Below are 144,179 nucleotides of genomic sequence, written 5' to 3'. Positions count from 1 at the left end.
TTCTCCTGGGGATTTAAAACACATAAGACAGGAATCTGGGACAAATGTACCTGCCACAGACCACTTTACCAGTGATCCTATCACAGTATATATATATATATATATATATATAAATGCACATACTATCTGGTGTACCCAGTCTCACCCGGGCAGATCTTAGATATTAACTGTTTCCATTTTCATTTCACTGCTCCAGTAACACATTAATCCTTCACCTCTATTCCTCTATTTAATGCATCACTGCTATAGAAAGACATTACCCTCCCTCACCTGTGTACTAACACATGCCAATCCCTCACTTCTGTACACACATTATACTCGCTCACCTCTGTAGTAACACATTTCCCTTCCTCGCCCGTGCTGTAAACACTCAACATTCACCTAACTCACCTGTGTAGAAATTCAATCCCTCCCTCACACCTGTAGTAACTTATTCCCCTCTCTCATCTCTGTAGTAACACATTGACCCCCGCTCACCCTTGTAGTAACACATTCCCCTCCCTTGTCCATGTTGTAACACATTCCCTTCCTTCACTCCATGGTAACACATTTGACTTCCCCCTCTCTCATCTGTGTAGTAACACATTCCCCTTCCTCACTATTCAAATAGGGGAGCCACACCAACTGCCAATGATGTTTGCCAGCACTTGGAATGTCAGTTGGTGTTTGAATATGAACTGTGCTGCAGCCATGATGAGACAGGCAGGACATTGCATAGGAGGGGGAAAATATTTTTGCCTTTTTCCACCCTCTTAGCAATCGAATTTAGAAAAATCCCTTCTTGGTGGGCACCTACATCAAGGAACAAATATACTCCCCGATTTTCACATTTCTGGGTCCAGAAAAAGATAAAGAATATATATATTTATATATATATATATATATATATATATATATACTGTGTATATTTATCACACACATGCATATGGTGCACACACACAAATGTTGCAGATGCCAGGATATGTATTGAAGCACCCATTGGTGTACTTGCAAAGCCAAGCCTCTGCATACAAAGACGCAGCACTGGTCGCAGGCCATTCAATATTAGCAGTCCTGTGTAACTCTATGGTTGCACAGAATGGCCGCCAGAATTAGATGCTGGAGTCATGTTTACTGTATACGGCATAGCAGATGAAACGGTTGCGAACTCCGGAGTTTTTAGCTGACACTCCCAGTTACCTCCCTCAAATGCTCCCTAACTGTTAATCAACTGTGAATGTATGATACCCTGCTAAATGTGTGATATGGGGGTGTGATGTAAAGCTCTTCATCATTACCACTTTATGCAGGTTCTCGTGCCTCTACTGGTGTGACAGAGAGGCAAGGAGGGTTAATGGTTGTAACAAGCGTTTCCAAATAAGTCTCACTTTATTAAAAAAATAGTTTCTTAAATAGTTTTGGGTAACCACCATTACAATAACAGCTTCTCAACAAGATATATAATTTCAAGCTAATAACATTTACCAGTAATTTGCAATCACAAACAAAGTAACACTTTATTCTTCTGGAACTTTGGTATTTCCAAAACCAGGACCGGTTTACTGAGCCCAGTGCTGGTTGTGCAAAATACGGGGGACCCCTACGTCTTTTGCCCCCCCGTAATTTCACGAGGACTGGCTCAGAAAAGCCCCATGCTGGCAGTGTTTTTAGGGGCAAGCCCACATCATTTTTTTTAACACTTTCCAACCTTTTTAAACACAGAAGCATGCAAGGATCTCACTGATCTGTGCATGCATCTGTGTAATTCACACCTGCTCATGCTAAAATCGCCAGCATAAAGCAGGTCTATTATGTGTTGAGGATTTGAAGTTCAATTTGGTTTTCCTTTTCAAAACGAATATTAGTAAATCAGGGATTTGAATGTTGGTGTATGTAAAAGTACCAATATTTTCCCGATATTTACTTTTGAGTGGAATTCGGTTTTATGTTCGATTTGACATTCAATTTTGCCATTAGTAAATCTCCAAAGGCAAAATCGAATGAAAACTGGATGCAAATCGATTATCAAATCACTCAAAATCGAACATTAGTAAATATACCTCTTAGTATACAAAGTCTGTCTGTTTTGCCCTGACACTTCAGATATAAATTGATAAAATATATATAGTGCATGCACCTAAGTGGTCTCATAAACCCCCCCCCCCCCTTCCAGAAAACAGGTGACTCTTATTAGTTTGACACTAGGATATTCAAACCAAATCATAAATTAAGCTATGTGTATTAATGTGAATTGATACAGGGAGAAAGTATTGAACACGCTTAATGAAATGTATTTAATACTTCGTACAAAAGCCTTTGTTGGTAATGACAGCTGTATGGTGAAACTAGACGCATGCATTGCTCAGGTGTGATTTTGGCCCATATTTCCATACAAACAGTCTTCAAATCTTGAAGGTTCTGTGGGCCTCTTTTATGAACTCTGATCTTTAGTTCTTTCTATTTTCAATTGAATTCAAGTCAGGTGATTTGCTGGGCCATTCTAGCAGCTTTATTTTCTTTCTCTGAAACCAATTGAAAGTGTCGTTGGCTGTGTTTTTGTGATCATTGTCTTGCTGAAATGTCCACCCTCGTTTCATCTTCAGCATCCTGGTAGATGGCAGCATATTTTTATCAAGAATGTCTTGGTACATTTTTCCATTCATCCTTCCTTCAATCAAATGAAGTATGCCAGTACCATATGCTGAAAAACAGCCCTACACCATGATGTTTCCACCTCCAAACTTCACTGTTGGTATGGTGTTTTTGTGGTGATGTGCAATGCCATTTCTCCTCCAAACATGGTGTGTATTATGGCATCCAAAGAGTTAAATTTGGTCTCATCTGACCAGACTATATTCTCCCAGTATTTCATAGGCTTGTCCATTGAGTAGCAAACTTTAAATGAGCTTCAACATGCTTTTTCTTCAGCAATGGAGTCTTGTGTGGTGAGCGTGCATACAGGCCATGCAGGCTGAGTGCATTACTTTTTGTTTTCTTTGAAACAATTGTACCTGCTAATTCCAGGTCTTTCTGAAGCTCTCCACAAGTGGTCCTTGCCTCTTGGATAACTCCTCTGATATTCTTTTCACTCCTCTGTCAGAAATCTGGTGAGGAGCACCTGGTCCTGGCCTCGCTTATGGTGAAATTATGTTCTTTCCACTTCCGGATTATGGCCCCAACAGTGCTCACTGGAGCATTCAGAAGTTCAGAAATCCTTCTGTAACCAATGCCATCAATATGTTTTGCAACAATAAGGTTGCAAAGGTCTTGAGAGAACTCTTTGCTTTTACTCATCATGAAATGTTTCTTGTGTGACACCTCGGTAATGAGACATGTTTTTATAGGCCATCAGTTGGGATTGAACCATTTTATATTAATTTGCACTGACAAGTAGCAGGATTGCTTTCTAATTATTGATAGATTTCAGCTGGTGTCTCGGCTTTCCTTGCCTTTTTGCATCTCCCTTTTGTATGCGTTCAATACTTTTTTCCTGTGTCCTTTCACATTATTACACATAACTTAATTTATGGACATCTATGGTTTGATTTCTTTGCATGTGTGAATTGCATGGGTTGTTGCTGACATTTGGTGAAAATTTCATTACCATAGCCCCATTACAAATATATTTACTGACAAAAATGTAGATGTGTTCAATACTTATTTTACCTGCTGTATATGTATATATATATATATATATATATATATATATATATATTAGGGGTGTGTACCGGCCACTTTTCGTGTTTTGTGTTTTGGTTTTGGATCTTTCTTCGTGTTTTGGATCTGGATTGGTTTTGCCAAAACCACCCTTCCGTGTTTTGGGTTCTGGGTTTTGTGTTTTGGATCTGTATTTTTTTTTAAAAAAGCATAAAAACAGCTAAAATCACAGAATTTGTAGGTTTTTCTGCTCCTATGCTATTATTAATCCTCAATAACCTTAATTTCCACTAATTTCCAGTCTATTCTGAACACCTCACACCTCACAATAGTGTTTTTATGTCCAAAAGGTTGCACCGAGGTAGCTGGATGACTATGCTAAGCGACACGAGTGGGCGGCACAAACACGTGACCCATCTAGGAGTTACACTGCAGTGGCAGACAGGATGGCAGTTAGAAAAACTAGGCCCCAAACTGTACATAATGCAAAGAAAAAAAAGAGGTGCAAGATGGAATTGTCCTTGGGCCCTCCCACCCACCCTTATGTTGTATAAACAGGACATGCACACTTTAACAAATCAATCATTTCAGCGCCAGGGTCTGCCACACAACTGTGGCTGAAATTATTGGTTCGTTTGGGCCCCCACAAAACAAGCTGGCAATTAATGTGTCCCTGCACAAACTGGCTCTACGGAGGCAAGATGTCATCCTCATCCTCCTCATCCACCGATTCCTCACCCTCTTCAGTGTGTACATCCTCATCCTCACAAAGTATTAACTCGTCCCCACTTGAATCCACCACCACAGGTCCCTCTGTACGTTCTGGAGGCTGGTCTCCCTGGAAGAGTTGATAATTCATTTTGATGAACATCATCTTCTCCACATTCTGTGGAAGCAACCTCCTACGCCTTTCGCTGACAAGGTTCCCGGCTGCACTAAACACTCTTTCGGAGTACACACTGGAGGGGGGGCAACTCAGGTAAAATAGAGCCAGTTTGTACAGGGGCCTCTAAATTGCCTCTTTTTCCTGCCAGTACAGGTATGGACTGTCTGACATGCCTACTTGGATGCTGTCACCGATGTAATCCTCCACCATTCTGTCAATGGTGACAGTATCATATGCAGTGACAGTAGACATGTCAGAAATTGTTGCCAGGTCCTTCAGTCCAGACCAGATGTCCAAACTTGGTCCTGCCTGCCCTGCATCACCGCCAGCGGGTTGCTTAGGATACCTAAGTTTTTTCCTGGCAGCCCCAGTTGCAGGAGAAAATGAAGAAGGAGCCGTTGACGTGTCACGTTCCGCTTCAGCTGACAGTGTGTTCACCAGCAGGTCTTTGCACCTCTGCAGGCTTGTGTCGGCCGGAAAGAGAGACACCACATAGGCTTTAAACCTAGGATCGAGCACGGTGGCCAAAATGTAGTGGTCTGATTTCAACAGATTGACCACCCTGGAATCCTGGCAAAGCGAATGAAGGGCTTCATCCACAAGTCCCACATGCCGAGCGGAATCGCTCCATCTTAGCTCCTCCTTCACTTTCTCCAGCTGCTTCTGCAAAAGCCTGATGAGGGGAATGACCTGACTCAAGCTGGCAGTGTCTGAACTGACTTCACGTGTGGCAAGTTCGAAGGGCTGGAGAACCTTGCACAACACGGAAATCATTCTCCACTGCACTTGAGTCAGGTGCATACCCCCTCCTTTGCCTATGTCATAGGTGGATGTATAGGCTTGTATGGCCTTTTGCTGCTCCTCCATCCTCTGAAGCATATAGAGGGTTGAGTTCCACCGCGTCACAACCTCTTGCTTCAGGTGATGGCGGGGCAGGTTCAAGAGTGTTTGCTGGCGCTCCAGTCTTCGGCACGCAGTCGCTGAATGGCGAAAGTGGCCAGAAATTTTTCGGGCCACCCAAAGCGTCTCCTGCACGCCCCTGTCGCTTTTCAGAAAATTCTGCACCACCAAGTTTATTGTGTGAGCAAAACATGGGACGTGCTGGAATTTGCCCAGATGTAATGCCCGCACAATATTGGTGGCGTTGTCAGATATCACAAATCCCCAGGAGAGTCTAAGTGGGGTAAGCCACTGGGCGATGATTTCCCTCAGTTTCTCTAAGAGGTTGTCGGCGGTGTGCCTCTTACTGAAACCGGTGATACACAGCGTAGCCTGCCTTGTAACGAGCTGGCGTTTCTGAGATGCTGCTACTGGTGACGCTGCTACTGTTGCTGCGTAAGGTGATACATCTACCCAGTGGGCTGTCACAGTCATATAGTCCTTAGTCTGCCCTGTTCCACTTGTCCACATGTCCGTGGTTAAGTGGACATTGTGTACAACGGCATTTTTCAGGACACTGAGGACACTTTTTCTGACGTTTCTGTACAGTCTCGGTATCGCCTGCCTAGTGAAGTGGAATCTAGACGGGATTTGGAACCGGGGACACACTACCTCCATCAATTGTCTAAATCCCACTGCACTAATGGCGGATACCGGACGCACGTCTAACACCAACATAGCAGTCAAGGCCTCAGTTATACGTTTTGCTTCAGGATGACTGCTGTCGTACTTCATCCTCCTCGCTAAGGACTGTTGGAGGGTCAATTGTTTAGTAAAAGTAGTGGTGTTCCTACTTCCTCTCTGGGATGATGAACGACTCCCAGCAGCAGCAACAGCAGCAGCGGCAGCAGTAGGCGTAGCAATGCAGGATCCTCCGGAGGAATCCCGGATAGGAGAGTCAGTCATGCCAGTGACATGGCCTGCAGGACTACTTCCGATCCTGACTAAGGAAGAAATTGACGAGGAGGGAGTTGACGGTGTGGTTTGCAGGCGCTTGGATACAACAGGACAACGGGATTTAGGTGTCCCTGGACTGCTTACGGTCTTAGCCAAAGTTTCTGAACTTGACAGTAACTTTTTATGAACGCGCTGCAGGTGCCGTATAAGGGAGGATGTTCCTAGGTGGTTGACGTCCCTACCCCTACTTATTTCACATTTACATATGGTACATATGGCAAGACAGTTGTTGTCCGGATTTGGATAGAAATATTGCCAGACCAAAGAGGTGGAATGTTTGGTCTTCTGCCCAGGCATGACCGTGATGGGCTTTTTCATCCCACGGACAACAACTGTCTCCCCCGGAGCCTGATTTAAACAAACCACATCACCATCAGAATCCTCCTCGCCAACTTCCTCCTCAGCGCCAGCTACACCAGTATCCTCATCCTGTTGTACTTCAACAGTGACATCTTCAATTTGCATATCAGCAAGTGGACTGTGGGTGCTCCTTTCAGCACTTGCAGGGGGCGTGCAAATGGTGGAAAGAGCCACCTCTTCCCGTCCAGTGCTGGGAAGGTCAGGCATCGCAACCACCACCACACTTGGACTCTCCTTGGGGATTTGTGATATCTTCTTAGAAAGCACAGTTCTTCGCTGTGCTTTTGCCAGCTTAAATCTTTTGATTTTTTTAGTGGGAGGAGGGCTTCCATCGTCATGTGAAGCTGAACCACTAGTCATGATCATACTAGGGATCGACCTTAGCCGTTCCTTGCCACTCCGTGTCGTAAATGGCATATTGGCAAGTTTACGTTTCTCTTCAGCTGATTTAAATGTCTTTTTCAAGGTCATTTTCCTGAACTTTGCCATTTGGGATTGTATGTGCCCTCTACTATGACATTGGGCATCGGCCTTGGCAGACGACGTTGATGGCATTTTATCGTCTATGTCATGACTAGTGGCAGCAGCTTCAGCACTAGGAGGAAGTGGTTCTTGATCTTTCTCTATTTTATTTTTATCGGAGAAAGTTTGGTCCTCCATTTATGTTATATCGATTTGATATATACGTGCGGCTAAACACAGAAAATATTTTTTTTTTTGGTTTGGACTGGAGTGTACTTTGGGGGTTACAGCACCCTTTAACGGTCAAGCCAGCCGGCCCTTTACTTATGACACAGGCGCACGCTTGGCACTACTTTGTTGATGCACGTGCGGCTACTGCGCACACAATTCACAAACACAGAAAATAATTTTTTTTTTGGTTTGGACTGGAGTGTACTTTGGGGGTTACAGCATCCTTTAACGGTCAAGCCAGCCGGCCCTTTACTTATGACACAGGCGCACGCTTGGCACTACTTTGTTGATGCACGTGCGGCTACTGCGCACACAATTCACAAACACAGAAAATATATATTTTTTTGGTTTGGACTGGAGTGTACTTTCGGGGGTTACAGCACCCTTAACGGTCAAGCCAGCCGGCCCTTTACTTATGACACAGGCGCACGCTTGGCACTACTTTGTTGATGCACGTGCGGCTACTGCGCACACAATTCACAAACACAGAAAATAATTTTTTTTTGGTTTGGACTGGAGTGTACTTTCGGGGGTTACAGCACCCTTAACGGTCAAGCCAACCGGCCCTTTACTTATGACACAGGCGCACGCTTGGCACTACTTTGTTGATGCACGTGCGGCTACTGCGCACACAATTCACAAACACAGAAAATAATTTTTTTTTTGGTTTGGACTGGAGTGTACTTTCGGGGGTTACAGCACCCTTAATGGTCAAGCCAGCCGGCCCTTTACTTATGACACAGGCGCACGCTTGGCACTACTTTGTTGATGCACGTGCGGCTACTGCGCACACAATTCACAAACACAGAAAATAATTTTTTTTTTGGTTTGGACTGGAGTGTACTTTCGGGGGTTACAGCACCCTTAATGGTCAAGCCAGCCGGCCCTTTACTTATGACACAGGCGCACGCTTGGCACTACTTTGTTGATGCATGTGCGGCTACTGCGCACACAATTCACAAACACAGAAAATAATTTTTTTTTTGGTTTGGACTGGAGTGTACTTTCGGGGGTTACAGCACCCTTTAACGGTCAAGCCAGCCGGCCCTTTACTTATGACACAGGCGCACGCTTGGCACTACTTTGTTGATGCACGTGCGGCTACTGCGCACACAATTCACAAACACAGAAAATATATAATTTTTTTAGCACTTGGGGGGAGCACCCCTGATGGACAGAGCACCCCCTGGACAACACTACAGCACCCCTTTAGGACTGGGACACTGCACAGGACTTTGGAGTGGACACAGCCCCTATGGACAACTGACTGCACAACACAGTCCAGCCAGCCCCTATGGACTTTGAAGTAGTGGACACAGCCCCTATTAACAACAGCAGCACAGCACAACACAGCCAGCCCCTATGGACTTTGAAGTAGTGGACAACAGCAGCACTACACTACACTACACTACACTACACAGCCCTAACTCCCACCCTCCCTCTTCACTGTCCACAGCCGAGTGAGAAAATGGCGCCGACGCGGGTACCTTATATAGGATCCAAAACCCGCGAGACTCGGAAGGCGGGATGATGACGTTTTGCCTCGATTTCAGATCCGAGTCAGGCGGGAAAAGTCGAGCCTGACTCGGATCGGGGGGCTCGGGGGGGTTCGGATTTCAGAAATCCGAACCCGCTCACCCCTAATATATATATATATATATATATATATATATATATATATTAGGGATGTGCAGGCTCGGTTCTACTCGGTTCCGTTCGTTTTTTTTTACCGAATCTTATTGGCTATCCAAAACTCGTGACAGCTGAGACCAAATAAGATTCGGGAAAAAAAAACGAACGGAACCGAGGAGCCTGCACATCCCTAATATATATATATATATATTATATATATATATATATATATATACATATGTGTATATATTATATATAAAAGTATATATAGTATTTAGAAAAGAAGGCACTGAAAAGGGACTTTAAAATAAAACTTCTTATGGAAAATACATGTTGGCCCAGAGCATTACGTCATAGTTAAAGAGAGGTTCAGAAACTAATTTGTACTTGTTCCTGCTGAAAAATAGCACTGTCTATACCCATATATTGGGAATTTTATTAGATTCCCCTAAAACAGAGATTTTCAAACTCAGCGCCTGATTCAGACCCGGTCTCTAAGCCGCGGACGCATGCTATGGGCGATAATCGCATGTCTGCGCATGGGTATGTGTCACAATACGTATGCATCCGGGAATTGTGCGCTCATAGAACACAGACTGGACGCTACTTTGAGTGACACATTGTGCCATTTGTGGGTGGTAACAGGGGAAAGTGCTTGTGAACGGGGGAGTGGTGCTGCGAATGCAGGTGTGTCTGGGCGTTAAAATGGAGTTTTATGGGTGTGCATAATTAGCAAAGAAGAGTCATTGTACACGTCACTTGGTTGTATTTGAGCCTGCAGTGATCGCAGTGCTTGCAGAGGGGTAAGGTCTACCTCAAGCGCTGCGTGCAGCTCTGATGGCTCTCGATGGTTCTGATTAATCATACACTTCCGGGAGATGACGTGTGTTAAGAAAGAAAAGTGGGCGTCTTTATACTGACGTGCGTTCGCTCTGCCGTCGCTCTCTAAGTCATAGAGGGCGTCCTTACATCAGACAGTGCGATTACGGCATTTGCATACCTGGCCCCTTTTGGCTGCGAGAGAGCGCAGCTTAGCGTCCAGTTTTGAATCAACTTCTCAGTCCTCAAGGCACCCTAACGGTCCATTCTGTATATATGTGAAGTTAGTAAGCTCCATAATTATAGTAATACTATCACTATACTAAAGCTCTTTGCCGAGACAGTAACATATCAGCAGCGCTGTTCTGCCAAAGTTTATTGCTAAATTGCCCCTAAGTAGCATTTAATCACCACAAATAGCACCTTGTTATATTTCAAATTTACGAAAGTTATAAATATGCACCTATTGAGCCATTACTGTTTACAGTCAGCAAACTATTGATAACTTTGGGCATTTGTCTATTGCAATTAATATTTACCAGCTATGATATAGACCACAGGTTCTCAAATTCGGTCCTCAGGACCCCAAACAGTGCATGTTTTCCAGGTCTCCTCAGAGAATCACAAGTGAAATATTTAGCTCCACCTGTGGATGTTTTAAAATGTGTCAGTCAGTAATAAATACACCTACTGGGTTACCTGGAAAATGTGACCTGTGTGGGGTCCTGAGGACCGAGTTTGAGAACTACTGATATAGACCATTGTCATTGGTAGAAGTTTACTTTGATCTGTTTTGTTTTATTGCATTCAAATTTGATTTCCAAACCACCATTATGTTATTTATTCCCTACACAAATCAAAATGACCAGGTTGACATTACAGCAAATACTGATATAATTACTGAACTTGGACGAGTCAGACCTATTACCTGGTGGCAGCCATATGAAGAATTAGAAGTCAGCTCTTTGGTAAGAGATTGAGGGGGAAATGTAATGGAGTGCAAATTGCTTAGGTCACTGTTTTTTGGCAATTTTTTGGAGAGTTACAAATTTCCAGATGTATTAAAGGTAATGTCACCAATTACAAATACAATTCACGACAAGTCACTGTCCCAATATTTTCAGTGTTCTGAATACAAATTGCCTGATGTAATAACCTAAGAATACACAAACCACTGCTAAACAAGCCAGAAAAAAATTGTTAAACAATAGAATTGCCTCTGATACTGCTAAAACTGCATGCAGTCCAGCCAGAGGATGAGACATATTAGACATCTACAGTATATGTATTAAACTGACAAAAAAATTAGCATTATATTAAGGGACCCAAACAATTAATAAATATATTTATGTAGCACATACATTTATTACTATCCCAAACTTTAGTGCAATTTAAGACAGATCGTGGCTGCTTTATTTCGTGGATTGGTTGGATCAACGCTGTCAAGATGAATCTTTTACCAAGATATCTAATTCAAACCTTGCCGGTGAGGGTCCTTTGTGTTTATAAATATTTACATCATATCACATCGCAGTTTATATGGTCTAAAAAATGCCAGAGGGTTAGATGCGACATCTTACAAAAAAAACACATCTAGGGGAGCCAATCAAAATCTGAGAGAATATGGGTTATGAACCCATGATCGAAGCAGTCACATTACATGTAGACCCGCCTTCCACTCTTTTATGGCTTCCTCCTATGACAAGACCTAGAGCTGTTAGCTTGCCCAATCATATCGCTCTCCTTAGAAATATGGGATCTTGCTAACTGACTATTTCAAATTGTTCTGCATCCGAGCCCTATTGTTCCATTATTTGATAACCCTGACTTTCAACCAGGCTATCATCAAGTTTTTTTCAGACCTTGGCAACTGGGGGGGATCAAAGTTTTGAACAATATCACCCATGATCCAATATTTCCCTTGTTTGCTGGCATACAAAAAAAATAGCTTTACCACGCAAGCACTTCTATCAATACCTACAGCTAAGACATTTTCACTCATCCATGAAACATCAGCTCACCAGTAGGTCACTTACTGGCTATGAATCATTGACCCTTCATAGTACTAGTGTCACAAGCCACAGTCGCGTCCTGTTGGATGGTGGTTCTCACAGGCCGGTTGCTGGGAGACATAGACACCACGCTGTTGGCTCGTGAAGTCCTCCCATCTGGCTGACATCACCTCTGCTGAAACAGGATTGGTGCGTCCTTCTTTTTCTACCTTGCTGATGTCTTGTCAGATGCCAGTGATAGCATTCCATGTGTGTCCGGTTCCGGTGTCTGCATCGTGTTGGTCAAGTATTTTGAACCTCTGCCAGTCTGTCTCCAGCGTCCTGCCATTTGTGTCATCTCGGCAGCACAGGTCTCACTTCAACATCCTGCCGCTTGTGTCATCTCGGTGGCACAAGTCGCATTCCAACGACATCCAACGCTTGTGTCATTCTGGCAGCACTAGCCACACTCCAGCGTCCTGCTGCCTGTGTCATCATGGTGGCACAGGTCACACTCCAGCTATATCCACTGCTTGTGTCAACTTGACGGCACAGTCATCATCCTAGTGTCTCCTGCCACTTGTGTCATCCCGGCGGCACAGGCCGTTGCCCAGCATCTCCAGTGTTTTGTACCAACTACACTGCTACTTGTGTCATCTCAGCGGCACAAGTCGCACCACTGCATCAACTGTCACTTGTGTCATCTCAGTGGCACAAGTCGCACTTCTGCTTCATCTGCTATATTGCTCAGAGACTGCAATCACTCCTGCCCTCAAGGCTGCTACACAGTCCAGTGGCTGCATCTTCTACCAGCCTTCAAGGCTGCTATACCGTCCTGACACTGTAACCACTTCCAGCCCTCAAGGCTGCCACTCAGCTCAGTGGCTGCATCCTCTACCAGCCCTCAAGGCCGCATCTTTTTGCAAGGGGTACCCCTATCATCTTCTTTGCTCAATCCTCAGGCTCTTCTACTATTCAGTATTGATTCCACTCTGGTCTCGTGACATTATCACTGGCCATAATAATAGAGTGATTTCTGAGTTGCAGGATTGTAATCATGGAACCTGGCCAGAACCCAGCTCAAATACTTGCACCTCAAATCCAGGTCTTGACTCCGAGTCGAGGAAACACAAGCAGCACCAGCTGCTTCTGCTCCAGCCTGTCCTCTGGAACCAAAATTACATTTGCTGGACCGATTCTCTGGCAGACTTAAGGACTTCCTAAACTTTAGGGAGAGCTGCAGGTTATATTTTAGACTATGACCTAGGTTGTCTGGCTCTGAAACTCAACGACTTGGCATAGTAATCTCCCTGCTTCAGGGTGACCCCCAGACCTGGGCCTTTGGTGTTCCTTCTATGCAGAGTGCTCTTCAGACAGTGGATACTCTCTTCTCTGCCTTATGTCTACTTTATGACAATCCTGAGAAGGCAGCATTGGCTGAGTCAACCCTTCGGTCCTTGACACAGGGGCAGAGAGCTTCAGAAAACTACTGTACCGAGTTCCGTAAGTGGTCAATTGACTCTGGGTTGAATGATCCGGCACTACGGAGTCTATTCCGCTTAGGTCTTTCGGATCAGATTAAGGACATTCTCGTGCAGCACTCGGTGCCAGAGACATTGGATGACCTCATGAATTTAGCTGTCCATATTGACTGCCAACTTTGTGAACGAAGGATGGAGAAAGAGCTTTCTACTTCTGCCCCTTGGTCACCAGTGTGGGTAACTCTTCAGGACCCAGAGGAACCCATGCAGTTGGGGGCATACCACCTCTCTGTGAGGAGAAACAGAGAAGACGTTCCCAAGGTCTCTTTTACTGTGGAGACTTTACTGTGGAGGAAAAGGACATACTGCCTCTTTTTGTCCAGTCAAATCGGGAAAAGACAAGGTATAGGTGTATTGGGAGAGTTACATCTAGGCCTTGCATCTGTCTCTCCCACTAATTCAGTCCTTATCCCCACAATAATTCAGGTGAAAGATCATCGAGTTCCTGTCTCTGTATTCTTGGATAGTGGTGCAGCAGGTAATTTTATGGACATCTCCTTCTTTAACACCTTGGGATTGGCGTCCAAGCCTTTAACACAACCTCTCTCAGTTGTTGGTCTCAGTGGTGAAGAGCTATCCAGGACTGCTATTTTTTCTCAAACACCTTCCATCTGATTGTTCATAGGAGCTTTGCATGCCGAGGAAATTACGTTCACGTTTCTAAACTGTCCACTTGCACCATTGGTCTTAGGCCTACCATGGCTCAAGAAGCACAACCCCATCATCCATTGGCATACTGGAGATTCTCCAATGGGGAGGCACTTGCTCTTCTACCTGCATCACTCTTCCTGTTCGTCTGGCTGCTGCCGTCCAGTCCGAATTGTCCTCCTAGATTCCGGCTCCCTATCAAGATTTGGCTGAAGTCTTTTCCAAAAAGAGAGCAGATACTCTACCACCTCATCACTCCTATGATTGTGCAATTGACTTGCTTCCTTGAGCAAGGCTTCCCAAAGGCAGATTGTATGCTCTGTCTCTTCCGGAGAGCAAAGCGATGCAGGAGTATATTCTGGATGCTTTGGAAAAAGGCTTCATTTGGCCCTCCAAATCTCCGGTCAGAGCGGGCTTCTTTTTTGTGCAGAAGAAGGACGACTCCCTCTGACAGTGCATAGATTTCCGGGGGTTGAACAACATCACCGTGAAGAATTCCTATCCACTGCCCCTTATTTACGTCCAGCTCCAGGAGGCCTTCATCTTCACTATCATTTATCTCAGAGGAGCGTATAACCTTGTTTGTATCAGGAAAGGTGATGAGTGAAAGACAGCCTTTAACACCCATTCCAGCCATTCGGCCATTATGAATATCTAGTGAAGCCGTCTTCCAAGACTTCATCAATGACGCATAAAGAGAATATCTTGGAGTGTTCACAGTCGTCATCTTGATGAAATTTTGATTTACTCCCTGGAGGAACACCATCAGCATGTGAGACAAGTGCTACTTAACCTCCTGGAAAATAATTTATATGCAAAACCAGAGAAATGTGAATTTGAGATCCAGGAGGTATCATTCCTTGGATACATCATCTCGTCCCAGGGGTTCTCAATGGATCCAGGCAAAGTCAAGGCCATCTTGGACTGGGTTCAACCAACCAATCTGAAAGCTTTTTCAACACTTCCTTGGCTTTGCCAATTATTACAGAAGATTTATAAGATCCTTCTCATCATTTGTCGCTCCTATGGTGGAACTTACCAAGAAAGGAGCTGATGTTGCGAACTAGCCAGTCAAAGGCCTTCAAGCTTTCAATTCCTTGAAGTCCGCCTTTACTTCTGCTCCGGTTCTCCGTCATCCCAATATGGATCTCCCATTTATTGTAGAGGTGGAAGCTTCCAAGATCGGTGTGGGTGCTATCCTGTCACAGAAAGATCCTGAGAGTGGTAAATTGCATCCCTGTGCTTTTTTTTCCTGGAAGTTCACCTCAGCCGAGAGGAATTATGATGTGGGGAGCCGTGAGCTATTGGTGTCATGCTTAGCTTCATGGAGTCCCCTACTGAGGGGCTGGAAGTTGTGGTCCCAGGTTAAGAAAGAAATCAGGAACGAGGGTCCTGGATGTTCTTTCTCCCCATCCACAAGCATCGGATGTTGGTGAGACCTGACCTAAGGTGCATAGTCTAGCCTGCCAGGAGGTGTTCACCAGTGACCTCTCCAAGTGGGATATGGGTTTCTGCTGCACCTGGCAAGCAGGTCGTGGTCCCTTGGTCAGGGATCTGATGTGAGTGGGAATGGAGAAAGACACACCGCTTTGGCCCACTGCTAATATAATCTCTGTGCCAATAGTACAGAAGTAAGCACAATAGAAATGTTTCCAGAAGTGGTACTGTGGGAGACCAGAGAAAAGAAATCCACAGAAAAGTAGGTTCTGCAGCTAACACTGGAGAATGAAGATCCTTACTTGTACACTACTGTGCGTACCGAGTACACAGGCAAAGGTATTCTAACGCACTGCTGCACCAAGAGGTGGCACTTGGAGTTGCACGCATGCAAAGGTGTTCTGTCGCACTGCTGAAAAAGGATATGGCACTTGAAATAGCACACACAGGCAAAGGTGTTCTGTCGCACTGCTGCACAAGAATATGGCACTTGTAAATAACACAGAGGCAACAGTGTTCTGTCACACTGCTGCACAAGGATATGGCACTTGTAAATAACACACAGGCAAAGGTGTTCTTTCGAGTATAAACTGGAAATAACACTGGTAAGAGTTTCTGGAAGACTGCATGTGAAGCCTGGAACAAAGCAAACAGCAACCATCTGGGATTAATGAAGTTGATCAGGCAACTTCCTTTTACCTGGAGTCCTGTTTATACCACAAGGTAGCTGTCCATTGGATGAGCAAGTCAGCTGAGAACTGACACAGCTACCACTGGATAAGGATCTATCAGGTGATTCAGCCAAGAAGGCTGCACCTATGACCACCACCGCAGGAACTCTGATATGGAGAAATGTGTGGGCGTCACCTGGGCCCCGGGGAGAATACTCAGCAAGTCACCTACCACTATACCTGAGGTCTCACTGCTCATGCTAGTGAGGGATAGCCGGCTCAGCAGGAAGTATCAGCTGAGCCCAGGCAGAATCCTGACATTTGGCCATCAAGTGGGCATTTGAGGATTGGAGACACTGGCTGGAAGAAGCGAATCAAGTTATCACCGACCATAAGAACTTGTCTTATATCGAGACCGCCAAGAGGTTGAATACCAGACAGGCTCAGTGGACATTGTTCTTCACTCACTTCAATTACATAATTTTGTTCTTGCCGGTTCAGAGGAACTGGCCTTTAGGTTCAGAGGAACTGGCTTTGCCTTGTAAATGACTGCAACTTTAAAAAACCGATCGAGATCAGTCTGCATCCCGCCCCTCCGGCAGACTGCATCTCTATTGCATCCCCCCCTTGGACTTCAAACTTTCAGATGCCCCCGGCATTTCTCTGACACCTGGTCACACATACTCTTTACGATCGTTCTATCCTATCTATATCTAAACACGTATCAGGTTCCTCAGGTGTATATATATAATTTTACAGTAACCCTCTCTCTATGTCTACTGTTACAAAAATAAAATATAGATGATTCCAGATTGTACTACAAATATTTCTCTTACGAGATGTTACCTTATTTCCTTTTTTTCTAATATTGTATTGTATTTGTTGTGGAGTTTTTCTTATTACTATGTTAATATGGACCTCTGTGCAGGTTCTATTGCATATTGTCATTTGTCTATCGAATAAAATATAATAATAAAAAAATTAAAAAAAGAAATACATTAATTTAAAAAAAAAAAGGTTTGTCCCATAAGCATCTTTAACAAATCTTTGGACCTATTAATTAAGTGTTAATGAGTGACAATTACATGTTTAATGTGCCTTTTTATCATGTTCTGGCAGCAGAATCCTTTCAACGAGAGTATTATTGTTTTGGTGTTTGTTGGCCCCACTGCAAATCGCTGCACATTGCCATCTGCATTAGAACCCTTCAATTGCAGAGTACTTACTGTACATCCGGAAAAGTTTCAAAATTGTTGTCTTTTATTTCCCCCCCTGAGGGAGAAGTTGACTTTAGCATAGACATGGGCCCAGGGGTTACTAATACTTTCATAAATGCCATTTACTTATATTATTAAATTGATTTCTTAAATTGTACTACTAAAATGGATAGAAGTCTCTGACAAGCAAAAAGTAAGTTTAACTATTTAGTCAGTAATACATTTATTATCATTAATAAGATTCTCATCAATTATTAAAATGCATAAAAGCAAAATGTGGCAATTAGACAAGAAAAATGAATTAATTCTCACACATGGTTTAACATCTAATCTGATATATAGTAGCTTAATGACAAAATTTGATTATCTTAAAAAATTCAGACAATTTTATTTTTTCCTACTCAATTAAGTTATCCATCTCAAACAGCAGCTGCCACTGTGTATAATATGCTGCCACTGTGTATAATATGCTGCCAATATACTATACTGTTCTGATGACACAAGAACTGTAAACTTTTATCCATGTCCATTTCACTTAAGATACATAGTTAAAACCTGTAATAGAATCAGGGGTTCCACGATGATTTTAGCTGGGGGGTCAAGATATAATTTAATTGTGGTGCCCCTAAATCGCTGAATATTGCACGCTCAGGAGCAGCCGCAGTAACCCACCACACCACCTACCTGATGACAGATCAGTAAACCTGAGGGGGTCTTTACTTTTGCTGATTTGGGTTCTGTATGCAAACATTACTGCTCTCTCCCAGTCTCCTCACTCACAGACACAACACTAACACAGCGCTACCACGCAGCTGCGGGAACACGTGCAGCCAATAGCGCGTCCATGCCCAGTGGGGCAGATGTATTAAGGTCTGGGAAGTGATAAAGTGGAGAATGATAAATAACTAACCAGCTTCCAACTGTCGTTTTTCAAACACAGCCTGTAACGTGACAGTTAGGGGCAGAGTGGCTGGTAGTTATCACTCTCTACTTTATCGCTTTCCAGAGCTTAATACATTTGGCCCATATTAAACCAGTGCGGGCCCGGGAGAGAAGTAGGATGGTTACCCGCGTGCTGCTGAGAGATGTAGTTTGGCGTAGACTTAAGAGCTCATCACTACACTGCACTGATCCTCATTCTAGGACTACGGAGACCATAATGCAACTCGAGTTCGCAGTGAGAACAGCTCGCAGGACCCTACTAGAATGGAGCCCAATGTATGCACCCTGCTATTCCTTGTGCTATACAACACAACTGCAAATATTTTGTAATTATTAAACAAGAAGAAATTCAAGAATGAAAAATATACATATCAAACGCCTCAAATTTTGCGCCATTTGGCCTCTCTATGTACAGACAAGAAAACACACATATAGGGACTACAACGACATGACTCCACCCAAATACAGACACAGGGACGCATAATCCCTCCAATCCAGCAATTCATGCTACAACTAATAATGCATTGAGTTTAGCACAATAGGGCAAGTATCCGTTGCATTCATGCAGGATTGTGAAAACGATTTTATGTTGTGGGTGCAACATAAAATCGTTCCGATGCCCATACCCCTTCCTCTCCCCTCCTCCCTCCCTCTTTCTTATCTGACAGCGGTGGGCGGCCGACACGGACGGTCAGGGACTGCACTTTATAGCTGTAAGCTGCACAACCCTGCACTGCAAGGAGGAGGAGATGTAATGTGCAGCGTTTTAACTTAAAGGCCGCACTTTACACCTCCTCCTCCATTTGGTGCAGGGGCCGTGCAGCCTATTGCTATAAAGCACAGCCCCTGACCGCCTGCCGCTCCTTTCACATGTTTGGGGGGAGGAAGGGGGGGGCGAGCCATCCCCTCGTCTCCCCCCCCCCCCGTTCCGAAGCCCTTGCATTCATGTCACACATGGGAATTATTATCAGACACCACTAGCCTACCCTCCAACATGACCCATTCCATTAGGTACAAAATACTCTGATCCTGGACTTCCCACCTAATGTATGATTGCAGTCACCTGTGTTGAACTAGGTAATTGATGAGACAGGTGTTTCACCACAGGTGGCTGCAATCATAAATTAAGGGGGAAGTCCGGGAGCAGAGCATTTTGTACCTAATGGAATGGGTCATGTTGGAGGGTTTGCACTATGCACACTATGCTGTGCTGGTTACACCTAGAAGAGGAAGACATGCTCAGACTTCACCATATAACAATCAAAAACCAATAACAAAAACTGTTTTTATGAAAAAAAAAAAACACAGATTTCCGTAGGATATAAATAGCTGCACATTTAGGTTGGTTTTGTTTAGTCCTAATCAGTGCTCGAAGTGTGCCAGTATGCAGCGGTATGACATACCGGCACTTCATTCAAGCACTAAAAATTTTTTTTTCATTGTTTCAGCTTCTACACACTTATTACACAGACTGCAGAGGTTAAGGGCAGAGGTGTGGCTTAACTTAAGCACTGAGCGGGGAAAGTTGTTGCACACTCCGGAGCCCTGCTGTGCCGCTCACCCTCCAACCCTGGCAATGCTGACGCTTTGGAGCCCCGCGGGAATAACTTCCCACTGCCGGCAATGCTGGCTTGTGGATCACTGCTGTGCCGTCTGTCCCCATACCCACCGGCAAAGCGGACTTGTGGAGCCTTGCTGTGCCGCCCATCCCCAGCAAAACTGATCCTCCGAATCTGGAGCCTTCCTGTTTTGTCGCCCGCCCACAGCAAGGCTGACATCCGAAGCCCTACAGTGCCGCCTGCACCGAGCAAAGCAGATGCTGGAGCTTCTTCCTGCTGCCAAGGTCTCTTAGTTACTGCCCCCTGTCCTCCTCTCTGCTGCCACACTGCTCCCTGCTCATCATGCCTCCAGATTCTACTCCACCCAACCACTATAATCCTCTCAGTCAGATTGACGCAACTTGTGAGTAATACCATCAGTTATTATAACTGTACACCCACACCCCCTGTGTGCCCCACCACTCCTGTGTGCCCCACCACCCATGCCGTTTGTGCACCCAAACCACAGACTTGTGTCTCCCACAGCTTATGGCCGCCTGATGGAGCAACAATCAGCGAAAACGGGACCCGTCGAAAACGAAATCGGCAAAAAGCCTAAAAGAAGCTCTGACATGGGGTTTCACTATGGGTACCAACGAATAGCCCTGCTAAAGGTATTTGGGCTCTTGAAATGGTCTCAATAGGTGCAATTTAGCGTTTTTGGGAAAGTGGTGAAGAATAGCATATAGCATGAGTAGTCCCATCAAATTTGGGGTGCATGAAAATGGGTACTAGCATATTTTAAACTTGCTAATGTGAAGTTTTAAAAATCATGAAAAATCCACCAGCCGCAACCACCTGCAATAAAAAAAATACCTGGGGCATACTTGGCGACCTCCCCTGAGTCTATTGAGCTAGTTTAGAAGTTTGTCCCCCAACTTTGTTTTTTTCACCCCAAAACGAAACTACTTTTTTGGGGTGTCCTAAGGTATTTTGTTTACAATTTTTTTGAAAAAGAATACCTTTGGGGGACTGTCCAAGGGGTGCAGGGTGGTTTTTGGACGTTTGCACCCCAAAACCCCAATTCTGCTCTTTTTCTCACCACCTATTAGCATGGTCTGATGCATTGACTTTTCGCTCCGTGGATACGGGGATAACTCCAAATTGAATATGACCCTATGTGTTTTATTTATTTCCTGTGGGGGCCTATGAAAGTTAGATTTAGGATTGTTTAGTTTGTCCCATTACTTTTGGCTCTTTAAATATGTGTGAGGCACATATAGAAACCGTTGTAATTCCTACACCGTTCACCTGATTTGGATGTAATTACCCTCAAATTAATTCTGAAAGTCTGCAGTTAAATCACATCTTGTTTGTTTCATTTCAAAGCCATTGTGGTGGTGAGGCCAAAATATGAAAATTCTGTCAGTCCCAATATTTATGGACCTGACTGTATATATATATATTAGAGATGTGCGCCGACCCCCATGTTTTGTTTTTGAAGTTGGATCTACCCTGGTTTTGGATCTGGATTGGTTTTGCCAAAACCTCACCCCCATATTTTGTTTCTGTGTTTTGGTTTTGGATCTGGATTTTTTTTTGAAAAATCATAAAAACAGCTAAAATCACATAAAATGGGCCTGTTTTTGTTCCTACAGTATAATTAACCTCAATAACATTTATTTCCAGTAATTTCCAATCAATTTTGACCACCTCACAATATTATTTGCTTCTTCTAGTTAAGACCAAAAGGTTGCATCCAGCTAGCTGGCTGACTAAGCTAAGTGACACAGTGGGCGGCACTAACATGTGGCAGTTCAGTTTCTAATTTCCAACACGGATACAGTGTGTTATACAGTGTGGGTTGGATACACCAATAGTGCACTTACTGTGACAGCAGTGTCGACAGAGTGGGGTTGCTGACGGTGTACCGGGGATGTCAGCAGTGCTGGGGTGCCAGCGGTGTCTTTAGTGCAGGTTTGCTGGCTGTGTCGGCAATGCGGGGGTTCAGCTGTGTCTTAGTGCAAGTTTGCTGCCTGTGTCGGCAGTGCGAGGGTGCCAGTGGTGTCTTTAGTGCAGGTTTGCTGGCTGTGTCGGAAGTGTGGGGTTGCCAGCGGTGTCTTAGTGCAGGTTTGCTGGTTGTGTCGGCAGTGCGGTGGTGCCAGCGGTGTCGGCAGTGCGGGGGTGCCAGAGGTGTCTTAGTGCAGGTTTACTGGCTGTGTCGGCAGTGCAGGGGTGTCCTCAATGCAGGGTGTCGGCAGAGCGGGGGTGCCAGCGGTGTCTTCAGTGCAGGTTTGCTGACTGTGTCAGCAGTGCAGGGGTGCTGGTGGTGTCCTCAGTGTGGGAGTGTCGGTAATGTGGGGGTCGCTGACGGTGTACTCAGTACGTTGGGCATCAGTGCAGGAGTGTCAGCAGCGGTGGTGTTGGCAGCAGGGAATGCTGTCAGTGGGGGTGCCGGTGGTGTCGGCAGCGGGGGTTGCCGGCGGTGTCAGGCGGCGGGGGATGGTGGGCGCCATCTTCTTTTTCTTGATTGTGCTGTTTTCAATGGGCTTAACGCTGATTGGCTGAGAGCCGTGCCACTGTATAAGGGGCACTGCATAAGGGGCACTGCTACTGAGGACATTGCATAAGGGGCACTATTACAGTGGTCATTGCAAGAGGGGCACTACTACTTGGAGCATTAAGGTGCATATGGAATGGAAAGAAATGTTCCCAGAGTGACGAGATTTGGCGGTGTTTCATGCCCACTTTTTCAGCACGCGCACCTACTTGGGGGGGGCTCCATTTTTTAACTTGCCCCGGGGTCCAAATACCCTAGTTACGCCACTGCCAGTGACACATACTTCCTCTGCATATCAGCTTCCAACTTTTCTTCAATTTGCGTTGCTTCATTAAATATTATATCTCGTGACTAGGGAGGCCAATCCTGGGATCGGGATCCTGGGATTTGTGGCCGAAAATGAAGGAATTTGAACCCCAGGTTTGGAGTTTCCACTCCCGGGTTTTACGGGATTGAATTTGTAGGAGTTAATTGTGCAGCAGCTGCATGATGATTCAATTTAGCCAGGCAGCGCTGATTCAGTGCACGCTGCCTGGTGGGCAGACAGTGCGGAGGGCATGCTGTGAGGCTGAGCGGGTGTGATATCAGAGGTCATGCTGCGCAGCCCCACTCCAGCCCACCCACTCACCAGCCATGCCTGCCCGCCTGCTGAGATGCCTGCAAGTCTACGCTGCAACTGAACAGTGATCAGTGCACTGACTGCTCAATGAGGAATCGCCTCAGACAGGAGACGGAGCCACCGAGCCAGGTACCGAGATGCTGCGCTGCCTGCTGGGTGGTGGAGATGGTGCCACTGGTGTGAGGCGAGATTGGCTTCCCTAATTGTGGACCATGGACAAAGCAATGCACTGGGGCTCCTATCCACCAATTCATGGGAATAAAAAAAAGAATGGTCAATAAAATTAAACCTTTAGTTTTATTGGTACTTTCAACAAAATCAATGTTCAAACATAAAAAAAAATGATGTACTGTAAAGCGAGGATTACAAACTCCACCTCCCTCTTCTCTAGCTCGCAGTGCATTTCCACAGAAGCTGTAATTAAAGTAGGGTGAGCCTCTGAGAGAGGAAGGCCCAGGAGGACATGCCACTACCCCCCTTAATCTGGATCTGTGGCTGCAGACTAGGAGGCAAGTAGAGAATGCTGCCTCAATGCTCTGATTATGTGTAATTCACAATGAGAGTGGCTGGGGAGCATCTTTCTCTGCCAGCCTTTCAGCTGGCTTCCCTAAACTGCTGTACACTTCATGTAATTGCCCCACCTCAGCCCAGCCCACACATGCTCGAATGCCCAAAGTGTGCCCATACATTAAGATGGCCCTGGTAATAGTGGTTTCCCTCCCCTTGGGTAATACACTATTTGCACTTTTTTTTGGTCTATTGAAGGTACATTTCAAGGAAGAATACTCTGCTACATCAAGATTATATACCCAATAGACTATTTCTAGCCATTTCTTGCAAAATTGTGGAAACAGACTTTTCTGGACATTTTTCTTTTGCGCTCATAGATTTAACCAGCTTGTTGTTTATATAATTGCATGAATTTGGTAATATTCTTTTTGGTTTCATCTGGGGAAGCAATTGTATTTTTGGATGTGCTTTTATACCGGTGTTCATCCATTTTAGAATACCACCAACCCCTGATTACCATTCTTCGCAAAACCTTGCATACTGCCTCAGCAAGTATTCAAGGTTTCATGCTCAAACTCCAAAGGTATCACCTGCATTAGGTGTACAAACATGGTAAGGACCTCCATTTCGCTAACGTCTTATCACATGCTCACCTGCCGGATTCAGGTGTCCCTGATGCTGAAGATGACCTAGATGTCATGGATTTTGATGTTCTCTCCTCTAGGCACATGGACTAGCTCCATGATGTACTGTAACACTTTGGGATGACCTCTGCCAATGGTTTTCTCATATTGACCAGCGTAGATGGCTTTCTCCTTCCAGTCAATTATCTTGTGACTTCAAGTCTTTCTTTCCATTCTGCAATGAATTGACCCTCTCTGATGGTATCCTTCTGCATGGTCAACATTTTGTGATTCCCTATGCCCTGCATGGCTTCTATGCTCAGCAGGCCCCACCATGGGCACCCCAGGCATGAGGCCACCATATGGCTGGCTAAGGATGCCCTGTTTTGGCCCTCTATAGCTGTTGATATTGAGCGAGTTGTTTCTGTCTGTGCCCCTGCAATGCTTTACATGCCCATCATGCCAAGGAGCCGCTCATTCTCCATGAGATTCCAGACCTTCCTTGGTCTATTGTTGCTGAAGATCTCTTTAAATGGAGGTGGAAGTAGCACCTTGTGTTAGTGGATTTATGTTCCAGTTAGTTCAACATTATCTTCCCAAACTGACAAGTGCCACAGTTATCAACAAAATGAAAAGACAATTTTCTGCACATGGCACACCATGCAAACTAATTACTGACCATGCCATGCAGTTCATAAGTCGTGAGTTCCAGTCTTTCAGCAGTGAGAAGGTCATATCACATGTCACCAGCAGTCCTTGCTATCCACAGTCCAATGCATAAAGTATATGGGAGGGAAGTATATTCTGCTAAGCACCTGTTAGATAAATATTACAGAAATTGTTCTGGTGCTCCTCAGTTGGAGAAATACTCTGAGAGATAGACTTCCCTCTTCTGCTCAATGCCTTTATTCCAGGCACAACCGCACCATTATTCCCATCACCACGATAAAACTAGTAAGCCCATTCAGTAACCATTTGCCCCTTTCTTTGTCACCGGGTCTGAAAAAACTTCCAGGCCTAATTAAAAATTCCAAAACTATATTACTTAATCCACCACCTTTTTCATCTATGTTCCACACTGTCCCCACATCCAACACCTGTGTTATACACACACAAGTTTATTGTTCTTCATGTTTGAAAAAGGGGGAGGTAGATGTATTCTATAATGTGGATGGCGGAAGTTGCATAACTGACATCCGCTTGTTATTCAGGAAGTGTGTCGGTGGCAATTGTTCAGCATTATGCAGCGAGTCAATTATTATTATTATATTATTATTATTTATATAGCGCACACACTTTCCACAATGCTTCACAGCAGGGCGAGATTAACCGGCGGGCTACAGGGGAGGTTGCCCGTAGCCCCCACACATAAACTGCCCCCACACCCACCAGGGGTTAAAGTGGCAAGTATTGTGGGTTTTTTTTCATGTAAGCGGCTTCACTATATGGGTCATTACTATTGGGGCATTAATATTGGGGGCACTACTACAGGGGAATTACTGCTGGGGCAATACCACAGGGGGCATTACTACAGGGGGCACTACTACTCGGGGCATGACTACTGGGGGCATTGCATAGTGAGCCCTGCATAAGGGGCACCACTCCTGGGGCCCTGCATAAACGGCACCACTACTGTGGGCTTTACATAAGGAGCACTACCACTGTGGGCACCTCCACTACTGGGGGAACTGCATAAGGGGCACCACTACTGTGGGCTCTGCATAAGGGGAACTACTTCTATGGGCACTGCCACTACTGGGGGCACTGCATAAGGGGCACCACTCCTGGGGGCACTGCATAAGGGGCACCACTACTGGGGGCACTGCATAATGGGCACTACCACTACTGGGGGCACTGCATGAGGGGCACCACTCCTTGGTGCACTGCATAAACGGCACCACTCCTGGGGACACTGCATAAGAGGCACTACCACTACAGGATACACTGCATAATGGGCACTATCACTACTGGGGTACTGCATAAGGGGCACTACTGGTGTGGGTATTGTATAAGAGGCACTACTACTATGGGCATTATGTATAAGGGGCACTACTGTGGGCATTGTGTAAAAAGGGCACTACTGTGTGTCATAACATGAATAAGGGAGACTACTATGTGGTGTAATGTGAATCTGGGGCACTATGTGCGGTGTAATGTGGATAAGATTGTGCAACTGGTGAGTAATATTTAATGTGGGTGGCTATATGTGTTTTTTTCCCTGTGGGTGTATATTGTGTTTTTTCTTGCTTGTGAATGTGTTTTTTTTTCATGTGGAGCCCACGGGCCCCATTTCACAATGAGACATAACCCCTTTAGCACTCACTCCTTTCAGTATTTAACAAACAGCGTTAAGCTTAGGTTATCGCTGTTTGTCAATGTACCACTTACAGGAGATATACCTCCATTTCGTCCATATTTAATACGGGCCCCACATGTTTGTTGCCCAGGGGCCCCCACAGACCTTAACCCAGCCCTGCTTTACAGAGAATATTTAGTCATTCACGTCAGTCTCTGCCCCAGTGGAGCTTACAATCTATATTCCCTACTACATGTACACACACATACATACACTCCAGAGTTAATTTTCTCTCAGGAGCCAATTAACCTAACAGTATATTTTTGGATTGTGGGAGGAAAACAGAGTACCTGGAGGAAACCCACACAATCACGGGGTGAACACCAAAATACAAAAGGGCCATGGTGAGAATTAAACCCAGGACTTTAGTGCAGTGAGGCAATAATGCTAACCATTACACCATCCATGCTGTAAAGACACACTTCACACACAACTCACATTACAGAAATCATGGCATCAGATGTGGGGTTGGGGTCAGAGGGTGGCAGGGCCAGCACAGAGCACAGACATATCCTGCTCCAGCCTAGTTTTCAACAAAGGAATAACCAATACAGGGGCAAACGCAGGATTTTTATGGGGGGGTTTCCATACATTATAGTATATATATAGATATATATATATATATTTACACAGGGCTATTTTTATTGTAAAACACACACACACTTATTTTGTTTTACTGTAGTAGATTGGATATGCATTGGGCAGGCACTGCCATTAGTGAACCTGGATGGTTACCTACGTGCCAGAGTTTTTAAAACCTTTAGAGCACCCCTCAGCCACGCGCACCACACAGACACACCTCTGCATATAAACACTGCTGACAAATAATTTTATTAAAGACGCGCCTTCCCCCCCCAAAAAATTATCCCCACATAAGAAACAATCACATTTCCCCCCACATTAAAAAAAATATTGCATTGTCCCCACAGAAGGCAAAACAATACATTACTCTTACATTAAAAAAAAACCCATAACCACACTGGCTATAAATTATATTGGCCCTACCTGTCCATGGCAGAGAAAGGTGCTCCCTGCACCTCAGCCGTGGAAGCGGGTACAGCAGCAGCCTGTCATGGAGGACCTCTCCCTGTGCAGCAGGGAGCACTGTGCGGGCGTGACCTATGATCTCACACCGCCGCTTTTCCATTGGTCATGGCCCGGGCAGAAGTTGAGCCACCTGGAAGAGCCCAGCGCTGCCCGGACCCAAACTAAGTTAGGAGTCTACTGCGGGTACGAGATCTCCACCTCTTCTCCAGCGGCACACCTGGAAACCGGTCGATATGAGGAGGCAGATGCCGCGTTACTGACACAGCTGCCTCCTCATATCGGTCAGCTGCAGCGATGGATCGGCAAGCGGGGGGGTTTCTAGGTACTCAGAAACCCCCCCTGCGTGCGCTAGTGCAATACATTAGGAGCTGCAAATGGGAAATTAACAAATAAATACAATATAAATGCTTGTGTAAACTCAAGCTGATGTAATAAGGTAGCCAACCTAAAAGAACTAAACAAATAAATATGAATCACAGTATGCAAATAAAAAAATAAATCAATGTCTGCAATTATGTCAACATTATTTTATTAAAATAACCCCATATGGATAAACATTTATAAAACCACATACAATCTTTATCACAGTGAGATACAAAGTTTATTCTAAAATATAGATTCAAAAATTATGATCAAATGATTCTTATGGTGCAAAAAAAAAAATGTATTCTCTCCTTTCAAGCATTGACAGTAGTCTCTTTCTCTTGTTGGCACTGAAAAACATTATCTTAGGAAACATCTTCCTTTATAACACTTTGCTCCAGAACTTTGATATTTTCATCATGCTTCTGCTTTGAGCCTCTCATTCATTTTTCAAGTAGATTTGTTCCCAATATCAGAAAAAATAATTTCATGCATAACTTGATTCAAACTCGACCATCTATTCCATATTCACAGAGTCCATACCAGGCAGACCCAGCACCATGCTTTGCTGACCACAATTCGTTTCGAACTCGTTTCCTTTTGCACTTTAAGGGGCTGATTCTGAGTTGGAAGCAAATCTACATCGCATTTTCCTACCTGCAGTGCGACATGGTTTGCCCAAATGCAAAGTTACTTGCTTTTTCGCTTTGCTCCCAACTCAGAATAACCTTCTAAATGTCTATTTTTCTGATATATCACTTGACAACTCAGCACATCATAAATTTCACCTTGCAACATATTTGTCGTATTTCCAGACTGCAGACTCCATGCTGGGTTATCATCTCTCCATACAGATATTCTCAATAATTCTCTTTTACAAACATTAAACTCATGTATTTTCTTGCCCATGTTTTGTCTGCGCCAACAGCAAGGAAATCTTTTCCTTTCTACAAATCAAGCACTATTACACTGCAAGCCTTGGCACTACAAAACACAGCATGTGTCACACATATGGGGGGAAATGTAGTAGCCTGCGAGATCCAGTGAGTCTGCCCAATATTTTAAAGTAGGGGTGTGCACCGGCCACTTTTCGTGTTTTGTGTTTTAGTTTTGGATCTGATCTTTCTTCGTGTTTTGGATCTGGATTGGTTTTGCCAAAACCACCCTTCCGTGTTTTGGGTTCTGGGTTTTGTGTTTTGGATCTGTATTTTTTTTTAAAAAGCATAAAAACAGCTAACATCACAGAATTTGTGGGTTTTTCTGCTCCTATGCTATTATTAACCTCAATAACATTAATTTCCACTAATTTCCAGTCTATTCTGAACACCTCACACCTCACAATAGTGTTTTTATGTCCAAAAGGTTGCACCGAGGTAGCTGGATGACTATGCTAAGAGATACGAGTGGGCGGCACAAACACGTGGCCCATCTAGGAGTGACACTGCAGTGGCAGACAGGATGGCAGTTTGAAAAACTAGGCCCCAAACAGAACATAATGCAAAGAAAAAAAAGAGGTGCAAGATGGAATTGTCCTTGGGCCCTCCCACCCACCCTTATGTTGTATAAACAGGACATGCACACTTTAACAAACCAATCATTTCGGCGCCAGGGTCTGCCACACGACTGTGGCTGAAATGATTGTTTCATTTGGGCCCCCACAAAACAAGCTGGCAATTAATCTGTCCCTGCACAAACTGGCTCTATGGAGGCAAGATGTCGTCCTCATCCTCCTCATCCACCGATTCCTCACCCTCTTCAGTGTTGTGTACATCCTCATCCTCACAGAGTATTAACTCGTCCCTGCTGGAATCCACTACCACAGGTCCCTCTGTACGTTCTGGAGGCTGGTCTCCCTGGAAGAGTTGATAATTCATTTTTATGAACATCATCTTCTCCACATTTTGTGGAAGCAACCTCCTACGCCTTTTGCTGACAAGGTTCCCGGCTGCACTAAACACTATTTCGGAGTGCACACTGGAGGGGGGGCAACTCAGGTAAAATAAAGCCAGTTTGTACAGGGGCCTCCAAATTGCCTCTTTTTCCTGCCAGTACATGTACGGTCTGTTTGACATGCCTACTTGGATGCTGTCACCGATGTAATCCTTTAACAGACAGACGCACGCTTGTCGCTGCTGCTTTGAGGATGCAGGTGTGGCTACAGCCCACACAATTCACAAAGACAGAAAAAAAAAGAAGAATTTTTTTATTGCTTATGTAGCGCACTTTGAGGGTTACACCACCCTTTAACAGACAGACGCACGCTTGTCGCTGCTGCTTTAAGGATGCAGGTGCGGCTACAGCCCACACATTTCACAAAGACAGAAAAAAAAGAAGAATTTTTTTATTGTTTGTGGAGCGCACTTTGAGGGTTACACCACCCTTTAACAGACAGACGGACGCTTGTCGCTGCTGCTTTAAGGATGCAGGTGCGGCTACAGCCCACACATTTCACAAAGACAGAAAAAAAGAAGAATTTTTTTATTGTTTGTGGAGCGCACTTTGAGGGTTACACCACCCTTTAACAGACAAACGCACGCTTGTCGCTGCTGCTTTGAGGATGCAGGTGGAATCTAGCCGGGATTTGGAACCGTCTAGATTCCTCCATCAATTGTCTAAATCCCACTGCACTAATGGCGGATACCAGACGCACGTCTAACACCAACATAGCAGTCAAGGCCTCAGTTATACGTTTTGCTTCAGGATGACTGCTGTCGTACTTCATCCTCCTCGCTAGGGACTGTTGGAGGGTCAATTGTTTAGTAAAAGTAGTGGTGTTCCTACTTCCTCTCTGGGATGATGAACAACTCCCAGCAGCAGCAACAGCACTAGGAGGAAGTGGTTCTTGATATTTCCCTATTTTATTTTTATCGGAGAAAGTTTGGTCCTCCATTTATGTTATATTGATATATACGTGCGGCTAAGGCGCACACAAACACAGAAAATATTTTTTAATTTTTGCTGGAGAGTAGTGCACTTTGTGGGTTACACCACCCTTTAAGAAATGAGCCAGCCGGCCCTTTACTTATGGGACACAGGCGCATGCTTGGCGCTGCTCCTTTGTTGATGCACGTGCAGCCACAGTGCACACAATTCACAAACACAGAAAATATTTTTTAATTTTGTTTGGAATGTACTTTGGGGGTTACAGCATCCTTTAACGGACAAGCCAGCCGGCCCTTTACTTATGGGACACAGGCGCACGCTTGGCGCTGCTCCTTTGTTGATGCACATGCAGCCACAGTGCACACAATTCACAAACATAGAAAAAAAATTTTTATTTTGTTTGGAGTGCCCTTTGGAGGTTACAGCACCCTTTAGCAGTCAATCCAGCCGGCCCTTTATTTATGGGACACAGACGCACGCTTGGCACTACTTTGTTGATGCACGTGCGGCTACTGCGCACACAATTCACAAACACAAAAAAATATATTTTTTTATTTTGTTTGCAGTGCCCTTTGGGGGTTACAGCACCCTTTAGCGGTCAATCCAGCTGGCCCTTTATTTATGGGACACAGGCGCACACTTGGCATTACTTTGTTGATGCACGTGCGGCTACTGCACACACAATTCACAAACACAAAAAAAAATATTTTTTTATTTTGTTTGGAGTGCCCTTTGGGGGTTACAGCATCCTCTAACGGACAAGCCAGCCGGCCTTTTACTTATGGGACACAGGCGCACGCTTGGCGCTGCTCCTTTGTTGATGCATGTGCAGCCACAGTGCACACAATTCACAAACACAGAAAAAATATTATTTTTTTTTGCACTTGGGGGGAGCACCCCTGACGGACAGAGCACCCCCTGGACAACACTACAGCACCCCTTTAGGACTGGGACACTGCACAGGACTTTGGAGTGGACACAGCCCCTATGGACAACTGACTGCACAACACAGTCCAGCCAGCCCCTATGGACTTTGAAGTAGTGGACACAGCCCCTATGGACAACAGCAGCACAGCACAGCACAACACTACACTGCACTACACTACACTACACTACACAGCCCAGCCAGCCCTAACTCCCACCCCCCCTCTTCACTGTCCACAGCCGAGTGAGAAAATGGTGCCGACACGGGTACCTTATATAGGATCCAAAACCCGCGAGACCCGGAAGGCGGGATGATGACGTTTTGCCTCGATTGCAGATCCGAGTCAGGCGGGAAAAGTCGAGCCTTACTCGGATCGGCCTCGGATCGGGGGGGCTCGGGGGGGTTCGGATTTCAGAAATCCGAACCCGCTCACCCCTATTTTAAAGCAGCAATATTTTCAAAAGCAAAAACAACCTGATTTTGCCTTTCAAATATTTGCCGATTTAAAAAATAGGGCAGACTCACCGGAATCACACCGATGCCTGCATCTCGCATGCTATTATATTTCCCACATGGACTCTTTCATTCTCTTTTTTACTTTTTACTTTGCATGCTATCTGGACCACACACAATTGGAATTACAGTATTAATTCAGCTTTAGTAAATTCACAAAATATCTTCAAATTTCACATTTAAAGCTTTACTTCCTCTGTCGCAAAACAACAAACTCAAATGCAAGGGCGGATTGGGAATTTAAAGTGGCCCTGCAAAAAATTCAGAAAATAGCCTCATGTAGGTGGGACCAAATCAACAGAAGGTGGGGCCAACACAGAATCAGCACATCATTATCCCTAGCCAAATCGGTAACTGAGGTCCATAGTGTATTCATACCCTGGTAAAAGATTCTATACATTTCAATGTAACCACAGCAAAGCTTACAGAATATAATTACAAGATTAATTTAATGAGGATGTCACCCTAAAGTGCTGCATCCACAATCTGCAGAATTTTTCATTCTTTAACACAATAATTTGTTGACTTCTCAGCTAAATTGGATCAGTGCCTAACGATGGCCATACATGGCAATATATATGTGCCGATCCATGTATGGGCATGATATTGTACCTGATATCATGCTGCGTGCTCCCGCGGGATCGAATATTGCATCCCCAGATCTTCCAGCAGGTTCATCTGATCTGGGATGCGATGTTCTGTCCCATTCAAATGGAGGAGGGGGAGCGGGCTTATCGTGCGGCCAGCGGGGACCGCAGGATTGCCATCAGTGACAGCATGATCTGTCTGCTGATGGATCGGCAGTCGCCCTTCACGGTGCATCGCACCGTGTATGGGCACCTTAAGGGTCCAATTTAGCAACTAGACATAACCCCTTTAGCATTCGCAAAGGCTTACTTTAGCAAAGAGGCTTACTTTACAAGGCTTACTTTAGCAAAGAAGGGCACCCGAAGGCCAAAGCCATCTGCCCCACCTTAACGACCACGTTGGCTCTGCTAATGATAAGAGGTGGGTGGCAAAGAACGGTTGGAGACTGGAAAGCACAAGCCACAGCAACACTACAAAAAAGACCCACAGCCAAATCAACCACGGCAGCTCTTAAACTGCAGGACACCTGAGGGCTCTGTATTTAAGCCATTCCAGCCAGCATTTATCAACATCAGCAGCCTTTCTGGCAGTGCAAGCCAGCTTGTAGTGAATTAACAAGACTCACAGCTGTCTTAGAATTAACAAGACACAGTACACAGCCCCATTGCCAGTGCAATACACCAACTGTGGGGTACCAAGAACATCATCCACAGCCATTGAACATAGAACATCATCCACAGCCAATGGACATAGAACATCAGCCACAGTCTGCAGCAGCCCCACAAGAAAGACCTGCAATTGCTGGGTCACCAGAAGCACCTGAAGCCTCAGAACCCCTGCCTGACTTGCCGATTCATCACACAAGCCAGAGCTGCAATGCTAATGTCAAGCAACCGATATTAAGAACATCAAAAATAGCCACTCTGCTCTATTAGGTACCTGGCAGCACTTGTAGGGTTGCTCTGGAAAAGACAACCACTAGAAATCCACTTCTGCCAATAAGGACTTGGAATAACTGATTACAAGAAGTTATAATTACTATGGTTCAATTCTCTATCTTGGTGGGGAGGGGACAGGAGAAAAGCTCACTCTCGCGGCTCAGCTGCAGGCAACTCTGCTTGCTATGACAGGCCCTGCAAAAAGTGTGATGCTACTGGGGGCAAGGCCACTTGTAAAAAAACAAATGCTGATCAACAGGAGGTCCCACTGGTTCGCCGTGAGTCCTATGGCCAACCTGCCATTGCTTAAATGGACCCTAACAACTTACACTGACTCTCTTGCGTCTCTCAACAGGCAAAACTGTCTACTTGTCTGGTAATTTAACACCTTTCCTTTGTGATTAAACTTTACACCACCTTGTAACTCTTTATATATGCATCAATATTTATACAAGCTTTTGGTTATTATTTCCTAGTTTAACAGTGACATCCACATGGTCAGTGGCATAACTAGGGTATTTGGCACCCAGGACAATATGAAAAATGACAGCCCCCCAACTGTGTGCTCATGCCAAAAAGTGGGAGTGGACACATGCCACAAGGGGTGTGGCCACTGGAAAATGGGGACGTGTCAACATGACACTCAACCATTTCTCGTCACTCTGGGTACATTCCTTTCCATTCCATATGCACCTTAATGCCCCCCAGTAGTAGTGCCCCTTATGCACTCCCAGTAGAAGTGCCCCTTATACAATGCCACTAGTAGTAGCGCCCCTTATGCAATGCCCCCAGTAGCTGTGCCCCTATGCAATGCCCACTGTAGTAGTGCCCCTTATACAGTGCCCCCCATAGTGCCCCAGTAGTGCCCCTTATACAGTGTCCCCAGTAGTGTTCCTTATACAGTGCCACCAGTAGTGTCTCTTATACAGTGCCCCCAGTAGTGCACCTTATACATTGCCCCCAGTAGTGTCCCTTATGCAATGCCCCCAGTAGTGCCCCCAGTAGTGTCCATTATACAGTGCCCCCAGTAGTGCCCCTTATGCATTGCCCCCAGTAGTGCCCCTTATGCAATGCCCCAGTAGTGCCCCTTATGCAGTGCCCCAGTAGTGCCCCTTATACAGTGCCCCCAGTAGTGCCCCTTATACAATGCCCCCAGTAGTGTCCCTTATGCAGTGCCCCCAGTAGTGTCCCTTATACAGTGCCCCCAGTAGTGCACCTTATACAGTGCCCCCAGCAGTAGTGCCCCTTACACATAAAACACAAAGACACACACATTAATGACCCCTCACTGATTGTCACCTCTAGCATGACTGTAGACCTGCCTGTGTGTTCCACCTAATTATTCTGGTCATTGAAACACCAACAGACATACCGAATGCAGGAGATTTAGAGAAGTTTTCCTGCTATGTCATCGGGTTTGTGCATGCACAGTCTGGCGTGTCAGCATTGTACACAAGCCTGGTATCATTGCATACCCTTTTAGGATAATGGAAGATATTCCCTTATTCCGCAAGGCGAGGGTAGGGAAGTATAGAGTAAGTAAGTATAGTTCAGCTCAGAGGCAGTTCAAGAGAGGAGGGGCCCGCGTGCAGTCTCTGTGCGGGCCCCTTTCCCACCACCGCATGCGCTGAGCAGACTCTGAGTCTACTGTGCATATGAAAATCTCCGGAAAAATTGTGCAGTCTCCATTTTTCCATTGATTCCTGTATTGCAAATGGGTGTATCTTTGGGAAAATGGCTCCAATGGCATTTTCCCAGTGATTTTTGCACTGCACACCATGCAGCCATTAAAGATACACCCATGTGCAGAAACTCTGCTTAACATTCTATTTCAAGACACTTTTTCCTGGTCTGCTGCCTGGTACAGTCGCTTCACTGGGCCCTTCCCAACTCCTTGCTGACCCTTTCGATAGAAATACAATGGCCTCCCTATTCCTTCTCAGCTCTTCTCTGAGCTGCCTGAGACCACCTGGGATCTGTCCTTTAACTGCCTGCTAAGTCACCCTCCAGTCCGGTCTGCAAGACACACAGCTCCAGCCATCTGCAGGTCTCCACTGAGCGATACATTTTATACGAGTGTGGAACCACAAATATCAACTTATATACTTATGTTAATATACAGAATGTACTAGTGTTTTTTTCCTTTCTTTGAACATGGATTCTCATTTTATTGAGCTAATCACTATCAACTCATAATTAGGCCCTATATATCACATATGTCTATTGTGCCGGACTGGCTTTTCTATTTAATTTTTCTTAAAGCTTGATTTGGGAGCTTCATCTATCCTGGGAACAATTCATAGTACTTGTTTGCACCAGACTTCGCACTGTACTATAGAAACTTATCACTCTCATCATTTGGAGTTTGTCACATATTTTCACTAAACACTGACATGACAGAACAATCCCAAAAATATAAATGAATATATGAATAACATGTATATTTATATTCACCATTTCTTTTTGTGCAATATCTAGGTTATAATAGTTAAACCTGTGCTATCTATACATTCATCTAAAGCTGGGTGCACACTATACAATTCTAGGGCCGACCTGTCAGATATTGGCCTGCTAGACGAAAGTTGGTTGATAATCTGTCAGATCTGTCACCGACATAGCGGTGCTGCTTAAGCTATGTCGGTCCTTTTAGCAAGGCATTGTTCGGAATTTGTAGTGTATGTACGGAGATCGGCCCAATCCTGCATATAAAAAACATAACCTCACCATGTCCAGGAGATTGTTTGAAATTAAGCAATTATTCTGTAGTGTGTACGTAGGGGCAGCGCAATGCGGTATGCTGGCACTACTACTGTGGACATTATGTGTAAGTGGCACTACTATTGTGGGCACTATGTGTATAAGAGGCACTACTGTGTGGCATTGTGTATAAGGGGTCTACTGTCGATATTATGTGTATAAGGGTCACTACTTTGGGCATTATGTGCATAAGGGGCCCTACCACTGTGACATTATGTGTATAAGGGGCACTACTACTGTGGTAGTATGTGTATAAGCGGCACTACTACTGTGGTATTATGTGTAAAAGGGGCATACTATTGTGTGGCATAATGTGAATAAGGGGCACTACTGTGTGTAGAAATGTGAATAAAGGACACTACTGATATGGTATAATGTGAGTCAAGGGCACTATGGGCCTGATTCACTACGGATCACTATTGCAATCGCAGTTGTGTGTACGCACGGAGGTCTGCAGCGAAAATATGCTAATGATTGCAATTGCAAAGCCGTAACACAGCCAGCATAGAGAAGCCCATCACTGCTATATCACATCCATAATACCGTGCAATCTTCTGTATACATCAGGAGCATCAAGTAAAATTGGCCCCCCATGCACATTTACAGCTGCCCTGACCTGCCGCAGAAATGGCAAGACTTGTTGCACGCAGTGAGTACTCAAGCTGCATAAGCCATCTTAGTGGCTAATGTAGGCACGCCCATGCAACAGCATTAACAGGCATGCCTGCGTTTCTCCGACCACTCCCCCGTCACCACCCCCTGTGTGTACGCTCCTCATCTGGTGTTATAGGGATCGCTTCAGTCGCTGGAATTTGTCTAGTTTTTGGCAAATCTATCCGGTGAGTACCTAGCTTTACTCTCGATTTCTATGCTATTGTTTTACACCTTTAACATTTTAGACTTTCAGCCATTTACATTAATGTTGAGTGTTCTTGTAGGAAAGGCAATTTAATCATTATTTTATTTACTGTTCATGGATTTTCAAACCTTAAATCTAGTATATACTGTATGTAAAAAGAATCCTCACATTTTCCAAAGTCCAAACCAATAAACAAGTCAATGGCACCCTCTACTGTTACATTATTATACTAACAACCGAACTGGTATTTCTGAGCTATTTTATTGAATATTAGTAGTCATTATTAATTAAAATAAAACTCTTCAAATATACAACTGTGATTTACTACAAATTATATTATAATACACACACACAGAGATTGCAAGAAAAATGATTGCATTATCTCTTATATCTAAGGCTGCTAAAGCCAAGGCTGCGTTTGCAAGAGTGCTTACATTTTAAGTACTTAAAGTGTAGCTAGAATTTTTAAATTGAAGCTGGAGTTATTCAGGAGTTAAACAGGAGGAACAGAAGGAGAAATTAACAAATCAACTATTCTTGCTATTAAGGACTGTTTTAATGTATCACCACACTTCCAACATGCTTATGGATTGTGACTGTACCTGGATCCCCAATGCTGCTCACATCCCTCCTGACCTCCTCATGTAATCTGCTTATCTACTCCAACTATGCCTTACCAAACAACGCAGCAAGATGACCCCTCTAATGGACCTTGGTTGTGGCCCCCAAATCTTGAGGCTTGGTGCAATTTTGAACAACTCATTGTCTTTTCCTCTTCAGTTTTTAAACTAACCTTTCCATAAATGTTATATTACTGTCACACTTGTATCCAGGCAATCTGTGTCACCCCTGTCTGCCCCCTCCCCTTAGAATGTAAGCTCTCACGAGCAGGGCCCTCTTCCCTCATGTGCTTCTCCTTCACTTAATTATACTTTAATATACAACAGTACACCACCCTTGGTTGCCGACACCATGCTACTTATCTAAGTGTTATGCAGGAATGTATTAATCATGTATCTGTCCTGCATTGTTTGTACTGTTAATAACTGTTTTCTTGTGTGCTCATTTGTTTATGTACATTGTAAGGTGCTGCGGAACTCTTGTGGCGCCATATAAATAAAGGATAATAATAATAATAATTGCCTGTTTAATGTACAAATTGGACATTCAGCTGACTGCTATGTGTATTATTATCCAATGCATATTTGTAGATAACTTTCTGAAAAGGTAATAAAAGGGACCACAGACAGTATTTTATTTGCCAGCATTGATAAATAATTATATATATACTTGCCTACATTTCAGGGAGATTGTGAAAGCAACACCCATGATTGTGCGCGTTAAAGTGGTTCTTTTTTATATAACAGCTTCATCATTGGGGTAAGGTGCAATCAGGGAGATAGACACATCAGGTAGATTGCTGCTATTTCATACAGTTTTTATACTTAAATTCCAGGTCTGACCTGGAGGTTGGAACAGGGTTCCAAACCAGATCAGACCCGGAATTTAGCTGGTGCCGACCCAGGATATTCCCGAGTTGGCACCGTTTGCACCGGAGCCGGGTCTGCAGAGACCAGGCTTTTCCGGCGTTGAAGTGGATGCTTCAAGATTACGTCATCTCCAAGCGCCACTGAACCCGGCCAATCGGCAGGCATGCAGCACGATCCAAATCATCTAGACCCAGATCGCGCCATTTATATTGCAGGTTTCAAGGGTTATTCCCGTGTAAAACAATGCAAGTTACCTGGGTAGGATTCCGGGTCACTCCACCTGGGAATCCAACCCAGACCCCTTTTACACCAAGAAGCTACCCGGGTTAACCCTGTTGAGGTGACCGAATGGGAAGATTGTGGGCACTGAGTGGGATGTGTGTGCCACATATCCACCAATGAGCACACAAGTATGTGAATTAGCAGCTCCACCATTTTGTGAGTGACAGCAAACTTACTCTGTGAGAGTGCTGCATCTGCAGTTAACCACAGGGTGTAATGGAATACCGTATCTGTATTGCGCAAGGAACACGTCCATTAAGGTATCAGCCTTAATGTTGGGAATTTCATTGCTTTTGAAGTTTGAGTGGCAGAAATTCTGTAGGTTTTGTGAAATTTCAGATCATTAAGTCTTAATGGGACAGATGAAACCGTAAGGTTTTTTTGTCTATGGAATTTCATAGATTTTTTTATAATTTATCAACCAACAGGGTTTGGAGGAGCAAACTGGGCCACCTGCAGGGGAGAAGGACAACAAAATGGTACACTAGCACAGGTGGACGAGGGGACAGCACACAGGAAGTGTTTTGGGAAGACAGCTGCGGGGGCGAGCTGCAGGGCAGTGGCAGCAGCGGGGGTGTGGGGCAGTGCATAGGGGCTTTAGCAGGTAACAGAGGGGCTCACTAGTGCTGGGCATGCACCTGAGAAAATCATATCAATAAGACACAGATGTATGGATGTATCAGTGAGATCAATCCATGCATCTGTTAAAGTTAAATATGTGTAATATTTTTTAAAAAATGACATACCCCCCCAAAGGACCACTAGCCCCAGGCTTTTCACTGCCGGTCCTGGTTGCAAAAATACAGGAGACAAACAACAGAGGGGTCCCCCATATTTAGCAACAATCAGCACTGGGCTATTCAGAACCAGTCCTGGTTGACAAAATGCAGGGGACAAACAACATAGGGGTCCTCTGTATTTAGCGCAGCCAGCACTGGGCTCTGATCCGATACTGATTCTGGAAAAACAGGGGAAAAAATTAGGGTTCCCCTGTAAGTTCCAGAACCAGCACTGGACCCTTTCCTGCAGGGGGGGGGACTAATGCCACAGCCAGGGGAGCCCTTACACCGGGTCCCCCAGCCAAAGCATTACCTCTGACCACTAGTCAGCCCAGGAAGGGATCCATGGGGAGTTGGGGACCCCCCAATAAAGGGGTCCCTCTATCCAGGGCACCCCATACCTAGGCTGATAGCCCCTGGGTGGTGGGTGCCGAGTTGATTGTGTAGTGTGGTGCATTTGAAAGAATATTGTCTTTTGCAGGTAAACTACCTGCAAAAGACCCAGCCTGGAGGCTTAGCCATATTTTTGCAAATATATGCAACTGAGATCTCTGAATTATCTACCACCATGTAGTTTTTCAAATCGTATTTCTGATTTCATTCTGAGTGCTGGGGGACTACTTTTTGTTGTTTCTAGTATAGAATAACCCCTCCCTTACATGCACCTGAGTGATATTACTGAAGTGATTGAGCAGCTACCAACATGTATTGCTGAGAGGCATAGATGGGACCAGCGTTTGGATGGCATGCTGGTTCTTGTAGTGCCATTAGGAGGACTTAGGGGTGACTCCAAGGTAAGCTGGCTCTCACTTCAGGTATATTTGTGTGTACCATTATCATGTGGCCTTATATTGGGCAATTATATGACCCAAATTGGATATAATTATACATTTTTAGGATGGGGTTGGGGTGCGGTACCCCCTGGGGTTGGTGAGGCTAAGCTGCTCTGGGGTGGCACTCTTTATTTAGCACTTTAACATGTTCAGATTATATTTTTTTCTCATAGTATATACAGTCAGGTCCATAAATATTGGGACATTGACAGAATTTTCAGATTTTGGCCTCTATTCACCACCACAATGGCTTTGAAATGAAACAAACAAGATGTGATTTAACTGAGACTTTCAGATTTAATTTGAGGGTAATTACATCCAAATCAGGTGAACGGTGTAGGAATTACAACGGTTTCTATATGTGCCTCCCACTTTTTAAGGGGCCAAAAGTAATGGGACAAACTAAACAATCCTAAATCTAACTTTCACTTTTTAATACTTTGTTGCAAATCCTTTGCGGGCAATTACAGCCTGAAGTCTGGAACGCATAGACATCACCAGACGTTGGGTTTCATCCCTGGTGATGCTCTGCCAGGCCTCTACTGCAAATGTCTTCAGTTCCTGCTTGTTCTTGGGGCATTTTCCCTTCAGTTTTGTCTTCATCAAGTGAAATGCATGCTCAATCGGATTCAGGTCAGGGGAATGACTTGGCCATTGCATAACATTCCACTTTTTAGCCTTAAAAAACTCTTTGGTTGCTTTTGCAGTATGCTTCGGGTCATTGTCCATCTGCACTGTGAAGCGCCGTCCAATGAGTTCTGAAGCATTTGACTGAATATGAGCATATAATATTGCCCGAAACACTTCAGAATTCACTCTGCTGCTTTTGTCGGCAGTCACAGCATCAATAAATACAAGGGAACCAGTTCCTTTGGCAGCCATACATGCCCACGCCATGACACTACCACCACCATGCTTCACTGATGAGGTGGTATGTTTTGGATCATGAGCAGTTCCTTTCCTTCTCTTCTCTTCCCATCACTCTGGTACAAGTTGATCTTTGTCTCATCTGTCCATAGGATGTTGTTCCAGAACTATAATGGCTTTTTTAGATGTTGTTTGGCAAACTCTAATCTGGTCTTCCTGTTTTTGTGGCTCACCAATGGTTTGCATCTTGTGGTCAACCCTCTATATTCACTCTTGTGAAGTCTTCTCTTGATTGTTGACTTTGACACATATACACCTACCTCCTGGAGAGTGTTCTTGATTTGGCCAACTGTTGTGAAGGGGTTTTTCTTCACCAGGGAAATAATTCTTTTGTCATCCACCACAGTTGTTTTCCGTGGTCTTCCGGGTCTTTTGGTGTTGCTGAGCTCTCCGGTGCGTTCTTTCTTTTTAAGAATGTTCCAAACAGTTGATTTGGCCACACCTAATGTTTTTGCTATCTCTCTGATGGGTTTGTTTTGATTTTTCAGCCTAATGATGGCTTGCTTCACTGATAGTGACAGCTCTTTGGATCTCATATTGAGAGTTGACAGCAACTGATTCCAAATGCAAATGTCACACCTAGAATCAACTCCAGACCTTTTACCTGCTTAATAGATAATGAAATAACGAGGGAATAGCCCACACCTGTCCATGAAATAGCTTTTGAGTTGATAGTCCCATTACTTTTGGCCCCTTAAAAAGTGGGAGGCACATGTTGAAACTGTTGTAATTCCTACACCGTTCACCCGATTTGGATGTAATTACCCTCAAATTAAATCTGAAAGTCTGCAGTTAAAGCACATCTTGTTTGTTTCATTTCAAAACCATTGTGGTGGTGAATAGAGGCCAAAATCTGAAAATTCTGTCAATGTCCCAATATTTATGGACCTGACTGTATATATGCACATATTTATATATGTGCATATATTTATTATTTTCTTAGGATTTTAATTATACCTATCACTTATTAACACGTAGTTTTTGCTTTATTCTTATTAACATTTTAGTCTTTCACTGGTGTGCTTCCCTGGGGTGGCTGGCCTTCGCTGGCTTTTTTGGGGTTCTGCACCCCAGACCCAGACCAAGTGATAGGGACCTCCAGTATCAGAGACGCCGTGATGCGGCCTGGAGGTTTAGCCATATTTTTGCAAATATATGCAACTGAGATCTCTGAATTATCTACCACCATGTAGTTTTCCAAATTTTATTGCTGATTTCATTCTGAGTGCTGGGGGATTACTTTCTGTTGTTTCTAGTATAGCATAACCCCTCCCTTACATGCACCTCAGTGATATTACTGAAGTGATTGAGCAGCTACCAACATGTAGAGATGTAGCAAATCTTGGAGAGCCTGTAAAATGGCTGTTAGAAGCCGATTGGTTCATACTTAATCTCTCAACAAGGTTTCATACATCACACCCTCTAACTTTTTCCATTTTATGTCTCCAAGATTTGATAAATCTCCCCCTTTAATGTTGCTCTGTTTTTGAACAATGCCACTGGAACCATTGGAACAAGTGTTTAACCATAGCCTTTTGTGTGTATTATTTCCAGTAGTCTACTGGAGAATTACAATGCTCGAAGTTCCCCATTTCAGTTGTCCATTTGCATCGTATTGCTGTGTCACCTTGGAAAACGGAATCGGGTTTCATTGTTATGAAAAAAAAAACCAGTTTCATCTTGCACTGCCATTTCCCACTCCTTGGCTTTCACCTTTGATAGATGACTGATCTATTTGTCTGCGTCACAAGACTGTAAATTTTGACTTAGTGCAGCAAATTATTTTTCTAAAGTGTAGGTGCAGATGTTTGCTAGCATGCTTCAGCTGCTCTGTTCAGATACTGTCCTCCATTAGCAGTTCATAGTACTGCAGGCTTGTGCTGGAATAAGATAAATGATGCTGCCATGTACTCTAGTACAACTAGAGTTGTGCGCTATTGGATATGATTTTAAAGTAAACACAATAAAATGAACACAAGGGTATAGGGTTAGGTGCTAGTAAATATAAAAAATAAAATATACATTCCTTAAAGGGTTGTAGTTTGTAGGATTTCTGGTATCTTTAAAATGGATCCGAAGAGTCAAAGCATATGCAGTTTTCTCATTCAACGCAGATGAATATAAAAGAGAAAAACATAGCCAATGTTTCACATGCTTTTAGATATATATTTATGATGCAAAAACAGGGAGGGGGGTGTGTTTGAAAAACACCACTGAATTGATGAAAGTTTATACCCCACTCACAAGAAAGAGTGATTAGTTGCTCCCATAAAGGTTTCTTTTAGGGGTCCACCAATACTTAATATGACGTATAAGCAACTCCCAAAAGGTGCGTACCAAAACTCACATAGGCAGAGTATAGACGAAATACATAAAGGTATCTTTAAGAGGCGTCATAAAATCCACAGGCAGCGTACCCCAACCTACTGGTTACATTTAAATAAATTTGCTTTGGACCATTTATTCTTGCTATGGAGAATTATATTTTTTTGGGATGAAATAATCTGTATGGAGAGATTCACATGAGCGGTGGACGTTTAAAGATACCTTGATTTAAGGATTCCCGTGCCACTTTTAGTAAGTTGGAGTACACTGCCTGTGGATTTTATGACGCCTCTTAAAGATACCATTATGTATTTTGTCTATACTCTGCCTATGTGAGTTTTGGTACGCACCTTTTGGGAGTTTCTTATACGTCATATTAAGTATTGGTGGACCCCTAAAAAGAAACCTTTATGGGAGCAACTAATCACTCTTTCTTGTGAGTGGGGTATGCACTTTCATCAATTCAGTGGTGTTTTTCAAACACACCCCCCTCCCTGTTTTTGCATCATAAATATATATCTAAAAGCATGTGAAACATTGGCTATGTTTTTCTCTTTTATATTCATCTGCGTTGAATGAGAAAACTGCATATGCTTTGACTCTTCGGATCCATTTTAAAGATACCAGAAATCCTACAAACTACAACCCTTTAAGGAATGTATATTTTATTTTTTACATTTACTAGCGCCTAACCCTATACCCTTGTGTTCATTTTATTGTGTGTATTAGAGGAGTAGGTGATATCCTTAAGAACTCAGGGGAATACCTTTGGGCTGCTTGTGCGCAGATAGGTTGTGGCACGACTATATATATTTTTCTATTCGGTATGATTTTAAAGTAACACAATGCTTTTCTGTTCTAATCGTCCTGTACACATAGCTTTGAATCAATGCCGATTATTTACTTGCTCTTAATAGCTTTAGATGGCAGCATCCTTGAAGCTTCTGCTTTAATATAGCCGATGTAAGGTAAGCATATTGCATAATGATATACCTAAATCAAATGTTCATTTGAAATTCGCCAGGAAACTTTCTGAGATTATTTCACCGATTTGTTAATATTTCTGGAACTCGTTATGAGAATTAAAAAGGATACAAAAATACTGGTACTAGCTATACGGACCAGGCATATGCCAGAAAACCTCAGTCTCTGCCCCACTCAGCCCTGCCCACTCTCTACTGTCCTCCTCCCCCTTCCTTGTCGTGGCTTTGTCCTGAGTCGCAGCTATAGTGTAGAAACATTTAAGACACAGGGGAGGGAACAATTCTGTGCCCCATAGCAAAATTTGAGTAGGTACCAAGAGAGGCCACTTAAGCCTCCAGGGTGCCCTGCTCTGCTCTCAAAAGAGCGGAAATGTTATCTGAGCATGTGTGGTCCACTGCATGTGCCTGACCAGTATATGTAACTTAGGTTCCTGGCTATCTGGAAATAGTTCTGTAATGATGTACCTGGCAGGTTATACAGTTTGCAGTAATACGGTTAAAGACTCACAGTCAACAAAACTGCATATAAGTTATAATGTTTAAATTAAATATCAGAATGTCACATGGGTAAAAAAATATAAAGATATGGTTAGATAATATCCTTGAAGGTTTTAAAACAATGAAAAAGATGAAAAAGGGGTACATACCTCAAATCTAAATCAGTGTTGAATCCTTCCATTGGGATGGGCCTCCTGAACCAATGCATTTTGGGACTTTGTCCCTTTATCAGTCCTGAAACGCATTGGTTCAGGAGGCCCATCTTTTTTGGGCTGATTTAGGTCCAGACCCACCTTACCTGCCTGGTGGCCCATACCGCTCATCTATCTCAGTGGTAATCCATGTTTTATTGATTTAATTGTTTTAAAACCTTCAAGAATATTATCTAACCATATCTTTATGTTTTTTACCTATTGTATTTTTAAATTTGAGATATTTTTATATGGAGTTTGGCCCAAGATGGGTTTTTTGTAACAATAAATGAAGATAAAAATGGAGTGCTTGGTATTGTGGATTATACAGTAAAGATACCCAGATGTGTTTGCCATACACCGTGACCAGTGTGAGTACCGGTACGCTCCAATAACTCCACCTCTATTGCTATAACTGATATTCCATCTGCACATCCCAGACAGTTAACTAAGAAAGATACCTTTACAGGCTTGGGTCTACAACTGTCTATACGAGTTAGGTGTGGCCACCTGTCAATATTCATCTCCAACCTTCCAAAAGAAAAAGATACCTTTACAAGCTTTGATTTGCACCTGTCCATGTAAGTCAGGTGTGTCTCATAGTCACCTTTCTGGCTATTAGGTGATTTATTATAGTGAGATCACCAGATATCCCATTTACCCAGAGCTTACCATTATATATGGAAATGAGGATTTTTATCCCAAGACACTCAATGTGAAGATTATTTTATACAGAGAGCAACAGTTTTTGATGACCATCTATTTCTGTCATTATCTAAATATAAGCGATTATATTACACATTGCATGTTCGCTTGTATCCTTATGTACACATGAAATAGCCTGGTCTACTGAACATAAGGAAGTACTCTTAAAACATCCACGATACAAAAGAAAAATACAATCTTAACACCATCCAAGATAAGTATTTTTTTCTTTGTACTCTCCCTAATATACGGAAGGCATCGCCAGTTCTCCACACCCACTTTATATTGTATATATATTTGACAAACCTAGGGGATAAGGTTTTTATAGTTTGGAAGGGCTGAAGCTTTCTCGAATACAGCGCCCTATTGTCTCCCCATATACCCTCTTTTTTATTGTTATTTCTAGTGATTGTTCATAAAGTAGTGTGTTAACCTGTTATTTAAAATAAAGCTCCCCTCTCTGACAGTATCTTGTGTGAAATGTGTAAACACAATTTTAGACATGTCATTCATACTTCGCACGTTTGTACGAAGCCTAAAAATGCTGTTTTCTGATTTTTGGCCGCATTCCCATATGAACCAAGTTTTCTAAGGTTTCTTATTGCATTTCTTTTGAGAGGGAACCAATTGGATCCCTCCCAGTGTCCCCTGTGGCATGCGCAGAGGGACTTCTGAGTAATAAACCCCGTAAGTCCCTTTCTTGGGAGAGCTGTCCTTTGAGATTTTAGTTGCATTTCTAGGTACATTCTGCCCTTATTAACGCCAGTATGTACCCGATAAGTGGCGAGATATACTGCTATGCGGATGTCATGCTTAGTACATCCCACCCTTAACCCATTACCACATCTGTAAATAAGAAGTAATTTTGAAATATTTTACTATGAAATTCACATTGCATAAGCAGCTCTGTACAAATAGTTATGTTGTAACTTTGCCTCAACCATTAAACCATATACTATTAACATTGGTATCAATTTAAATACTGTATGTTATTTTTGGCAACTAGGCAGCTATGTGTGTATAAACAATATTTGCAACAAATGTAGGAGCAGGGGCACCCAGACTTCTGCTTGCACATCCTCCTCTTTGTGCAGACCACATCTGGGTGGTGGTGAGGTTGTGTGTGGTGTGCTGGCAGTAGAGATAGCCACTGTTTCTGGTATTCTTGATAAAGTTGACTAACAAAAGGACAACACTCTGCTATTTAAGTCCTTTAAGTGCATTATTTGTGACTCCTGGGGGTAGATATACTAGAGACTATTGGTGACCAATCAAATTCTAGCTATCATTTCTCTATTGCATTCTAGAAAATGATACACAGAATCTGACTGGTTGCTATTGGCAACATCACCACTTGTCTGTTTTAGAAGCTTTAGTAAATGTACCCCCTGCAGTCTTAAGTAGAATTCCTGTATGCATAAAAAGGATTCCTGCATTCTTAGGTTTGAGTGTTCAGTCATGTACATTATATAGAACACTCATTTTGAAAGTCACTTGCTATAATGGTATTGCCTACAGGCTGTAGACTTGCTGGTGTTAATGTGGCCCTGGGCAGATCACTCATTAGTACAGTGGGCTCAGATTGGGCTGGAGGCTTTATAAAGGCTTGAAGCAGAGGATCAGTTGATTGGCCCGCTTAAAAAATAGATTGTGTGCATTTTTAGAAAACATGTATAATGTGTTAAATATACCAAAAACATGTCCACTTTATTTTTACCTGACGCCTCATTATCATCCACAAACACTGTGGGTACTTTTGTGCATTTTAATAAAAGCGTCAATATTACCTAAAGTTTACACCACAAAAAAAACCTGCTGCATCATATACATTTTAATGTAGTCAACAATACAACCCATCAGTGTGCGCTAAATACTGTAGGCAACCTTTTTGCTTGTTTAAATGTTAAAGATGAAGGCAATTACTATGCTAAGATGAATGCTGTCTATGCTTAACTGCTACATTTGCAAACAAAACTTAAAAAATAAAAAGCTGAGCACACTTGCCATGCCGTGGTGGTGCATCTGAATCATGCACATGCATAGGCGAAACTGGGGGGTGGTCCGGTGATACACCAGCAGTGGCGTAACTAGGGTATTTGGAGCCCAGGGAAAATTTGAAAAGGGAGCGCCCCCCCCCCCAACATCCCGATATGTGCGCGCGCCTAAGGCGCACGCGGGAAAAAGTGGGCGTGGTCACTTAAAAATGGGGTGTCAACATGACACACCCCTTTATTTTCACGCTGAACATTCCTATCCATATGCACCTTAACCCCAGTAGTACCCCTTATACAGTACCCCCAGTATGCAGTTGTGGTCCCTCTTACGCAGGCCCATAGTGGTGCCCCTTATACAGTAACCCCAGTATGCAGTTGTGGTCCCTCTTACGCAGGCCCATAGTAGCACCCCTTATACAGCCCCCAATTAGTTGCCCTTACTCAGTGCCCCCAGTAGTGGTCCCCCCAAATGCAGTGCCCTATGTAGTGTTCCCTCTTATGCAGTGCTCCCAGTAGCAGTTCCCACAATGCAGTATGCCCAGTAGCGGTATCCCCTTATGCAGTGCCCTTTATATAGTGCCCCCAGTAGTAGTCCCCCCCCTATGCAGTGCCCTTTATATAGTGCCCCCAGCAGTAGTCCCCCCCATGCAGTTTTCCAAGTAGTGGTCCCCCTTATGCAGGCACCCAGTAGTGATCCCCCCCTATCTAGTGCCCCCTGTAGTGGTCCCCGCAGTTCCCCTAGCAGTAAGCCCCTTATATAGTGCCCCCAGCAGTAGTCCCCCCCCCTCCCATGCAGGCCCCCAGTAGTGACCCCCCCTATCCAGTGGTCCCTGTAGTGGTATTTCCTGTTATTGCCCCCAGTTGTGGTCCCCCCAGTGCAGTGCCTCCAGTAGTAGTTCCCCCCCATGTAGTGGTCCCCAGTTGAGGTTCCCCCTCCCGATTAAGTGCCCCCAGTAATAGCCCCCCCCAGTAGAGGTCTTCCCAATAATGGTGCCCCCAGTAGTAGCCACCCCCCTGTTGTGCCCCCACCCCAGTAGAGGTCCCCCCAGTGGTAGCCACCCCCCCTCCCCCGTTGTGCCCCCAGTAGTGCTGACAGTTTTTTTTAAAAAGAAATATATAAAAACATACTTACCTGAATCCACGCTGCTGCTCCGGACCGTGACACCTCTCCCGCCGCCGCCACCCGCCAGTCCTCCCGGGCTGGCGCGCTCAGCATTGTGGCAGAGACATCATGATGTCATGACGTCTGTTCCATTACCCACTGCAGGAGCCGGACGGAAGCCCGGCTCTTGCAGTGGGTGCTGCAGCAGTCAATGAGAGCCTATCTGACTCTCATTGGCGCTGGCGGCGATGCACAGCCTGAGCCCGCCTCCTGGCGCTATTGGGCAAGCGCTCAGGGGTAGGGAACAGGCTCAGGTGTGCAGCACAGGACCGGTGCTGGAAGCCTAGCGCCGGTCCTGTGTAAATGTGTAGCGCTGACCGCACTCATTCCGGTCGGCGCTACACTGGTGGCTAACTAGGGCGGGCCAGACCGTGGCCGGCGGCGCCCCCCCCCACGCCACCGATCCCACGGCGCCCAGGGCACGCACCCTGCTTGCCCTGCCCTAGTTACGCCACTGTACACCAGACCACCCATTAGCCTTGTTAGTCGATCCTCCGCTGCCTGCCCACCTCCCCACATCGCTGCACGCCCACCAACGTGCAATAAAGTGGAGACCTGGTGCATGATGTCACATTGGGCCGCTGAAAGAGAGGATCCGCGTCGCATGAGGAGTAGGACTCAGAGCAACAAGAAGGCAAGTATGGCGGCTGGAGACACAGAAGGGGGGCTAAGCTGGAAACACAGGAGGAGGGCTGGCTGTGGACACAGAAGGAGACCTGCTGGGGACACAGTAGCCAGCCTCCCTTTTGTTTCTCCAGCCAGCCTGAAATTCACATTGCATAAGCAGTATAGTTTATAAAAAATGATGTTGTCAATTTTCCTCAAACATTAAACCAAACATATATAATTAACATTGGTATCAATTTAAATACTGTATGTCATTTTTGGCAACTAGGCAGCTGTGTGTGTATAAACAATATTTGCAACAAGGGGGTCTGGCTTGATACCCAGAAGGGGTGCTGGCTGTAGACAGATAAGGGGTCTGGCTGGGGATACACAGAAGGGTTGCTGGTTGGGGAGACACCATGCCCCGTTTAAGTGGCCACGCTCCCTTTTTTGGAGCATGCCTTTTCACTATTAGATGCCCTGCCCCTTGCAACTCTAGAATATATACATATAAATATACATAAATATGTGATACTGTTTTTAAAAAAAAAAAAAGTTCTAATACCTGACGGTGCTAAAACTGGGACCACCCATTACCGGATATCTAGCATCGTCTATGTGCAAGTGGATGCACAGGATGACTTCTGCAGGAATAAGGCCTCTCATAGGTTCCTCACTTTTATAACACCATACCTCCCAACTGTCCCGCATTCAGTGGGACAGTCCCGTTTTTCTGGGACGGTCCTGCCCGCGGGCCGCAGTGTCCCGTGGAGGGGGGGGGAGAGCACATACCGGGCTGTGCAGGAGAACAGATGCCGTGCACATGCGCGCGGCATCTGCTCTCGTGTGAACGGACTGCCTGGGGGCTGCCCAGCATCTCGGAGAGTGCTTTGCACGCCCCCAAAGTGATGAAAACGGGGGAAGAGGCGAAGCTCCGCCCCATTTTCAACAGGTTCTATCCCCTCTTTACTTAGGCCACACACCCTGTTCGGTCACGCGCGCCTACGGCGCGTGACCAGTCCCTCCTTCCAACATTGAAATGTTGGGAGAGATGTAAAACTAAAAGCTTTTTTTTTTGTTGTTGTAGGGGTCTATATTACGCTTCATGTGACCCACAAAGCATATACTGTACTGTCTGCACAACACTATTCCAAATCATCTCTTTCCTATGGCTAAAATTATGGGGAGCAAAATGGCCATACAACACATAAGTGTTTAACAACCTCAGTCACTAGCGCCACATTTTAGTCATAATTAATTTAATATTGTAGCTAGCTTTTGTTTTAGTACTTACACTATTCTCTTCCTACAAGGATGCAGAATCCCCCTGCTGCTTCTTGTCCTCCACTACAACTGTCTCCATCTCCTCCTCTATAGATACCCTAAACATAAAACACTTAAAAAAAAAATTTTTTTACAAGGAACAACACAAAAACACTAAACACACAATCTCAACAAAAACACCCAAAATAGTAACAAAACAATCAAAAAAAGCCTTTAAACTATTAGTAAACAACAGATAAATAGACTTGCCAACTAGAAAGCGAGCAGGGCAGTGAGCTGGGGTTGCCATACAGGAGCTTCTGCACGAAAAGGGGACGTGGCCGACTGGGGAGGGGGCGTGTCCTTGTGACATGCCCATAATTCATCACACTTGGGAGACTGCCTGGCGCTAACTTCCCCCAAGCTCTCCCCTCACGGTGAAGAGATGCCGTGCGCATGCGCGCGGCATCTATTCATCGGGCGGTGATCAGTCACAGCAACTTTTCCCACCTGCGCGACACTGCGGCCCATGGGTGGGGAAGGCTCAGGGCAGGCTGTTTTAAAGAGGCAACTGATAAAAGGGCAGGGTGCATTTTGCAGTTTTAAAATCGGGCAGGGCGTGGCGCCCCACTAAAACTGCCTAGCAGTAGAGTGTATTTGGGGAGTATATGACCAAATAGTGACTTCAGGTAAAACACAGATAAATACATAGGGGTAAATTGGCACCCACGTGGTTTCAGCTATTTAGCTGCTGTTTAAAGTGGCAAAAATTGAAAAAGCAAAACTAACCTGGTATAAATAAATACAATAATTTATATTATAATAGAATTTATATGTACAGTCCCTTTAAACTGTGGATATACTTTTCTCCTCTTTATAGTGGATTGCAGGGATGTGCGGCGAGGTCAATGGATGGGTAGGCACTGGCTAGTATCAGACACAGGTACACACACACACACACACACACCCACACACACAGAAGATCCCCCCCCCCAAGCACAAAATATTTCCCACACATAAAGATTTTCCCCCTAGCAGGGGATCCTCCTCACCTTTTTCTCCTTTGTGTGTTTCCTCTGTCTGCATATGCCATTTTTCTTCCCTCCTCAGCGCTGCTGCTCAGTACTGATGCCAGAGTACTACCTGGACTGGTCACCTGATCGGCAGAGGTGTTCAATAGAGCTCAAGGCACACCCCCTTACAGTGAGGCATGCCTCCATTAGCTTTTTCTCTGCTTTATTGGCTGCTTCATTACCCAGCCCCTAGCTCCAGGCAGTGTCTAAGCTATCAGAGGTGAGGCTGAGCTCTTACTGCCTCATCTCTCGTCTCTCCCTGTATTTCCAGGGTGTGCTGCAATTTTGGTGAGTTTTGCCTATAAAAATGATCAGAATAATACAAAGAAGATATTTATAAGTTATAAATATCTTTGTATTATTCTAATCATTTTTATAGTTAAAACACAGCAGTATGATAGGGGAGGCTCTGCCTATCCTGACTGCACGCAGTCCCTGGTGGATTGCGATGTAAGGGGTTGCCTCACGCTATTAAACTAAAATATCATGAAAAACTATAATTTGATGTTTGTTTTTTTAATACAATAAATACACTAAATCTTACGACTATAAACCACACAAAATTTAGAGGGACAAAATACAACACCATGGACATTAAAATACTATTTATAACAGACTGATTTGCACAAACGCCAAACACTGTAACACAGTGTTACTAATTATGTTATGTGATGTTAACAGTATTCTAATTTAACTAATTAATCTGATAATTATACACATGATCATGGATACGAATATACCACTTAAATTTACCCTTCACCTTAATCTGTTTTTTTATAAAAAAAAAATTTCACCTCAAAAGGCAAAGGCACATTGTGTAAGAGGACAAAAAGTTTTCTTGTTAGTGATTGAAAGAATAACTTATTTTTAAACACAAAAAAAGGCTGCATTTCATGTTGTTGATACGGAATACAAGACCAGCAGGGTATGACAGTAACAATATCGACACTAAAATGCTGGCACCAGTATTTTAACCATGCAGGCATTATAACTTTAAACCTGCTGCTTTACCAGCATGTTTAAAGTTATAATGCACGGTTAAAATGCTATCATTAGCATTACAACCGTTTTGGGATATTGGTGCCGGCATTCTTAAATTCACATAGTGACCTTCGAGATAACGTATGTATCCTTACCAGCAGCTAGATTTACTATCTATATTTTGTTTTGATTGTTGTTGTTACTCCTGGAACCAGATGCCAATGGAAAACATAAAATATGGATTTTTCTCCAGCACTGCAGCTCATCCTCAGAAGGTACCAAAAATTTACTAACCTTCTTAAATGTGTGGTTACTGATGTCAATGATTGTAAGCTTGCGAGCAGTGCCCTCTTACCTTTTATGTCTGTCTGTCTGTTACTACCCAGTGTTGTTCTATTAATGTTGTTTCCATTTGTAAAGCGCAACGGAATAAACTGTTAATAAATAAATATGACCACCAATATGACAGAACGGTTTAAGGCAATCCAAAATTCTTTTGTTAACTTTAAATTTATTATTAATACAGTTTATTACTACGGTCCATCTGTCAAATAAACTTGTTCAAGAAGTAGTAGTCTTTGCTTAGTATGCCACAATTTCCATGTTGGAAGCATACACATTTGTCCATATGGTTTAAGAATAGCGTGTATTCACTGGTTCTTCAGGCACACTGGACCATTTATGTTGTTTTATGGAACCTCATAATAGTTTAAGCTCATCTGCCAGCCAGACAATGCCTTCGAAGATGGCACTCACTATTCCAGATGTAGGATTCTTCTTACTTAGACTTCAAAAGGTCTTCCAAACTAAACGGTTGGGGATTAGATATCTGTTCTCTGCTTTTAGGAACAGCTGGAAATACGGATTGCATTTTTTCCCTAAATTCTTTAAGCTGGAGAAAGAAAAAAAGAAATCAGAAAAAAAAGTTAAAAATACTAAGAAACAAAATTGACTATAAAACACAGATTTTGATTTTATTTTGTCAATTATGAACCACAGAAAGTACTAAACATATATTTACTATAGCATCTTCTGCTATGATCTCACTTTTTGTGAAAACCATTGCTAAGTGGAATTTAAGAACGATGTGGTGGAACGAGAATATTTTTGCAATGATCATATCTGCGAGTGTCCACCTGAAATACACTAGTGGCATCACCTCCACAGTAACCCATGCGGTTGCTACGGGGTCCGGGAGTATGGAGGATCTGGAGCGCTATCTTCACGAAACACTACTTACCTGCTTCTTTCCCCAGGGTGCCAGTGGGTGCTCCTTGCAGCCACTTTATCTGTGGTTCATATTAAAGCCCGTGCTGATAACCGGGAACCTGTACTGCTGCAAAATGGAGAGTGAACACAAATATCCCTCTTGCAACCATTTTTAAGATTTACATGCACCTCCTTTAGCAAACTCTATTGGGTAAGCTCTCCATGCTAGTGTGATTACCATTCACTAACAGTAAGGTGACACTTTTCATTACCAGAAAGGTCATTGAATAAGGCAAGTAGGATTATGCAATAATTTGGGTTTTTTAAAATACCATATTATGCAGTTATTACAGTGTATACTTCGGTTGTTATAGTATAATGCACACCATGTACATGGGGACCCTTTCAAAATGTAGCTATCTACAGTTGCTTTACACCAAATAGCCATAACATTAAAACCACTGACAGGTGAAGTGAATAACATTATCTTGTTACAATGGCACCTGTCAAGGGGTGGAATATATTAGGCAGCAAGTTGATACTCAGTTATTGAGTTGGAAGAATGAAAATTTGGCAGAAAATAATTGGAAAGCATAAGGATCTTTGATAATGGCAAAATTGTGATGGCTAGACAATTAGGTCAGAGCATTTCCAAATCAGCTGGTCTTGTGTATCTAGTGGTTAGTATCTACCAGAAGTGCTCCAAGGAATGACAACTTGCACCAAGGTCATGAGCACCCAAGGTTCATTGATGCACGTGGGGAGCGAAGGCTAACCCATCCAGTTCAATTCCAAAAGAGTTACTGTAGCACAAAGTGCATCATTTAACTAGGGAAGAGATGGCACCAAGATGCACTATGGGAAGAAGGCAAGCAAGCGGAGGTAGTGTGATGTTCTGGGCAATGTTCTGCTGGGAAACCTTGGGCCCTGGCATTCATATGGATGTAACTTTGGCATGTATAACCTACTTAAACATTGTTGCAGACAAAGTACACCCCTTCACGGCAACAATATTATCTGATGACCAACAGTTCAAGGTATTGACTTGACCTCCAAATTCCCCAGATCAAGCATCTGTGGGATGTGCTAAAAACAAGTTCGAGCCATGAAAACCCCACCTCACAACTTACAGGACTTAAAAGGATCTCCTGCCAACGTCTTAGTGCCAGATACTACAAGACACCTTCAGTGGTCTTCTGGAGTCCTTGCCTTGATGGATTAGAGCTGTTTTGGTGGAACGGGGGGCAGGGGCGTTTTAAGAGAGGAGGGGGCCCGTGTGCAGCCTTCGTTTGGGCCCCCTCCTCTCTGACAGCGGCTCGGCGGCACTGAGTGCTGTAGATTCTAGCTTCAAGCCGGAATCTACAGCGCATGCACGGGTCTCCGTGAAAATGGCACCCGCGCCTACTTTCCCAGGGACATCTTTCCTGCGCATGCGTAAATCACTGGGAAAATGGCCGCCGCCATTTTCCCAGTGAGTGTTTGCTGCTCTGCAGCACCGGTACGGCGCCGCAGAGCAGAACTTCGGGAATCGGCGAAGAGGTAAATATATTTACTTATGGGTGCAGGGTGTGCGGTGTGGGCCCCCCTGGACCCGGGGGCCCGTGTGCCTCGCACACTCTGCACCCATTATAGATACGCCTTTGACGAGGCACCCATTATAGATACGCCCCTGATGAGGGGCCTACACAATATTAGGCAGGTGGTTTAAATAATGTTATGGCTGATGGGTATATACTGTAAGAACATCTTATTGGCGAGATTCAAGACCCATACCAAGCTGCTAATGCTGGCAGTTATTAACCTGTAAAATAAAACATATGGGGGGGGATAACACTTAGCTGTCTCTGTATTCTTCTACAAAACAATAAACAGTAAAAATAAAACCTTATGACATAAAACAGTAATGGTAAAAATAAAAAAGGTATCCAGATTGTAAATTATTTAAAAACTTTTCTACAAAATAATTTTTAGTTACACTGCATTTCAGCAATCCTTTATTAAAGCATTTTTTATATAAAACATATTAAACAGTTCAATGTTGAAGCACTATAAATTGTATAGTCTATTTCACCCTTCATCACAAACAGCAATGTACATAAACGTGTGTATGTACTCAATCATAATGAAGAGTTATGGGTTATGTTTTTTTTTGTGAAATCACAGGCTTTGCCAATATGTATAAATCGCCAGTCTGTATGGAAAATGTCAGTTATTATACTATAAGCCAATCACACAAGCCTTGGCTCTACAATACCTCAATGTGAAGCAAATCAGAGAAGCGCAACCTTAAGCAATGGTGACATTCTGGTGACTCCTACAAGCTAATTTAATTTCTACCATGCAGGGGCATATGAGAGGAGGGGGCCCGTGTGCAGTCTGCTTCTGGGCAACCGCTTCTCGAGCCAGGAGCGCATTAGTGAGCACTAGTAGATTCCGGCGCTGTGCCAGAGTCTACTGTGTATGCGTAAGTCTCCACTGAAATAGCGCAGCGACCACTTTCCCGGCGATTTGTGCAACACTTCTGCTGCCGACATGGAACTCCGGAGAGGTGAGTGTCGTAGAAATGGGTGCAGGGTGTGTTGTGTGGGCCCCCCAAAATCAACATATTGACTGTAAAACTGACAACTCCTTAGGAGAACAAACTGATTATTGTCTATCCCGTATCAAAGTCACAAATACACTGAGTGGCCAAATTATTATGACCCCCAGGTTAGCACTTTGTTTGGCTGTCTTTTGCCTTTAAATATGGCTTGATTTGTTCTAGGCATGGATTCTATTAACTGCCCGGATGCACTTCATTAGTCGCCGCATACCATTGCCTTTCTGTTCTTGTACAGATTCCGACATCCTACATGAGCATACATTCGTCATCCCGGCGGTTGGGATGCTGACGTTTACATTACCAGCGTCGGAATTCCGACAGATACCGAAGGTAAGAAGTGGGGTTGGGGGGAGGGTTAGGTTTAGGGTGCGGGGAGGGGGAGGTTAGGTTCAGGCACTGGGGGGGGGTTCGAGTTAGGCGCCAAAGAGGGAGGGTTAGTGTAGGGTGAGGGTTAGCATACAAACCAACAAGTATCAGTATGCTAACCCTGTTGGGATGCCGGTGTCGGGATTTTGACTGCCAGCCTCCTATACCCAACCCATCGGCATTAGTGCAGAATAGCTACTTTGCATAAAATCGCCTGATGGAAGGGTTGGATTCCAATACACCACCCCAATTGCCTTTGTTTATTGATAAATTGCACGTTTAATTACGAATGGACTTGGTAGAAACATTATGTACTAAGGAGGGACAGGCAGGCCGTTATTTTAGGTTATGGGAATCTTATTTTGACACCTTACCGCTCACAACTAAAAAGTAAATTCATAAAAGTTTGCACCAGACCACCTGGTACCCCACTGTACGAACTGTTTGACTTCCACCTCCCATCAGGACTACTGAGCCAACTTCTCTAGTTGCACTTTAAAGACAAAATTAGAGTTCTGGCATAAAATACCTTAGTTAACTCTTTACCTTCGAGTTCCATAGGAACTACCTTGGGGTATGTAGTTGGAGTAATCCATTGCACCAAACAGCTACAGCTCTCAAGCTCCCAGCATACATAGGGCCTCCTCACTATATACTCCACCCCCAGCCATTCAGTATGTAAACAAGCCTAATGGCAAGAGACGGAAAGTGGAGAAGGAAGTACAATGTATACAAGAAACACAAATGAAGAGGGAATCAGTGACACAAAAGAAAAGAACAGATCCCAACTGAGGCCAGTTTCGTCAGGGTGGGTGCCCTGTGGACCCTACGGACATCGAAGAAAAACTTAACTAATGTATGTTATACCACAACTCTTATTTTCTTTGTCAGTGTCCATAGGGTACATAGGAACTACCTTGGGGATGCCCTAAAACAGTTCCCTTAAGGGTGGGTACGCTCCTGAGCAGAAAAGATAATCTGCCGCCCAAAGGAAGCATCCTGGGAGGCAAAAGTATCAAATGCATAGAATTTGATGAAAAGTGTGGAACGAAGACCAAGTTGCCGCCTTGCACAATTGGTCTGCAGAGGCGCCATGTCTAAACACCACCAAGGTCCCACAGAGTAGAATGTGCTATTACTGTGTTTGGAACAAGCCTGAGTATACAAATGAGAAATAGTCATACGCAGCCACCGAGCCAGAGTCTGCTTGTTAGCTGGCCAGCCTCGCTTATGAAAGCCATATAACAAAAAAATGCATCCAATTTTCTGATGGATTTGGTTCGAACCACGTCCAGTGAAGCTTCACCTACAGAAAGGCCAGAAGACTGAAAGGCTGGGTCTACAATTTCTTCATTTATATGAAAATGAAAACCTTTGGAAGGTACCCGGTCCTTGTACAGAGGACAGCTCTATTCTGATGAAAAATCAAAAATGGAGAGAGACATGAAAATGCTGCCAATTCAGAAACTCTGCGAGCTGAGGAGATAGCGAGGCAAAAAAGGGTCTTCACTGTCAACCCTTTGAGGTCCACTGGGTCTAAGGGTTCAAAGCTCCCTGAGAAATAAGGATAAATCCCATTGTGCCACCGGAGGGACAAACGGAGGTTGCAGATGGAGAACACCCTGAAAAAAATGTGTCTGGCAAAATGGCAATTCTGCGCTGGAACCAGACTGACAATGCAGAAACCTGAACTCTCAAGGTAGCCAGATGAAGACTTAAGTCTAGTCCAGCCTGAAGAAAAGCAGGAACTCGGGAGACCCTGACAACCTTAGGGTTATATTTTCTGTGGGAACACCAATGAAAAAGGAATGCTAAATCCTGTGATAGATGTGGGCCGAAGCAGGCTTCCTTGCCCTAAGCATAGTCTGAATCACAGCAGTAGAAAAACCTTTGGCCCTTAAGATGGAAGACTCAAGAGCCATGATCTGTATATAGGCAGGGACCCTACACTAGCAAACCCAGCCGTAGAGGAAGTGGAAGGTCTATGGATAGACATGTCAGATTGGTGAACCTATGTCTCCTGGGCCAGGCAGGAGCTAATAGTATCATCCTGCCGCCTTCCTGCTTGAATTGTCTGACAATCCTTGGGAGGAGCGAGATTGGAGGAAACAGGTATGCCAACCTGAAGTCCCACCTCGCTGCCAGAGCATCCACGAAGGCGGCTGAGGGGTCTCTTGTTCTGGACCCGTACCTGGGGACCTTGTGGTTGTGACGTGATGCCATGAGGTCTATGTCCGGTAGTCCCCACTTGTCCACCTGGCACTGAAAGACATACGGATGAAGAGCCCATTCTCCGGTGTGTATGTCCTGACGGCTTAGAAAATCCGCTTCCCAGTTGAGGATTCCTGGGATGAATATTGCAGAGATTGCTGGAAGATGGCATTATGCCCAAACCAGAATGTTTGCCACTTCCCTCATAGCTGCCGGACTTCATGTGCCTCCCTGATGGTAGATGTAGGCCACTGGGGTTGCATTGTCGGACTGAATCTGGACAGCCCTGCTTTGAAGGAGGTCCTGCGCCAGAACAAGAACCCTGTGCACCTCACGAAGCCCCCAAATATTTATGGGCAGGTGACTTTCATGAGCTGTCCATCTTCCCTGAAAGCTGTGATGACCTGTCACTGCCCCATCCTCGCAGACTTGCATCTGTGGTGAGGAGTACCTATAATAATGGGCAACCCTTGTCTAAATGAGTCATCTGTAGCCACCACGCAAGTGAGAGGCAAACTTCTGGCGAGATGTGGATCATTTGAGACTTTAATCAGATGATACTGAACATCCCAATGAGACAGAATCTATCGTTGCAGTGTCCTGGAATGGAACTGGGCATAAGCCACCATGTCGAAGGTGGATACCATGGACCCCAGTACCTGCATTGTTAAGTGAACTGACACTTTCTGATTGTGGAGCAGTTTGCGTACCCATACTTGTAGGGAAGCAATATTGTCCACTGATAAAAGAATCCTTTGCCCCAGATAATCCAGCAGCACCCCCAAATGTACCATCTGCTGAGTTGGAGAAAGAGAAGACTTTTTCCAATTGATTATGCAGCCGTGCTCTTGTAGACAGGCAATGGTCATTTGGAGATGGGGTTGTAAAACCTCCAGAGATTGTGCCACTATCTGGAGGTCGTCCAAGTATGGTAGTATCCTGACTCCTTGTCGCCAGATATGAGTCGCGATGACTGCCATAGTCTTGGTGAATACCCGAGGTGCTGTAGCCAGACCGAAGGGCAGAGCCTGAAATTGATAATGTTGCTGACCCTAGGGGGGAGGAGCGGCCGTGGGAGTGCCCATCTCCCTTAAACTGCAATTTTGACGGCCGGGTACGCTGGCCTCCCAGTAGTAGACGCTTACTAGTGCATCTACTACCCATCCCCCGCGTCAGACAATAAGGCCCCGGCTGCCTTAGTGAGGCACTCTGACGAGCCCTTCACCCGCAGCAGCCTTCGATGAGTCTCCTACACCAGAAGCCAGGACTGCAGCGCACAATTCTCCGCAAGCAAGGAATCGCCTACCCGGTCACCTCCTTGGATCCGATTGCAGTCCGGGCTCCAGCGTTGCTGCTAGCTAAGCTTCGCTGAGAACCGCCAAAATCCCCAAGCCTCCTATCCTGTTCAGGAGCTGGCATTTCGTCATCAGCGGAGGTAGTAGGAGTCATAGTACATGCATCCCTTTGGACGCTTAGTACTACCTCAACTCAGTGGTATATAAAAAAAAAATGAAGGTTAATGAAAAAAATAAAAAAGCCTAGGACTGCCTAAGCCAGTGTTGGCTAACCTTGACACTCCAGCTGTTGTGGAACTATATATCCCAGCATGCTCTGCCACAGTTTTAGCATGCCCTAATAGCAAAACTGTAGCAGTGCATGCTGGGTTTTGTAGTTCCATAACAGCTGGAGTGTCAAGGTTGGCCAACACTGGCCTAAGCAGTCCTGCTGTTATAAGAGGTGTGTCTGGACACTTGCCAAGCACCAAACGAAAAAACTGAATGGCTGGGGGCGGGGTATATAGTGAGGAGGCCCTATGCATGCTGGGAGCTTGAAAGCTGTAGCTGTTTGGTGCAATGGATTACTCCAACTACATACCCCAAGGTAGTTCCTGTGGACCCTATGGAGACTGAAGAAGAATGCGTATTTCAGATTCTACGGTTTTCAATATATATGGTTGGGATCTTTGGGTCTTATTCAGACCCACTCGCAAGCGCAGGACACTCGCAAGCGGGTCGGGTGCCCAAATGCGCATGTGCACGACGGAGGGAGCTCCGTTGTGCGCATGTGCGAGACCCGGATAGCGACAGCCAAGCTGTCGCTCCGGGTCTCGCACCAAAGGGGGCATGCTGTCGATGGTGATTGACAGCACGCCCCCTTTGGTGGGCGTGCCGGGGGCGTGGCTGCCAGACAGAGGCATTCCCATGGGAACGCCTACCGTCTGGGTCCGGCCCCACTGACATCACTAGTGATGTCAGTGGGAGTGATTTTTGGCTCTGATAGAGTCAAAATCACTCCAGGGCTTGCGGCAGTGAGACCCTACAACAGGGTCTCGTCGGAAACCCGATGGTCGCGATGGTCTTGACCATCGCGACCATCATCATGGACGCTCGCATAAGCTGTGGGTGGTAACCCACAGCTATGCGAGCGTCCAAAAGGCAGCTCCAAATTTAAATAGGATGGCCCTGATTCAGAGCGAGCGCTCTGGTCAGAGCGTCCGGCTCTGAATCAGGGCCTTTATTCCTTGTTGTTCATCTGTTATTATAGTGGTTTCATTGTATTGATGGAACTAGTCAGCAATTTTATTGAGTTATTGTTCCTTCTCCTCCATTATTGTATCTACTATTTCTTATTGTTCAGTATTTTATATTGCGGTGTACTGTAATTGCCTCAAATAAAAGTTTATAAAAAATAAATAAAAAATTGCCTGGTAATCATAATAATTTGGCCACTCAGTGTATATAAGCTCTGCTAACATTTTGAGAATGTCCTTCATTTCCTTTTCATAGATCTACAGAAGACAGAATTTTGTTTAAAGCTCCAGATGGGATGGACGGATGTCAAAAGTTAAGAATATGATGTGCAATAAAAGGAAAGGAATAACCACATACTTAGTAAATGTTACATAACAATAACTACACTCAAGGAGCCATGAACATTCTTCAGACACATTAGATTTTTTTAATGTCTGACTTTTATAGAACGAGAAAAAAAAAGAAAAAACGAATCCAGACCCAGATTCCATTAACTTTCTATTTTGGTCTTGTATCTGGTGGAAATGCTTTCACGCTGCTCATGTGGGAACTAGCGATTATGTCTTTGAAGTAGAACACTGAGTGGCATCAGTGTCACGCGGGCCAATTGGGACTCGTCTCTATCTTGGCCATGTCTTTCATGTAAGGCTGCAGGGAATAGAGTGCTGACTCGCTAGTAATGAATTACACGGATTAGCTGTGGAACGAGGCGATCAGAAAAAAGCATGTTTCTGTTTTTCTTCTACATCTTTTAAGGCTTGCTGAGATAGAAATAGCTTTGGAAATAAACACACACCATTTCCTTTGGCTTGTTTGTAAAGCAATTATCTAAATGTTGCTCCATATGAAAACTTGATATGAGCCTCTCTTTCAATTGCCAAGCTATATTTAGCATACACTGTTCCTATCTGGGATAGCGGAGGGACAACACAGATTACTATTATAGAAAAAAAAAATATATAGGAAAAAAAAAAAAAAACACACACTTGTACCAATTTTATTTGCTTTGTATAAAGTGGTTTTCCTTCTTCCTCGGTGTATACTTAATTCATTCTACTATAAATGGGGTTATGTATCCATCTTCTAATACATCACTACGGTGGAGGAAAAGCCACTCCTGCTCCACCTGTTATCGCTACGAAGCAGGAGACGGCTAATGCAATGTTTACTAACAATTGTGTGTTAAAATCGTATGGTGAGACTATGGCGCTACCAGAGGTCACCGTAGCATAAATTTATACAATTAAATAGATCAAAACACTTATTTGCTGCCGTCTAAAACAGCGTAGTCACCCAAAGTGTATTAGCTGCTGGGGTGTCTACCCAATAAAGTGGAGTCCACAGACCCCACCGATTAGATAAATTGAAAAAAAAAAGGGGGCACTCACCAGGCTTAAAAAGAAGTTATTCAGGTTTTTAATGCCAATAATAGCATGGCTCGACGTTTCGGTCACAGTACATGACCTTCTTCAAGAGACACAGCATTAGTACACAAATGAACACAGCAACTACCAGGTGGGATTAGAATAAAAACCTGAATAACTTCTTTTTAAGCCTGGTGGGTGCCCCCTTTTTTTTCAAATATATATATATATATATATATATATATATACACATACACACACATAGAAATCTGAGAAGATCATGCAAAGTGAGTAAAAGATCACCTATTATTATTACCCATAATTACCTATACAGGTTGAGTCTCCCATATCCAAATATTCTGAAATACAGAATATTCCGAAATACTGAATTTTTTAAGCATGACTGAGATAGTGAAACCTTTGATTTTTGATGGTTCAATGTACACAAACTTTAAGGCACAAAATTATTGAAAATATTGTATAAAATTACCTACAGGCTGTGTGTAGGTAAGGTTTATGTAAAACAAATGCATTCTGGGTTTAGATTTGGGTTCCATTCCCAAGATCTCATTATGGTATGCAAATATTCCAAAATATGGAATAGTCCGATATCCAAAATACCCCTAGTCCCAAGCATTTTGGATATGGGAGACTCAACCTGTATAATGGATTGGTCGTATAGATCATAAATAAATAAAATAAATAAAAAGTGGAGGAACCGTGTGAATACTCTAAAAGTTACCATTTAATGGTGAATATTAAAAAGTACATAAACACCTATGTACACAAAATCAAGATACATGAACGTAAATGTCACAAAAAATGAAACACATTTGAAATGATTAGCACTTGTAATGAAAAAGTCCATCATGAATATTAGTGTGCGGTTTAAATATTTGCACTCCTTCATTCTAGAGATGTGCGCCGACCCCTGTATTTTGATATTGGATCTGTATCTCTTTGTGTTTTGGATCTGGATTTGGTTTTGCCTTGCGTGTTTTGGATCTGTATTTTTTTTTTTCACAAATTTATAAAATCTGCTAAAATCAGAGTATTATTATTTTTTTTTATTCCTACAGTATTATTAACCTCAATGATATTAATTTCCACTCGTTTACAGTCAATTTTGACCACCTCACAATAATGTTTTCATCCGGTTTAGGCCCAAAATTTGCACCAAGCTAGCTGGCTGATTAAGCTAAGCGGCAGCAGTGGGCGGCACAAACACAAGGCAGTTGAACTTCCAACATGGCACATCAGAAAACAAATGCTTTTATTATTCAAGAGGACTGAGGGAGTTGGAGTATGTATGTAGTTGAAGGCGGGGATAGGAAGGGTTGATTGGTAGTAAATGTAATTTACTTTTTTGATTCCAAAGCAAATTTATGTGGGAGGAGGGGAGGGGAGGTATTTACAAAAAAATATTTTACTCATTCACATCAGTCCTTGCCCCAGAAAAATCCTTGAGTGCTATGCCTGCTGCTGCTGGGAGTGGATCTTCATCCCAGAAGGGGACCAGGAAGACTACTGGTAGTGCTTTCAAAAAAGAATTGACTGTTAAACGATATTTTGCTAAATTCCACTTCACTAGAAAGCATTTCCCAATAAAATGCTGTTGTACCCACTGTCCACTTAACCACAGATATGTGGACAAGCCGAACAGAGCAAATGCCAAATTTAAGGTTTAAGTCTTGCGTTGTGTCTTTCTTGAGAATCCCTGAGCTCTATGCCTGCTGCTGGGAGTGGATTTTTATCTCAGAAGGGATGAAGATGTTGTGTCTTTCTTCCCAAAGGACACAGATCTGAAGAGATGCAAAGAGCTGTTGGTAAGCAAATTGTCAGCTCAAGTGGCACATGATACAGTGGTGGCTTCTCCTTCAGTTTCTCCAGCAAGTGCATCTGCAAGAGAAAAAACAAAAAGCTTTCCCAAAAAAACCCCCACTTGTGATGCAGGTGAGTCAACACAACCAAGTTTCTTTGTCTTGTGCCCAGGAATTACTATGGGCTTTTCCTTATCATGGGCAACAACTGTTTCATCTACTGGCGCCTAGTTTACACAATCATCATCCTCATCCTCATTAGCGTCAGCTACACAAATATCCTGCTCATCCTGGTGCACTTCCACAGAAGCATCCTCGATTTCTATGTCAGCATGTTCATTTGTGTTTATATCATAAGAGGCAGCAACACCAGTCATAAATAAAGGTCAAGGCCTTAGCCTTTCCTTGCCACTTCATGTGGTGAAACTGGCATATTGCCAATGTTGTCTTTCTGCAGCTAACTTTCCCACTGGAAAAGATTGGTTCTTAATTTTAGATGCCCTGACTTAAGCCCTGTATGTCCTTGGGCATCAGGTTTAGTATATGATGTAGATGGACTAGTATCGTCATGACTGGTGGCACTGGCAGCAGCTCCAACTCTAATATGTGGTTCCTGTTCTCCTCTCAAGTCTCAAATCATCGTTCTCCATATCAACAAACACGAATGAAGTGAGGTACAGCACACACATCAGTTTGTGCCTTATGAATAAGAATAACACACTGCGCTACCACTTACAGTGATGTCATTATGTTTTATATATAATGCATGTTATTTAGCACTTTGTTGTGGTCTTGTTGTCAGCATGTAGAGTAATCATTTATTCACAATTGAGAAAAGAAGTGAAAAGTTGAATATTAGACTGCGCTACCACTTACAGTGTCACAAGATTATTTATGAATAAGAATAACTGCGCTATATAGTGTCACAATGCGTGGACGATAAACTGCGGTCTGGTTGGCAGTGTCACCAAACAATAATAGTGCAGCTAAGTTGCTAATGCACACACACAAAAAACAAAACAAAAAATCATCTTTTATTTTGTTGATTGATATTATTATTAATTTAATTTCACTTTTATTTTTTTTTTCATACTGGGAAGAGCACCCATGAATGAGGCAGCAGCCCCTTGATGAACAACACAGACAGCACCCCTTTTTGATGGACAACAAAGCACCCCTGCAGAGTGTGGACAGACCACCTGCAGAGTCACAAATACATGGATGATAAACTGTGGTATGGCCAACAGTGTCAAACAACAATAATAGCGCAGCCAAGTTGCCAACGCACCAACCAGCAATTTTTTTTTTTACACTGGGGAAGAGCACCCTTTATTGACAGAGAACCTGCCCTCGACAATACAGCACCCTTTATGGACTGCAGCCTTAGCCCCTTTAATGGACAGTACAACAACAGCAGCCCTTATGTATAATAACACAGCAGCAGCCCCTTGCTTGACAGGACAAGTGACACAGCAGCTGCAGCACCCACTGAAGCCCCCCTTTTTATAGTGCAGCCCCTTTATGGACAACACAGCAGCAGCCTTCAGCCCCAGCCCCAGACAGGACAAGTTAGTCAACACACTGACACAGACAATGACAGCAACACATCTGTTCGGCGCCATTTTCACTCCGGGCGTGGATGGCGAACTGATTACCGGGACCTTTATAGAATCCAAAACCCGTGAGAATCAGACAGCAGGAGGATGACATTTTGCCTCGTTTTGAGATCAGAGCCCCGCGGGAAAACCGGAGCCTAGCTCGGTTCTCACCTCGGATCTGGAAGTTCGGGTGGGTCCAGTTCTCTGAGAACCGGACTTGCTCATCTCTACTTCATACATTTCTCCAAATATCTCAACAGTCATAAAAGCTCTGCATAATTACCAGTTCCAAACAGTCCAAATTTAGGGAGGAGTAACTTCACGTTGGGTTAGTGATAACCTGCAGCCTGGGCAGTCCCTTGATGTTATGAGATGGCATCCCACTGTTTGTTGAAGACAGCTGAAATGAGCTGGTGCTTTTATGGTCTTTGCGACAGCAAAACTGCAGGTTTTTTTTTGGTTCTTAAAATACAGGGGAACCCTACTCATTTTTTTTAAATTTAACTCTTACTTGCTTTTACAAAGACAGAAGCCTTTACGGATCACACAGATCTGTGAAGGCTTCCGTCTAACATGCACCTGCTCAGGCTAGACTCACTAGCCTGAGGAAGGTCTATTTTGCAACGTGTTTTGCCGCACACATTTTGTGCGTCTTTACAACTCGGACCTTATTACATAAGGCGAGTTGTATGTTCACATTGACAGAACATCTGGATGCATGTTTTGCCATTGCGAGTTGTGGTAATACCATAAACATGTCAAACATGCAAATTAGCATGTTCTCGCATTCTATTACATTGTCCAAGTTCTAAAAATGAGAGAGTTTACTGCTAAACTCGGACATTTTTAGAACTCGACCCTATTACAATCCGCCCATGATATCTGTAGTACGGAATATTTTCTATGTTACGAAGTATAAAGTCTTATGCTTGGTACACACTTAGCGATGTGTACCCATGTGATATGTCGAGCAGACATATACTGCGAGTAATCATTAAGCTATGTACTGCAAGTAAGAATTAAGTGGTGTAACAACAGAACAATCCCTCATTCCGTCCTTCATTACTTGCAACGGCGTCGCATGCGATAACGTTTGGTTGGCCATGCAGTAAGGCTGACCTGACGATATCGCATGCAATTCATCCAGAAACGACATATCAGACCAACATCATCCTAGTGTGTACCCAGCTTAAGATTCTCTTAAACTGTAGCTGAATTTTATATTAAGCTGCTTGAGGACTGACACACTTGCTATTATCTGAGGGCATTTTCCTTGCATTATCTGACCTGAAGACTTTACTCTGCTGGCTACACATAAACAGACAATGCAATTGTGATTTTGGGCGCCCAACTGAGCAACTTAGTTGTTGCTCTGTTTGGGTGCCCCTTGCCACGCGTGCGCACTCAAGAGCATGGGGTTTAGCAGTGTATAGCAGCTAGCCCCATCTAAAAAGTCTTGCTTTGGGTGCCCAAACAGACGACTTATCGCACATTTCTGCTCACCACCTCAGGAGGCTAAAAGCAGAAATGCGCGACTGAACGGAACAACAATTGCATTGCCCCGTAGGCTGCCCTTTAGTGTACATGCACTTTAAAACAATTGAACCGTGCCCAGAGTCTATGTTAGTGTAGGGGGATCAATTAATTACTTGAATTAGGAGGGATGAATTCATATTCCGGGAGGTAACACCATCGTATTTCCCTTTAGTTATCAACACTTTACTTTGGCAAGCCACTGGATTCCGCTTATCCGCTGTTCATTCAGAGACTGGTGCAAAGTAGCACGTAAATCCGTTTTGCGGACAAAGCTTGTGATTTTTAGCACTGCAAATGCTCTGTAGCAGACCGTGTGTAACTATGAGCAGCTACTGGCGATAGAGTTGTAGCCTACTCAGGGCCCGATTCATCATGGTTCGCAACTGCAACAGAGTACGCAGATAGGTCTATGGTGCGTATTGCGCATGCATCGCAGGGCGTGAATTAGCATTGCGATTGCCCATGTGATCACTCATGCAGAAAGAAAGCCATCGCAGAGTGAGTGACGGGTGGTTAGCTTTTGGGGTGGTGACGTGGGAGTGGATCATCATGGCCCCACCCCCGCTATACTATGCCGAGATCACCCACATTGTGAATCAGGCATTGGGGCCATGATGTCGCGAATAGAGTCATCTCCCTCACTGTGGGTGTGTGTATGTGGCCAGCCGGGAGACTTGCCCAGATCCCGGAGCGAATTATCTAATTAAAGAAATGAGCGCACCATGGAGCATGCAACAGCCCACTCCCACAGCTGCACCCTTGTGTTACTCACCGGCTCCTGGGCACCATCACGAGACAGGTGCTGTGTGGACATAGTCGGGACCTGACAGCATTCTTAGGAAAGACAAGGAGAGTTTGCCGGTGACCGCAGGTGGAACTCACTCTGATCGGTCCGTAGCGTGCTCACAGATCTTGTCGTCATTTACTTGGTGAGGTGAGTGAAGTGTTCCGTGAGCCGCAGGTATTTCACTATAATAACTTTGAGTCCTTATAATCACGGGGATCACCCAGAATTTAAGCCAGCATTGGCATTTTTAAATACAAATTTACCCACCAGTATTTGTGCTGGGACGCCAGCACAGACACAAGGAGACTTTTTATACCTATACTATTATGGGCTGCTACAAAATAAATTTAGATTTTTCTCGACAGCTATCTGGTTTACATATACCTCTAATTGCATGTGTTTAGTTTCTAGTAAACATTATTTATTCATGAATGTACCAGATATTTCATTTGTGTATTGAATGTATCAAAAATACTGTGCTATTGGATTGTGACAATTCTTTCTATATATTTTATTATAAAGTAAACTTTCAGAATAACTTATTCTCGGTTATATTCCTAGTAGACCAAAACTAAGCGCTGTGTACTTCTTTTTTCTTTGCCACAGACATACCATGGTCTATGAGAAACATAAGGAAGTCATAGCAAGTGTTAAAAGTGTTCGCCATTAGCATCCAGGCAAGTACACAACACCACTGTCAGAAGCAATGGCAGCTCCAGAGGTGGGGCTGCAGCTCAGTACAAATTCAAATAGGGGAACCACACCAACTGCCATCCTCACTGGCTCTATTTGAATTTTGTACTGCACTGCTGACTAGGGTGGTGAACATCTGGCTTTCACTTTGCGCACGCGTGATCAGCTGGGGCCAATAGCCAGTGAAACACCCTGTATAACATTTAGCATAGGAAGTATCCAAATAGGTGTATAACTGTTTTTATTTTGTAAACATATGACAAATAAAGTGCTATTATTCCCATTTTGTTCCTGGAAGTAACTATGACATCAAAATAAACACTTCTGCCTGGGATCTCTGATAAACACAGTTCTCTTGGGACATTTGTTTTCATGCCTGGAATATTCTGTAATGAGATATTTTCAGCTGCAATATACACCCAAGCAAAATAGGACAGAGGGAGGGTACAGCCTTAATGTAATTCTAGCCAGTGGAAGAAAAAACACTGCTACAGCACAATAAAAATGTCCCCTGGCCTCCAGATGTAGTTTATATGAAAATTGTACTTCCAAGTCTTTTTAACAGGTTTACTAGATAATTTATGTTCTGAGGGGTTGAATTAGTAACCTTGGCACATTATAAACACTATTCACCGATCTGATGATTTTATTTTACCACTGAGGAAAGGTTTCCTTTCCTCTATTATGAATAATAATATATTTTAAAAATTGCATGGTTTATGCTGCGAGCACATCAGCTAAATGAATTGTGGCTTGCAAATTGATGTATTCCATAGGTAATATACCCCTTATATATATATATATATATGTCATTACCCCTCTACCAGTAGATTATAATCATGTGACTTGCAGCTACTTCTCTTTAAAATACATATTTTCTAAGATGATCTGATAAGATCAAAATTAAGGTGGTGATAAAAAGCTCACAGGGCTACTTAATTTTGTACAAAACATCTACTAAGCATTAACAACTATATATGTAAATGTTCTAATACTTTGCAGTAACTTCAGAAAAAAAAGTTATGGTAAAACTTACCTTCGTTAACTTCATATGGACTTCAAAGAACGAGTTAATGAAGTAACGTTTACCATAACTCTCCTTTTCTTCTTCAGGGTCCATAGGGCTCCACAGGGAGACATTGGGGATGTCCCAAAGCAGTTGTTCAAGGGCGGGAACGATCCTAAGCTGATAGGGTGCTTCCTTCGGGCGTAGAGTTCTCCTGAGAGGCAAATGTATCAAAGGCATAAAACCTGAGAAAAGGTGTGGACAGAAGACCAGAAGGCTGCTGTTGAGCTGAGGCACCACGCCAGGCTACCCATGAGGGACCCACAGAGCGAGTAGAATGAGCAGATACTGAAGCCGGCATAGAAAGGCCAGTCTGCATGTAAGCCTGTGAGATAGGATCTGGCAGATGGATTCGCATGACTGTTAGCTGGCCTTCCCTTCTTGTGGAATCCATATAGGACAAAGAGGGAGTCCGATTTCCTGATGGAAGTAGTGCGGTCCACTTAGATCTTCAGAGCACGGACCACATCCAAAGAGGCCTCACCTGCCAAGAGGTCTGGTGAATTAAATGCCGGAACCACAATTTCCTCATTCAGGTGGAAGCGAGAAACTACCTTGGGAAGGAAACCTGGGCATATACGAAGAACAGCCCTGTCCTGATGAGATATTAAAAAGGGGGAGCGACATGAAAGCGCCCCTAAATCCGATACCCAACGGGCAGATGCTATAGCCAGAAGAAACAGTCTTTGCAGCGAGCCACTTGACATCCACTGGTTCGAATGGAGGTTCCTGAAGTGCTTGGAGCACCACTGACAAATCCCTTGGAGGCACAGGAGGAACAAAGGGCAGTTGTATATGTGGAAGGCCTTGCACGAAGATGTGAATATCCGGTATAGTAGCAATTCTGTGCAGAAACCAGATAGACCAAGCAAAGACCTGCACTTTCAGAGATGCTAGGAGGAGGCAGAGATCCAGTCTAGCCTTAAGAAAGGCAAGAATTCGAGAAACCTAAAAAAAGACTTGCGGGTCATCCTCTGGAGGGAGGCTCATCATCTGGGATTTGAGCAGATGGGGTAGCCCGTTTCACCTGGAGAGGATCAGGTCTAGGGGCCTGGAGTGAAACTGGGTGAACTCTACCATGTTGAAGGTGGACACCATTGATCCCAAGGCCTGCATTGCAGAGTTAATTGACACCCGGCTCTTGTGGAGCAGTATGGGTAGTCTGTGCTGCATTGCTAAAATCCTGTCCGCTGTTAGATTCTCTGAACTCGGGGGGGGGTTCTCCCAAATGTACCATCCGTTGAGATGGTGTTAGAGAGGATTTTTTTCCAGTTGATCAGCCAACCGTGCATTTGAAGAAAGGCAATGGTTACCTGTAGATGACTGTGAAGAGTCTCTGGGGAGCTGGCCAACAGCAAGAGATCGTCCAAGTATGGGAGCAGCCCGATTCCTTGAAAGGACGAACGTCAGAAAGGCATAGCAAACCAGACATATTGTTGATGAGTAGGCGCTATAGGTACATGTAGGTAAGAGTCTTGAATGTCTAGAGATACCATAAAATCCCCAGGCTCCATAGCTAGGATAATGGAAAGGAGGGTTTCCATACAACACCCAGTCACCCTGATAGTTCAGAAGACCAATGGGTCTCATCTTAAGAAAAGAGTAGAATAATAGTCCTTGGCCCGTTGTGAGGAGGGGACCCGAATTATTAATCCTGAACACAGTAAAGACTGAATGGATTTTTGGAGCAGCAGGGCCTAGTTTGGGTCCGATGGGAACTGCTGGGGGGGGGTCGCTTCAGGAATTGATGAGAGGGCATATCCTTGGGAGACCACTTCCTGTACCCAAGCATCTGATGCGGTTTGAATTGGGTGAATTGAAGGGGAGAGGCCCACCCAGTCAGGCTGTAGGCCTGGCCACAGACTTGTCAGGTGGACATCTAGTAGCCCAGGCCTGTTTGGCCCTAAGCATGGAAGCCTTGGTTAATATGTCTGCTGTTGTGGAAGAGACTGACCCTTGGCTTTTTCTTGAGTGCAAAAGGAGCGAAAGGATGACATCTGAGGCTTTGTATTATATGCAGAGGGCAGGAACGCCGTCTTGTTAGCCGCCAAAGTAGTCACAATTTTATCCAATTCTGGACCAAGTAGGATAAGTCAGAGACTCTAGAGCCTGTTTTGATTCTGAATCTGCTTTTCAGGAATGTAGCCAAAGAATAAGGTGGGCCACTACTGAAGTGGCAGATATCCTAGAGGACAGGAGAGCTGTATCCATAGCTGCTTCACCTAAGTAGGAGGCTGCATCTGTAATGTGAGATCTGCAGGACAGCTGTTCCCTCAAAGCATCAGGGGGAAAAGTGTTTTCTAGGGCCACTGCCAAACTCTCAATGGTTATTGCCATGCAGGCCGTAGCCCTAGCAGGACGAGTAATAGCTCCTGTAAGAGAATACACAGATTTATGACAAGCTTCTATACGTCTATCTGTAGTCTCCTTCAAGGGGGTTGCAGTATGAATGGGTAAGGTGGCATTTTAAACCTATTACCGGGCATATTCCAAGCTTCACTTATGTGATCAGACAGCTGGTCAGATTGAGGAAACTCTGGAGAGAGAAAGAGAGTGCTGTGTTCATCCCATAGGGGGAGCTACCACAGGAACATGTGGAAAAAAACAGCCCAGGGTGGTTTCTGAGGGAGAGACACCGGGGCTGATGGGCCTGGGGCTGTGTAACAATTAATACAGACACCATCCTGAATAAGGTCACTGTGGCTAAGCCCGCAGAGTAGGACTTACAATACAGCAGAGTAGGAGGAGCTGCATCAGGCTGCTTGTCATTCTTTCCTCTGCCAGCCATTGCCACAAGAATAACAAAATACACAGTATGCTACAGTGTAGTGAACATAGCACAGTGTAGTGTGCAACCGCATTATAAAGTATGTGATAGCACTCACAAGTATCTGGGAAATATGATGTACGTGAACCCCCTATACCTTACTATGTCAGTGTATAGTAGAATAAAGGGAAAGGTATGAGCTGTATAGTATAGAAAGTAGAGATTAGCACTAGCACAAGTCAAATACAAATGCAAAAAACATTACAGGATTACAATGGGCACTAAAATCAACTACACAGACCACGGTGGCTGGTAGGATATAGTGCTGTATGACCTGGCCTGTAGGAGGGGTATACAGGGAGACTGGACCCAGCGTTCCCGGAGACCTGCTTGCAGAAAATGGCTGCCATGCATCTCTGGGGGGCAGAGGGTTAGGGAGGAGCAGCCCAGAGAACACTAAGACCGCAGTGGAATGGTGCCTTGGACTGGGGGAGGGGCTGCAGGGAGAGCACCTTCTCCCCTTGCTGACATTAACCACAGGGTCCCCTGGCCTCCTTACATATACCTTGCGCTAGTATGTTATATGCCCCGGTGGTCTAGTGGAGTCATGGGAGCACCAGTGTAGACATCAGCGCCTCCGTGTCTCCTCAGACCGGAGGCACAACTGCACAACAATGTGGGTCCCCGCAAAAGGGGTTCTGCCTTACCCGTCCCCTGAATTCCGGGCTGCAGTCTGGGGTCCAAGGAGCCTGCTAGCTAGTCACCCTCAGAGCCCTGCTGGGAGTACCTAGCACAGGCTTGGAGTCATGGCGCGGCAGCACAGACGTCCGGAGGATAGTAAGGTGCTGTTCGCTCGTTGCAGTAAAAACATTTAAATAAATGAAATCATAAAATAAAAGCTTGGGCTGCTTAACGCAGCCCCCTGTTGTAATGGTGGTCCAGCTCCTGTCGGACACCAACAAAACTGAAGTGCCCTCAGACTGTGGGAGGGGTATAGGGGGAAGGACCAGAGCATCCTGGGATTGAAAAGCTTTGCTGTTGGTATCCAGTCATCCAGGTCCCACCTACACCGCAAAGTCTCCCTGTGGAGCCCTATGGACCCTGAAGAAAAGGGGTTTAATTCCGCACTTACTAATTTATCAAAGTATGAAAAGGTGCAACACTGTTGTGATTCCATTTACATAATACTGGGCAAGAATGCAGGAGCACGATTTAGACACTAAATCGTACATACTACTCAGAAAAACAAACAAACATGGGTGTATTCCACTCTAATATTAAAATACAACACACATATATAGAGTTTGTATGATATTTATTTATGTAGATAGTGTGGCCACATGCCAAAAAGGCACCCCAGAAGGTTGAGTGCCGTGGAATAAGCTTGTTTGTGATTGATTGTATGATATAGATAGATAGATATATATCACACAGTACAGTAATTACTAGAGAAAAATCAGACGAGTTCTGAATAAACACTGGGGAATACTTAAAATGGACCCAGTCTTAGGCACTATTTTACCGGAAAGACCATCCATTATTTTCAAAAAAGCAAGAAACTTAAAAGATATCCTGGCTCCAATTATGCTAAGACACACTGACACAAAGAAAATTGATCATATGAAATGTGTCGGATCATACAAATGGTGTAAATGCAACATGTGCAAACATTTACACCCAAACAGGAAATCATTTACCAATGAACAATGTTCAAGACAATATAACATCAAAGATTTTATTAACTGCAACACCACCTGTTTTTATTAGTTGTCCTTTAGTACAAAATATATGTATCTCTTTTATTGGGGTCCTATTAGCTAATTTATGTGCTTACTTATTTTGATATATTATGCTGAACCATTCTCTTTACCATTTTCTATATATTTTATAATCATTATTAATATGCATTGTTTTAAGTATTGTAAAAATGTTTTATCTTACAAGATGGCTGCTATTGTTTTAAGAAATTGTCCCAGTGTCTGCTTCACAGACAACCAACAAGATGGTCATCGCTACACCCATTCAGTAGATAATAACAAACCAACAAAATGGCCGCCGCCATATACAAACAGCGATTTATCATCTATCGCTGAAGCTGTTATAAGTTACATACATGCGGCAAGACTAGTGGACTAGCCGGCGACGTATGTACCACAACACCCTCCAATAAGTTTAGCCCTGTAGCTGACGCTAGAAACGAACTAGCGCTGACATCATAGGTGATGTCATCCAAAATGGCCACCGCGCACTGCGCATGCGCAGAAGCCCAGTTGTTTTTATGTGTGTTTATGTGTAAGGGGGCTCTACTTCAAGGGAAACTACTTGAAGGGGCACTACTACTACTACTATGGGCACTACTTCAAGGGGCACTACTACTACTACTATTGGCACTACTGCTACTACTATGGGCACTACTAGTACTATGGGCACTACTACAGAGGGGCACTACAAGAGGCACTATTACTCTACTTCAAGGGGCACTACTACTATATACTGTGGGCACTAATACAAGGGGCACTATTAATGTGGCCAATGTATTGGGGGCACTTACTCTTGTGGGCAATGAATAGGGGGCACTACTGCAAGGGGCACTACTACTGTGAGCAATGTATAGGGGCACTATTACAAGGGGCACTACTACTGTTGGCAATGTATAGTGGACACTATTACTATTGTGGGCAATGTATAGTGGCACTACTACTGTGGGCATTGTATAGAGAGCACTATTACTGTGGGCATTGTATAGGGGGGACTACTACCAGGGACGCTGCATAGGGGCACTACTACTGTGTACATTGTATAAGAGCACTACTACTGTGGGGCAATGTATAGGGGTCACTACTATAAGGAGCACTACTACTGTGGGCATTGTATAAAGAGCACTACTACTGTGGGCACTGCATAGGGGGCACTGTATAAGGGCACTACAACTGTGGACATTGTATAAGGGCACAACTACTGTGGGCATTGCAAAAAGGGCACTACTACTGTGGGCATTGTATAGGGGGCACTACTATTGTATGGCATAATGTGTATAAGGGGTACTACGGTGTGGCACACTATACTACTGAAAGAGAGTGCGTCATAAGGACACGCACCCTTTTCCGGTGCATGCGAGCCTTCGGTGCGCACATAAGTGCAACCTTCGATTTTCCATACCCCCACTATAAAATTCCCAATTCAACCACTGAATATACATACATTATATATAATTATATATATATATATATATTATACACATATACACACACACACACATATACACTTTGAGTTACAGATGGCACCTTCTTGACTTGTATTTTCTCCCAGCTTACTTACCGCTGGGTGATGTCCTCAAGGAACAGGTCTGTTCCATGGTTCAGGGGTCAGGGCAGGGGAGCACTGGATGAGAGGAGGGGTGCGCGCAAGGCCCAGCAGCTGCAGAGCTTGTCTTCATGGCATTGGAGGCGGAGCTGCAGTGGGCCGGCCGGTAACATAGTGATGTCACCGGCGCCGGGCCCAGCTGCTGCAGACCCCAAATCCACCGCAGCTCACTGTGTGAGACAGTGAGACTGTTTTATTTTTCTAGCCTTCTCTGGGGGGCGAGTGTAAACAGGTGCTGGGTGCCATCACAGTGTGTACGGGTGCGGTCGCTGGGGTAAAGACATTTTCACCCGGAGAGGCAAGACCGACACAGCTTTAGCAGGCCACCCTACTGGTGCTTAACGGAAGCGCCGGCCCTGCCGGAGAGAGAGGGGTGCCGGCTGCAAGTCAATCCACAGCTTGCGGGCCGGCAGCCAATCAGGAGCAGGCGCTCCTGATTGGCTGCCGTTCCGCGAGCTCTGATTGGCTCGCGGCCGCTGACCTATGTTGAAGTGCTGCCAATGATATTTCTACCTGAATGCCGGCCGCACCGCTGCTGCAGCCACCCGGGCCCCCCTCTCTCTGGGCCCGGTACTGGAGTCCCAGCAGTCCCCCCCCTGATGGCGGCCCTGCCTGTCTCGTTACTTCTGTAAAAACAAACTACACCATATCACCTTCTCTTTCCCTGGCTTGAACGAGCCTTTTTCAAAGGTGTTACAGTGGATGACATCCCATTTACTCGTCCCTATATGAACTATACCATTGGAAACCAGATAAGCTTTAAAGTTCTTTTCTTTGGTATGTAAACTAATTTTGAGCACCAATTATCACCTTATTTAATTTACTACACTATCAGGCGCATGTCTCCTTAACCCCCTTTTCAGATATGTATGTATGTATGTATGTATGTATATATTATATACATACATATATATTATATACATACATATATACATACACACACACACAGTTAGGTGCATAAATATTGGGACATTGACAGAATTTTCATATTTTGGCCTCAGTTCACCACTACAATGGCTTTCAAATGAAACAAACAAGATGTGCTTTAACTGCAGACTTTCAGATTTAATTTGAGGGTAATTACATCAAAATCAGGTGAACGGTGTAGGAATTACAACGGTTTCTATATGCGCCTCCCACTTTTTAAGGGGCAAACAGTAATGGGACTATCAACTCAAAAGCTATTTCATGGACAGGTGTGTGCTATTCCCTCGTTATTTCATTATCAATTAAGCAGGTAAACGGTCTGGAGTTGATTCTAGGTGTGACATTTGCATTTGGAATCAGTTGCTGTCGACTCTCAATATGAGATCCAAAGAGCTGTCACTATCAGTGAAGCAAGCCATCATTAGGCTGAAAAATCAAAACAAACCCATAAGAGAGATAGCAAAAACATTAGGTGTGGCCAAATCAACTGTTTGGAACATTCTTAAAAAGAAAGAACGCACCGGAGAGCTCAGCAACACCAAAAGACCCGGAAGAACCCGAAAAACAACTGTGGTGGATGACAGAAGAATTATTTCCCTGGTGAAGAAAAACCCCTTCACAACAGTTGGCCAAATCAAGAACACTCTCCAGGAGGTAGGTGTATATGTATCAAAGTCAACAATCTAGAGAAGACTTCACAAGAGTGAATATAGAGGGTTCACCACAAGATGTAAACCATTGGTGAGCCTCAAAAACAGGAAGACCAGATTAGAGTTTGCCAAGCAACATCTAAAAAAGCCATTACAGTTCTGGAACAACATCCTATGGACAGATGAGACAAAGATCAACTTGTATACCAGAGTGATGGGAAGAGAAGAGTATGGAGAAGGAAAGGAACTGCTCATGATCCAAAACATACCACCTCATCAGTGAAGCATGGTGGTGGTAGTGTCATGGCGTGGGCATGTATGGCTGCCAATGGAACTGGTTCCCTTGTATTTATTGATGATGTGACTGCTGACAAAAGCAGCAGAATGAATTCTGAAGTGATCTGGGCAATATTATATGTTCATATTCAGTCAAATGCTTTATGCTTCAGAACTCATTGGACTGCGCTTCACAGAGCAGATGTACAATGAGCCGAAGCATACTGCAAAAGCAACCAAAGAGTTTATTAAGGCTAAAAAGTGGAATGTTATGCAATGGCCAAGTCAATCCCCTGACCTGAATCCGATTGAGCATGCATTTCACTTGATGAAGACAAAACTGAAGAGAAAATGCCCCAAGAACAAGCAGGAACTGAAGACATTTGCAGTAGAGGCCTGGCAGAGCATCACCAGGGATGAAACCCAGCGTCTGGTGACGTCTATGCGTTCCAGACTTCAGGCTGTAATTGCCTGCAAAGGATTTGCAACAAATCATTAAAAAGTGAAAGTTAGATTTAGGATTGTTTAGTTTATCCCATTACTTTTGGCCCCTTAAAAAGTGGGAGGCACATATAGAAACCATGGGAATTCCTACACCGTTCACCTGATTTGGATGTAATTATCCTCAAATTAAATCTGAAAGTCTCCAGTTAAAGCACATCTTGTCTGTTTCATTTCAAAGCCATTGTGGTGCTGAATAGAGGCCAAAATATGACAATTCTGTCAATGGCCCTCATTCAGAGCCGTACGCTCTGAGCAGAGCGCACGCTCTGCATGAGGGCCGGGCTCCTTTTTCATGGAGCGTCCTCCTGGACGCTCGTATAGCTGTGGGTCACCACCCACAGGCTATACGAGCGTGCATTTTGATGGCCGCGATGGTCGTGACCATCGCGACCATCGAAATTGCGAGCCGGAGCCTGCGGTTGAGGTTTTCAACCGCAAGCTCCGGAGTGATTTTGGCTCTATCAGAGCCAAAATCACTCCCACTGACATCACTAGTGATGTCAGTGGGCCGGCTTCTGACGGGAGGCGTTCCCGTGGGAACGCCCCCGTCAGGGAGGCACGCCCCCGGCACGCCCACCAAAGGGGGCGTGCTGTCAATCAACATTGACAGCACGCCCCCTTTGATCGGACACAACGAGCGAAGGAAAGTCCTTCGCTCGTCGTGTCTGGCGCATGCGCACGACGGAGCTCCCTCCGTCGTGCGCATGCTCAGTGCAGACCATCGACCCACTTGCGAGTGTACAGCCGCTCGCGAGTGGGTCTGAATCAGGCCCAATGTCCCAATATATATGCACCTGACTGTGTATGACTGTATGTATGTATGTATATATATATATACACACACATACATATTACATACACACATATATACATACATATATATACATACATACATATATATATATATACACACACACACACACACACACACACATACTTACACACACACAGATGTGTCCACATCTATCCTCAGTGCGCTCCAAGTCGCGCCACACAATGCGGGAGCTCCGTGTGGCTTGGTAGAGCTGAGCATCTTTTCGTACGACTTTTTACCATCAATGCATCTTATTTGCACAGTGATGCAATAGATATAATTTTAATCAGCAGAAGCTGCTTGTGCTATGCAGTATGCCTATGTTCTGTGTGCGACTGTGGGTGTATCTGCATGTGAAGTGCTACTATACAGTGTTACAGCCACTGACACTGTAATGTAGCATTTCGCATACAGATGCACTCGCTCACAGAACATAGACATACTGTATATCGTTTTAATCAGCAGAAGCTGCTTGTGCTGTCTATTTGCAGCACAGTGCGAATAAGACATTTTAAAAAGGTAAAAAGTTGCACAAAACACGCTTGGCGCTACCAAGTCACACCACGGCATGGCGCAACTAGAAGAGTTGTTTAATGCACAAGGAGGCTATATATACACGCACACATACACACCACCCCCCCAGACCGGCACTCACTCCTCGAATCACAAGTGCTCTGGTGCCCTCCGTACCCAAAACATTCATCTATATAACCAAATAAACAGCGGCACTCGGAGACTTGATGCAGAAAAATCAAAAATATATATTCATGTGACACCAACGTTTCAGGACCAATGTGTCAAGGCATATGTTATATATGGCGAACGCTGCGCCATATCTCTATGAGGGAAATTTAGGGGTGTTGCTCACAGGAGGCCACTAGATGGCGCCTGACGGAGAAATGACCGATAAGGGACCTGTTTGGGCACTCAAATCAGGACTTTTCACAGGCACCATTACCCATTGTCGGGCGTTGCGTGCTCCTGTGGGTCGTCAACCGCATAATCAGGTCGGACCTACATGCAGCTCAACCTGACGAAGTCACAGATGACCCCATCTAGTGGGATGAGGCAGGACCTACATATGGGCCGGTCAGGCACTGAATCTTCTAGTGTGTACCGGCCGCCCGATATTTCGGCCTGTCGGCAGGAGGGTCGCATCGCTGGAAACACACGTCGTTCAGTGTGTACCTAACTTTAGAATACATTTTGACCAAACTGCAATTGTCCACCTGTCTTGAGAACAGTGGCATAACTCATTTTTTTTTTGTGTGTAGGGGGTCGAGCAAGGCACGTGTCTTGGGCACTGTCTGACCGGTGGTGCTACAGGCAGCCAATAATAGTCAGAAGACAGACTCTCATTGGCTGCTGCACCCAGAGCCCGAGCTCACTCATGAGCTCCGCCTTCCGGGTCCCGCAGTGGGTGAAGGGAGAGACGCCAGGACATCTCTCCCATAGCGGCAAGCGGGAGGAGAGAGCGGCGGCAAGCTCAGGAAGGGGGATCTCGGTAAGTATTGTGTTTTGTGTGTTTTATATGTAAGGGGCACTGTATAAGGATCACTGCATAAGGGGCACTGCAGAAGGGACACTACTGGAGGCATTGCATAAGGGACACTGCATAAGGAGCACTACTACTGGGGGCATTAAGGTGCATATGGAATGGAAATTAATGTTCCCAGAGTGCCGAGAAACGGTGGCGTGTCATGTTGACATGTCCCCAGTTTTTAGGGGCCACTCCCCATATGGCCCACTTTTTTGGGCATGCCCCCCCCCTTCCCCAAGTAATTAATTTCTATAGCAGGGTATATCTCTCTCTCGGTTGCATCTGTCTACAAGGTATAGTTAATACTGGTAGTACCTAGCCAAAAAAGTTACACTAATTAAAACCACCTATGAATAAACAGGTTCAGAACTGGGTCAAAGCGAAGATTAATGTAGGATTTAGAACACACACCAAAGTGTCAAATGTATGAAAGAATGCATCACCACTACTTTACATAATATAGTATAACACCTTAGACCAGGTAACTTTTTTACCTTTTACCCCAATATATATTTAGATACGCCGACGTTACCCCCTTGATTTGAAAGGATGGAAATCATATAGTAGTGCCCCCATAGTATGCCCCTGTAGTAGTGCCCCCATAGTTATGCCCCTGTAGTAGTGCCCCCATATAATGCCCCTGTAGTAGTGCCCTCATATAAAGCCCCTGTCGTGCCGCTTGTACAAAAAAAAAAAAAGCACTTACCTTAATCCCCGCTCCTGCATCCGCCGCCGTCCTGTCCGCCAGGCTGCTCCTCGTGACGTCTCTCCCATAGTGCGCATGGAGAGAGGCGGAAGCTGAAGTTCAGGAGAGAACTCCAGCATCCGGCTAACGTGACGCTGCAGGGAAGGAGCCGGGTGCCTGCTGGTAATAACATCTCAGCTGGCGTCCGGCTTAGAGCATCCCTGCGGCACAGCCGGGCATGCATATGAATCATTTCATATTATAGAATGATTCATATGCATGCCCGGCTGTCCGTCCATTATCCCCAGGAATTTCATTTTTACCCCAAGTGGGGTAATTTACCCTTGTTCCCCGACCACTGCTTTAGATACTAAAGACATACTAAGCACAACAACTAACCTTTGTGTATTGAACTTTGCAATATTAACATACAATATAATAGCTAAACCAAACTTTAGTGCAAATTTTGAATTCATCCTAATGGGTACTTGGAACCTCACTATCTACTTCAATAAACTCCTGAATGTTTAAATATATATTGGAGAATGTAAATAGAAGCTCTTTTATATAAACCAAATAGAATTTTATGTTATGTGGTTGTTTTATAGAGGCGACCATTCTCAAACTGACATTCTCATATACAGTATTGAAAGCTGACAATTACAGGCAAACTCAAAAATGTTACCTCAAAATGAAAAGTAATGATCACTAGGTTTATTACCAAGTAACTTTAACTCACTTCAGTAAAGTATGAATCCTTTAACATATTACTATAGTAAATATATACTGCCAATCTACTACAACAGAAATAACTCCACCATCCTGTAGGTGACAGTAGCACTTTATACAGTTTACTGGCAGCAATTGTTGGGTTCTAAAGTATATTTTTTGGACAGATCAGGTTTACATCCTCTCCGGTTTGCTTCAGCTCATTCTGTTATTCAAACAATTAAAGCAAAATTACTTGACCAGTTTCCTTTTCCTCTACATAAATATAGATCAAAGCTTACAAAACAATAACTTACAAAATAATTTATACACTCTTGCACATTTCCTTCAGTATTAATATATGTGATTAGGCTTAAAAAAAAAATCTACAATACTAGGTTTCATGGGCAGTTTTACACTGTTAAAGTGGACTTTTAACATTACAAGTTCAGTGTTTTGAGTGTGTGTGACCAGCGGTGTGTGTGTCCCAAGTGTAAGTATGCCCCCTCGTAATGGCTGCTGGGAGAACTACATCTCCCAGCAGCCCTTGGAGCCTCCTAACAGCTTCCTCCCCAGTGAGATGGAGGGGAGGCCACCGGGAGCCGTGGAGACCACCAGACAGGTGTAATTTTTTTATTTGAATTTTTTTTTCCCAGCAGCACTGGGTTTTCAGCTCTGAAAACCCAATAACTTTTTTTTTTTTTTAAATTGGATACCGCGCATACCTGCAGTGATCCAAAACTGGGTGCAAAGTTTTTCCCTCACCAAACCTCACCCCCAATTGAATATGCCCCAAAGTTTTGTATCACAGTGATACTAAAGACTATGCCATTAGTATTTAACATTACTTACCTCTCAGACTACGTCAAGCAACATTCTCCTCCTTGGCTGCATCCTCCACACTGTTGCTGGCAGAATATTGCTACCAGTGACATACTGTTGTGTCATGCACATGCACGACGGCCAGTCTGCACATGTGCATTACACTTTATCCTGAAATTCTGTTCATTTTTAATGAAAAAAAAAACCCACTATTTTTCATAGCATTCTCCCTCTACAGGTCAGGTACGGAATTAGAAAAGTATTTAGCTTATCTACTATTTTTTCTTTTCTATTTTCTCTACTATATCAAAGCGAAAATTTGTCCTTCTGTACTTCTGTCTTTCTATACAAATCCACAGTTTACAAGCGAAGATCGTGACATTTTACATACGAGCATATTAAAACACGGCGGAGGCAACTAAAACATTTTAAAATCGAAATTACTATTCATTTTTAATTAATTTAAAACCACAATTTTTGCTGGATGCTCATTGCAGGGCCTTACGGCATATATGGGTAGGGCCTCGGAGCAAGCGTTTTGTGTTGTCATGTTTTGTCATGATCTTAATGTTTATTATCGAAGAGCGCTTTAGCAGGCTTTGCCAGCATTCTGACTACTTTACTCCTTTCTTCCATCTGTGTCAAAATGATGACTTTGCAAGGATCCTGCTGTACTGTGAGCTGCCAAAATATTACACATGGAATGCTTCTCCCAAAGTTTTTCTGCGCAGAAAACAGGGAGTCGCTGTAGATGGTCATCCTGGTATCAGAGCAACAGAAGCTCTTGCCGTGTTTACACTGTACATCCTACAAATTTGGAATGCTTCTATCTCCGAAGTTTGCTTTACATTGTTACAGGTCCTACTTCCTTCGAAGACCTTAGGACTGTTTATGGGGAAGATTGTCACACTTTTCGTGAGGCCTGCCTAAGGAGAGGTTGGTTGGAGGATGATGTGTAAACAAACATTCTTAAAATCCCGGGCAACGCCAGGTACTCCAGCTCGTAGTTATATAAAATCTATTTAAAGAATAACTAAATTAAGTAAAAACATTTAAATACAATAATTTTTTTTACATTATTGTTTTCCAAATTGTAACCTGAATGCTCATTCACCAAAAGCTGGAAGCCTCCCCGATAGAGGAGTACAATCATTTTAAGGGGTTTTGAAATTATTTTAGGATATAATACAATTTAGTCTCACCCTTCAATGGGTGGAATACAGTATCTAGGTGGCTGTGTCAAATGACAACCATATATAGAAGCAGTTAAAAGTTGTAGGATCTCCGAATTTTTTATTTCTCAATGTGATTTTATCAACAGGTTTTAAGGTTTCAGATTTCAGTTTGCCTCCCACTCTTTCCTACATTGGAATTTAGTTTATCAACTAGTTTATCAATACCCCTATTACTTTTCAATGCTGCTTTCAATAAGCTAGATAAATACTTTCTGCTAAGGAATGGTCTTTCTCCTCAAATTCAGATCAAATATAGTATTATGAGCCATTTTGCCTGAATCCAGTCTATTTTTGAAGCATTCAGGAGTATATCTTACCTGGCTGGGCTTGTTCACTTGGACATATTTGTGAAACATTTGCAGTATTCAAACTGCACAGATTTGCGACTGTCACAGGGATCACTGATCCTTACTGCAAACCCAATTGTATGTTCATACCAAGCTGTGGGTACTGTACGCATGTTGTATGCAAACCCACAGGCAATGTTGAATTTCACAAATATGACTGTAAATGGGTCCTTACTTGTGGAGGAAAAAATGTCCATCTCATTACTTCTGTGTGCAAGGCAGTTAAAAAAAAATCTCTATTATAGAATTCCTTATTATCCGAATATTTCTGGTTTATGTGCGGAGACACGAGAATATCGTCTTGCGCTTTTTGCTGATGATTTATTGGCTATACTAACAAATCTGTTATATCCCTTCCAAATCTTCTGCAAGAATTTAATCGACTTAAGTCAGCCGTTTCATTTTAAAAATAAAATTATTCAAAATCAATGGCTCTTAACATCACAGCCTCTACGGAGACTGTTTCAGCTCTTAGCTCCTCTTTTCCTTTCAAATGGTGCCCATCCCATATACAGTATTTAGGTATTCAGATACCAAACAGACTTTATCAGCTATTTGTTTTAAACCATGCCTCCATGCTTAGCAAGCTTCGCAAGAAATTGACCCATTGGCTCCCATAGAAATTTCATGGTTAGGTCGGATGAACATAATTAAAATGAATGTGCTCCTTAGACTCCTATAATCTGTTTACAACAATTCCTATAGAGCTCCCACCTCGCTTTCTGTCCAATGTACATAATGTTATTTGTGAGTTTGTATGGGGTGGCAGACGACCTAGGTTTAAACACCAGATTCTCTTTCAACGGAAATCCCAGGGTGGTAGACAGCTTCCTATGATCTCTGCTTACCATCAAGCAACAATGTTAAGTAGTATTCTGGATTGGACCAGGAGTCCTGGGGAGAAGCAGTGGGTGGACTTGGAGTCTTATTCCACAAATCTCCGCTTACAATTTATACCGTGGTGTTCTAAGGTGTCTCACTCGGACCACCCAATAGTGGGTCCTATTCTATCACTATGGAGGAGGCTGCGCTGCGCTCAAAACCTGGTGTTTCCTCGGTGGTGTCTCAACTTACACCCATTGTACATAACCCCCTTTTTACTCCTGGGATTTCCGGACGTTCTATGTCCTCCTGGTCAAAGGCATGTGTTACTAGAAAGGGACACTTGATTTCGGGTGGTGTGTTTAAGTCTTTTAGAGATTTGTTGGTTGAATCAAATTTATGCACTCACGACTATTGGTTCTACCTACAGATCCACCACTTTGCTTCTTCTCTGGGAAGTCTTGCTGAATTCAATATAGACATGACTCCTTTTGAGACTATATGTGTTCTCATCCTAATGCTCCTGTTCATGTAATTTCCAGCATGTATCAAATACTTCTGACATCCCATTTACCTGATAGTCCGGCATTCAAAGATGTCTGGGAACGGGAATTTCATTCTAGGGGTAAACAGATTAATTGGGAGAAGGTGCATCAGACTGCTAGTACCTGTTCTTCAAGTCTGGAAGTTGTGGAAACACAATATAAAGTACTGTCGAGGTGGTATCGTTGCCCGGTTACATTACATAAATTTTCTCCAGGAGTGTCTCCGCTCTGCTGGCGAAGTCATCAGGACAAGGGATCGTTATTCCATATATGGTGGGACTGCCCATTGATTGTCCCGTTTTGGAGAAAGATTATAGCCTTGGCATCAGAGATTCTGGGTTCACCTGTCCCGACTGGGCCTGATTTTTGGCTCTTATCGTACTCAGATATACCCATTTCTAAATATAAAAAAATCTTTACTCAAACATCTGAATAATGCAGCCAGAGCGGCAATATCAGTCTGTTGGCGTTCTTCTGTACCTCCCTCACCCTGGGAATGGTTCCAACGCATAGATTTCGTTAGGTCAATGTTCAACATTTTTTATTTGACCCCTGAAAAGCATTCTGATTATGTGACACTGTGGTTTGGTTGGATGGACTTCAAATCTTCTTCTTCCTATAAGGATTTGATACCCCGAGATCAAGTATAAGTAACTGTTTCCCTGGGCTATAATATGTAGCTTTGGTTATATATTTGCCAACTAGATCTTGAATGGCAACATACTTTTATTTTATTATATATTAGATATCTGTGTTCTGCTCTAAATCATTCCATATGCCCCCCCCTCCCCCTCCTTTTTTCCCTTGTGTATCCCTGTTTGTCTTGTATTATGTTTATATGTTTTTGATTGTATTATTATTTTTTGCAGTTGTATGGATATATACAAATTTGATGTCGCACTGGTGTCTTTTTGTGTATTTTGTTTATTATATTGAAAGACATTGTTCAGTATTTATTTTTCTCTGTTCTGCTATTGTATATGTTTATTGAAAAACATACAAAAATAACTTTGAAAATAAAGAATTTATAAAAAAACAAAAACAAAATAAAAACAAACATTTATTTAAGAGATTAACCTTCACTAGGGCTAGAATGGTAATTTGGAAAAGTGCAGAAATGCGCCTCTCTCAACACAACTGCTGAGTACACTTCTTTTTGTTTCTGCTGGAGAGCAAAAGTTTGCATCTTCTGAAGAGTGAAGGCTGGCATATTGGAGGTTTCCTTACTGACTGCAGGTTAGACACAAATGCTTGATGGGATATAACCTGTGCCTGTGTATAAATCTACTAAGCATGAGTCTTGTACAGAGTTTTGCTACTGTGGAGGGATGTGGCAATGGAAAGCCAGACCCTTGTGTGATTTGCTAGGAAAACAGGTTAGGACACCTTCCTGAGAGATGGCTGCATCCTCTAAAGGACAGAACAGGCAAGATTTAATTAGGCATATACTCATCAATTTCATGTACATTATGTAGCTCGCTAATATATAGGTTTTCAAAACTGTATATATTTACATACGTTTGATTGCACAATGTTATAAGAAAATAGCTCTGTATCATAGTCCTGCCTCATCTTGGCCATAGAACAGCCTATAAAAGTACATTAGAAACATAGTTGCCTACTCTCCCAGTATGCCCCAAAGAATATTGGGAAACTTATCAGGTTCCCTGGACAGCAGACTGAGCTTCAGGAAACTCACTGTTCTTCCTATACGTAAAGAAAATAGCTGATGCTCTCAAAAATGGAGACAGGAGCTGGGACTCCACAACAGCTAAAGCCAGCATGCTCCGTTGGAGACATTAGTTATACTGTGGAAATAAAAATTAGACCATAAAGATCTGCCGTTATATGCTACACAAGCTAGCACATTATATAATAATTATATTATTAATCAATACCAGGCTTAATACAGCTATAATGTAAAGTACACAATGGTATAAACTTATTCTACTTGTTTCACAGCATGCCCCGAGTTAAAAGTGAACACACAGTGCGATATAGCAGATAATATCGGGGCAAGTGCCCCATAAATGACCAAGATCTCCATCTTTGAAAGGGTGATCATCGGGCCTAGTAAAAAAATATGATTGGGAGACAACTGCTATAGGCTGGTGATGGGCTGGAAGGAGTATTCAATAAAGGTAAATCATTTAAAGAATTATATTTTCTGGCCAGCAAATCAAAATACTCACATTATGCACTCCTAGTGCTTTCCATACAGCAAAACTGATTAATCCCACTCCACACCAGGCATATAAAGACCCCCATCCTAAAGCCCTCAGGGCAAGAGATGAACCACTTTCTGGCAAGGCAGCTGTAGCAGTGGCACCCTGAAAATAAAAATACAAATCAAAAATCAGTACACACATACATAATATATTTAGTAGTCCCATTACTTTTGGCCCCTTAAAAAGTGGGAGGCACATATAGAAACCGTTGTAATTCCTACACCGTTCACCTGATTTGGATGTAATTACCCTCAAATTAAATCTGAAAGTCTGCAGTTAAAGCACATCTTATTTGTTTCATTTCAAAGCCATTGTGGTTGTGAATAGAGGCCAAAATATGAAAATTCTGTCATGTTATGCACCTGAGTGTGTGATATATATATATATATATATATATATATATATGGCACTCGTCAAGTTTGTAATGAAACCAAGTTAGTTTGCTTTATTCAGACCGACATGTTACGGGGACAACCCCCGTCCTCAGGAACAAAGGTATACTGACATAGTGCATAAACAAGTGTATATAGATACTCCCACCACAACCTGTGCTGAATTACCTAATAATTACACCTGCAATCCAAAGTCACGTGGGGTACAGCGTCACACAGGTGTAACAAGTATATCAATGCAACAATTGTTGCTAGAGACGCTAAAAACATTTTAGATCACAACCAAATACCCAAAGTCACATTGATATACCTTAAAACATTAACATAGCGGCATAAGTTTTATAAATATAAATATACTCAGATTACTAGAAAAAAAAAAAAATCACAGAAGGGTAATTATTGGATTTAACCCAATAATACCGCATATACTCATATTAATAATACAAAAGTGAACAGGATTTATAGCAAAGATAAAAATTAACACAACTAAAGTACCTATAATAGTACCAAGATGACTTGCCATATACAGGACAAATATTTGTCCTCCCAAGTTCATAGCCACATAGCTGTATGGTCCCAAACGAAAAGACAGATTCAAGGAGGGCACCACAGTATTTTACGAACCCGTTTTGTTACTGATCACTCACGGACTGAGAAGTGCACATATATTATATATAATATTTATTAGAGATGAGCGGTTCGGATTCTGTGGAATCCGAACCGCTCCGAACATAGGGGATCCAAGTCCACCCGAACCCTGCATGACTCTGATCCCCGTTCGGGGCCGAACGGCGGCCGCCTGATGTCGGATTCTCACTAGACATCAGGGCTCCTTGAGTGTAGGGCAGACCACTGTGATAGCGGTCTGCCCTACACAGAACAAACACACAGCCGCCAGCGGCAGCTGTGTGTTTGTTATAGCAGCCAATGAGAGTCACACAGACTCTCATTGGCTGCTGCACGGAGGGAGCCGGCTGGAGCTCACTCAGAAGCTCCGTCATCCGGCTCCCTCCTCGTCGCGTGGATGCAGAGCAGACGGCGCGGGAGCGGGGATTCAGGTAAGTTTTTTATTTTTTTTATGTGTGTAAGGGCTGGGGGCGCTACTGGGGGGGGCATACTACTGGGGGGGGCTGCTACTGGGGGAGTGGCATAATACTGGAGGCTGCTGCTCTGTCGCTTAGTAACCAGTGAGCTCACTGCAACCTTTGGCAAATAATGTTGAAAACAATATTATAAGCTGTGAGGTGTTCTAAATTGACTGGAAATTAATGTTATTGAGGTTAATAATACTCTAGGAAGAAAAAAGAGACAGATTTATTTTAGCTTTTTTTGTCAATTTTTGTAAAAAAATCCAAATCCAAAGCCAGTCACCGCAGTTTGGCAAATCCAAATCCGGATGACGAATTAGAACCAAATCCGGCAAAAATGGTCCGGTGCACATCCCTAATATATATTTTACACACACAGAGAAATACTCAACCAGTGCAACTTAAATGATATGATGTCTTAACAAGTGGCTGGGAAATGCCCTATCATAGTCATATGTGGCGATAATTAGCATCAAAAAATGACCTTAGAGGACCACTAAAGACCCATACGTGTGGTAATTTTCCAACATGCACAAGTGATCTGAATCTCATCCAGTGTGCCCATAGATGCGAATGAAAAATGGCCTGTACATAGAATGAATGTGCCATTTTAGAGGGAATAACTTCCTTTATTTCTGTTTTCTATAGTCGTTTGGGGACATTTGAAGCTTTCTTTTAAACTATTATTTTTTGTTATGGGCATTATGTCTCGATAACCAAACAAAATAAATTTAATTTCAAACAGAGAACATCCAAAGACAAAAAACTACCACAATATATACAGTATATATTTGATCTCCCGAGTACAGTGGCACAAAATAGGAGTCATTTACTCAAATTCGGATGAACATATTGTGCCTTGTTTAATTTGAGAAATTCTTTATGGTTGGAGTAAGGGCAATAGACATTACAATAATATCTATGCATTTTTGTAAAAGTTTGGGACAGCCAAACAAAAGGTTTCAGTATCGTGCATAGCAAGTGAGTGTCTTATGCTGCAGAGGAGTAATGGGGGGCATCCACTAGACGATTTTATCCCTGTCCAACCTCTTAACGATTTTCCCTTGAAGTTTCCCCTGAAATTTGATCTTCCACTCTGAACAATGTGCAAAAGATTTGCAAACGATTTGCAAAAGATCTAACGATAAACTACGTTGTTTGAATCTGTGATTGAGAGCTTTCAGCTATAGTGGGCAGATAGTGGTTCATCGTTTGATCGTTCAGCGTGAACGATGTGTAAACAATTTGTAAGCAATCAAGTGAAATTGACCTGCATGTTCAGTCGATGGAGGAGACGATCAGACGACCGGCGGGAGTGCTCATCGTACATCGCTAGAAACAATTACTGCACGATTTGCAAATGATGTTTGAACGATTATCGAACGATTTTATCATTATCGTTCAACTTTATCGTCTAGTGGATGCCCCCCATTAGAGTTTAAAAAGATCTGTCTTGCCCCATTTCATTTTTTTTATACAAACTTTTTTCCCCAAATAGTAGTGCAGAGACCTAATCCATGCCCGTCATGTAGCATTGTGAAATCAATTGTAACACTGATCTAAGCTCATTTTGGTACATCATATAACTGAATTATGAAATACCCCAATCTGAACGCCAAAATTACCCATCCCAACTTAGTACAGGGTAGTGACTCAGTTAATTCATATTTCAGTGCGGCTGCTCTTGATCAGTGAGTGCTTTTGCATTTATCCATTGCAACAGCTGAGTTAGGCATAATTATGTATGCCAAGTTGTGTTTATTACACTCTGTCATGTCCATGGATAGTTACATGATGGTTGAAAATGGGAGCAGATAAAAAATAAATAAATCAAAAGCAAATAAAGAACGGATGTTGTTGATGCTGAATGCTGTGTTTGTGACTACACTGGCCTCCACAAGACTAAAAGAAATTGTCATGTTTTTAGGAGGCAACTTCAAGAAAGATTGGTAAAGCTCAAGGGGATGACAGCTTACTAAAATATATTTAAATGAATAAATCTTTACTAAAATAAAATTCCTTCTCGGTCACCAAGGTCTTTATACTGCTTGTGTGCCATATCACAGCAGCCACAAGGCCATATGATCAAAGATCACAGGATCTAAAAGTAAGTGTATTACATATCAATGCCAGGGATTACAGAAGCAAACTGTTAGTTACAAAGGGGATATTCATGAAAGCTTGGAAGAGACAAAATGTGAGGGATAAAGTACCAACCAATCTGCTCCTAAATCTGAGTACACATTAGACAATGTACCCAGCGAAATATCGCCGGCGACAGGACCCGGCAATGCCGCAAGTGCAACCACGCTTGCCAATGCCGGGTCCGACAGGGGAAGAGATGTGTCATACTGTATTCTGCAGCATGACAGTCAGCGGACAACATATAGTCTAGTGCAGGGGTGGTCAATAACCCCATGTCTACTGTGCACCCAGCATAACTGTCATTTTACAGACTGTGGGCCTCATTTATCAACAAGTTTGATAATTGACGAGTGATAAAACTTGTAAAAACAGACAAATAGATCCTGCACCGGAATATAATAAACAATTTAAGCAATTGTACGCTTCGTTAGCGATTACTGCAGGGAATGGACGGAAATAACTAGAATAATACAGAAAAATTGGCCTATTCTATTAACAGACCCGGACCTTGCTGATAATTTACAACCTAGAGTGTCAATGAGTTGGAGAAGATCCCCTAATTTACGTGATCACCTGGTGAAGAGCCATTTCTGTAGACGGAAGCGAAAGACACCAACCATCAATGGGACATATGCATGTGACGCATGCAAATATATCCAGAACAAAACCGAGGTCAAAGACAAATTTGGTACCACCATCAAAATAAAGGAATTTTTCAATTGTAGACCAGCTAAACTTTATGTAGGGATTACTACCAGAATGTTGAAGCAACGTGTTCTTGAACACGTAGGGAATATAAGGAATGCTTCCAGATATCTGGCTAACCTCAAATAAATTACTACAGTGGCCAAACACTTTCATTCCCTTCGCCATGACCGTAAACATGAAAAAGGTATTTGGCTAGGAGAAAGCCAAAATGGGTATCAGATACTATGTGTGAGTGGACCTTTAGGATGGAAGCTTTGGCTCTGAAAGGCCTCAATGAATTCATAAATGATTCACTTTTTCTTAAAAGAGAAGTTCAGATAGGAGTCATTATAATAATTATTTTTCTCCTTTTTTCTATTAAGTAGGATCCTGGTCTTTGCAGTATCCATACCATTATATTTTAATAGGTGGATTATTGGTACACTAAGGAATATTTATTAGGGTAATAGTCTCTTACACAGCACGTATCTACCAAATTTGTAACACTTGCTTTTCACTGGATACTTGGATACTCTTACACTATATGATGACACGGCGACACTATTATTTCACATTAGCACTTCGACACTAATTGGTGTTAGTTTCATTATAATTATATTTTGTTTAAAGAATCTACACTACACAGCATTTATTATATGGTTAAAATTTACCCAGAGCATCACTTGACTTTTAGGTGGAATTTATTTAAATCTCCATGTCATAGGTCATGGGGATACTTCGGCATTAATTAGGATTGGATACAATTTTAATGTTTTACAAAATATAGCATCGCTATTTTTAATAAGTTTTTTTTGTCTTAATAATTCTGCACGCACATTTTTACACACTTATTTATTTCACATACTTTTTTATTTATACCACTAATTATCACAATATTTATCTTCTATTATTATTACACATATATTTAGGTATCTTACTATTATTAATAATACGGGACACAGGATATAACTAACCATTTCCCCATAATAGTAGAGATATTGTGGGGGATGCTTTTATACTGGCAGAGTTAGGGTTAAAAGAACCTATTAGCACATAATGCATCACCAGGATTGGGAAAATTCACCCATGTGATCCTACTAGAGGAGAAATAGAAGCTGGCAATACTATTGGCCGGCGGGTTTGTCTATCACTCAGACTCTACAATGATTGGCTGTTTGGAGTGTTAAGAAGGCAACACCCGAAGGTAACGTCAAGCTCATGGTGAACAAGCCCGCAGGGTGAAACACGCGTCCACAGCACCCACTCCCTGGTACAGCAGGGAGCAACATATGGCAGATATTACTGGCAACTTGTTCCGACACCTTTCAGACACAGGTATTTTCTCCAGTGGGCAGCGTATCCAGTCCTTGCGCTGCCTAGGCAACAAGGACAGCCAAACACCGCACACGGGACAGTGTCCTCCCACTTACCTTTTCTTTCTATCGGCACTGCTTGGGATCAATCTCTCATCTGGGGTCTGCTCAGTGAAGACCCCAGACAGCAGAATGTGATCAGGACACAGGTGCTGTACTGTGCCTTATCCTTATTTCCCTATGCTATGGGATTGAACCCTAAAATTTATTAGGATATTAGATTGGCACATTCTGAATGTTTTCTTTAGTTTTAAAGCCCATACACTATAGGTGGAATCAGAATCTATGCACATGTTTTGGGTTTTCAGGATTTACCCTGTTTAAGTGCATCTTGCGATGGAATTTGAAAAATATGTGTGCATGCTTTAAGAACATATGAATTTGGGCTAAGTGCAATTATTTGATTATATGGGCTATTTAGGATGAACTGTGTAAATATCTAGTGTATATTGATTGCATGTTTTCATTAAATAGGGATATGTATCATGAATTGTCAGGTTTTTGCATAGATTGCTGTTTAATGGGCTAAGTGCAATATTAAACCTTTAAGTTTATAATTATTGTCAGTATACAACAGGTGGATATACTAGGCTAACTTTGACTCAATAAACATACATGTGTGTATTTATATATTGATAAATCCACTGAATAGCAATAATTGTAGGACATAGTTGCCATAACACTCATAGGGGGGCAATTGAATCCCCATACATCTTTTCTGTTATTTACCTATATTCATACTTGCCTACCCTCCCGATTTGGTCGGGAGCCTCCCGAAAATCGGGTGCCGCTCCCGACCTCCCGGGAAAGCAGGCAAGCCACCCGCTATCAGCGACACTTCCGCCCCCCCTGCACTTACTATAAAAATCCCGGCAGCGGAGGGGCCAGTGATGCGATTCGCGCTGAATCGCGTCATCACGGCCCCGCCCCCTGCCTCACAATGCCTTTAAAACCGGCATTGTAAAGAGGGGGCGGAGTCACGATCGCGATGACACACCCCCATGCTCCGCCCCAAAATGCACGTCACCCCCGGGCCACGCCCCCTTTTTGCCGCGACCCGCCCCCCGCCGAGAAAGCCCGACAGCTCCCTCCCGGAAGGAGGGAGTGAAACATCGGCATGTATGCCTATATTTGAGTGCTGATCAATATTTTTTCGCCTGACTGAGCATAAAATGTATTAATTACTATATTCCCACCACGGTCTTAACTGTGCAGAGTTTGTATATTCTCCCTGTGCTTGCGTGGGTTTCCTCCGGGTAATCCGGTTTCCTCCCACACTCCAAAAATATACTGGTAGGTTAATTGGCTCCCACCAAAAATTAACCCTAGTGTGTATGTGTATGCGTGTACATGTGGTAGGGAATAAAGATTGTAAGCTCCACTGGAGCAGGGACTGATGCGAATGGCCAGATCTTCTCTGTAAAGCGCTACGGAATATGTGTGCGCTATATAAATAACTGGTAATAAATAAATATTTAAATGAAGGAGACTCATTTATATTTTTACATTAAATTCTAACAGGGGTATTCAATATGGGAGCGAAAACATCGTTTTTGCGTTAATATCAGAGGTATGACGTCATTATCGCAGGTTTTACTTTTACACCGTATTCAATTTCAAAGACTTATCGCAGTTTTGAAAAGTCTTTGATAAAAAACGGGGATAACTTTTCACCATTGAATAGGTGTCGAAAAAAAGTGCAGAATTGGGGCTTAAAAAAAATAGCCTGCACCCCTGGGAATGACATTTAAAAAAGAACTGTGTCAAAAAAAGTTTAAAAACAAAATAGGGACACCCCAAAAAATTATTTTAAAAATTGGGGTGAAAAAAAAAAAATTGGGAAAAAATTGTAAAACAATAGGGAAATAGGTTCAGGGCTATTCTGCAAGTATGCGGCAGGTGTTTTGAAGAATAGAATTATAGCGGCAGGTGCACAAATGCAGAATTTTAAAAAATTTACTTTAGGGACTTAAAAATATGCTAGTACCCATTTTCATGTACCCCAAATTTGATGGGACCACTTAAAAAAACGAAAAAAAATAACCTATGTGCTCTTCTGTAACACTTCTTCAATGTCGGGAAAAAAACACCTGCTGCGGCTATTTAAATCCCAGACTTTCAATTAAAGGCTAAAATCCCCCATGTTTTTACAACTTTAGGGGTGTCTTACAATTTTTTTAAAGAAAAATTCGTAAATTTACGCAAATCAAACTTCGGAGTTTCCAGTTTTTGTTAATTTTATATTGAATACGGGGATAAGCGGGAGCGCGCCCGATACTTTAACGCAGGTAAAAGCTCCGATATGAAACGTTAACTTCGACAGTGAAGTTAACGTTTCATATTGAATACCCCTCTAAGTCTCAAACATATCCCACAATTTTTTATCAGTACAACTATATTATAAGTTTTAATTTTATTATCTTTTCATACTATATATCTAATAAAGAGTGCCCCAGAAAGGGAATTTCTTTTCTAGCCCTAGTCTAGAGGTTTTTTGCTAACTATGAAAGTGATAAAAAACTTGTCGAGTATGATAATGGTGCTCCAGCCAAACAGCTTCCAACTGTCATCTGTTTTAAAAATGACAGTTGGGAGCAGATTGTCTTGAGCACCATTATCATGCGCAACAAGGTTTATCACTGGTTGTGCATGATAAAACTTGTTGAGGCCCTGCATTTTAAAATAAGCTTTCATAAATACCCCCAAACACACTTGTTACTAAAACTCCATGGGGGGAAATGTAATGCTCACCAATGTGCTTCAAGGAATGGTCATTTAGGTGCTCTATGTTGATGTATCATAGGTAATTTTTCCCCTCACACCCCATTCAGCGAGCATGAAAATGAAATGCACCCGGTTATCGCAGTGGCCCATTGCGGAGAACCGAATTGCCCCGTGTGACAGAAATTTAGACTGTATCCCACATGTGGCCTCTCTACGAATCTAGGATTTATGAAGAGTAAATCTATCTATCTATCTATCTATATATATATATATATATTTTATAATGGATGTAGAGGCGCACACAAAAACAAAATAGTGTTATTGGTCATGTGGTAATGAGTGGCTGCTCCTTACTCAGTGAAAATATATACTAGTGAACACATAGCAAAGACAAAACATTACTAGTGAAGAGTAAGAGGAGCATCTAGATGTGTCCAAAAAATAAACTTGTGTGGTGTATAAAAATACAGGGGTGATCGAGATAATGACATCACTTATCTGGTAGTAAAATCTTTGGTCAATTGACCCTCATTGGACTCATGGTATATGAAAATAGTAAAAACGAAAATGCAACATAGTGTATACCATTTTTAACACTGCATACTTAAAGCATAATTTGCATGTAACCTTATTAGGAACGTACTAGTCCCACAAAACAATCCACAATCATGGATAAGTAAAAGGAAGCAAATTTAATCCAGCAGTGATATACAAATGGCCAAAAAGCACATGTACAAGATATAAAACATAAAAAAGCTTATCTGTCCCTATAGAGGGGTACAGGTACAGCAGTCCCAACGCATTTAGTCTGATGAAGTCTGACCATTGAAAGACGAAACTCGTTGGTACGGCTGTACCTGTATCCCTCTTAAGAATGCAGTGTTAAAAATGGTACACACTATGTTGCATTTTCGATTTCCATTTTCATCTACCATGAATCCAATGGCGGTCAATTGACCAAAGTTTTTATTATCTCGATCACACAAGTTTATATTTTGGACACGTCTAGGTTCTCATATTACTCTTCACTATACTGAGAGAATATTTATAGATATAGATAGATCTATCTATCACATACACACTGTAAAAAGCAGATTTTTACAGTTTTGCAAGCTCATGAATCTCAAATGCAACTTGTATAATTATAACTTTACTGTCTTGACTAAATAAAAAAAAAATAAAAAAAAGAGCACAAAAGAGCCATGGAGCTCTATTTAAATGAAGAACTAAACAGTACTGTCTGCTTTATCATGTGATCAGCTTATTAGCTCCGTCAGGTCAAGCATTGTAGGGTAATGGCAAAAGAGGCTTGGAATTTGCCAGCTCAAACATTTGCAGAGAAAGATCTCATTGATAAAATACTGGAAACTATAGACAGCTGACACAGGAGTAAGAGTCAAAATTTGGGCAATAGAACAGCAATGAAACAAAGATGTATAAACATAGCTGGACAGACAGTTGTTACCAGGAAGTACAATATTAATTGTTCTTAAACTACAAAAATATACTGAAATACGCAAGTATGAGCTGTTAATGGTTAGAACTTTGAATAAATCTGATATTTACTTAGTGTAATTAATACAGTTTCTTGCAAAAGCAAGGGGAGAAGACTCCTAGGGACACTCTTTGAAAAATGTAATTGAAATGATAACAATGTTAAAATATACCTTATTATTTATACCCTTAAAATATAGAATAGAGTATCATTTGTACATATCCATTTACAAAACTAAAATTTGTTAAAATTATTTGTTTGTTAGTTCTATAATATACCAATCAGGATTAGTGAATTATACATATTGACGATCCTAGGCTATATCAATAATATGCATTGTTCAGCATACATTAAAATAAATAGTGGCAATTTATAGCTTGTATTATTGAAATCAGTGTGTTTCTATTGTGGCAAGGTGCTGGTGGTGAATGCAACATAATCATCTAGCTGTGACTCTAATGGAGCGTACACACGGTCAGATTTGTCAGACTTGTCAGATTTGTCAGATGAACGACTGAACGATTAAACGATTTGAACGATTTGGACGATTTGACCAAAGTTTTGAACGATTTGAACGATTGAACGATTTTTGACTGCATTAAAATGAATGGAATCGTCCAAGTCTGACTGCAAACCCATCAGATGTCAGATATCGTTATCTGACAAACGGGAACGCGCATCGTTGATCGTCCATCGTTCAGGCATGTCAGATATGAACGATTTTCCATCAGATATGAACGACTGAACGATTTTTAAATCGTTATCGTCCATATCTGAAGAAAAAATCTGATCGTGTGTATGCACCATTACACATAGCAATATATGCTGAACATTATTGATATAGCCTAGGATTTTCAATATATATTTGTTTTCGCCAATCCCGATTGGTATATTATAGAAAGAAAAAATAAATTATTTTTATTAACAAATTTTAATATTGTGAATACATATGTACAGATTATACTTTATTCTATATTTTAAGGGCAAAAATCAAAAAAATCAAAAAAAAAAAATCATATGATTGGGAGCCGCTCCGGTTGGCACCCCACCTGCATCCCCTTAAAGACACTCCACTAGGTAGAACCCTCTTTTACTTTCATGGATGGCATGGATTCAACAAGATGATGGAAAACAGGATTTTGGTAGTTACTGATAAATCCATTTCCCCAATTCCACAGGGGACATTGGAGCATAGACGGGTGCGAGATTTGAGCCTGGCATTTTAAATTTAAGAAGAAGAGTAGCTGTTTACCTTCTATACCCCTCCCAAGCCCAGTTTAGATAAGGGCCGAGAGGATACAGAGAGCAAAGATACAGAACCCCAGAGAAGGAGGAACCAACTGAAAAAACGTCCGAAGGTCCAAAATAGAGGAACAGAAGAAGTATCCCGACACACTGCAGAGAAGAAACTGCAGTCAAGAAAGCAAAAAAAAAAAAAAAAAACCTAGGCAGGTACAGCAGTGCTGGGCAGGCGTCCAGTGTCCCCTGTGGAATCTGAAAAATGGATTTAAATAGGTAAGTACCAAAATCCTGTGGAGCTAGTACACTTAGGATATCCCAAAGCAGACCCCTCCTGGGTGGGAAGGCGCTGTGGAACTGCCAATTCAACCACCAGAGGTTGAGATAGTGGTACCAATACGGGAACCACAATCATCAATAAGGAAAATGGAATTCAAGGACAAATGGTTAACTAAGAATCACACCTCAAGCTAAAAAGCCAACGCACCGCACCGGCTGCCCACAAGAGCCCTACCAAATGCAGAGCATGAACAGAAAAAGGATTAGGAAACCTTGTCCAGAGTTGAAAAACTCCCGTAAGGACAATGATAACTATCTACAAAGGGAGCCTCAATAGCAAACCAGCCCTAGGTGGAATGCGACCAAGTACAACAAAAATCATATGAGAACTAAAGCAGTATCAGAATAAGAGGCTGGAGAATAACCCAGTCCCAATGGGAAGTGGCCTATGTAGCTTGCAATGGAAGCACCCAGGTGAAATGACATGGAGTGTAAAAAAAAAAAAAAAAGGGACCAGACCGAGGACCAATCCTGATCCCGACATACTGGAAAGAAAAAACAAACAAAAAAAAACCCCAGCCATTTTGGTAGCAACCAAAAGCATTCTATGATCAGCTCTGGAACACAACAACAACAACAACAACAACTCAGGGTAGACAAAACGGAACCATCAGAGGGAAGGCTCCGAAGTCAGAAGGACAAATTAAGGAGCCCCCTGCATCTGAACCTAGGTCTGGGGACTGCCAGGCAGAGCCCTACCACTGATCTATTTAGGAACTTATTATGGAGAAAAAGGACGGCATTACCAATCCATAGCCTGGTAACAGCGACAGACATTGTCATCAAACAGCATACTTATGGTTTTGCAGAATTCTTCTATATGCAAGAGAGAGTCTTGAAGAATACAACTGAAGTCTGTACTACTCCTGCCTGAAGCTGAATGACAGGTGTGCACCATGTGGTCTACACCTATGGTTGCAAAGCTCCAAGTAGACCAAAGTCTAGGAACTCATTTGGGAAACCAAATGTTGTGAACTACAGTATAAGGACAACCGAAAGCCAGTGAAGAATGTCAACAATGACTATAGAGTATGATAAAAATGGAAGACCTGACATCAAAGAAAACCAATAGCAGTTGGAAACTGGGACAAGCAGTACAATGCGCATGAACCTAGTAGACTATGTGTCCCTATACCTACTAAAAGAAGGATTCAGGGATAGAGAGTAATACACTGCCAACAAAGGAATATCCGACAGAACCCACAGGATTGACACCAATCTGGTAGATTAATCCAAAAGGAGAGATCGTCCCCTCACTGATGTTAGATTGATGGCTGATGTACAACTGAAGAGTCTCATCCTCCCTTGTGGAAAGTACGGATCGGCCAAGGGGAGGTTCAATGTACTATGTTCTCCCCGTCGTGCATAAGACCGGTAACCTGACGCACCGAGAGTAAAGAGAGGTTTAGCAATCCCGGATTGTACCGACTCTTGGGAGAAGGGCAGGTTGCAAGGTACTCCCCGCGAGATGTCTGACAACTGAAGCAGTGTCTACACCTTAATACAGAAACGATGACCACTTAGAGGATTTCAAACCAAGAGAAGGTTCTTAGTGAGGACGAAATGCCAAACTACTCCACATAGAGGTAAAACTCCTAAAACTCACCTGGTCACCGAGAGGTTGACCAGAGATTAGACCGGCCTGGTTGCAGTATATTTTAGACCTACATTATACAGCTCGGTGGCTGGAGTGGAGGTGCTTCAAGCTGGGAACGCATCCTGTGTAGATAAACTGACAGAAGTGTTACCTAGGACTCAGTTCACATTGTTGCTACGGTTACTGTAAACACAAAATATGTATACAGTATGTGTATGAACCCTATATACACATTATAAAAGGGAACGGCGTGCCCTTAGATTAAGGCTGAATCGAAAAAAACAAATCTCCATAGAGAACTCCGGAAGTTTGGGGGGCATGGTGTTTAAGGTGCTACACCTCAAAAACTATAGGAAGTACAGAGCTGAAATTTGGCATGGACGGGTAGGAATGTCACTCCAAAAAATGGAGGATTTGGGAACAATCTAAAGTTCCAACTGTCAGTTTTTTCTGACACTCAGTCAGGAACACTTTTCTGCTGTTCTCTATTATTGGGAAGGGGGCGAATTTAGACTTGGGGTTTGTTTTATTAGGTAGCTATTGTTCCAGGGTAGGACCTTTTGGAGGTTCAGGTAATTGAGAAAATGTTACAGTTTTTAAACTATTACCTCACGATTGCACCAATATAGAGATTGGAAGCTTCAATTTGTTGCGCAGCCTCAGTAGGAGCCTCCAGCAGGTGTACTCACTGTGGCTTCACTTGGGTGCACCAAGATAGCTGTCTTTGCGGGCATTAGCGGTGGAGCGACCCGGTAATGGCAGTGGGCAGAAGTGGGGACACTGAGGTGGTGGAGCGGGCGGTGGCGGCGTGGTCTACAGCGGCGGTGGTGCGGGCTGCGGGACCCGGCGGAAGCAGGACCCGGCGTCTGTGCGGGTGTTCTGAGAGGATCCAGTCCCTGCCACCCATTCTGCAGAGTTCAGCAGCAGAGCTCATTTCAAAAATGGCGCCGCCGTGAGCCAATCACGGCTCGCGACATCGCTCCGCCCCTCAGCTGGCTTATATAAGCCAGCGCGAGGCGGCAGCATGACAGTCCGACGGAGGAGAGGGAGATGTCAAGATCTTCAGAAAAATGAAGACGCTGGGAGTCCTAGTAGACGGCGGCCATGCAAAAGAGCTGACACAGGCTGTCGCCCACTTGGTGAAGGAGCAGACAAAATAAATTATATTTGAAAAAAAAAAAAAAAATTGGTGTAGTCTGTTCATTTTAAATATTTATTTTACAGGTGTACTACAGCTACCAGTGGGCCCTAAATGCCCTGCTTGCTGGTACTTGTGGTTCTCAAAGTACCAGCATGTGAGGGAAGGTTGCTGGGACCTATTAGTTTACCCGCAAGATACAATATTCTTTAAAATGCACCACAATACACAATCAACTTGGCACCCACCGTGCAGGGGTGCCGGGGATAGCCCTGGGCCATCAGCCCAGACCTGGGGTGCCCTGGAGAGGGGGGACCCCTTTATTGGGGGGATGCCAAGGGATTCCCAGCCTGGGCCGATTAGCGGCCAGGGTTAATGCTTTGGCTGGGGGACCCGGTGAAATGGCACCCCTGGCTGTGGCAATAGCCCCCCGCTTGGAAAAGTCTAGTGTTGGTTCTTGACAATACAGGGGGACCCTACGCATTTCCCCCCCCCCCCAGTATTTCCAGAACCAGGACTGGCTCGGAGCCCTGTGCTGGTTGTGCAGAATACGGGGGACCCTTATATAGTTTCTCCCCTGTATTTTGGTAACCAGGACTGGTTCTAATTAGCCCGGTGCTGGTTGTGTTAAATACAGGGGACCCTTATGTAATCTTTCCCCTGAATTTTGAAACCAGGACCGGCAGTGAAGAGCCCGGGGCTGAATGTGCTTTAGGGGAAGGGGGCCACTTTACAGAATCAACCTGGCACCCATGCAAAAGAGCTGACACAGGATGGCGCCCACCAGGCGAAGAAACCGGAAATCCTAGTGGGCAGTGGCCATGCACAAGAGCTGACACAGGCTGCCACCCAATAGGCAAGAACGCAGAAGTCCTGGTGGGTTAGCACCCGCCAGGTAAAGACGATGAAGTCCTGGGGTGATGGCAGCCACGAAAAAGAGCTGAAAGGCCGTTGCCCGCCAAGTGAAGGTTCAGACAAAATAAATTATTTATAATATTTATATTAAAAAAAAAAAAAAATTGGTGTAGTCTGTTCCTTTTAATATTTCTTTTATAGGTGTACTACAGGTACCAGTGGGCCCTAAATGCCCCACTTGCTGGTACTTGTGGTTCTCCAAGTACCAGCATGCGGGGGAGGCTTGCTGAGACCTATTGTTTACCCACAAAAGACAATATTCTTTAAAATGCACCACATTACACAATCAATCAGGCACCCACACAGGGGTGCCAGGGATAGCCCCAGGCTATCAGCCCAGGCCTGGGTTGTCCTGGAAAAGTGGACCCCATTATTGGGGGGGGGGTCACCAGCTCCCCAGGGATCCCTGGTCTGGGATAACTAGCGGCCAGGGTTAATGCTTTGGCTGGGGGGCCCAGTGAAAGGGCTCCCCTGGCTGTGGCATTAGCCCACCGCTAGAAACAGTCAGGTGCTGGTACTGGACAATACAGGGGGAACCTAAGCATTTTTTCCCCCTGTATTCCTAGAACCAGCACCGGCTCAGAGCCCAGTGCTGGTTGCACAGAATACGGGGGACCTGTTACAACTCTCGGATGGATTGAGGATGCAACCCATATGCAGGGAATTGGCTAGACCTATTCCTGAGGCAGGAAGTCTAATGTGCCGGCGGTATTCACCAGGGATCTTTGCAAGAATGTATGGGCTTGGCTGCATCCGATACAGAGGTCGCGGCCCTCAGGTTAGGTTTCCCTATACAGGTGCTGGTGTACTTTAGACAGAGTGCAGGAGACTTTAGCGTAGTCGACAAGCCGGGTCAGAACCAAACAGACGAGATGGTACCAGGGAGCAGGCGTAAGCGCGTCACAGGGAATAGCCAAGGTCAGAACCAGATATCAACACAGAACCAGGGATCAGACAGAATCGGGGTCACAAACGAAGCCAAGTTCAAATTGGTAATCAGGATATGCACGGAACGCTGGATTATGGTAATGAGCCTATACTCTGGCACTGGAGTGTTCACAGAGTCCCCCATATATAGGCAGCTATCCTAGTCACTTCCTGTGACATCACTAAAAGGGGTGTGTATAGCCCTTTAAATCCTTGGCAGGTCGGCCCGCACACCCGTCGGGAGCTGCGCCCGCCTGCATCAGAGAGAGGGACGAGCAGCGGGGAGCAGTGGCAGATGCCGGAAACCCCCCGCCCGCTGTCCCCTCGCAGACCAGTGCCTCCGGACCCGGTAAGTGTGTGCGCCGGCACTGTGACTGGACCCCTACGTCGTTTGTATTTTGAAAACTAGGACTGGTTCCATTTAGCCCAGTGCTAGTTCTGCTAAATGCAGGGGACCCCTACGCTTTTTGTCCCCTGTATTTTCACAACCAGAACTGACAGTGAAAAGCCCGATGCTGGTTGTGCTTTTGGTGGGAGGGGGGCCATGTCATTTTTTTAAAAATTTTTCACATATTAAATTCTTTACATAGATGCATAGATAGATCTCACGGATACATCCATGCATCTGTGTCTTATTGATTTTATTTTCTCAGATGCATACCCAGCGCCAGTGATCCCCTCTGTCGTCCACTGATGCCCATGTGGACTGCACCGCAGGCCGGCTGCTGGCTCGCACGCCTTCAGCCGTCTGTCCCTGTGCACCCCTAAAAAACCACCTCCTGTGTGTCGGCCTTCCTCCACCTGCGTTAATGTACCATTTTGTTGCCCTTCTCCCCTGCAGGTGGCCCGGTTTGCTCCTCCAAACCCTAATCGTTAATACATTTTAAAAAAGCAATGAAATTCCATAGACAAAAAAACCTTACTGTTTCATATGTCCCATTAAGGCTTTGAGGAGGTTACCAGAAATTTCACAAAACCTACTGCATTTGTGACACTTAAACTTAAAAAAACCCAATGAAATTCCGATCATTAAGGCTGACGCCTTAATGGACGTGTTCCTTGTGCAATACAGATATGGTATGCCATCACACCCTTTGGTTAACTGCAGATTCAGCACTCTCAGAGGGAGATTGCTGTCACTCACAAAATGGTGGAGCTGCTAATTCTTAGAATGGTGTGCTCTTTGGAATACACACATGCAGACTATGCAACTGAGGTCTGAGCAGTTATGTGGCACACACATCCCACTCAGTGCCCACAATCTTCCCATTGGATCACCACAAGAATCTCACTGGGTTCCAACATCCTTCTCACTCCATACATCCATCTTATTCAAAATACACATTCAGCTCCCTAATTGCTAAAACTATTATACTCTGTCTATGCATGTACACTTTCTTCGCCTATACGTCTCCATGCTGCAATATCTTCCCGTGATGTCAGTGGGGCTGGCCCCAAACGCAGGCGTTCACATGGGAACGCCTCCGTTTGGGCAGCCACTCCCCCGGCCCACCCACCAAAGGAGGCGTGCTGTCACTCAACATCGACAGCATGCCCCCTTTGGTACGAGACCCGGAGCGACGGATTGCCCATCGCAATCCAGGTCTCGCGCATGCGCACGACGGAGCCGGCTCTGTCGTGCACATGCGCACTGCCCCACCATCGACCCGGTTGCGAGCGCACAGCACTTGTGACCGGGTCAGAATCAGGCCCAGAGTCCAGTGAAAATCACTTGCCAAATCGATGAAAACTCTTAATTTCCTTATTAACTAAAGACGAAGGGCATTTTAAAGACATGTCTTTACAGTAAGCCAACTGATCGGAATAATTTACTCTTGGCCACTAGTGCACATCCTGAACCCCTGAAAGCAGGTTTATCGTATTACTACCGTATATACTCGAGTATAAGTCGACCCGAATATAAGCCAAGGTACCTACTTTTACCCCAAAAAAACTGGGAAAACTTACGGACTCGAGTATAAGCCTAGTGTGGGAAATGGCAGCAGCTGGTAGTGCCCCCAGTAGTAATTCCCCCTGGTTGTGCCCCCAGTAGTAATCCCTCCTGGTAGTGCCCCCAGTGGTAATCCCCCCTTTCAGTGCCTCCAGTAGTAATCCCCCCCTGGTAGTACCCCCAGTAGTAATCCCCCCTTTTAGTGCCCCTTGTAGTAATCCCCCACTGGTAGTGCCCCCTGTAGTAATCCTCCCCTGGTAGTTCCCCCAGTGGTAATCCCCCCTTTTAGTGCCCCCTGTAGTAATCGCCCCCTGATAATGCCTCTTGGTAGTGCCCACTGTAGTCATCGCCCCCTGTAGTCTCCCCCCCCCTAGTAGAGACGTGAAAAGAATAAAAAAAAAAAAAAACACTTACCTTAAACTCCCGCTCCTGGTCCCGCCGCTGTCCGCTCCTCCGGCCGCTTTGCATGGGAGAGACGTCGTCATGACGACGTGTCTCCCATCACCCACTGCGGGAGCTGCACCAAACACGCAGCTGCCGGCTCCGGCAGCTGTGTGTTTGGCAGTGTGTAGCGCTGACCGAACTCCGTCCGGTCAGCGCTACACTTGACTCGAGTATAAGCCGAGGGGGTACTTTTTCAGCACATTTTTTGTGCTGAAAAACTCGGCTTATACTCGAGTATATACGGTAGTTTTTGAGGGTGAGACGTATATGTAGCGATGAAGTGACAGCAAGGAGGAGTATTGATAGCATGATTACTAAATTTGTACAAAAGGGGTTGTAATTGTGATAAACAAAGTGTTATCCATTCCCCGGGTGAAACTCCTTAACCCCAAGATCGACAAGGAGAGGTCTGAAAGATATACTTGGGTTAATACCTATAACCATATGAGTATGCATGTGAATAAAACAGCTAAAAAGTAGTGGCATATTGTAGCAACTGACCCGGACCTTAAAATTTTGAATAACAATACCTTGATGTCTTGCTACAGAAGGGGGAGAAACATAAAAAGGATCAAATTGTACGTACTGATATTACTAATTTTGGAAAAAAAAACAGGGTGATGCCACTAAGACTAGGTGGCTATAAATGCCCTAATTGCTTGACCTGTAGCTACATACAAGGTCATTTTTTTTTCATTACCCCTATACCGGTGAGAAGTTTATAATTCGACACCATTTAACCTGCACAAACAAATTTGTTGTGTATACCATCACCTGTCCTTGTGCTCGACAATACGTGGGCAAACCGGAGCGCCAGTTTAAAGAGCACATGGCGCTCCATAGCTAAAGGGACTAGCGAACAGCCCGTTGCGCGTCACCTCGCCCATGCGAAACATAATCTGTCCACTTTGCAATATCAAATTATTGATCAGGTCCCCCCATTATCTAGGAGGAGGAGATAGGGGTAAATTGCTGCTCCAATTGAAAACAAAATGGATCCACAAACTAGGAACGTTAGCCCACTGTGGTCTCCATGAGACATTAGGGTTACACTGTTATGATCATGATCTGTTCTCATCGTCCCTGTATAGGTTTTACTTGAAGCTTCCTAAATGAACTTAATGTATGATTACTATAAAGCACATTTTTAAAATGGTTTCCATAACAAGTGGTTATTTAACTGATGTATACTTTATGTATTTGATTACCCTTGTAGTAGGTATTAGATAGACTGGTTATATATATATAGAGCAGTCATTATCCTTATGTACCCTTGCCTGCATCATTAGCTGTGCCAATATTGTTGATTTCACAGCATACACGGTTAGTCCTTATGCTTATTATTACCACCGTTACTTGTTTTGTTTAAGGTCTACTGTTTACTTAGGTTGCCTAGCAACAGGGCACGTCTTGCTGATGTCACTTCCCCGCAATGTCTTCACAGACCAGATCTCGGGCAGAGGCATCCACCAAGTATGGGTTAAGGGTACTTAAAGTGAGTATGTTTGTTCATTTCTTTGTAATGCTGTTCCTGACGAAGGCGCTAATTAAAGCGCTGAAACATTGAAGCCACAAACCTAATCTAAGTGTTTATGTATCCGATAGAGATATGTGTATACACACACACACACACACACACACACACCTCAAAAAAATACAGGGAACACTTAAACACCACAATGTAACTCCAAGTCATTCACACTTCTGTGAAATCAAACTGTCCACTTAGGAAGCAACATTGATTGAAAATCAATTTCACATGCTGTTGTACAAATGGAATAGACAACAGGTGGAAATTATAGGCAATTAGCAAGACACCCCCAATAAAGGAGTGGTTCTGCAGGTGGTGACCACAGACCACTTGTCAGTACCTATACTTTTTGGCTGATGTTTTGGTCACTTTTCAATGCTGGCGGTGCTTTCACTCTAGTGGTAGCATGAGACGGAGTCTACAACCCACACAAGTGGCTCAGGTAGTGCAACTCATCCAGGTTGGCACATCAATGGGAGCTGTGGCAAGAAGGTTTGCCGTGTCTGTCAGCGTAGTGTCCAGAGCATGGAGGCACTACCAAGAGACAGGCCAGTACATCAGAAGACGTGGAGGAGGCCCGTAGGAGGGCAACAACCCAGCAGCAGGACCGCTACCTCCACCTTTGTGCAAGGAGGAACAGGAGGAGCACTGCCAGAGCCCTGCAAAACGACCTCCAGCAGGCCACAAATGTGCATGTGTCTGCTCAAACAGTCAGAAACAGACTCCATGAGGGTGGTATGAGGGACCGACGTCCACAGGTGGGGGTTGTGCTTACAGCCCAACACCGTGCAGGACGTTTGGCATTTGCCAGAGAACACCAAGATTGGCAAATTCGCCACTGGCGCCCTGTGCTCTTCACAGATGAAAGCAGGTTCACACTGAGCACATGTTACAGACGTTCTGCTGCCTGCAACATCCTCCAGCATGACCGGTTTCGCAGTGGGTCAGTAATGGTGTGGGGTGGCATTTCTTTGGGGGGCCGCACAGCCCTCCATGTGCTCGCTAGAGGTAGCCTGACTGCCATTAGGTACCGAGATGAGATCCTCAGACTCCTTGTGAGACCATATGCTGGTGCGGTTGGCCCTGGGTTCCTCCTAATGCAAGACAATGCTACACCTCATGTGGCTCGAGTGTGTGAGCAGTTCCTGCAAGACGAAGGCATTGATGCTATGGACTGGTCCGCCCGTTCCCCAGACCTGAATCCAATTGAGCACATCTGGGACGTCATGTCTCGCTCCATCCACCAACGCCACGTTGCACCAGACTGTCCAGGAGTTGGCAGATGCTTTAGTCCAGGTCTGGGAGGAGATCCCTCAGGAGTCCATCCGCCACCTCATCAGGAGCATGCCCAGGCGTTGTAGGGAGGTCATACAGGCACGCGGAGGCCACACACACACTACTGAGCCTCAGTTTGACTTGTTTTAAGGACATTACATCAAAGTTGGAGCAGCCTGTAGTGCGTTTTTCCACTTTAATTTTGAGTGTGGCTCCAAAACCAGACCTCCATGGGTTAATAAATTTGATTTTCAATCATAATTTGTGTGTGATTTTGGTGTCAGCACATTCAACTATGTAAAGAACAAAGTATTTAATAAGAATATTTCATTCATTCAGATCTAGGATGTGTTATTTTAGTCTTCCCTTTATTTTTTTGAGCAGTGTATACACACACACACACACACACACACACACACACACACACACACACACTATATCCAAATATGTATAGCGAATGCAGCGCACAGCTATAACCACTTCAAGGAGAAGTGGAGGGACCTAGCCGCATGGTACAAAAACCCAACTTAGTAAAACAGGTACATTACAACCATAGAGAACATGGAATAACAGACTATTTATCATAGGATAGAATCCCATTGAGATCCGAACTGCGGACCTGATTCAGACCAGTTCGCTAGGCTGCGTTCGCATGTAGCCTACCGATGTTTGCAATCTGCGCATGTGTACAAGATGCAGTGCGCGAACTAGTCCATGTGACTGGGAAGCATTCGCACCCTGCACAAAGATTCCTCGCTAGAGACAGGACGAGCAGTTTGTGGGTGGTGACAGGGGTTGGTCGATGGAAATGGGGGAGTGGTGGTGTGAAGGAAGGCTTGTCTGAGCGTCTTAACGCCGTTTCAGAGGCGTGCATAATTAATACGCAGCGTCATAATACACATCACATAGCTGAATTACACACTGAAGCACTCGCAGTGCTTGCGGTAGGGTATGGTCAGCCAAAAGTGCTGCGTATGGGTCAGATGTTACCGATTGTTGCATACACTTCCTGGAGATGACGTGTAACACTAAGGGAAAGTGGGAGTCTTACCACAGGCTGGTGGCTGAATAAATACACACCGCGATCGCACGCCAAGACATAGTGGGATTTGCATACTTTGGCTGCATGCGAATGCATCTAGTGTGCGGGTCTGAATCAGGCCATCAGATCGATGGTATATCACCTAAGGTAGTGTAGCCTATACACGATAATAAAGATCCCGGCAGCGGGGAATAGACTTACAGATAACTAGCAAAATGTCTTCCTTAAAAAGAGGATAGGGAAAAAAAAAACATCCGCCCCAACAGGGAAATGATGGCAATATTTCTTAAAACTCTACCAGTTGTTATCGTATATTCTCTCATGAAATGTTTATAAGGCTCACGTGCAGTAGATGAGAGTTGTCACACCCTGAGGATGACTATCTGGGGAGAGGAAAAACTGCAGAGAGACCAAGGATTGAGGTTGTTAAACCTACAGAACCTGGTACTCCCAGGTAGTCTCCCATCCTGACCCTGCTTAGCTTCCAAGATCAGACAAGTTTGGGCTTCTTTTTTTTTTTAACGGTCATAGGAACTGAACCTGACTGAAGGTGTAATCGTATACATTAATACATTAGCACACAGCCATCAGATCTTCCAGTCTGAGAGGCCATATAGGGTGAGCCATAATACACAAGGTTAAAATGGCAGTTCAACCTAAAACTGACAACTCTGGACTCTAGTACATACCTGGGATACACTAGCAGTTAAGTATTTATAAGAAGGAAATAAAGGAACAGCTGTGTATTTAAGCCTGCGTTCTATTTCTATGTCACATGCAATGTTGTTAAACTTATCGCACTGGTATCCTAGGCAGTATCTGATCAAGAAACTACCCAGGCTATATGCTGCTTAGTTTCCAAAATCAAGCATGCTTGTGGACACCAACCGCTTTACAACACGTGCCTTTAAAATAAGTTTACGTTAAAATGTAATTACCTTCAGGAATAGAAACCTTTAGGCCAAAGTAGCTCCGCTTACGTCAACATAGGCAGACTTTATTATCCTGGAGGTAGATCTGTTACTGAAGGAGATAACGTACAAACTCCACACAGATTATTGGTGAAGCATTAATGAAAACCATTACACCATCCGCGCTGCCATTATGCTAGAGAATAAACGGTCATTCCCAATGCTATTCTAGAGAGGGAAGAGGCACAGGCTAGTATGTAGACACAGATAAAGGCAGTTATACTAGACTGAAAAAAAATGCAAAAGGAGCTTGCAAAAGTACCCCCTCATGTCAGAGAGTGTACTATAGTGGCATCTGTTCTGTACTGGCCTTCTGAGCGGGAGAGCAAGGAATATCCAAGCCACCGCTAGCTCCGCCCCAGCTCTATGCCCACTATTGTTAATGCGGGACATTAATGGCGGCTACAAGCCCGGGTGGCGGGACAGTAGATTACAGCTACTGTAGCGCAGCAGTGCTACACTTACTACACTGTCCCTCTTATGAGCCGCCTCTCTAAGAGCTGAGGGTCACCGAGTATATACCCACCTACCTTGCTATTCAAGGAAGATGGCTGTACTCACCACTGCATGTGCGGCCGGTGCGCGGTAGGGCCATGGGACCCAGACACTAGCCGCAGGCAGCTGTGGTTGGTCCCTCCGGCAGCTCCAACGGGTAGCCAGCAGTCTGCCTGTGAAAAACTTCATAGTGAAGAACAAGTTGAATACATAAGTAAAAGGTCTGGAGACAGCACAAGTGCTGGCCTAGGGAGGGGTATAGAGGGGGAGGAGCCAGCTACTCTTCTTAAAATTTAAACTGCCAGGCTCAACTCTCACACCCATCTATACACCAGTGTACTAGTTCCAGTGTCCCCTAGTGGTTGAATGAGAAATTCATTTATTTAGAGAGCCTGGTCCATGGTGACATGATCGTATAGCGCAACTGCTTCCAATTTGTCGAATGCACATTCATGCAGCAAATCTCTGGTGCACGACATTTCTAGGATACTCTATTGAATTTAGAACTGGTGACTAAGAACGCATAGCCATGTTGGTGGAATCTTGAAGTGCAAACCACTGTTTACCATATGGTTATTTGAGTAACTGTTGCGTTCTTGTCAGCTTGCCACAGTCTGGCCATTCTCCTCTGTCATAAACAATGCCTTTTCCCCCGCAGAACTGCTGTTCATTGGATACTTTTGTGTTGTGCATAATTCTCTATTAACTTTAAAGAATGTGGTGTGTGAAAATCCCAGAAGATCAGCGGTTTCTGAGACAATAAAACTAGCACCAACAATAATTCTGTGGCCAAAAACACTTCAATCACATTTTTCCCATTACAATTTTTGGTCTGAACAACAACTGAAACACTTACATACTCTACATACTTTCATGCATTGAGTTTCTGCCACAAGATTGGCTCACTAAATAATTGCATTAATAAACATGTCTACAGGTGTACAAATTAAAGTGGCCACTGAGTGTATAAATACCACCCTACATAAAAAAAAAAAAACCATGCCAACACAAATATCACATTACATACTCAACAGGACAATTACATCTGGCTAAAATTTGTTTAACACCAATGTTGAGTAAATGTCATAACACCGGTAATTCTGAGGTGTCCTACCAAAGCTGCAACAGTCTAACTTACATTGATTACTGCAAACAGATGCCCAAAGTTTTCAACAAGAATAAGATGTGCTAATTTCAAAGAATGTCAGGTCTCTGCAATTCTTTTATCATCAGTACTGGAAAGCAAAATTCTATTTGTCATTAGTAGCACACATAACATGTATCTAAATACTATCATGCTATGTGCAAAGAGGAGCAGGTACTGCAGCAGCAGTGATCATGGTGTCAAAGAATGTGGAGTAGAAGGACAACTGGTAACAGGGTGTGCTTATCAGACTGGCTGCTTGTACTTCTTTATAAACACACAGGGCCTAATTCAGACCGGCTCGCAAGCGGGTCGATGGTGGCCCAGTGCGCACTTGAGCCCCGGAGCGAGTGAGACCTTCACTCGCTCCGGAGCTCGCAGCAAAACAGGGCGACTGTCGATGTTGATTGACAGCTCACCCCGTTTTGTAGGCGGGTAGGGGGGGTGGCTGAACAAACGGAGGCGTTCCCGAAGGAACGCCTGCCGTTTGTGGGCGGTCCTACTGACATCACTCGTGATGTCAGTAGTGGACTTCCGGCTCTATTAGAGCTGGAAGTCCACTTGGCATTGCGAGTGCTGAGACCCTACCACAAGGGTCTCCACGCAATGCCGATGGTAGCGAATATCGCGGCCTGGAGGCCGGAATTAAAAAAAATTAAAAATAGGGATGCCCTGATTCAGAGCGAGCGCGCGCCTCTGAATCAGGCCCACAGTTCATTTGAGAACATTTAGCCAGAACATGTTTTCCTGCTCAGCATATATGCAAAAAAAAAAAAAAAAACCCCAACCCTTCACTAGAAAAAATTATAAATATATTTTAGATCCTGTGATTCAACGCCTCCCTAATATCAATGGGCTGAACTGTGGCCCTGATTCAGAGCCGGACGCTCTGACAGAGCGCTCGCTCTGCATCAGGGCCGTCCTTCCTGATTTTAGAGCGGCCACCTGGCCGCTCGCATAGCTAAGGGTGACCACCCACAGCTATAGCGAGCGGCCGAACGACGAGTCTCTTGTGGTAGGGTCTCTTGTGGTAGGGTCTCGTCTGCCGCAAGCCCTGGAGTGCTTTTGGCGAGCTGAGTCTTTGCCCTGGTGACAGAAGCCTAGCTTCACCCCTGTGAAACACACACTGTGAACTAAGTCTATAAAAGAATGCCCTGGGATAACCCAGTTACAACCCTTCACTCACAAGTAGAGATGCCCTCTGTTTGTACAAGACTCTGTGTGGCACCCGACCAAGACCCTCATGCTGAGGTGTTCCTACAAATATGTAAAGTTATAATGTGACTCCTGCCATTGTCTAATATAGGGCATGATTTAACGGTTTTCAGGGACATTTTGCACTGCCCCCTCAGCGGTGGTGGATATTAGGGGACCATGAGTACTGTGACAGGCTCAAGGATTTGAACTAGAGAAAACAGCAGTTGGCGGCTGCGCTGTGTTGAGGTAACTGCCAGTGGGAGCAAAGCTGAACATTGTGTGTGTTTCACTGGATTCCCAGTGTTTTTTTCTGGTGACCGGAGGTCTTCTTCCTTGACAGACACTCGGTGGGCTGCAGAAGAAGGTATGAGAGCAATGGCTACAGATAAAGAGGACATCTTGTCAGCCCTCAGTTATCAGTTGGAGCCAGTGTTAGTGTATGGTATAGGTTGGTAGTCCTGCATTACTATCCACACACACCCCAAATCCATCTTAGAGAGGGACAACGTCAGACAGTATAACCCTTTAGCGGAACAAAACATCCTCAACTATTTGTCGCTTCCCAGAACAGTTTTGTTAATACCACCGAGTCAGAAGTTACTTCCATAATGTTCCTCTGAGAGTGTCAGAAAAGACTATAGAGAGTCAGTCAGCTAATTGCAGAGCTAATAGCTGCACCTTTTAGGAGGAGCCAGGACTGGGCATTGTAATGAAAGTACCCAGTCAAAACAGAGCGGACATAGTGTGTTCAGCCCTGACCAAGGAACAGCGGCAGAATCTTATTAATACCTTTTGAGCCAGCAAACTCTTCAGTAATAATATTCTCAGAGACTTTCTGGAGCACAGTACTAATGAAACTTTGTTGCTAATGCTGGGATGTTTACAAAGTAACAATTGAGATCACATCAGAGTTTTGTGACTATTTCTATTCAAAACTAGACACTTTAGTCCTTAATTCAGCATAGTATAGCAAACACAGTATGTACTGTGTAACATATATAAATTGCAGGCTCCGTAACTCTGATAAAGAGTCTAGAAGGAGGAAATATGTTCTGGCGAGTGCCCCACCGAGCTCCATCATATTGAACTGATTTATCTCACTTTATGGTGACCCAATGTTAACTGCCTTGTTCTATGTAAAATATTGTTGACATTGATCTGTTATTGTGTAATGCTTTAAATTGGTGGTAAGTATAAGAATTTTGTAATATTACACTTATAAAGTTGTATTATCCCCATAATAAAACACATCTGGTTAATCAACAAACAATTGTATCTTACAATAAATGCTTTGTTTAGCTATAGAAGTTGTTTCAGCAAAAGAAGTCTACCCAGTCAAGTTTCCAATTAAATAAATTGTATAAAACATTATTGCGGTGAAAGTTATTAGATATTGTAATATTTTCTGTGTGCAACGATCCTGCTTTACTTCTCCGTTGAGTAATAGTGGAACCTGCCCTGAAGTGGCGGAACAGAATAATAAGTTTTGGTAAGGAAGACACTTCACGACACGATACTGCTTACTTGAGTATCTAGTTGCATAAGCAGAGTGAAAACACACAAATACACTCTGCAAACAGATATCTGAGTGAATTATGTAATGTAGTAACCAACACATACCTTACTGAACCAGTTGGGGCTGTTCTTCTTTGCAAGGGACAATGTTGTACCAAAACCAGCGAGCATCCCTGCCGTTGCAACGGTGCCAAGAAAAATCCCCCCTATTAGTACAAAATAGGACATACAGAAAGGGTTAGCACATACATTGATGGACGTACATAGATCACAACATGTTTAATTTTATTTTGGTAACTACTCTTCCAAGAAATATTCCATCTACTCTAACCATATGAAATATAAGCATATAACCACTATGAAAGATCTAAATGCATGAGAAACCACACTAGGACATTCATGCATGTATACATTTCTTGCTTGGATGATGGATTGCTTTAATGAATCAAGGAAATAGAGCTGTACTGCACTACTTAGCTAAAGTACTAAAGACCGTATTTTTTTTTTTTTACCAACCTCAGGTAGTTTGAATGCATATTCACTGCATACAACGCCAAAAATAATCACACAAAGGGAGAGAGATATCAAAATACTTTAGAAGTTACCCATAGCAACCAATCAGTTTTTAGCTAATATTTATCAAGTACATGCTATAAAATGATAGGTAGAAGCCAATTGGTTGCTATGGGCAAATTGTTCTCTCTTTAGAAGCTTTGATATATCACCCCCAAAGTTCCCAAGGTTTATGAGTTTGCATTGACCTTGAAAACAGGCCTTCCTATAAAAGGTAGCAAATTAAATAAAATGGGTTATTGGGAGTGTGGATTCAAGTTCATTGAGAGTCTAAATCCTTTAAAAAGACAGGATTAATTTTAACAAAGACTATTTTCTATTCAGTATTGTATAAGCGTCTATTTTTTATTTATTTTTTAATTTAGTCCTAAAGGCTGGGTTAGTTCAACTGAAAATGTACTCTGCTCATTGAGATGATGTGCTAACTAAGTAGGAATTAGGCTTTAATCTCTATACTTAAGGTGGGTACACACCTGACATATCTGCAGATGGAGTGATCTGAACGGCCATCATCTGCTTATGCCCTTGGGTCCCGGCGGTCGGGTACACACTTGCCGACGGGCAGCAGATACATTGGTCGATCATTTGATTGGCCAATGTATCTGTCAGTGTGTACCCAGCATTAGACTGACACTATGTGAAAAAATGTTATTCAAAATAATCCCTTTATGTTGCAGATAAGTCAAATATATTACTTATGCTGGGTACACACGGAACGATCTGTACCTCCAACGATTTGAAAGATATCTTTCAAAGATATATTTCAGTGAAGTCATCCTGTCACATCTCTGAACAGGCAAAGTTGACGATATCGTCTAGATTGGCGTGCATGTACGAACGATCATAGATATCGTTATCGTTCATGCGGGAACGCGCATCGTTGGTCGTTCACTGCATATAAATGAATGATATATCGTTCATAGATATTGTACCATGTGTACACACCTTAAGCTGAGTCCGATTAATTGTAAACTGTCTGCAGCTGCTATAGGAGATTGTCAGACTCAATTATATAACAGAAAAACACATTTGAACCATATAGATTTTACATATCGGATTTTATTTATACAATAAAATAAAAAAAAAAAGAACATTTTGTAAAAACTATGAGGGCAATATATATGGCTCTGTTGATGCAAATAAAAGATAATACCTAATGGGTAGACAAATATGTTTACCACAGTAAATATGTATAAGCAGGTGTCCTCCAGTTTGGCAGGCAAGTCTGCATTAGAATATCCTGATTCTCCATCTGTGGATTAAGGGCCTAATTCAGCAGTGCACATGCAGGCCCGCACATAAACTGGCAGCAGATTGTCAGTGATTGACAAGTCTGCTGCCGTGTGGGGGCGGTGATGGCATTTGTTTCCTGAAACGGAGGCGTGTCGTCGTCATTGGGGGAGAGGGAAGAGGCCAGGATCTCCATTGGCTGATGGAGAATTCCTGGCCTCTTCCTCGCAGCTGCGATGGCCATTTGCGTGACCCTATGGGTCACCTTAGCAGATCAATGGTTCGCAGAGTATCCGAAGCTGCGTTGGACAATGCAGCTCGGATACCTAATGCTGCATTAGCATATCAGCACAGACTGAATAGCTAAGCTGCTTTTGAGCTTAGCTATTCGGTCTGAAGCTGAATCAGGGCCTAAGTCCCAACCAATTTTTCAAGAGCGTTGTGCTGAAACCGGCATAGATGTGAGCCAGTGGTGCTGCTCTTAATGATAGGAGTAAATGGAGGTACCCCAGGGCAGTTTATATTGCCTTCAATAAAGTGCACTTACCTGAAAGAGAAATTATTACCTACTATACAGAAATCATTATGAGGTCCAGAAATTGGGGAGGGGGGGTGGGGAGGATCTCCCATGTCCTGGCTTCAATAAACTCGGGGCCCCCTCTTTAACCCCTTAGTAGTTATGGTACCCGGTCACAATGTCAACATTGACATAAGGTAGTCAAGGAAAATGTTCACATTCACAAATATCAGCATGTTTAAATGTCGACAGTACATTTTTGTGTTACTTTATAGGTTAGGCTAAAGTATGCGAAAAAAAAAAATAATACGATGAACATTTTAACCATGTCGATATATTGCTTGTCGGCCTAATGTCCATCTTGACATTCTAAATGTTGACTTTACAAACTACACCCAGAAGTTGTCTGATCACCGGATAGAGTCACCCTACAATACAGACATAGTAGAACCAAGGGTATGGTACTCAATGTGCCTGCTTGCCCCTATACTGGGACAAACAAACTTGAGGCACTCTAATTTAAAGTAGGGGAGTCTGCGCTTTCAAACCATGTGCACTCTTAGTAGTTATATTCTTGTGATCACCAGATACTATAATACAGAAAACTTTACAAAGTACAGAGAGGACTGGGTCCAATGCCAAGATCTCACAGATCTTGGCTTTAATAAAGTTTTCAGAATGGTATGTTTTGTTGGGCCCCCATATTATTCCTACACATTTTATGCATTTCATTAAAACCAGAGGAAAAAAAATGCATTATAATTTTCAAATGTAGATTTCTTAAAACCCATGTCTTGGATCATGCTTATTTTCTGCTTTGCAAATGTGGATTAATATAGAACAAGAACTGCAAATATTTCTTGGTGGTGGGTAGAGAAAAAAACAAACACAAAATTTGCTTTTAGTTCACCTTTTAATTTTGAATAAAAAAACAAACAAACAAAACATGTTTTGCCATTTTAGGCACATTTTCCTTACCATGTGAAGTGATATAAACAAACTAATTGTATATTGAATTGTATAAGGGCCAGTTACTGGTACTGTCAATTACAATGCATGGCTTTTATAGTCCTGGAGTATGGGGCTATTTCTTTTTGGCATGAAATGGATATGGAGGGAAGCCAGGAGACTGTACACAAGTTTGCCTGAGTGCAGAGCTGCTGGTAAGAAACCGATTGTGTAATTTTTCCTGGCTGAACTATGGGGTCAGAACTTGTACTAGGCTAGAAGTGGAATGAAGTTATTCAGGTGGCAGACCAGAAGAGTGTCAAAATAATTAAAAGTGAAAAATGGGGGAACCTATTAATTAAACAGCTACTCCTTCACAAAGTACCATGAAGAAAATTCTCTCATCCCCACCAAGCAGCGATGCAGCCTCCTTGCAGATGGTGGACCCACCATCTGAAAGGAGGACTCCATAAAGGTCCTAAAGGAAAAACATGCCTCTCCTGCCACAATGGATCAGGCTGTGTGGTAACCAATGGACCACTAGGGTCATGTAAAATCACCATCGTGGGCTTGGCCCATGGGGACAGCAGGCTCAGGGTGGGTAACATTCCGGCCCAGCAAAGCCAATAAACACATCCTGGAAATCTTAAAGAGCGGTTTGAATTGCACTGTCAGCCACGGTGGCCCTAATAGAATTAGCAAATACCAAAATTGGTATCCCTGCTCTGTAGAAATGTCTTAAATTGTCCAAAAGAATTTGCACATACAGTATGTTACGTAGCACTCCGTGAAAGTGCTGGGCACCGCAAATCCTTTTCACTCAAACGTTTTCATAATTTGTAAAGCAATTAATTTCTACGTGCACTAGAATGGGAATCGGTATGTAATGCTGGCGGCTAAAATACCGGCAGCCCGACAGGTCGGAATCCCGACAGCATTAGGGTGGTACTTGGACCCTCCCTTAGTGGTGCCTAACCCTAACCTTCCCGCATTAGTGCCTAAACCTAACCCTCCCCCTCCCCTAGTGGTGCCCAACCCCCCCCCCTTTCCCTAGCCTAACCCTCCCGGGGGGGTGCCTAACCCTAAGTTCCTCCAGCGGTCCCTAAAGCTAAACCCCCGCACGCCCCCGCGGCGGCTACAAGCTAAAACACCTGGCTTACATTCGTTCGGTGTGTCGGGATTTAGTAGTGGGGCTAATGATAGGCGTTGGGAATTCGACATCCATCTTTATTCCCATGTCGGGGATAGCGCCCGCCGGAATCCTAACTACATCCCCTAGAATGAATATGCAGTTTGGCCATAAAACAACCCCTTTAAGGGATTGAACTACATAATTATTTTTTTATTGGCATCGATCTTAAGACGTAATACCGTATTATATTAACCCCTGTTGTATATTAGATCACAGGTTCTCAAACTCAGTCCACAGGACCCCAAACAGTGCATAATTTTTTAGGTCTCCTCACAGAGTCACAAGTTGAATAATTAGTTCCACCTGTGAATCTTTTAAAATGTGTCAGTGAGTAATGAATATACCCAGTGGCGGGCTAACAGGGCCGTCGCCCGGAGCGCCGGCCCCTAGAGGGCGCCACTGAGTCCCCAGGAGCAAAAAAAAAATCCCAGAAAAAAAAAAACAGCGCCGGCCCCCCCTACCGCTAGCCACTGCAGGGAGGCGGGCACCCGGCTCTCTCCCTGCAGCGGCAGCTGAAAGCTGGAGCTCACTCCTGAGCTCCGGCTTCCGGCAGAGAGCACTATGGGAGGAACGTCGTGACGTCCCCCCCATTTATCCAAGGAGCACCGCGGGAGGGACGTCATGACATCCCTCCCATAGAAGTGTGGTGGAGCCGTGGTCGGACCGGACGGCAGCGGACGGAGGAGCGAGGCTTAAGGAATGTATTGTGTTTGTAATTGTATTTTTTTTTCAGAAGCACCAGCACTGGGGGAATGGCTATAGGGCTGATTTCTATAGGAGGCATTACTACTAGGGGCCCGACTATAGGGGGGGGGCATTACTACTGGGGGCATTACTACTGGGGGCACGACTTTAGGGGACACTACTAATGGGGGCATTACTACAGTGGACACTACTAATGGGGGCATTCATATAGAGGGCATTCATATAGGGGCATACTATTGTGGCACAATAGGGGTCATACTGGAGGCACAATAGGGGTCATTACTACAGTGGACACTACTAATGGGGGCATTACCACTGGAGGCATTACTACTGGGGGCACTACTAATGGAGGCATTACTACTGGGGGCACTGCTATAGGGGGCATTCCTACTGGGGGCATTCCTACTGGGGGCACTGCTATAGGGGGCATTCCTACTGTGGGCACTGCTATAGGGGGCATTCCTACTGTGGGCACTACTATAGGGGGCATTCCTACTGTGGGCACTACTATAGGGGGCATTACTACTGGGGGCACTACTATAGGGGGCATTCCTACTGTGGGCACTGCTATAGGGGGCATTCCTACTGTGGGCACTACTATAGGGGGCATTCCTACTGTGGGCACTACTATAGGGGGCATTCCTACTGTGGGCACTACTATAGGGGGCATTACAACTGTGGGCGCTATTATAGAGGCATTACTGCTGGGGGCACTACTGCTGGGGGCATTAACACTGTGGGCATTACCACTGCAGGCACTACTGAGGGCACTGCATGGGGGGCACCATTTGGGGGGCCATTGTGTAAGGGGCACCAGTGCTGTGGGCATTGTATAAGGGGCACTACTATTGTGGGCATTGTATTAGGGGCACTACTACTGTGGGCCTTGGGTATAAGGGGCACCACTGTGTGTCATTACATGAATAAGGGACTACTGTGTGGCGTAACTTGAATTGAGGATAATGTATTATAAAGGGAATTACTGTGTGTGGCACAATGTATTATACAGGGCATTACTGCGTGTGGCATAATGTGTTATTAAGGGCATTACTGCGTGTGGCATAATGTGTTATACACGGCATTATTGTGTGTGGCATAATGTGTTATACAGGGCATTATTGCGTGTTGAATAATGTGTTATACAGGGCATTATTGCGTGTGGAATAATGTGTTATAAAGGGCATAATGTGTTATAAAGGGCATTACTGTGCAAGACATGCTGTGTAAGGCGCATTACTGCACATGGCAATTATTCGCCACGAGGGGAGAGCTTGGGAGAAGCCCAGCACCTTCGTAAGTGCTGGGTACGCCCCACAGTGTGATGAATTGGCGGTGTCCCGCAAGGACACGCCCCCTTTTCAGAAGCGTACACGCACAGAGGAACACCATGTAATAAAATAAATGTTTTTTGGGGGGTTTTTTGGGGGTGCAACTGGGAACTCTTGCCCTGAGCTCCGCAATGTCTAGAACTGGCCCTGAATATACCTGCTTGGTGACCTGGTTGGGGTCCTGGGAACCGAGTTTGATAACAACTGTATTAGATAATTGAGTTTGTATTCCCATCTAGTAAATATTTTCAACGAGTCCTGACCCATGAATATATTAATTTGTCAGTAACTGCTCTGGACATCTTGGTCCACAGAAGTGCAGGCACACAGGCTGCTGGGATACGACCTCACTGCAGCGATCACATCGAGTTATCAACATATACATTGTTGTGGAACAAGTGTCCGTGCTGCTGTGCATACAGATACTGCACCTTTAATGAGCAGCAGCTTGTCCTCCCGGATCAACTCAGCAGGGTGCTCAGACTTCAAATCCCGGGTCACCTCAACAGGGTGCTCAGAATCCAGGGTCACCTTTGCAGTGTGGACAGAACTGCAATCCCAGTCCTGCCCCTCTCTTTTTATCCTGACGCCCTGTGCATCCATGATAACCATTAGCTAGGTGTCGTACACGGTACACATAACATGTTAACCCTCGTATACACACACTGCTTGTGTATCTATCTCCTCCTCTTCCTGAGCTAAGACAGAGCGCTTCCTGTATTACAAACACGCGTGACTTTACATCAACACAGTCACACTGATTAGCAATAATTGCAGCAATGCGAGCTGAGCTACCCTTTACAATACAGAATACTGTAATCATATTACATAATTGCTACACTTTAAAACAATTCCTAGGGGACACAAGGTTGCTGTACATGTGTATCTCAGCAGATTATGTCCTATCTAGATGAACCCTTGTGAATTACGTATTCCATACTCACTGGTTAATTGATCTTGGTTAGAAATTATTAGAATTATTTTTATATATATATTTATTTCTTTAAATACTTAGATTGTAACATCAATTCAAAGAGACATAAGAAAAGCATTAATTGTAAATAAAAATACAATTTTATTTATTGTAACAATTTCCATCACTGAAGGAAGGAAGAAGTGTAATGTGGGTACATCTGGCCGTCTGTCTCGCCGACAAAAATACCGATTTGGTAAGCATACACACCAATCGGCCACAAGATACGTCTTGCCAGACATGACATCACAATGGGGCAGCATTTAAATTTCCTCACCCAGTTCTGATATGTCATTGTCGGCTGTTCCTTCTGCCAGCATAACGGGTTGTTCACCCATACACACTGGCAGATGCACATGATATATCTGCAGGATATATTGCATCTGCTGTGCTGCACGGCCGACGCAATATATGGTGTGTACACACGAACTGATGCACTAAACAGTATCGTATATAGTTAGTCGGCTGTACGAACGATATATTGTACAGTGTGTACCCAGCATTACTGTTCTCACAAATAAGATTAGGTTAAAATGCTTCAGATATTTTCAGTTGGGCTAAAATCTATTTAAAAACTTAATGAAAAAAAAATCCTAAGTAGGGGGTTGTCTAGAGCACAGGTTCTCAAACTCGGTCCTCAGGACCCCACACAGTGCATGTTTTCCAGGTCTCTTCACAGAATCAAAAGTGAAATCATTATAACCACCTGTGGATCTTTTAAAATGTATCAGTGAGTAATGGTCTGGTCTAGAGCAGTGGTTCTCAAACTCGGTCCTCAGGACCCCCACACAGTGCACGTTTTGCAGGTCACCTAGCAGGTGCACAGGTGTACTCATTACTCACTGACACATTTTAAAAGGTCCACAGGTGGAGCTAATTATTTCACTTGATTCAGTGTGGAGACCTGGAAAACATGCACTGTTTGGGGTCCTGAGGACCGAGTTTGAGAACCTGTGGTCTAGAGCCACCCAGTGGCAGATCTTGCAGACCATAGATATCTGTGTAACCTTATTCCTTTCCCCTCCCCAGTGTCCATAGAGCTCGATATAAACATTAACCCCCTACCCCAATGGCTATAGATGGTATCTTTCTCTCATACTGTATATGCAGAGGGCAGTGGAGCATGTTAAGCCCCGCATACATCAGCAAACTGAAAACCACAATTGAACAATTTGAAGATTTATTGCCCGATCTTAGGATTTCCCAATCGAGCAATCTGCGCCCATACACTACAGATCTTTTTCAGTGATTTGCAGATCGATTGCAGCAAACACAGATCTGGCAATCTTGAAAGGCCCATCATTTTGCTAGAAATGGTCTGCAAATCTGCTGATCATGTCCATACACTAGCAATCTACAGCCCCAATCGATCTGTGAAATCCAACATGTTGGACAATCTGATTAAACATCTGAGGGCCATATTCAATTTGGGAGCGAAAAGTCTGTGCTGGACTTTTCGCTCCACATCGCAGATTTTCCAGGGATAAAGTGTCGGGCGCGTGCCCGCTTTATCCCAGTTTTCAATTAGAAATCAACTAAAATGTTCCATGGACCTCCTAAAGATGTCTAGAAATGGGGGATCACTACGGGTACTCCCATTTTTACCTGCTGAAGGAAGTCGGGGCTTCTAATAGCCGAAGCGTGTTCCCTATTTTTTTTTACTCTCAAAATTAAAGTTAATTTTTTGGGGTGTCCCGATTTTTTTTAAAAACTTTATTTGACACAGTTTATTTTGAAATGACATTCCCAGGGGTGCAGGCTATTTTTTTTATGCCTGCACTCCTAAACCCCAATTCTGCACTTTTTTCGCCACCTATTTTAGTGGTGAAAAGTTATACCCGTTTTTTTTCAAAGACTTTTGGAACCTGCGAAAAGTCTTTGAAATTGAATATGGGGATAATTGAATTGGGCGAAAATGACATTTCGCTCCAAATTGAATATGGCCCAAAGTCTCCTATGAGCAGGAAGTAGGGATGAACATCAGAAGCTCATCAACCATCGGTGTTTCTGATCCAATGTAAGTACTTTTTCCTTCAAATTGTGGGTTTTTGTCGATTGCCTGCCATCGGTTACTGCTTTCTGATGCTGCTCCAATGGCTGACAACTTGTAAGCAGCTGCAAACACCCGGAAGTGGTATGCAGCACAGCTTCTGTGCGCTTGCGCAAAGCTCTGACTGCTTGGGCACACAAGCACATTGTAACCATTGATGGTTATTCCATGGAATCAGTGCCGTAACAGGGTTGAATGCCCCTGACCATAGCCCCTGACTGATGATGTCATTATGTCATGCCGAGGGGGAGAGACCACTAGGTCCAGTAAGTGCAGCACTGCTGAGGACGCTCCAGGTGGCTGTACAGGCTGGAGTGGGCATGTCTGGAGGGTCCAAAGGACGCTCCAGGCGGCACTGCAGCAGTGATTCTGAATGATTCCAGAAGCAAGTGCCGTGGGGCAGCGATGGTGCCGCAGCCCAGAGCCCTGCACTCTGTGTGACGTGGGTGGAACAGCCTTTGTTTTGGTGGTAATAGTTTACAAATGTAGGTTGAAGTGATTCTGAGTCGGGCGAAGCAGCGTTCTGTCACCTCTGTTGGTTCCACGGCCGCCTCCACCACGGCCCTGCAGACTGCAGAGGTGAACACCTGTGCTGCCTATGTAGGAAAGGGAATCCTCAGAGAAGTCACACAGAGAGCCTGCCAGCTGAAGTGCCACCCAGCACAATAGAAGATATGACACACACCATTTGTCAGTACGCCTCCCCTTCCTCCTCCTGTGGCGGGAACCAACGAGAAGATGAAGGGATGAGGAACCATACGGAGCAACCAGCCAGACCATGACAGTAGACTAGACAGAAAAGGTAAGGAGTGGAGTCGGGTGGCACAGGAGGGAGACAGGGCAGGATGTTTATGGGGGGGAGGGGCACAAAGCAGGATGATAGTGGAAGGGCACAGGGCAGCATGATGGTGCCAGAAGAAGACAGGGCAGGATGATGATGGTGAAGGGACACAGTGCAGAATAATAGTGAAGGGACACAGGGCAGGATGATGGCATTGGAGGAAGACAGGGTAAAATGATGATGTGAAGGGACACAGGACAGGATGATGACAGTAGAGGGGCACAGGGCAATGAAGAAAGACAGGGCAGGATGATGACAGTGGTGTGATGCAGGTAGTGAGACTGGAGATACACGGGGGTGGTGCTGGAGAGACACAGGGGAATGGTGCTAGAGAGATGCATGGGGGAATGGTGCTGGAGAGACGCAGAGGAAAATTAGGCTGGAGATATGCATGGAGGATGGTGCTGAACAGACGCAGGGGAGAATGAGGCTGGAGAGAAGCATGGAGGAATGGCACAGGAGAGACACAAGGGGAATGAGGCCGTATAGATGAATGGAGGGATGGCGCTGGGTAATGAGGCTGGTGACATGAATGGTGGAATGGCATTGGAGAGACGGAGGAGTGGATGAGACTGGAGAGATACAGGGGTTTATCTGAGACACAGAGGAGGATGGCATTGGAGAGACACGGGAGAGGATTAGACTGGAGAGACAATCTGGCTGCCTCAGGGAAGAGGCAGCCAGATCGGCACAGGAGGGGGCATGATGCAAATTTGGGGGTGGGACTGCGCACGATGCCGCGTTTCAAAACTCCGGATTCAGTCTTGACAGTGGGTCTGGAGATCCGAAACACGTTGACATATACCTTTTGGACTTGTAACCCGGGACTTTCATCTACGGCCATCAGGTCATATGTTTGCTATCATTTGTTTTCACGAGCTCAGCAGCATTTAGCACATCCTTTTATATGTTACCCTTTTTGTCTTGATTTTAGAATTGTAAATAAATCAATTTTTTTTATTCAACAATTATGTAAGAATTGATTCTGTGTGATCATCACACACTATTTACTACTACCTATTTTTAGTGAATATTTCCTTTGGCTATATGACCCCTCTATGAATGGGTTGGAAAAGGAGCTAAAGATACATTTATATGAACGATACAAGCTTGATTAATGTAAGTTATTATTGATGGTCTCATTTGTGAATGAAGGTTACCTGTTCTGATTTGGGCCTGGAAAAGATACCTTTATGTGCCTGACGCAAGAAATTATTAATGTGAGTGAGATAACTGAATATTAACCCATTAAGGGAAATACCTATGAAGCTGACCATTTAGTGACATCGATAAGACTCACTTACCACATCTTCAGCGCCTCCATATAAATTCCCTGTATTGTCTTATGATAAAATATATAAGGTCTACCCAGGTGAAACTGGGAATATCTGCTAGTATATATATATATATATATATATATATATATATATTTGTAGAATTTTCTTTTGTAGATAGTCACAGGGGGTTGGCTAAGCAGACGCAGATGTAACGTAGTATGGGCGTGGTTTTGGACTAACACAGGTGTGTGTCACAACTCATGGATAGATAGTGGATGCTAACCCTTAATTCGGGATTGACGAGACCTAGGACCTCATTCAGAGTCGGTCGTTGCGGCCGCACGGTCGTACGCATGCGATGTTTTTTTTTCTGCGCCTGCGCACGGCTGTGCGCATGTGCGTACGAGCTCTACCGATCACAAATACTGTCGGTCGTAGGGCTTCCGACACGGAAGTGGGTTGCTAAAGTTGATTGACAGGAAAGACCGTTTGTGGGAGTATACGGGGGTGGTGGTGTGGAAACGGAGGCATTCTTCAGCGTTTCCAGGCGTTTTAGGGGAGTGCATAAATTACCTGCTTCGTACGACCAAGAATTGCGGATGCATGAAAATGTCACTCTACGAACAGGCTGATCGTCCAGGCTAAGTTAGGCAAGAAGCATCCGTAAGCCACAACAGTACAATCGTTAATCTGATGTTCCCTGCGATGTTTCGATTTTGAACCACACAAACCAAGCAGCTAAGGGCCCAATTCAGAGCCACTCGTAAGCGGGCGCTCGTTCGCTCCGAGCGATGTTTGCCCAACTGCGCATGCGTACGGATCGTTATACGCATGCGCGAACCAGTCAGTGCGGCCGAAATTCATGTGCTCGCAAAATAGCGAATGCCTGCTAATTTGAGTGACAGGATGAGGCGTATGTGGGTGGTAACAGGGGAAGGTGCTTGAAAACGGGGAGTGGAGATCCAATCGCAGGCGTGCTTAAAGGTCAAAACGGGCGTTTTATGGGTGTGCATAATTAAAACAGCAGCGTCATTGACCACGTCACTCGCAAAATTGTGGTAGCAAAAACCAACCACAAGAATAGCGAGCAGCTCATACCCTGTTCGATGTACTCGATTAATCTAATAAATAGCGGACATGACGTAGGATGCGAGCGGACAGGGGGCGTAGTTTCCCAAAAAACGACCGCAAGTTTTGTTTGCTCGTTCAGACCTAGAGGCGTGAACAGACCGCAAACAGCGAACGGTTCATTTGAATAGCCACCCCTATTTTCTGGATGAGCGAACGCAAATAGCGACCGGCTCTGAATCAGGCCCTAAGATTGCTGCATTGTACCTATTAACACTGCTAATTACCTTGTAACTCATTTCACTTGCATGTGCATTAGTGAATTCTTAACCAAAATGTTTTTTTGTGCTTTTTAACCAGTTTTTTGCTCAAACAGTTTTTAAAACATCTAGCATTGTGTTTTGCGTAGCAGCCTTTTCAGATACCACACTGTTTAAACCTTGTATACATTGATATAGTTAAAGATAGACATTTTTGGGATGAAATATTTTTATTTTTGTGAAATTTGCCTTTCATCACAATGTCAAGAATAATTGTTTAGGCAACATTTGTATATAATTAAAATAAAGAAAATTAAAAAAAAAAAAATTGGGGTTTTAAAAAAAAAAAGAGCTTGAGACATTGGTGACCAGAAATATGGGGACTGGACAACAGGTGAGGGAGGAGATATCCAGGGCTACTTGCGTCGTTTGGGCATGCTCGGAGGAAGAGGTAAGCTACGGACAGCCGACTGGCGTGTAACACGCCGACTGGCCTGGCCAGAGGTAGGTGGGATTTCCTCTGGCCTAGGCATAGGGCTCTCCATACTTGCGGGGGTGGCTGTTGGGCTGCCAGAGGTGGTGGTCCTGGGAGGAAGGGAGTCTTGCTCCATCATGGCATGTGGGTTGGCCTGCTCCTGGGCATTGGCCAAACGATCTAGGGCCCCAGCAATGGTCTCCAGGGCCACCGCCACCCTCACCAGAGTGGTCTCCATCCTCAGAAGAACACGTGTTATCCTGAGTTTGGGAGACCAACCTGGTGAGGAGAGGCACTGCTCGGTCTGATGTTTGCCCTGGAGTAGACTCCACAGGGTCCCCAGATGGAGTACTTGGATCCTCCCCTGCAGAGTCCCCATCTGTGCTGGACCCAGACCTGACCTCAGGAGCAGGAACTACCTCCTCTGAGTCTGGAATATAAAATGAAAAATGTTATTTGTTTTTCCCAAAAAAAAAAAAAAAGAGAGACGTTTCAGCTTTATACTTTTTGGCTTACAAAATTAAATTAACTTCTTGCACATGTGGAGCGTTGAAGTTGGCCATGTCAGTGTCCATAGTGGACACGCCGACTATCTCCTCTTCTATCACACATCCCTGAGCCAACGTCTCCAATCTTGTCAAGGCCAGCTCCTCAGGGATGGAACCACCACCTGTCCCCGCAGCATGGTCCACCATAGTCCGTAGCTTCCTCTTCAGTTGGTATTTGAAATCCATCCAGCTGTCAATGTTATTTTTTAAAAAATAAGTGTTTGTTTTTTGAAGTAAGATCAAGCTTTGGCCTTCAGTACACTCACAATATAATTTTCTTACCATTTTTTTACGACTTTCTGTGTTCTGTAGGTTGTCCCCACAGCATTAACAGCCCTGGATATCTCCTCCCAAATCCTGTCTTTGGCTCCAGCCCCCATATTTATGGGTGCATTGACTAGGTTCTCCATTGTCATGGTCACCAATGTCTCAAGCTCGATCCGTGAAAATGGAGGGTTTCTTGACCTTGGCCTTGGCCTGCTTGGGCCCGCCTCCTCCTCCTCTACTGCTGGACTTTGATTCCCAGCACCTACCAAATTTTATAAAATAGTACAATTTTTTTAAAAATTGTATGGGAAATATGACCAGTTCTTGTTTTGTGTAAAAAATGTGATTGGAACTTACCTGGCTCAGTTGGCCTCTGCTCACCATGCTCCTCGCTTGCCATTCTGCTAACCTGTGAGAGAGCATGAAGAATACTGCTTCTGCAGACTTTTTTATAGATGTGATCGCATCCCTGGATTGGTTACCTGTGCATCCTTATTTCCCTAACTACAAATGCACACCTTTCCTGCATTCCCTAATTACTGCATGGGTTGGGCTAGATGTGAGCGCATCCCTGGATTGGTTACCCGTGCATCCTTATTTCCCTAACTACAAATGCACACCTTTCCTGCATTCCCTAATCACTGCGTGGGTTGGGCTAGATGTGAGCGCATCCCTGGATTGGTTGCCCGTGCATCCTTATTTCCCTAACTACAAATGCACACCTTTCCTGCATGTTTCAATAATTGGTGTTTGCTTTCTTTGTTTAAGGCAAAGCCAAATGTTCCCTTACTTGTGGGTTGTAGTTGGAGTGTTTGGTGGTGCAGGAGGTGTTTGAGAATAGTTAAATAGTTTGAAGTTGATTGAGTGGTGCTTGTGTGTGTAGTTTGTGAGGTGTTTGTTTGAAGTTGATTGAGAGTTGCTTGTGTGTGTAGTTTGTGAGGTATTTGTTTCAAGTTGATTGAGAGTTGCTTGTGTGTTTTATATTTTTTTGGTATTAATTTATTTTGGTTGTGGGTTTTGTGTTTGTTTTTTTGTGGTGTTTTTTTGTGTTTGTTTTTTTGTGGTGTTTTGTTTTTGTGTTCTTTTTTTGTGGTGTTTTGATTTTGTGTTCGTTTTTTTGTGGTGTTTTGTTTTTGTGTTTGTTTTTTTGTGGTGTTGGTTTTTGTGTTCCTTTTTTTGTGGTGTTGTTTTTTGTGTTCCTTTTTTTGTGGTGTTGGTTTTTGTGTTCCTTTTTTTGTGGTGTTGGTTTGTGGGTTCCTTTATTTATTTTTTTGTGTGTTTTGTTTTTGGTGTTGTTTTTGTTTAGTAAAATTTGATTGCTTTGGAGTTTGAAAAACACCGTTAGTTTTTGGGCTTGATCCGGTGACTTTTTTTGTTTGGTTGGCCGGCATTTTGTCTTCCTAAATCCAACGATATTTGAAGAATCAAGTAAGTGTGCCAGCCTACTGCATTTTGTTTGTTTTCATTTTTGGATCAACAATCATAATCTTCGTTATTTTTTGAATTTTAATGTAATTTTTTTTTAAAATATTTCTTAAAGGTGTTTAACACTCCTTTTTGAATCAGGTAAGTGTCTATTTTTAAAAACATACACTTAATTTTTAGTTTAATCTATTTTTTTAACCAAAATTTTTGGGGAATATTGTTTATTGTTCTATTTTTACATTTTCATTTGGTACATTTAACAACAATTCATATTTGCGAGATTAAAAATTAAGCATGGTTTTAACACTAAAAGTAGTAATATTGGTTTGTCCTTAAAAAATGTTTTTTTTTTATTTTTCACTCATTTTTAAATTGAACAACAAATACACATGTAGTGATTTCCGAAGATGGCACTGCCCGACCCTGTAAGAATATGCCCCATTATTATAAAGCTAAGTATTTTTGCAAAAAAATTCATAATACACTCTGGAGAACCAATTAAAAATATAAATTTAAGTTTACAGAGCGATGTTGGACAGCTAATAGTGGCCATGTTGACCCCCACCAACCTTCCTCAGCCTTCTTCTGGGCATAGGCATAGGAGGCGTGCAAGGGCCAAGATATATAGAACACATGTCACCCTTTTTGGAATGCCTGATGATGTGGTTGTTACCACTTATCACCTGCCTCCTAATATTATCCTAGACACTCTTTCAATAATAAAGAATGATCTAGAAAGTCAGATTAACATTCCTACAGCAATCTCACCACTTACACACTTGTTGGCGGTGTTACATTTCTGCGCCTCAGGCTCCTTCCAAACCACTGTGGGGCTGGTGGGTGGCCTCTCCCAGCCCTCATTTTCACAGATCCTGAGGCGTGTGCTAGATGCATTTTTCAATCATCTAGCACATTTTATTAGTATGCCTTTGGATACGGAAGCCCTTGATGTGGTAAAGCAGAAGTTTTTTGAAATTGCAGGCTTTCCACACGTCATAGGTCTTGTGGATGGCACTCACATAGCACTTCAGCCCCCTGCATGCAGGGAACAAATATATAGGAACCGCAAACATTACCATTCCCTAAATGTAATGGTGCTATGTGATGCCTCCCTCCAGATACTCTCCCTGAATGCTAAATTCCCAGGCTGCAGCCATGATGCGTATGTGATCCAGCATTTAGGGATTTGGCCCAAATTAAGCACACTGCAAGCTGGTGATGCGTGGATTCTTGGTAAGTAAAAATCCAGTATGTCTTTCTAGTAATAGTGTAAACAGGTTCTCATGGTAAATGTATATCTTTTGGTGTCCCATTTCCATCAGGTGACAGTGGATATCCTTGCACGCCCCGGCTGCTGACTCCTTATTTGACTCCCACACCAGGGCCCCAAACTCACTATAATGCCACGTTTACTGCCACCAGGCAGGTGGTGGAGCACTGTATCGGCCTTTTAAAGGGCTGGTTCCGGTGTCTCCATCACTCTGGAGGTGCACTCATGTACTCGCCGGATATGGTTTCTCGCTTTGTGGTCGTGTGTGGGATTTTACACAACATTGCAATAAGGAGTCGAGTGCCCATGCAGCCAGAGGAGGGCCCCCCGGAGGAAGGTGTTGTGATGCTGTCGGGGGGGCCAGACGCGATGATGTTGTTTCACATTTTTTTAGGTATGCATATTTAAATTTTTTTGAAAAGAAAAATCAATTTTGCAAAATGTATTTTAATGTGTCCATTTTTCTTTTGTTTTCTTTTCCTAACAACAAAATCACAACACTTTCCAAAACATGGATAAAAAATAGAACCCATTGGCAATACCCTGTATGTTTTTGGACAACTAACACATTTTGCACGGATATCCCCCAACATGTTTAGCTAATTTGCCTTTTGTTTTAGTAATTGATATATTTTCCATTCCAAAATCTGTTTGTTTTTTTACTATACTTGTTTAGGTTTGACTAAGCGAGATGTTTAATTTGCCAAAACCATGAGGACATTTGTTATGTGTGAATCTGTTATGTTTTTTTTACCATTAAAAGCCTGTTGGCAACATGTTTGTTATGTAATAAATGTTTTAAATGATGCAAAAATGTTGTTGCTTGTTTGTTGTAAAAAATTGTAAGCCATTTTGAGGTGTATAATATATGCCAACCCATAATTGAAAAATAAACAACATTACTGCAAATTTTCTAAAGGTTTACTAATACATGTTTTAAGTTCTTACACTATGGAAAGGCACCCACCTTTGTTCCAAAAAATTTTCACATGCAGAATTACACCCTTTAACGTGTGGCAAAAAAGAGGACAAATGTTGGAAATAACACAACTCTATTTTTTTTATAGAAATGTCAACATTTTTTAAAAGAAATTAAAAAAAATACTACAGATCCTCCAAACGCCCCACTAATCTTTGGAGGCAGCAGTAGGCCTGCACTAAGTAGCCCGAGGTCTCGCGCAGCTCCTCCCTAATTTCCCTCAGGATGTGGGTTAGATCTGTAGAAAATTTGAAAAAAATGCGGATTAAATACTTCATTACAATGAGAAACATTTGAACATTACACATTATTCAATGTACCAAAAAGTGTTTAAACACACTGATGTTATGGTGTGTTTGAAAGTATCAGACACACAACATTATTAACAGGTTTCTACTTTTCTGTTGTTCAACTAATTTTAAACCATAACTATGTGGCATAAGCCAAAATCCACTATGATGATGTTACAAATAATGGGAGGTGTATTCTTAAGCCATGTTGGCCATATCCTTAAAACACAATGCACGTATTCACTTTTAGAATGTTGTTGATAAACCAAAATAAAATATGATTTTTTGGCTATAAAAAACATCACTGCCTAAGTACATTAGTACATTTTAAACACAGTGTACGCAACATCAACAAGGGTAGTCTGGTTCCCAGCACCTTGGCAAGTTTGTTGACAGGTTTTTGTACATTGTTCATTGTAAAATACTAATCCAAATTTAATCATTAGTTCCTCAAACTCCAAAAAATATTTAAATAAAAAAAAAACTATATTTTTGAGGACCCCAAAACAAAAAAAGGGCCAGACAATAAACATAAGGTTGTAAGTCTGAAAAACAGCATTACTGCACAATGATGTTAAACCCCATACAGCAAATTTTCAAAACAACAAAAAAAGCACAGAAATTTAAACAAATACATGGATAACTACAAAGCCCCAAAAAATTTAAAAAAAAAAACCATACCCTGAGAGTGTTCAGACACAGGAACAGATGGTGCCAGCGAAGCTTAGGGTGAGGGTGAATATTCAGGAGTGGGTGGAATGGTGGAAGGGGAAATGGAGGCGGAAAGATCACAGGGAGGGGAGATTTGGGACATTTGGAATGAGTGGGCAGGGGAGGGAGGCAGACTTGGGGAGGATTGGAAGAGAGAGGGAGGGTTACAGGGGGAGTATGGTGGTGGGGAGGGAGGGCTGGGTTGAGGAGATGCAGGTGGTTGGTGTGTTGTCTATGGAGTCGCCGTGCCCTTCTCTGTCTCCGCTGGGCTTCTAAAATGTAAACATAAAAACCCAAACATAAAGTTTTGAATTTTGGTTACACAATACAAGTACACATTCTGTACAATAGGGACAACATACAGGAGGGTTTTTAACATTGACTAAAATAATTGGCAAAGGAACATACATTTTTAACAGTCCACTAATTAATACTTTTAAACAAATGCATACTTACGTCTGTGTATTTGCAAACGCAAATTCCTGAGGAGCGCAGGCAACCGGCGGCCCAGGTCCAACCAGCGACGCTCTAATTGAGCAATGTTTCGGCGAAAGCCCGCTGATCGGAGGGCTCGCCTCACCTCCACATAGGCGGCCCGTTTTGCCCTATTTGAAATGGGCGGCACAGCCTGGGTGATCCGCCTGTCCATTATATTGACCAGGACAAGCAGCTCTCTTCTGGTAAACGCTGCGGCTCTCATGATGGCAATGGGCGTTTTTACAGAAAACATGAAATATACATGGGGTAGAAAAAATATGATTGGCTAAAATATTTACACTTTAATCAAAAACAACACTATTGGCCAATCCTTTAATCATGTGTCCCGAAAAATAAGGTCACATTTGATTGGCTACAACACGCAGTGTGCAATTGCAAACATAAGAGTGCAAATGATCCTAACGCAAAATGCACATACATTTATAAAGTTAACACAATTAGCAAACGGACATTCACAGTTAATAAACCTTACTTTGTTTTTAAGATTGTGTGAAAAAATAAGAATGGAGAAAACAAACACGAAATGAACAATAAAGTTTATTGACATATGAGAAAAAAGTCATTTGAAAGAACAGCAAGAGTTAAACACTTAATTAGATAATTGCCAACAAGCTAATAACAAGCTGATCGATAGTTCATGTAAACATGACATGTGACCATCAAAACAGCACATACGGCCGCAAACATCAGAACATAATTAGCATACAGCGACTGACAGCGCCTGACTACGATTGACTCGATTGTTCGTTCAGATCAGTCGGTAGCTAGAGGAGGTGCAGTGCTAACAAATGGGCGTCACTTTGTTTACGATCGCCCTGCCGTACGATCAGATTTTGCGGTCGTTGGTCGTACGACTGTGCGGCCGCAACGACCGACTCTGAATGAGGTCCCTAGTACTGAGACACGGAGTCTAGTATTCACCAGGGACTCATACAAAGGAAGTTTGGACTTAGCTGCGTCCGACACGCAGGTCACGGGCATCAGACTTGGCACCCTAATACAGGAGCTGTTGTTCTCTGGATAGGAGTAGAGTACGATGAAGATGTACAGCATATTCGACAAGCCAGGTCAGAACCAAACGGACAAGACTGTACCAGGGAGCGGACATATGCAGGTAACAGAGGATAGCCAAGCGTCAAAACCGGAATACCAAGCAAAGTACCAGGCAGGAGACGGAGTCAGGTCACGAACAAAGCTAAGGTCAAGAATAAGCAGTAGTATCACAGGTAAGAATGCTGTAGCCTATACTCTGGCACCTGAGTATCCTCAGGAACCTTCTTATAAAAGGGGAGACTTGAACTTGGCGCTCATGTGATGTCCCATATGGCGCGCCTGGCCCTTTAAGATTATATCTGAGCAGCCTGTGCAGCCCTATGGGGGTCACAGCCGCTAACCGGAAGTAGGGGGTAACAAGCCACCAGGACCAACAACGGTATGCCCCGGGTGCCTGCAGAGTAAGAGAGCTGGCCAGATCCTGAAGCAGCGGGCGCTGGGAACAACCTGCCCGCTACCCTGCAATACACCAGCACTGCCGGACCCAGTAACTAGAAGCCGGGATCTGGCACGCTGTGACTGTGTTGCTGAATGTGGTTGCGTACAGAGAAGCTGAATTTCTCACACCGGAGACCATACTCAGACGGATGATCTACAGCTAGCAAAGGGCTGGTGCAAGTTTCAACAATGTGACCGATGGTGGCGTCTACAAACGCTAAAAACATGATTGCAGCCTGTGTAGACACTCAAAGTGGTGTCTCAGGAGTCTATGTACTACTTGGAGAGAGTTTAAGTGGAAACAAATAAAGTACCAACCAATCAGCTCTAATTGTCACTTTACAGGCTGCTTGAAAAATAACAGTTAGGAATGGATTGGTTGGTACTTTATCTCCATCCACTTTATCTCTGTCCAAGACTTAGTACATAGACCCCTCAGTCCTTGCACGGACGCATGGCTGTACACCAGGGAAGGGCTTTGTAGTGGTATTTGCATAAAGTCGCAGATGCAACTGCAGCAATAGATGCAAGAAAATCTACGACTGCTTTCAACTAAGAATCAGGCCCTATGAGGAGAAAATATCCAGCCCCTCAAGAGACCTCATCCACATTAGGGCTGCTTCCAGAAATTTCCGGGCTGGTTTTCCAGCATCCCTCACCTGCAATCACAGGCAGCAGCGAGACCTCTTGTGCACAAGTATTGCTGCAGGAAGAACTCATCCTATACTTGGGACAGGCAAGTTCTTCAAAGCTGGAACCTGCTGAGTGTCCTTCCTGATCTAGCGCTTCTCTTCCTCCTTTTTATTTACACCAATCTTTTACTACACCTTAATCTGTCTAAATGATGATTGTTTGCTGTCCAAAGTTTTGCATTGTCCAATTTGTTTCCAGCACCTGATCATATTGTGTGAAAAAAAAAATTTCCATGCAAATTATTCATATTTACACCAATTAGCATTACTGAGGCATTAAGGACCATATTTATTAAATAATATTTGCTGGCTATCCCCTGAAAACACCCCGCAAATATTAAGGATCCTCAGGATTTAAGAAGGAGAGACATCAGCAAATATCTCCAATATCTGCCACGGTTACTATATTTCTGACCACAAAAGCAGACCCCACGCGAGTGCTACGATATCGGATACATCTTAAGATGGCGTTAGCACATAGTAGCCTACAGCTACGAATGCACTGTATGCAAGCTGACGCAGAACCCCGGAAGCAGGTTAATAAGCTATCACTCTGCTTCCAGCTCTACGCCAGGACGGGTTTTTATTGGAGCCTGTGTCACGGCAAAAGTATTATACTAAACTTGTATGAACATTTTTATTTTCACTTTGCAAATTTATTTGTTTTCATCAGATACCATTCACGTTTAAAATGTGGGATATGATAATTGTGCCCCTAAGAGCTAACAGGAACACTGGGCTAAATGTACCAATTCTAGGTGAATGAAACTATGTTTTTCATAAACAATCTGACACACTCTTTCATTCCAATATTACTGAGCAGATGGCTGTTTCCCAAAGGATAAGTATAATGCTCAACCCAACTGTCAGAATGTTAGCACATTCCTTTCATATGGAGAAGATTTTTTTCTCTGTGCATAAATCTAATACATGTATTAATTACATCACTCCCATACTGTTAAAATATTTTCTATACACATAAATAATAATAATAATAATAATAATAAAAATAATATGTTCTATACTTAAGCATTTTTGAGACTTAGAAACATGTCTGTAAAGACAAATATAATTAAAATATAATTTCATATTTTCTTTTTATAAAGAGGCCTACACTTTTATGTGCACTGATGTACAGTATTTACTGTCAATGAAGACTTAATATTGACTCATTGGCAGGTCCGGTTGCTGCTGCATCTAGCAAGTCTTAGCAAAATGTGCATGCGCAGTAGCAGACATACACTTCTTTGCAAATCTCCAGACGATGGATCTCAGTCGTTTCTCTCTGTCCATGTAGTAGGCATATCACTGTGTCAACTGGGCAGCAAATGGCTGTACACATGGAAGAGAAACCACAAGGGCTCAGGTAGTCAGTACCCATTCTGTCCACCCTCCCTCTTGGCACCCCCAGTGGCGCTGAGAGCCACGCTGGACCAGGGAAGGGGGCATGGCCACACATCCAGCAATTAGGCCACGCCCCCTCCCCGGGCCTGGCGCGGCTCTCAGCGCCACTTAGGATAAAAATATGTAAAAAAAAGATTTTTGCAGCGTAGCGGCCCTGCGTGCTGAGGAGGGGGCTGTGAGCCCCTCAGCCCAGCGCAAAGCCGAGTGGAGCCTTCAGTTCTGCAGCGATGGTCAAGCAAAGAAGACGGCGGATGAACAAGGAAGATTGGCAGCACTAGCCCAGCGGCAGAAGAAAGAAGATGAGGACCGGAGAGTGCTGCAGGTGGTGGGAATCAAAGAGCTAAACAAAGCTCCCCACTGCAGCCTCTCACTGCAGCTGATGGCTAGGCGGCCTTGGCAAACTGGTAAATTACCCCCCCTCCTCCTTTGACCACCAGGTGTCAAGGTCAGGCATTAGGCAGGTGGGTACAATCAGGCCTCAGGCCTGTGGAGCATGTTAGATGGGCAGAGGGCCCATGCCACAAGTATAAATGACTCTGGGCATTAGGCCAGGTTACTTTATATGCCCTATGGTATGCCCTGTTGAGTGGCTGGGCATTAGGCCCAGACTGCTCTTTAGTGGCAGATGGGTAAGGGGGGTCACTACTGTGTGGCATGAAGCTCCTTAATCACATGTGTACTGTGTGGCATACTACGTATAAAGGTCACTACTACTGTATGGCATACTGTCTATAAAGGGCACTACTACTGTGTGGCATACTGTGTATATAGGGCACTACTACTGTGTGGCATACTGTGTATAATGGGCACTACTACTGTGTGGCATACTGTGTATAATGGGCACAACTACTGTGTGGTATACTGTGTACAAAGGGCACTACTGCTGTAGAGCATACTGTGTATAAAAGGCAGTACTATTGTGCTGTTGCTCTGGGGGCTTGTATAGGGGACCCGGAGCCGCCCCTGTGCTGAGCTTGCAGCAATGCTTTTTGTATTATTTGAAACATTTTTTGGGAGGGGCATGGTCATGCCTCACTGATTTGGCCACACCTACCTGATTTGACCATGCCCCCAGTGTGTCCATTTTTTTATTTTTAGACTATAGCAACCCTATATGTGTTACATACCAGTACCACTGCTGCCTCCCATCTTTGCACATGCACCGTCATTCCAGAATGATGTCTCACTGTATCGCGTGGAGTGCTGTAGATCACCAGCTGTTACTAATTCAGTGTACTGCCTTTCACTGGCTAGTTACATTCTGACATACTGATGCATCTGCTTCATGTGACCTATTGATGAAGTTTTGCACAGTTTTTTCTTCATCAATTAAATGCATCAGGAATCCAAAACTTTACAGGGGGTGTCCAGCAAATAATGTATATATAGTCAAGTAACACACTATTTGCTCCCATTTCCTTCTTGCCCTTGCTTTGGACATTCACTCTGGGGTGTTCTTACCTTATACAGTTAACAGGTTTCAGTCTAAAATCTTTCTTACACATGAGTCTTTCCCAGTATAACCAGCCCATAGTAGGGGAAAGTGCCAATCCAATGTTTGTAAGAGGTAATAGGCAGTGGCGTCATGAGGGGGGTGTGGGCGCACCTGGGTGTCACCCTCGGAGGGGGTAACACCAAAATGCCGGCTCCTCTGCAGTGACAGGAGATGGGTGTTGCAGTGTGACATTCTCCTGCAGCACCCAGCTCCTGTCATAGAAGAGGAGTCGACAGCACAGTTTCCGGGGGCATCCCAGCATCTCTGGTGATACTGGGCTGTCCCCGTAGTGAAGTAATGGGATCCCCGTGAAGCCTTGCCCTTTTATTTTAGCTCATGCCCTCTTTTGGGAACGCAGGTATAGTCAGTGTGCGCATCAAGTGTCACCAGACCCAGTGACGCCTCTGGTAATAGGGAGTGGAGACAAAGAACGCAGGCATGCCACAACTGTTTTTGGGGCATGTCAGAGCCTGCGTCTGCGATCCTAGGATTACTCAGAACTGCGATAATCGAATGATCTGCGACCGATGCTTCGGCTTTGCATGCAGACGCTTGGATTTGCAAAGCTGCTGGTGGGTATCTTAATACAGTCATCGGTGTCTGCGATATTTGCATATTTTCACACATTCACTGCGTACACAAACGCAGCAGCAGCAGCATTAGCGTACACCTCTGAATAAGGCCCTATGCAAAGTTATGCATTTGCATAGATCTGTCTGGTATTGGATGAACCAAGGATAGAGCTGGTTCCCTTTATAGAAACATTAATAGAATATTCTATTTTTTTTTTTTTTTTCATTTTGAATCTTTTAAAGTGTATTTTTCCTGCTCTGACAGAAACATTCCCATAATCATTTCCCTACAATTTGTAACCCTCTAAGGGCCTGATTCAGCAAGGATCGCAATTCTGCTTATACGCACGCAATGGAAGTGCTAATAGCGGTGATATGCAAATGTTTGCATTTGCAATGCAATATCAGCTTAACATGAGGACATCCATTTTCCCTTACTCATATCCATATACTTGGGCAACATAGCGACAAAATCGGTAACATAGGGTAACATCGAAACCATACGCACAGTTAAGGCAGGTCAGACCTCACTCAGGAGTTGCTAACTTAAGCACACGCTATGAGGGCTCAGGCTGCGTATGGTATTGCAGTGGCTAAGTTATGCACACCCCTGCAACGCCATCCAATGCACTGACACGCCTGCGTATGCACTACTACTCCTTTGTCACCACCCACTAATGGCACTTCCTGTTAATCACTCTGCCATGGGTCTGCGTACACACTGCAATCTCATTCCCGATTCCAGTGGCTGATTTGCGCACGTGCACTGCGATGCACATTGCAAAAATTGTCCGACTGCTTGCTTCTTAGCACTCGCGATCCTTTTTCTGTACATAGGGGCCAATTCAGACCCGGACGCTAAGCTGCACTCTCTCGCAGCCATCAGGGGGCGGCTATGCAAATGCAGCGATCGCACAGCCAGGCTAAAGGACGCCCTCTATGTCTTAGAGAGCGATGGCTGAGTGAATGCTTGCTGGTGTAATGATGCCCACTTTTCTTTCTTAGCAGACATCATCTCCAGGAAGTGTATGATTATTCAGTAACATCGAGAGCCATCGGAGCTGTTCGCAGCCCTTAAGCTCTACCCCGGTGCAAGCACTGCGATCACTGCAGGCTGAAATCCAACCAGGTGACGTCTACAATGAGGCTGGCATGATAATTATGCACGCCCAAAGAACACAGTTTTGACGCTAAGACACGCCTGTGTCCGCACATCCACTTCCCCGTTTTCCCGCACCTTCCCCTGTTACCACCCACAAATGGCACTATCTGTCACTCAAAGGAGCAGCACTTCCCCATCGCACAGACTGGTTCGCGTATGCGTATTTTGCCGCATACGCAGACGGGCGACAATCGCCCATAGCGAGCGAACGCGGCTTAGCGTCCGGGTCTACTATGAATCGGCCCCATAATCTTTTATAGGTGTTGTCATATTTGTCTGTTAATCATAGTTGGTATAACTGCATACTCTAGCAATGACTTGCTTACTTCATTTTAGCCAGTAGATAATTTGAAACTAGTACAGTATATCTGTCATTAAAACTGTCAAAAACAACTCTTTTGGCAATAAGTAACATCTCCACACTGGGACAATCACTCATTTTCATCCTAATCCTTGCATCCTTCTTCCTTTTTACTCATACTTGTCAACTCTCCCTGATTGTCAGAAAGACTCCCTGAATTAGTAGCAATCTCCCTGTCTCCCTGAAGAGTCTACCAGTCTCCCTGATTGCACCTTACCCCATTATTAAGCTTTTATTAAAAAAAAAAAAAAATACAGAGATATATACATTCAAATGGGATCATTAGTATAATTTCCCTGCATTGGTTATAAGGCACAACGGGCCTGATTCAGGTTGGTTCACAAGGCTGCGTTCACACTCACCCAGCCGCTTTTTGCATACTGTGCATGTGTATGCA

General features: G+C 43.7%; 1 protein-coding gene across 1 annotated transcript; it reads right to left on the bottom strand.

The window, feature by feature from the left end:
• Positions 1–53,116: 53,116 nt before the first annotated feature.
• TMEM242 (transmembrane protein 242) lies at positions 53,117–124,389 on the bottom strand. The gene is made up of 4 exons (XM_088448955.1): positions 124,105–124,389; positions 117,286–117,386; positions 89,521–89,658; positions 53,117–54,432 (listed from the first exon to the last, which is right to left on the bottom strand). The coding sequence occupies exons 1-4, from the start codon at positions 124,283–124,285 to the stop codon at positions 54,319–54,321; spliced, it is 534 nt and encodes a 177-aa protein (XP_088305081.1). The 5' UTR covers positions 124,286–124,389; the 3' UTR covers positions 53,117–54,318.
• Positions 124,390–144,179: the final 19,790 nt, after the last annotated feature.

This window comes from Taudactylus pleione, unplaced genomic scaffold (assembly GCF_031769625.1).
Source record: "Taudactylus pleione unplaced genomic scaffold, aTauple2 ptg000473l, whole genome shotgun sequence".
NCBI lineage: Eukaryota > Metazoa > Chordata > Amphibia > Anura > Myobatrachidae > Taudactylus > Taudactylus pleione.
Note: the sequence above shows the minus strand (reverse complement) of the source record. Positions and strands in the feature narration are given on the sequence as shown.

What these genes read in the sequence shown, in the direction of transcription:
- TMEM242 (XM_088448955.1), bottom strand. Translation starts at nt 124,285, where the DNA reads ATGGTTATCATGGATGCACAGGGCGTCAGGATAAAAAGAGAGGGGCAG. An exon ending in GCCCCAACTGGTTCAGTAAG is followed by an intron (nt 89,659 to 117,285) that starts GTATGTGTTGGT and finishes TTTTATTTTCAG; the next exon opens with GGTGCCACTGCTACAGCTGC. An exon ending in AAGCACTAGGAGTGCATAAT is followed by an intron (nt 54,433 to 89,520) that starts GTGAGTATTTTG and finishes TTCTTTCTCCAG; the next exon opens with CTTAAAGAATTTAGGGAAAA.